Consider the following 109847-nt stretch of genomic DNA (forward strand, 5'->3'; position numbering starts at 1 on the left):
CAACACATAGGCTAATAACTGTTAGAGCATATGTAATAGAATAATGAGATCATTCAAAAAGTAGAAATAAATCCATATATATATACAATGTAACAGACTAGTGGCGCAGAACATTAAGCCATGTGTTCAAGATAGGCATCAAAGGTCAGTCACAATGGTTATTCAAGTTTTCTCAATAGTTTTTCAAAAGTTTCAACGGAAGACGTCCTAAAAGTCTCAAGGAGTGTTTCCGGAATGATACTACTGTTTCGTAATAGTCTTCGTCTGCCAATATTTTTCACAAGAATATGTAAGTAAGATTCATGCTACGGATCAGGGCTCACTATACTGGCTGATGAAGACTATTACGAAACAGTAGTATCAGTTCTTGAGACTTTTGGGACGTCTTCCGTTGAAACTTTTGAAAAACTATTGAGAAAAATTTACTATTTAGACGTCTTCTGTTGAAACCTTTGTGAGACTGACCTTTGACGCCTATCTTGATTAAAAAGCAGAAGTGGGCAGAAGATGAGAGAAAGCAGCTTGCTGAATCATAGTGTTAGAAGGGACCTCCGGGGTCATCTAGTCCAACTCCCTGCAATGTAGGTGGCCCGTATGCTGATCAAACCCACGGCCTTTGCATTATCAGCACCATGCTCTAACCCAGGCATAGGCAAACTCTGCCCTCAGATGTTTTGAGACTACAGTTCCCATCATCCCTGACCACTGGTCCTGTTAGCTAGGGATGATGGGAGTTTTAGTCCCAAAACATCTGGTGGGCCGAGTTTGCCTATGCCTGCTCTAACCAAATAAGAATGTTTTATTATTACAAGGTAATGTATGCTTAGGATACATTTTATCAGGCTGTGTTTTTGTAATATCTGACATTTTCAGAAGGTAAACTTAAAATCCTTTGGTTTTCCAAAAGCCTTTTAATCAAATGTATGTTTAGAAAGCTAAATGTTGTCCAGTCACAAAAATATGAGCAGTTTTGAATTTCTCTCATGCAAAAATATATATTTAAGAGCCTTGGCGAAGAAGTTTGCAACAATATACTTTTAGATTGTGTTTGTGCAATGTGCAGGGACAAAGGTATACTGCACAGAAAACCTCTACCTCTGAATAGGGTTTCTGGCTCTGGATGTTTGGGGATTATCAAATCCTTCATCTCACACCACAGACACCAACTTATCTGAACTTATCACACTTTCATTTGATGGGGGGGGGGGTAAGTTGTAGCCCCAAGTTAATTTGCTTGAATGCAAAAGGCCCCACATTCAGTCATGGTTCCAGGTAGGGCAGAGTGTCCCCCCTGTTGGAACACCTGGAGAGCTGTTGGGGGGGTTGAAATTTGTTTCCTTGGCTGTTGTTTCCATTATACAATACGCCTATTTGCCAACAGGAAAAATAACACTCAGATTTATGCTAAGTGGCAGTGAAATGTCTGAGGCTTGTACCGATTCTTCTCTCCCACTCCCCCTCACCCCAGTTTGAATGATGGATGGCGAGAATGGTGTTTGGCACAAGATTCCCTGAAGATCGCCAGCTGAAAATCAGGGTGCAGGCAACAGATCTCTTGGGTTGTAGTTTAGGCGGGGACGGAATCTCACGCTGGGCAGGTTTTAAATAAACTGCCATTTATGATGATGGAGTGCAGCACTCTTAAATTGGTTGGTGACGTTATTACTAGTTTAATGAAATACCTGCCATTCACCCAAAGGTCCCCTGGGAGGGTCACAAAAATACAAATTACAATGACGAGAATAGGCTGAATCCTAAGAATATAAATCTCAAGTGTCAAAACGCCATGGTAAAGAGGTGCATCTTCATAGGATGAAAGCATTAAGAGTGTAGGTGTCAGGTGCATCTTTGTGTCACCTGGAAGCTGCCCCTGCACATGCCACACATTAGGTTCTTTGGGTGGTGGAACTACCAGGACTTAAACCCACAAAGGTCTTTTAGAAAGGAGGCATTCTTTCAGATCAGCAAGGAGGAAAATGCAAGTTCTTGTAGGGAGAGTTTTGGCTTTACTTTCCTAAAGCTTTTGAGACCGGAAAACGACGTTTTAAAAAAGTCTTTTATTAGGAATATTGAGGTGGGGGGAGATAGAGAGAGAGAAAGCTATAAACAAGAGGCAGCATTTTCTTACTACATTAATAACACTGTTTGGGAACTGGACGGGCCTCTCTTGCTAGGTGGCAGTAACAGCCAGTCTATGTAGGAGGCAGACCCAAGTCCCTGCAAAGAGGCAGCGTTTTTGAGTCCATGCTTCTCTTGCAAAGTGGAGGCCGCAGAAGCCAAGCTGCAGAATTCTGCAAAGGAGTGTTTGGATCGAGGGCCAGCAGCAGGCAGATCAGTTGCTTTCCTATGGTACAGGATTGGGAAAAAATGAAACTGGCCCAATTCACATACTATGTGGCTGGTTTCCTCTGTGATGCGGTGACCCTTGAAGCTTTTAGGAGAGCTGTGAGCATGCAAACCGGCTCTGAGGCAAGGTGGTCTTCCTTAGGAAACTTGTAGTAGCTTGGAAACAATAAGGAGGGGGAAAGAATCCAGCCTAGGGCCTTTGTTTCTGAATAAACCTTTTAAGTAAAAGAAAATGAGCGGCATACACACACACACACACACACAAAACTCCCACAGTACCAAAGAAAGCATGATAACTTAGTATTTATAAATAAATATACATATATATAGCACTTTGAGTGTACAAAGCACTTCATATACATTCTCAATTATCCTTACAACGGTAATGTAAGGTGTTGGGTTATTCCTGTACTGTCAAGGGCTGGTGCTGTGCCAAAGATCTGGGGCTAGTTTGTGAGATTTTGCTTATGGCTATTGAGTCAGGGACTTTTCACCTTGTGCTCCCGGCCACAAAGCTACGCTACCTCCCTTTTATTGATGCCAACAGGAGGTGGAAGCCAGGGAGGGCTGCAGGCAGAAGCGGGCAAGGTGGTTTCTCAGCAGCTTCCCTTGCAACAAAGAACAGCAAAGCCCCCTTCCTGGAGACCCCACAAACCCCCATGGGCATCGCACTTGCCTGCTCCTATGGCGGGGGGGGGGGAGCAAAGCGCCGCATTTTCAAACCCTTGCCATAAAAAGAAAGTCAAGCAGCACCACCATCAAAGTAGCTGATAGGGCAAGCGTTTTTTTGTACACGACGTTGCAGCGGTTTGAAAAAGACCCTCTTGTATCCAAGAGCAACCATAAGAGTCACAGCAAGGGAGTTGAACAGTACCAAGTGGTGGGAGACAAATTGCATTTTAAAAATAGTTACTTCAAAGATACAAAACCAGTTAGCTTTGTGTAATAACCTACCTCCACAAAACGAAGCCAAAGTGTTTGCGCTCAGGAATGAGCCAGTCAGACTCCCAGGGGTCCAAGTGACCCAAGAAGAAAACATGGGATTTTTTCCCTTCCTCCACATGTTGCAGACAGCAGCAATTTCCCCTCCCTTTCTCGGATGTTAAGAACAGTGCAGGATTTAGGGAGGTGTGAGCAGTCCCCCCGCACGGGGTGTGCAGAGCCAAAGGAGTGCAAAATAATAATGATACTAAAACTTATTTATAAGGGTACCTACTCAGAGTTAAGGGGTGCCAAATTCTGTCCCTGCTCTGGGTGCTATATTACATATGCAGGGCACGTATTGCAGTGCCAGCGGAGTTTGAAAAATAATAATAAAGAACTTATAAGGGTTGGAAGTACCAGGCCTGGGTACTTGCTGAAGCTGCAACAATAACATAGAGCACAATTCCAAAAAGGTTGCCGCCAACAGGGAAAAGCTTAACATCAAAGGGGGTACGGAAAGCCATCCCCTAGGAAAATGTCCTACGTGTGCACCTCCAAAATGCACAGGAGTTGCATGTCCATTCACACAAGCCACACACCCCGTTCGTTTTAGTGGCGCCTGTGCTTGAAGGCTGCCAAAGATCCTTCACTCGCTGCCTCAATTCCCGTTGATTTTCAACTACCTTCTTCCCCGACAGATCTATTATTTTTAGCCTCTTAGCTGTGTCTGGCTTCCTGGAAAGAAGCTACCCAGGCCCTCCTCCGCCTCCCGTGCTCCCACATGTCCAATTTCACCTGGACAAACACACAGACACGAAGAAGGAATCATGTAGTGGCATAGACAGATGCAGCAGGGGACGTGGGACGCTGGTTGCGAGTCTTTGTACAAAGGGCGGAACCTCAAATGGGCCAGGCGGGTTCTAGGACCTGCAGCAGCCGGCGCCTTTCACCTCCTTCTTGACGTAGTCGTGGAGTTTAAAGCGAGGCTCATTGGGCAGCTTCATAGATCTGTGCTTCAGCTCCCTGGAAACAAAACGCAAGCCGTTTGATCAATCTGGTTCCCTAGTCTCTTCTCACAGCCCTGCAACAAGGCGTTGCTCCTGCTTACCTGTCTCAGGTAAGGACCAGTTTGCCGCCAGCGTGGCACCATCACAAATGGTTCTTTTTGAGACACGGCCCCCTTGGTCCCATAAACACACCCCCAGTGCTACGTTTTTGGTCCCATAAACTCACCCCCAGTGCTACGTTTTTGGTCCCATAAACTCACCCCCAGTGCCACGTGCCCTGAGCAAGTTAAAGATGGAAAGTCAAAAAGAAGCAACTTACTTGGCGATAGCTGTGAACGCTAAATCGACATTCAAGCCACTCTTGGCACTGGTCTCCATGAAGGGCACTCCGTATTCCTGCAAAAATGAAGATGGTGTTCAGTGTCTGCCTGTTCCCTAAAATTCAGGATTTTTGGGGGGGGAACTGAGCTCCCTTACCTTTAAAAAAATAAATATATTTTATTGTCGGGAGGGCTGGAACGGATATACACCCAATGCCTGAGCCAAAAATACACCTATACCTGTAATGAATAATGTGGCCATTTCTAATCCAGATCATTATCTGTGTGAATTTCTAAATTGCATCTTACGTTTAGCCACTGCCTGTGGGGGAGGGGAGTGGACTGGGCCAACAGCAAACAAACAAACTTTGTGGTGAGTTCTCCCACCATTTTTTCCAGAAAAAAACCCTACATTCCATTACTTTTAGAAGGAAATCTAGCTCAACATTCCCCAATAAGGTGCTCTCCGCATGTTTTGGACTACAACTCCCGTCAGCCAGTAATTTTAGTCCAAAACAGCTTGAGGGCACCGATTTTGTAAGGACTTGATATTTTAGTATGTCAGCACCTACACTTTGGAATCCCCTGCCTGTTGATATCAGGCCTTCGCTGAACTCCTTTTGGCACCTGATATCAACAGGCAGGGAATTATTTTCACATCAACTTTGCAAACATTCAGGTTTAGATAAGCCTAACCAGATGTTTGCAAAGTTGATGTGGAAATAATAATTAACAAGGTTGCAGAAATTAGGCTCTCTTGAAGCAGAATTTCAGCTCGTTTTAGTGAGGGCAGGTGGTTCTTGTACCTTGGCTAATTTCTCCCCATCTTCTCGTTTCACCACTCGCTCCTGGGTCGAGTCCACCTAGGGGTGGCAAAAAAACACAAAACAAACCAGCATAAGAGAATCAGAAGAGCCCGGATGGATCAGGCCAAGGGCCCACCTTGTCTTCCATCCTGCTCTCACAGTGGCCTCCTAGATGCCCCAAAGGGAAACCCAGAAGCAGGGCCCAAGCACAAGAGCCCTCTTCCCTCCTGTGGTTTCCAACAACTGGTCTTCAGAAGCATTGCTGCCTTCCACTGTGGAGGGATATCATAGCCATTGTGGTTAGTGGCCATCAATGGCCCTCCATGAAATGGTCCAATCTTCCAACGCCATCCACATTGGTGGCTGTCACTCTTTGCAGCAGAATTGTGTTCTTTGACTATGTATCTGCAGTGATGCCTAGTGTTCATTGGGACTGATGGGGCAGAAAGCAAAGAATCCCAACAGTGGCTGGAGCCACAGCCAGTGACAGGGACAGTCACCTGCTGTCTGGTTGTAAGAAAGATGGCGGGCAGGTAAGAGGGCAGGCTGAGGTTGGCCTCCACTGCCTAGCTGCTTGCCGCTGCTGCCCTGATCCGTGTGCATGGGCAGGGTCAGCCCTGAGGCACTTGCCTCCCCATCCACACCCTCTTCATCCCAGCAAACGGCTTCCATTGCCGCAGAGTGCCTGGCTCTGTATTGTTCTGCCAGGAACTAGCCTGGCTTACCTTGTTTCCCAGCAACATCAGGACCACGTCTTGCTTTGCGTATTCATGGATTTCTGTCAGCCAAGCCTGGCAAAGCAAAGGAAAAACAACAAGGTCAGAGGAGCTAAAGCTAGAAACCAAGGAGAATAGCCAGCTGCTGTGGAGACCTCAAGCCTCCTCTGGAAGCAGCTGGCTGGGGCCGATGGAGAGATGCAGTTCAAAACAGCCAGGCTGAAATGCTGCTCTCAGAGAGGCTAATTCAACATAGTAGAGTGGTTGGGGGTCAAGTTAAAAAAGACAAGTTAGAGACAACTTGGTTTATGTTTATTACTTTTATGCCAACAAGTCAACTTCCTGAATAAAACGTCCAGTGATGCATGTACACTGTGGAGAGATTTAATTGTTTTAAGAGTATTATAACACAATGTACATTTGTAATTGCCTCACATAAATGACAGACGGTACTTTTTATTCAGTTTGGGTTTGTGTTAAACACGGTTGTCATGTGCTTATTGAAAATCAAATATATTAGAACCCGAATTGATAGATTCCAGTTATAAGAAACAGGGGCGGATTTAGGTTTGAGGAAGCCCTAAGCTACTGAAGGTAATGGGGCCCTTTATATGTCCAGCTGTCCTTTGTCAACAACAAATTGTCGCTGTTTTTTGTGTTGAATATATGCTATATGGTAATTTATGGACCTAATTGGTATCTAAAGCCATTTGCACATAATAAAATATGTATTTTTATCAAAGTAATTGTTTTTTTATCTTATATTTTGGAAATGTACATCCATTTTTTTGTTTTAATTTTTTTTGGGCCCCCAAGAGAGTGGGGCCCTAAGCTATAGCTTGTTTAGCTTATACGTAAATCCAGCACTGATAAGAAAGGAGATTCTACCTAAGCATTAGGAAGAACTCTCTGTAGTAAGAGTTGTGGACATAGGAATGGACCATCTCAGAAGTGGTGGACTCTCCTTTGTTGAGCTTTTTAAATAGAGGTTGGATGGCTATATACCAGTGAATATTTAGCTGTGATTCCTGCAGTGCAAGGGGTTGGACTAGATGACCCTTGAGGTCTCTTCCAATGCTACAGTTCTATGATTCTCGGAACTAGGAGCTGCTTTGTCATCTCAGATACTTCCCCAGATGCCATTTCCTAAAACTTCTTCAGAAAGTCACAGCCCCACCACAGGTGGAGGAAGGTCCCAGCCCCTCCAGCAAAGGGGTGAAATGCCATTAAGGATTATGATGTAACTTTAGAGGGGTCTGGTGCCAGCAAAACAAGACTTTTAAATGCCGCTACTTGAATTTCAGGCAGTGAAGCTAGACTACTTCTGATCTGATGCCACAAAAACATCATAACAACATTCCAACACCTGAGGAAGCCATTCCCAATCTAAGTAAAACTTGCAGCTCCATAATGAGACTCAGAATCTAAATGGACCCTTTCTGGGGAGGGAGCTGTGTGGGCTGCACATGTATTACAATGTCATGAGCCATTAGCCAAACCATTTCTCCAGCCCCTGGCTTCAGAGGCTGGAATTAATGTTTTGCTCCCATGCAACTTGGCAGTGGCAGAGGGAGGGAGGAAACAAATGACAGAAAAGAGAAAAGAACAGTTAATGCCTCTCCTCCAGCACTCTTCTGGGTTCACTTGCTTTACATCCAGGCCTCCTCCTCCTCCTTCTTCGTGTCCAGCATGCCAGCCTCCTCTCTGGGCAGAAGCAGCATGTCATGTTGAAATGAGACTGCCAGGCCTGGCCCTTTAAGAAAAACATTTCATGCCCCTCTTTCTTCAAGAATGGCACAGCTCTGTTTGAACCTGTGTCTGTCTGTCTGTCTGTAAGGAGCGTTGGGAGCTGGGACAGATCAGCCTGTGCAGAACATGAGCCGCATACTTAAGGATCCCACACTTCAAACTGTTGGTGAGCCACAAGGATAGAGGAAAGCGCAAGGCAAGCCACCAATATTAGCCCTACTCAGAGTAGAACCACTGAAATCAATGGGGATGGCTAACATGGTTCCATTAATTTCAGTGAGTCTCCTCCACATAGAACTCTGTCGGATACAACCCTCACCCTCCAGTTTCTAAGCTATAACAAGAGTCCTACCATACAGGGTTGTTATGGGGATCTGCTGAGCACTTTGAACACTTAGGAAAAGAGCTCTGCAAATGTCACAGAATTGTAGAGTTGGAAGGGATCCCAAGAATTATCTCGTCCAACCCCTGCAATGCAGGAATCGCGGCTAAAGAACCCCTGACAGGTGTCCACCCAACCTCTGTTGAAAAACCTCCAGTGAAGGAGAGATCACCCCCTTTGAGGAATTCCATTCCACTGTTTAATTACTTTTACCATCAGAAAACCATCTTCCTAAGGTTTATTCCAGGGGTCAGCAAACTTTTTCAGCAGAGGGCTGGTCCACTGTCCCTCAGACCTTGTGGGGAGCTGGCCTATATTGGGGGGGGGGAGAGAACGAATTCCTATGCCCCACAAATAACCCAAAGATGCATTTTAAATAAAAGCACACATTCTATTCATGTAAAAACACCAGGCAGGCTCCACAAATAACCCAGAGATGTGTTTTAATAAAAAGGACACATTCTACTCATGTAAAAACACGCTGATTTCTGAACCTTCCGCAAGCCAGATTTAGAAGGAGATTTGGCCAGATCCGGCCCCCGGGCCTTAGTTTGCCACCCATGGTTTAATTGGAATCTCCTTTCTTGTAACTTTAATCCATTGGTTCGGGTCTACCCTCCAGGGCAGGAGAAAACAAGCTTGCTCCATCTTCCATGAGACAGCCCCAGAGATATTTGAAGACGGCTCTTATATCACCTCTCAGCTTTCTTTTAACCAGGCTAAACATCCCCAGCTCCTTCAACCGTTCCTCATAAGGCTTGGTCCCTTTATCCTCTCTGACACCCTCCTCTGCACACCTCAGAATCATAGAATTGTAGAGTTGAAAGAGGACCCCAAGAGTTATCTAGCCCAACCCTCCTGTGGTGCAGGAATCTCAGCTAAAGCATCCATGACAGAGGAGCCACCCAGCTTGTCAATATCCTCCTTCAACTGTGGTACCCTTGCAATGTCCAGACTGGACAGCATTCTGCTAACACAAGGTCTGATCCCCTCAGTGGAATCAATGAATATAGGTAACATAAGAATCACAGACCACGCCCCAGTAGAAGTTACCCTTAGAATAGGAGAGGGAACAAAACCACCCCATCATGGTCCTTCAGTCCCATCCTAACCACAAATAAACAAATTAGAGAGAGTCTCACAAAAACTCTCCAGAACTACTTCAAGGAAAATGATGTAGACAATATAGCAACCCCCCTCCTATGGGACGCAATGAAAACCGTCACCAGAGGAGCTTGCAAAGAAGAGAAAACATCCCTTAAAAAACAAACCACCTCAAAAGTTAGCAAAATAGAATAAGACATCACGGCCCTCACATCACACTACAAACAAACAGGATCCAAAAAACTACCGTAATTTTCGCTCCATAACACACAGTTTTTTCCTCCTAGAAAGTAAGGGGAAATGTCTGTGCGTGTTATGGAGCGAATGCCTACGGATGGCAGGGGAATCTGCTGCAGTTGTGAGCAGTCCGTGGCTCGCTTTGAAACTGCAAAGCGGGTGTCAGCGGCTCCTGTCAGCGAGCCGAGCCGGGGAGGAGGGAGAGAAGCAGAGCGGGGTTGGCTGCTTTAAAACAACCCCGTCCTCTATGTCCCTCTCTCCTCCCCACTGAGCTGCTAAGTAGCAGCAAAGATTTTCAGCCAGTCTAGCCGGGAGGAGGGAGAGAAGCAGAGCGGGGTTGGCTGCTTTAAAACAACCCCGTGCTCTCTGTCCCTGCCTGCAGTTTTTTGCTGTCCGATTTTGGATTAGCCACTGTAGGGGCTGTGTGTGTGTGTGCTTGAGCTATCGTTCTCCTCCTCCTGCTTCCCGTTCACTCTCCCAGCGCCCCTGCGCTCTCCTGTGACCTTAGGATTGATACTCTGTGTGTCTGTGTGTGTGTGAGGGATTGTTCTCCTTCTCTTGCTTCCCGTTCACTCCCCCAGCGCCCCTGCGACTTTAGGGTGACTTTAGCATGGATCCACATGGATCCTCAGGATTTTTGCATTGGGCTATCCCAAACTCACCGTCAGATCACATGTCTGTGGCCACAGCATGAACCACAAAAATCATACATCCACTGTTTCGTTTAGAATATTTTTTTCTTGTTTTCCTCCTCTAAAAACTACATGCGTGTTATGGTCTGGTGCGTGTTATAGAGCGAAAAATACGGTACTTAAACTTCTAGAACAAAAAAGGAGAGAAGGAGACTCCCTAGAAATCAGCTGTGGTGCCCTTGGTCTTTGGTCTCAGTGCTGCGATGTGAGGCTGTTTCCCCACCACCTCTCAGCTTCTGACACACATTCACCCTCCCCAGAACAAGAGTGGGGGGGGACTTATCCTGCCACCTGCCTTGCCAGCCTCTAGCCTGACACCGTGCCACAACACAGTAGTAAAAGAAAACCCGCAAACTTATTAGTATGGACGGCCAGCGGCAAGCTTGATGCTTCATCCAGACAGCCGTTCCAGCAGGGTGAGAACTCGTTTGGCAGTTCCCACCAGCCCTTTTTAAAAATTCGGAACAGATTTAATCAGGGGGAGTCCGGCCGAATTCTTGACAGGGTGTCTGATGGAGCGGCAGGGGGCTGTTGGAAGCTGAGAGGACCACACCGGCTCACCTCACGGAGCTGCTGCTTCATCACTCAAATCCCCCCCCCCCCCAGGACAGATAACTGGTTTTATTCCACATTAAATCCGTTTAGCATAGAGACAAGCAACAGGGCAGAAGTCTACGGCCAAACTCAGCCCCCCCCCAAAGCATCATCTGGCTCAAGGACCCCCTTCTTCTCCATGCAAACTATCGTTCATTTTTATGCATTATTACATTTACCTCTCACCTTTCCTTCAAGGAACTCAAGGTGATATAAATGGTTCTCTCACACACCCTTATTTTTTAAAGACATTTGGATAGCTCAGTTGGTTGGAGCTGGGTGCTGATAATGCCAAAGTTGCAGGTTTGATCCCCATATAGGACAGGTGCATATTCCTCAGGGTCCCTTCCAACTCTACAACTCTATGATTTTACGAAATGGTTCTCACACAAACCCTCATTTTTTTTATAACAAAAGCCATTGGGTGTTTATTGGTATTTTTTTAAAACCCATCTTTCAAAAATAGTAATTGCATTGCTTTAAAACCTTTTGTTTGTTTGTTTTTTATTTTTAACTGTATGATTTCAAATTGCCTTGAGATTTCTACAACTTCTCTGAAAGGCGTTTCATCATTTAACACAACACTGAGAACAATTCAGAGGTGGCTGCTGAAAATGTTTCCATTCTGCCAAGCCTATGCAAGCAATCGAGAACACATCCCTCCACAACGGTTAATTGACATCTGTTTCTTTACTTTTTAATGTTTTTATTGTTGTAAACCACTTTAGATTCCCTTTTATGATTGAGATACACACACACACACACACACACACACACACAGACACTTCTTATAAAACAAATAATAGAAATATTCTGGACAAATATCCAAAACAACTGTGAGGTCGTTTAAGCTGAGCTGCAGTGCCTAGTCCAAGGTCACCCAGTGAGCTTCATGCCCAAGGGGGTATTTGAACCCTGCTCCTACATCCTAGGTCCAACACACTAACCGCTATGCCACTCTGGTTTTCAATTGATGCCTATTCACATCAAAGATGAAACTAAACCTTCTCTCTCTCTGATGGGAGTTGCAGCCCAAATCATCGAGAGGGTGCCTGGTTGAGAGAGGATGCTCAGGAAGTAGGCTGGGGTATTTTAAGAAGATAGAAGAAGTTTTAATACTGTACTTTCAAAGCTGGATTGGGGAGAAAACGTGTCAGTACAGTGTATTTTCTGACCAGTGTGCAATGGCTGCATTTTGGCACACGGTGGTGCCAGAGAGACACATCTGCACTTGCAAACAAATAATTTGTATTTGCAACATGTCTCCTAACAAGCAGTCACGGTTGCTGCAGCTGAGAGATGTTGTTGATATGTCACCATTCTCTACTTTTATTTTTAAAACACCCACTCTGGGAGGGGGCTTTACTTCAGTAGCATTCCCAAGAGCCAAGAGTTCAGGTGCAAGAGTCCATACCAAGCAGCTGGCTCACATTTACTCCTCTCTCTTTCTCTATCTTTCTCTCTCTCTGTGTGTAGGCTGGAGGCATGTGTAAATATTGCTTGATGCAGAGACTCACAGCTGCTTTGGAAGTGCCAGGATGGTGCCCATAAGCAAGCTCCATCAGTAAGAGTGTAAGAATTGCTCTGCAGCTGGATCAGGCCAATGGCCCATCTAGTCCAGCATCCTGTTTTCACAGTGGCCAACCAGTTGCCCCAGGGCGGATCCCGCAAGCAGCACATCAGCACTCTCCTTCCCTGCGATTCCCAGCGACTAGTCTCCAGAGGCATAATTCCTATGGCAGTGGAAATGCAGACCCTCCAAGCACCCCTATTTTCCAGGGACGGTCCCAGATTTACAGAAGCCGTCCTGGTTTCTGATTTTTATTTTTTATTCATACTTTTTGAATTTATACATACCATTAATTTTAAAACCATTTAAACATTTCAAGGTTTGACTTCCTTCCCCCTCTTTCCGCAGTTCCTTAGATTAATTTTTTAATATCTTCTGCATATCCAAATTCATTTAATTTGCTCATTTAATTATCTACTTTAAATATAGATGAAACTGCAGGTTATTACAATGTCCTGGTTTCTGATTTGACCCTGGAATATCCTGCTTTCCCCTGGAACGCCCCTATTTTCATGGGAGAAATGTTGGAGGGTATGGAGCTATGCAACCCCTGAGCCAAGGAGCTAAGTAACTATAAAACCTTTAGAAGCCCTGTTTGGGGAAGTTTTTAAAGGTTTAATGTTTTATTATGTTTTATATATGTTAGAAGTTGTCCAGACTGGCTGGTGCAACCCAGTCAGATGGGTGGGGTATAAATAATAAAATTAGTATTCTTATTATGGAATAGGACGTTCTTATTTTCATCGGAGAAATGTTGGAGGATATGGAAGTGGAACATTGCCATTGGGCTTAGTAGCCACTGATAGCTCATTCACACAAATCTCACCACTGGAAACTGCAGCCAGCAAGTGTTTTGACATGAGTGTATGAATCGCTCTGTTAGAATGTTGTGCTGTTGGGTGAATGAATGGTGGATAGAAAGCGGGATGTCAGTGTGTGTAAGAAACAGCCTACTTCATTGCTCCACCCATTTTCCTTCTGGGCATGCTCACCATTGGCATGGTAGACCAGAAGGAAATGTGGCTCTCAGGCTGAAAGAGATTCCCCACTCCTGACCTAGAGGGATTTAGGCTTACTCAGGATCCTCACCCTGGCAGGGTTGGAGGAACATCAGGTGAGGCTTGGCCAAGTTGGTGCCTTCTAGTTGTTATGGACCATGATTCTCGTCATCATCTTCATCATGTGTTAATTTACGTACTGCTTACAGGCCAAAATGGCTTCTAAACAATTTATAAGTATAAAACCCTCTCACCATCAAAGTACACAATAAAAACCAGTTCCATCAAAACATTAAACCATCCACAGTTATCCTTTTCATTGAAACGCGGCTGTAAAATAACAGTTAAAAGAGCAATTAAAGCAATCAGATCAGGAGGTTCAAGCTCAGGGAAGCAGCTGCATAAGCCGGTATTTCTCCAAGAGCCGGCAGAATGCCAATGCTGATGGGCCCTCTCATATTTCGGCGTGGGTGGAATTCCACAACGCTGCTGCCACCAGTGAAAAACCCTGCTTCTATGTTACCATAAGCTGATCATCATCAGGCCATGGCAAAACTAACCTGGTTCTATTTCATGATTTTGAGGCCTGAGCAGGGAGTGGAGAGGAAGAATGTTTTCCATCATGCGTGCCCAGCACAACCCCATGATGCTTGAGCCTGGTGGAAGCTGGGGCTGATAACAGACATATAGTCCAAAACATCTAGAAGGCACCGGCTTGGAGAAAGATGCTACGACCGTTTTGTAAGCGTACCGTTCCTGCAGTGCAGCAATTACTTGAAGATGGAAGTTTCCCTGCCTGCAGCCCAGTCATTGTTAATTAATCTCCTAGCTTAAATGGAAGAGGCCTACAGACTTCAGGTGGCAGAGCTCTTAAAACGAGTTAATGTGCTCTCCTCGGGAGTGTGTCATTGTGTTGCTCCCTATGGGGCTATTTCAGTTTTCTCATCTGCTCCAAGTGGAACTGCAAAGGGCCTCGCAGAGTTGCATGCAGGGTTTGTGCTTCTCCTGCTCTCATCAGGCTGCAGTGGACCCTCCTGCTGCTGTGTTTATTAAACAGCCAGATGAACTGCTCCTCCAGAACAAGGATAAGAAAAGCCTGCTGGATCAGGCCAGCAGCCCACTGAGTCCTACTTCCCGCTTTCAGAAGCAGCCAACCAGATGCCTCTGAAAAGTCCACAAGCAGGACCAGAGCACATGAGCATGCGAACCCAATAGGAGCCCACTGGATCAGGCCAGTGGCCCTTCTAGTCCAACATCCTGTTCTCACAATGGCCAACCAGATGCCCCTGTGCAGGACCTGAGACAACAGCCCTCTCTGCTCCAGCAGTTTCCAGCAACTGGCATTCAGAAACATCCTTCCTCCAAGAGGGAGGGAGATCAAATATCATCATTAGGTAAAGGTAAAGGGACCCCTGACCATTAGGTCCAGTCGTGACCGACTCTGGGATTGTGGTGTTCATCTCGCTTTACTGGCCGAGGGAGCCGGTGTACAGCTCCCGGGTCATGTGGCCAGCATCAAAGTGCAAGTAGATAAATAGGTACCACTCTGATGGGAAGGTAAACGGTGTTTCCGTGCACTGCTCTGGTTCGCCAGAAGTGGCTTAGTCATGCTGGCCACATGACCCAGAAGCTGTACGCCGGCTCCCTTGGCCAGTAAAGCGAGATGAGCACCACAACCCCAGAGTCGGTCATGACTGGACCTAATGGCCAGGGGTCCCTTTACCTTTATTTTCCCAGATCCTAGTCCAACACTCTAACCACTACAACACACTGGCTCTGTAAAAGGGCTGTAGTCAACATAGCATAGCTCTGGGAATGTTTGGGTGCATGTAGCTCCAGGGTTTTCTCCCTGTCACTTGGCAGACTGTGGGATGGCCTGGCAAGGTCGTTTTGCTCTTCAGACTCCACTCTCGCTGGCCTGGATGACGCTTTTGTCTTCTGTGCCCTGGAGACATTCCAACAACACACGTTCCTCTTTCTCCTCCTAAAATATGTTCCATCTTTGAGGAAAGGGGGAGGGAAATAAAGTGAGAACAAGCAACAGTTGAGCCAATAATTGCTCCCCATCTTGTAGGATTTTCCATTGGAATTAAATTGCAAATGCTACTAATGCCCCTAATTAAAGTCATTATTACACAGAGGAAATGAGGAGGCAACGCCTGGCAGCCTCTGCTCCTCGCTGTGTAAAGTCATCATGCTTTGCCTGCTGGTTTTTTGCGTGGGAGAAAAAAAAAGGGTTTAATAAAGTTTCCTAATTGCTTGGCCCTGGGGTACACAGTTGATACATCAGAAGCAACCTTCTGCTGCCCGTCTGCTACACGGCATGTGCCAAAATATGCTCGGATTCCACTTTCCAGAGGGAACGGGTCTTCTTTGTTTACTTATTTAATCCAGATTTATACCTTGCCTTCTGCACCGTGCCCCGGAAGCTCGGTGAAAGCTGCAAAATATACAACCCTAACGCAGCAAAAGCAGCATCTAAAAACGGCACCAAGAAGTATAACATGAGCACGTAAAGAGGAAAGCAGGAACGTCTGGACTCAAAATAGTGCCATCAAGCAAATCCGAAAGACACAATCAATGCAACAGCCTGAAAGCCTGTCTAAATAATCATCATAGAGAAATAGTCTTTGCTTAGTGGTGCAAGGCCATTAAGTAGATAGATTGGGCCCTCCCCCAAAGACGGTGTTGCAAAGCCTGGGGGCAACCATGGAAAACGCCTCTAATGCAACACACACACACATCTCTGATGTTGGTGGGACACAAGATGCACTGCAACAGAAGATCAGGAAGGAAAGTAAGGAGGCCAGGGCAGGACAGTGGAATAGATCAAAGGCAGAACTCAAGAGCATCCGATGAAGCTGAATGAAGATTCAGGGCAGACAGAAGAAGAAATTTCTTCATGCAGTGCATAGTTAAACCACGGAACTCTCTCCTGCAGGAGGAAGTGATGACCACCAAGCCAGATGGCTTTAAAAGAGAACTGGACAAATTCATGGAGGAGGGGAAGGCTACCCTTGGCTATGCTCTGCCTTCATGGTCAGAGGCAGCAATGTTCTTATGTTCTTATGCCCATCACACCAGCTGTGTGAAAGAAAAGGGGGGGGGGACCTCTTCCTCCCTGGATTTGCCCCATCCTCTTTTATAGCCATCCAAGTTGGTGGCCATCCCCAACTCTTTGGGGAGCGAGTTCCATAGTTCAACTATGCATTTGTGTGAAGACGTATTTCCTTTTGTCTGTCCTAAATCTCCTATCCTCTTTTATCAAGAATTATGAAAAAAGTAAAACTTCTCCATCCACTTCCTCCACACGCCAAGCATCATCTTGGATGTCTTTATCATGTCTCGCCCTTACTCAATTTTCTTCTAAGATAAAAATCCCCCCCCCCCAAGGTTGCAGCCTGTCATTACAGGGGAGTCACGCTTGCCTCTTGATCATTTGGCGTGCCTTTTACTGCCCTCTTTTGAGCTCTACAATATCTCCCCCCCCCCATTTTATTTTATTTTTTGAGATGAAGCAACTAGAACTGAACACAGAATTCCAAATGTGGCATCACCATCGTTTGGTAAGACAGCACTACGATATCAGCACTTTTGTTTTCGATCCCTTTCCTAATGATCCCCAATATGGAATTTGCCTTGGGCAGAAGAACCCATGTCGCTCAATTTAAATGGCTTCAAGGCGGGGTTGACAGCAGAGGAGTGGTGCCTGGGCTCAGAGATCAAGGGATGTCCATGAAGCTTGCCTCCAGTATCAGTCATCCCAAAAGCAAAGCGCTCTTGTTAATTGGATGTATTTGGGGTGGGGAGATGGGAGATGGAGGAGCCACGTATCATGGTACTTCCAGCAGAGCTTTTCCTGTGGATGGGGCAATATCATAGAATCATGGAACTGTCGAGTTGGAAGGGGTCCCGAGGGTCATCTAGTCCAACCCCCTGAAATGATGCAGGGCAAGGAGGGGCAAATGAACTTTTCAACACAGCAAAAGTGGTTCCAGGAGATGGTCTGAAGACCCATGAAGCTACCACCTTGCTGAAGGTGGTCTGGATCTGATCAGTGCCTGTTGCTGTTAGTTAGAATACTGGAAGCTGCCTTATACTGAGGGAGACCATGAGTCCATCTAGCTTAGTATTACCTGCGCTGACTGGCAGCAGCACTATAAGGTTGCAGGCAAGGATCATTCCCACTCCTACCTGGAAATGCCACTGGGGACTGAACCTGGCACCATCTACATGCAAAACAATGGCTCTACTAATCACCTATGGTTTCTGCCCATAAAAATAAAGCAAGATTCCAGTCCCCGTGGTTCTCAATTAAGGACTGAGTTAAACAGAACACTGGTAACTGCTTTATTTACATTCCCATCTTGGGTAAAAATAAATAAATGGATTCTTTAAAAAAAAGCAACATCTAACTTAATATAAAATGTATACACTGCTTGATTGTTAACAGAAACTCTAAGCAGTTTACCAAAGAAAGTTAAAAACATTGAAATTTTTAATAAAATGCAAAGTTAAGATCAGGTGGTTTTATAATCAAAATATAATTAAAATAAACATTTAAGCTAAAAACAGATTAATTTCTACACGTCTGCATTAGCTTGATTGAACAAAAATGCTTTTAGGAGGTGCTTTAAAGAATAAATTTACATTCCTGGTATCAACAGGCAGAGAGTTCCAAAGGGTGTTTGCTGCCAAACAAAAAAACTTTTTTTTTTTAGTATATTAACTGGCACCTGTCACAATGCCATTCCACAGATGAAAGCGGCCGAGCGGACACATATGGGGTAAGGTGATCCTGCAGGTAAACTGGTCCCAAGCTATTGTGGGCTTTATATACCGATGGCTACACCTTGATTTGGCTGTGTAACATATGGGCAACCAGTGCAGATCTCTGAGCAGTGGTCTGATGCTGGCAGGGTAGGGTCTCACTCCTGTCAGCAGTTGTACTGCAGCATTCTGCACTAACTGCAGTTTCTGGATCAAACACAAGGGAAGCCCCATATTGCAGTAATCCAGCCCTGAAATAACCAGGGCCTGGGCTACAGTGCTCAAGCTCCCCTGATCCAGGAATAGCCGAGACTATCATATCAAGCACAGCGGGCAAAGGGCACTTTTAGCCCCTGAGGCTACTTGGACCTCCAAGAAGCAGAGTTGAGCACAGACGTGCCCCTAGACCAGGGGTCAGCAAACTTTTTCAGCAGGGGGCCGGTCCACTGTCCCTCAGACCTTGTGGGGGGCCGGACTATATTTTTTGGGGGGGGGGGATTAACAAATTCATATGCCCCACAAATAACCCAGAGATGCATTTTAAATAAAAGGACACATTCTACTCATGTAAAAACACGCTGATTCCCGGACCGTCCGCGGGCCGGATTTAGAAGGTGATTGGGCTGGATCTGGCCCCTGGGCCTTAGTTTGCCTACCCATGCCCTATACTGTGCAATGTACATTCGGTGGAAACGGGGCTCTCTATTTTTGTTTTATCCATCACGTTAACGGCATGTAGAAGCAGCACAATGTAGGCTAAAAGGCAGACTTAGCAGCATCCTGACTCTCAACACTGCCTGAAGTGTCAGAACAGCTCTGAGGTTGCTAGATAAAAGGGAGGGGGGAGTCCACGTTTCAGCCAATTTATCCCGGAAACTCTTTCGAAGCTGTATATCCAGGCACTTAATCTTCATGATATCGGTAGTGTCAGAGATATCCTTGTAGCAGATTAATAAAAGGCAGCTCACCTTCCTTCTCCAGAAGCAGTAGTCTCAATACCTCCCCTGTTAGCTTTCCAGGTTTATCAGAATAACATGAAGGCATTTAGAAAAAATACTGTTATCCCAAGTACAGATATAATTCCAGTGGAGATGTGACACTTAACCACAATCCGTTGCCAGAATCCTGGTAAAGCAGCCTTTCTCAACCTGTGGGTCCCCAGATGTTGTTGAACTACAACTCCCATCACCGCTAGCTAGCAAGGCCAGAGCTCAGGGATGATGGGAGTTGTAGTCCAACCACATCTGGGGACCCACAGGTTGAGAACCGATTTTAAGAAGAGCCTTCTGGATCAGGCCAATGGCCCATCTAGTCTGCATCCCACTGCCCGATTGGATGCCCCTGGGAAGCCCACAAGGAGGACTTGAGTACCACAGCGCTCTCCCTACTAGGGATTCTCACCGGCTGGCATTCAGAGAGATTTGGGAGAAGAAAAGGCTTAAGGAGTAAGCCCTACACAAATCTGGAGTGGAGTCCCTAAGCCAGTTGGGATGACGCTTTGTACGTGTGCTTCCGGCAACTCCTGCACCAAAGCTGGTGCCAAACGTATTGCTCTGCTTTCCTTTGGACCACATCAGCAAGCCGAAAAGGGGCGTCTTGTCATCTGGGCAGCCCAGGACCTCCAAACACACTACCCGGGCTTGTGCCCTGGGGGAGACCACTTCAGAGCGGTATCACTGCATCTCCGGAAGCACACTCAATGGTCTCTTGAGATAGACAGTTGCCAACCACAACAACTGGAATTGCTTGTTCTGCTGGACTCCAAGTCCAAATATGGCAGCGCTCTGGCATGACTTTTTGAAAGGATTCCTTGATTTAAAAGTGGGGAGGGGAAGCCCCTCTTCTTCTAAGCTTTATTGTGTGTGGGGGGGGGGTGCCTCCATCTCAGAACAAACGACTACTTGCATGCTATAGGTCTAACTTTTGTGACACAAAAACTCCACCAATGTGGTCCAGGGACAAGTTTATGCATTAAAAATAAATCAATCAATAATGTATCTCTGGTGTGTTTAGTCAGTGGAACGATGTTTATCTGAGGGCAAAGATAGATGGAGCACATAAAGAGAAGTCACGGCGGAGTCCTTTGCCAATAGGCTGAGCCCAGCTTGGACAAACAGCAAAGCATGCCATCCAACGTTTGCTGGTTATCAGAGTTGCATCTGTGCAGAGGCAGGTGCTCCCCTTTTCTCAGTTAGTGTTGCATTTGTTCATAGTTTGACTATGGATCTTGCTCCCATAGGAGGCAGCGATTGCCACCAGCAGTCCTTTTTTTCAGCAACCGTGAAGTTGTCACAGTAAGTTGCTGGGAGACATCATCTGTTCAGGGGTTCAGGCAACCCCTAAACAGATGATGGTTTGACAACAGTCACTGTCTGCAGAGGTGCTAAAAACTACGGCAAGCTGTCTCGCTAGCTGGTTTGGGGGTTGCCCCGGTTTTGGTGCAGGTCAAATAAATGCACCCCTGCTTCCCTCATTCTCTTAGATTCAGGTGGATGGCATGGGCAGCTTGGAAGGGTCTTCACACATACAACGGTAAAGGCCTGGCTGGAAAGCTTAAAGCCTGCTGCTGCTACTTGAGAGTTGGATTGAAGAAAAGGAAATGTGAATGGGCCTTGCCCCATAGCTTGGCCAATCACAGCTATGAGCTAGGTGGAGTCATAAAGGTAAAGGGACCCCAACCATTAGGTCCAGTCGCGAACGACCCTGGGGTTGCGGCGCTCATCTCGCTTTATTGGCCAAGGGAGCCAGCGTACAGCTTCCGGGTCATGTGGCCAGCATGACTAAGCCGCTTCTGGCGAACCAGAGCAGCGCATGGAAACGCCGTTTACCTTCCCACCGGAGTGGTACCTATTTATCTACTTGCACTCTGACGTGCTTTCGAACTGCTAGGTTGGCAGGAGCAGGGACTGAGCAACGGAAGCTCACCCTGTCGAGGGGATTCGAACTGCCAACTTTTGGATCGGCAAGTCCTAGGCTCTGTGGTTTAACCCACAGTGCCACCTGCACCCCTTCCTCCCAATTAAATAGGAGGAGCCCCCCAAAAAGAGGGCAGGAAAAGATGAGACGGAATGAAACCTCAGGAGCAAAATATTCCGCCACCAACTAAATGAAGAGATCCTGACCACACCAGAGCTTGCCCCTGCCCCCCGCAGTCACACGCAAAAGACAAAGGACACCGTTTCAATTTAAACCTGCTGTATCTGAGGGAAAAGGCCCCAGAGGGGAAAGCCAACCTCCCAGAGATGTAATTTCCTCATCCAAATTCAATACTGTGGCCTTTTAAACTTACTACTGCTATTATAATTGGTATTCTCCCAAGCTCCTTAGTCTTGTGAGCTAACTAATTCCGCACATGGCCATTTTCCTCCTAATACTGAAAATATCAGACGTTGCCTGAGACGATTGGTTTGAACTGTTGGAAGATCAGGGCCATCTCCTTTGTAGCCCTCCAAGCGCTCAGACAAAGCGAGGCCTACCAGAGACCAATTTAAACTGCAGCAGACTTTGTCCAACCTGGTGCTGGAGGTGTAAATAATTACTGGACTTTGAAAAACTGACATAGAACTATAGAACTCTAGAGCTGGAAGGAACCTCAAGGATCATTTTATCCTAAATCCCTGCAATGCATCATGGGAGATCAAGTTCCTCGGTGTTGCTGAATGATTAGTTTTAATTGGATTTGGAATCAATGAGTAATTAATTGTTACAGCTTTGAATTTTATCATGTTACCATCTTCCTTAGTGGGAATAATGTTCGGAATAATGCTTTTTATAGGGTAGGGGGCACAGGGGATGAGTTTATGGGACCAAGGGGATGGTGACCCAATAAAGTTTGGGAAATGCTGCTCCAGGCAGGGTTTAACGGAGAGGTGCAGGAGTTGTGCTGTCTTCTGGAGAAGCCTTCCTTCAGTGAGCAGCTGCAGTTTGGGTTTTTAGGGTAGGAAGAAGGGAGTTGCGGGGGAAGGGGAGGTTCAGTGTCATGGTGGCTGGGAGGATTAACAAGCTGCTCCCTTCCTTGTTCAGCAGCCCACTTTGTCAGGACCAAACCTTTCGGCATCATGGAACAACCGGAAAAGGCACCAGAATTCTTGCACCCCCTGGACATCAGCAACCGTTGTCAAGACTTACCTGGATGTTGTCGAAGGAGGCTCTGTTAGTGACGTCATAGAGCAGCAGCAAAGCTGAAGAGGAAGACCAAGGGACAGGGAGAGAAGGCAAGGCACAGGTCAGCCCCCTAGTCAAACACCACAGATTGGAACCACAAAACTGTAGAGCTGCAAGGGGACCAAAGTGTCGTCTAGTGACATCCATGTCCCTGCAATGCATGCCTTGTATTTTACATAGGACAGTACCTTTGGGGTGGGGGACCTTTTGGCCAGGGCTGAATTAGGCCTCTTTTGAAGCCCCTCAGGACTTTTAAGCCCAGACACCCGCCCACTCTCCAGTCCAGCCCTCTAACTAGTCACATTCTGAACCCGCCTCCCAGTCTAACTGGAATGTGTCCTTACAGTGTAGGAAAGGTGGTTTATAGACCCCTGTGGTGCAGATACAATGCACATAGACACACACCTCTCTGCCACACAACAAATGCAAAATCTAGCCTGTGGATTTTGTGGTCTCAGCTTCACTGGAGATATTTAAACAGAGGTTGGCTGGCCATCCATAAGGGCCTTTTGAGCTGTGATTGCAGGGGGTTGGACTAGTTGACCTTTGGGGGTCCCTTCCAATTCTACAATTCTATTGTTTGAGCGAGTGCAACCCAGAGCCACCCCAGCTCCTCATACCTCCAGGGTCCCCGTGGTGAGAAATTCTCTCTTCCTGCTTCTGCATTTTTCCTTCTCATCAGCATTTTAATCACTTTCACTTAACGAGCACCCTTTCCACTTGAGAAACCACTAACTGATTCTCTGAGAGAGCTCTAAATTTTTTACTACTGAAGTTTTAACAACAAGCGTTTGGGAAACAGCTGAGTCCTGGCGGGCCTGCTTCTTGTGGTCTTTAATTCACAGGCAATGCTTTAGTTGGTGAGTGGAAACTGGCCTAGAAGAGGCTTCCACACATACACACGCCTTGCCCTCTGACCCCCAGCTTTGCAAGACTAGTAGATGGGGTGTCGGGGGCGGGGCGCTCCCATGCCCAGCAGTATCAGCAAAGCAGCTGCAATCAGAAGGAGCCCTGGACACACCCAGGTGGGACTGCTGCAAGGGTTTCTGGAGTTGTCCCAATGCCTTCTTGGGTGTCCCATTTTGGCAGAGCTGGTGTCATGGACTGGCTGAATTGCAGAGGAGTGGTGGGAGGCACCAGCAGGGGAACCCCCAGGGGAAGAAGGCTCAGAACCAGGGGATTGGCGGTGGGACAATGACAAGTGGTCAGAGGGAGAAGAGAGAGCAGAGTGGGTGGAGGAGGAGGTGTCGGAAGGAGAAGAGGCAACAGGGTTTAGTGAGCAGGGAGATGCTATGGCAGGCTAGGAAGTGGGCCATGAGACAGAGATGAGGCAGGCTGCTGAAGAACCCAGGGAGTCTCCCCCTCCTGCTGCGACCAGCTCCTCCCTGGTCTCCTAGAACCTGCAGAGGAATGAAGAGGGAAGAGCAAAGAAAGACAAGACGACAGAGCCTTAGGCTGCTGAGGAAGAACCATAGAGAGCGGTGAGAAGGCAGGGACCTTCAGTCCTCGCAACTGCTTCCTTTGATCAAGACTGGGGAGAGTTGCTGTGACCACTAGGCATGAGCTGTTTTGCTTCTTTGAATAACGAGTTCACCGACATCAGGTGCTTTATGGTTTTATTGCTGACCTACGCCTGTCTCCAACTGTTTGGGATTGCAAAACAACCTCCAGGCCAGCTTTCCTCCCATGGTGCTCTTTCTACTAGATGGAGAGTGTGTGGGTGGCAGGAAGGAGGAACAGTTGCGATGGGACCCTCACCTGCCCTGCCCTGGTTCCACAGAGGAGCTCAGAAAGCAGGCAGACAGTTGTTTGTTGTAGGCCTGGGGAGATATCCTTGAGAGCTCTGACTAGGTGAATGGAGCACTTTTGAGCCTCTGCCTCTATCCCACCCCTTCTGGAGTCTCTTAAAGGGTCAACTCTCTGGCCTGAAGGCAGGATCTCCTCCTGGCCTCCCAACTGGTGGTGCACAAGCCGGCGCTGCTTGGACTGGTGAAGTCTTGCCAGAGGCACACTGTGCCAGGGGAAAGGATCTTGGCCATAGTTCTATGGGCCTGGTTGCCATGGCAGCTGGTTCAGTGGCCTCCTGCTGCCAGCCTCAAGTTCAGTGGTCATCTGATGATGATGATGATTTATCACATTCCTCCAAGGAGCTCAAGGTGGCACACATGGTTCTCTTCCTCACAACAACCCTGTGAGGTAGGTTAGGCTGCGAGACTGTGACTAGCCCAAGGTCACCCAATGGGTTTCATGGCTGAGCTGGGATTTGAACCCTGGCCTCCTAGGTCCTAGTCCAACACTCTAAAAACCACGCCACATCAGGCTCAGACCCAGGAAGCTGGTCACTTCCTTAGCCGAGGACACTGTTGCCTCCAACTCAGTATCCTGGTTGCTGCTGGGGTCGTGACATTGCCTGTTCAGCCAAAGGGTAAGTGGGAAGCAACCCACTTAATCTGGAGAATGATACTAATTTGCCCCACCTTCCTTGTTCTGTGCACCTTCCCCCACCCACTCCCCATTTTAAAAAACCTCTGTTTCCTGCAGACCTTTGAAGGCTTCCTTTGAAGGCTTCCAGTGTGAAAGTTTCCTCCTTGCTAATGAGCTAGGCAGAGACTTCAAGGCACTTCATGGGGCTGCCTGCCTGACTTTAGAGGGCTGGGAGAGCAGCAATCTGAAGAGGGAAACAGCGCTTGCCAGCATCTTCTGGCAGCCCTTGACAAGGCAAAGGGCTGTCGCTTTCCCTGTTTGGAATTCTGTGCAAGTTCAAAGCATGCAAGGAAAGGAAGAGCCTAGCTCGAAAAATTGGGTCGGATCAATCCAATTCCACCCCATACCCCCCAAATATCCCACCATTTAGCTCCTTGATCTTCCTCTGCAAAAGGAATTTTGCCTTTTGCAAAATGTCACTCTCTGCAAAGTCACAAGTGAGGCCGGGGCGGAGAGGTAATGGCCCTTTGATGTTGGAAATTCTGAACCAATGTGGCAAATCCCATCCCCTCTGAAGAATGTGACTAAACACCAGGTAAGGGGCAGTGTGGTGTAGTGGTTAGTATTGGACTTGGACTTGGGAGACCAGGGTTCAAACCCCACTCAACCATGAATGAAGCTCATTGGTTGACCTTGAGCCTTGCCTCTCAGCGTAAGCTACCTTGCAGGGTTGTTTTGGGAATTAAATGAGGAAAGGGGAAACCATGTTCGTCACCTGGAGCTCCTTGGAGAAAAAAGGGGGGATACAAATGCAACTAATACCAGAGCAGTGCACGGAAACGCCGTTTACCTTCCCGCTGGAGTGGTACCTATTTATCTATTTGAACTTTGACGTGCTTTCAAACTGCTAGGTTGGCAGGAGCAGGGACCGAGCAACGGAAGCTCACCGCGTCACGGGGATTCGAACCGCCGACCTTCTGATTGGCAAATCCTAGGCTCTGTGGATTAACCCACAGCGCCACCCTCGTCCCTACAATCATGATTACAATAATAAGAACAACAGCAACTTTCCCCTTGCTTTCCACTTGCTCTGCCAGGCTGGAGAAGCATTTTGGCGAACTCGAGATCAGGGGCATCTATCTCTTAGTGTTAATGGAATGAACCGTCCAGCGAATAGGAAGAATATCTCTTATTGGATTAAGAGAGAGGAAGATGATATCGTGTGTTTGCAGGAAACCCACGTGGCTCAAAAGGACAATCATTTACTAACTAACATAACCAAAGGGCATAAAGATACCATTTCATGCAGAAAATAAAACTAGATAGGTAGCTGTGATAATAACAGGCAGAATCACAGAACTATAGAATTGGAAGGGATCCCAAGGGTCATCTAGTCCAACCCCCTGCAAGGCAGGAATCACAGCCTAAGCGGGGCAGGTGTTGCTTCCCTAAAGTGGCTTCATGGGCCACATGGGGAGCCAAGTTTGGCCTGCAGGCTGAAAACTCCCCAACTCTGTGCTAGAACCTCCAGCCAGTGCAGGGACAGGCTGTGATGACAGGACTCAAAACATAAAAGTTTTCAAATCAAACCAGGAAAGATATCTGGCCAAAGACTTTTTAGTCCTTTTCACACAGTCTCTATAATTGGCCCCACTCATGTGGGGATAAGGAGGCTTTCAAGGAGCTCAAGAGTTGTAAATTACAGAGCTAAAGTTCCCAGAGTTCCCTGGGAGGGGGGGACAGGTTGCTAAACCACTCTGGAAATTGTTGCTTTAGGAGGGGAATAGGGGGTCTTCTAGCAATTCCCAGCACCCTTAACAAACTAGAGTCCCCATAATTCTTTTGGGGAAGTTGTGACTTTTTAAAGTGGTATAATAGGGATTTAATTGTATGCTTTCAATATGACCTGAATCCACCGTACCAAAGAAGAATAGCAGATTAAGTTGGTGGATTATGCCGAAATGGCTAAAATGACAGGAAGAATCAGAAATTAGGAAGACGAAAACTTTAACAAGAGATGGGGAAAATTTATAATTTATCTTAAAAACCATTGTAAACAGCTAAAATCGTTAGTAGGATTCGAATCACATTTGTAGTTTAATAGTGAATTTTGTACACAATGAAGATGTAAAAGATTTGGATTATCATAAAAGATGCCGGAGGAAATTATTAACAATAGGACCCACAAAGGGGAGGAGGGAAGTCCAGGAGATTCTTTGGAATCTTGTATTTATGTTGTATGTTGGATATGTAATTGTAAAACCTTAATCTGAAAAACCAAATAAATAAGTTTCATAAAACAGAGAAAAGCGAAAGAAAGAAAGAAAGAAAGAAAGAAAGAAAGAAAGAAAGAAAGAAAGAAAGAAAGAATCTGGCCTGAGTCCAATCCAGCTCTGGGAACCAATTGAAGTGGCTGAGGGATACCAGAAGCTGACAGCTTGTAGAAGTTCAGAAGGGGTGAGATGAAAGGGCTCATTGCTTTTAAAAGACAATTTTAGGAATGTCAAAAGGTCCCTTTCAACTGTTTTCCAAGTGCTCAAACCCAACACCTTCATTCTCCACTGACTCTCTCTGCTCCCGTTTACAAACCTGGCTGGCTTTGTAATTCTGTGCCATCATCCACTGCTCACTACTTGATCTCTTATTGGCTGGGCTAGTCCATGTCACTAAACTAGGAAACTGAAGAAGCAGTGATTATTGATGGAAGCAAGGATGTGGTATTAAGGAAAGTAGGAGGACAGAGATGGGAGCTGGAAGCCCTCTTTGTCCATTCTGCTGAAGACCAGCAAGTTTGGGACTCCTCCTCTCCCTGAAACACTTCTGTCCCAGCTGGTCATTAGAAGAACTTGTAATAAAGAACTGCTACCCATATTTGCAGTTTTCCTCCTCCCTCCGAAATCCATTTTCCTCTTGTGTTGTGTCTTTCATATTGGAACTGCAAAAGGTAATGGCCTTCTTGTATTTACTGCTTTGGGACACAGGAAGCTGCCTTATACTGAGTCAGACCATTGATTCATATAGCTCAGTACTGCCTACACTGACTGGCAGTGGCTCTCCAGGATTTCAGATAGGGGTCTCTCCCAGCGCTACCTGGAAATGTCACTGGGGATTGAACCTGGGACCTTCTGCAAGTATAACAGGTACTCTACCACTCAGCTATGGCCCTTCTCCTAGTTGATTTTTTTTTGGGGGGGGGCGGGGAGGAGAGTGGGTTTTGTGAATAGATAAGATAGATGGATGGAAGAATGTTCCTGAAAGCACAGGCAGGGGTACAACAATAGTCATGTGTGGGCTTAAAAAGGGGTGAACATTTTCATAACTAGGAGGTTTGGTGAAAATACTTCTCTTTTTTTCCAAATTTGTTTATTTTATTTATTTGTTCTCTGTACCACCTTTCTGCCCTGCTTCCAACCTGAAAATCAAAGCGGAAGACCAATGGATGGAGCCCCAGGCTGACAAAACAGTTTCTCTCTTCTAACTTGTCCCACTCAAACTGAGTTTCAATCAGAAAGCAAGAAACGCTTAGAGGTTCCTACCATGGGCGTCTCGGTAATAGGCATGTGTGACACTGCGGAACCTCTCCTGGCCGGCCGTGTCCCAGATCTGAAAACATCAACAAGCAATGAAGTCACAAGAGGTCAACTCGTAACACACATCACCTCCTTCCTTCCATCCCATAAGTCAATGCCCCAAGTCAGTCAAGAGGGCGGGGAGAGAGGGTGGATTCATTCTTCTCTTGATGAAAGCACCTGGTTGGAAGGAAGTGACATTTCCCCTTTTTGTTGTTTGTTGTTTGTTTGTTTGTTTGTTTGTTTGTTGGGGTTTCCAAAATTCTGAGGGTTGAGTCCAGACCTTTAATGGTCTTGCTTTTAATGGATCTTTACGGGAACCACCTGCCCACAGAGCCTCTGTCTCCCCAGGATGTCTCCCCAGGCTTCAAACTACAGGCTGCCCTTGACGCACTGTTTTGGAAATTGTGGAGCAGAAATCTAAAGTTGTCCTTTCTGACAAGAAGAAGGAAATCGAGCTCCTCTCTCCACAATCACCAAGGCAGCTCCCCCGCCCCCGCCCTTGGTGGAAGGTGTCCTTCCTAACAAGGAGCTGAAGGGGCCCCATCAATCTGAAACATGATTAATTTTCTCAGCCCGCAGAGAGATGTTGATAAAGATAATTATAGGCAAAAGGTGACATGAGTAATGCCTCTTCAAAACGGGCCGTGCCATTCCTCAGCCTGGCAGCATTCTGAAGACGTTCCCATTTACTTGACGAACAGCTTACGGTGCATCCTTAAATGAGAAAATCCATCCGACAACCAGCCAGAAGGGCACCCTCATAATTAGATTTATCTGCCTTTAATGGACTAAAGGCATTTTCACAGGGTGAACCATCTTCCTCTGTTGTGTGGGGAGAGGATTGCCGATGCCACCAGTCCCATCGGTACTAAAAAAAACCCACCATTTTGACCATTCCTTAAGCCCCTTCTGAAGATGGAGACAGGCAGCGACAAACTGCTACCTGTGGAACTGTTGGTGCTGTATTACGGTATACCCCCAACTGATCATGACTATGTGGCAGGACTTGGTGGGTTTTCAGCGTCTCTAGAAGGGACCCAAGTAAGTGTGAGCAGAAGGAGAAAGGAGGTAGCGGAAGACTTCTAACAGCACAGCACCCTGATGCCTCAGGGGGCTGCATTGTAACATGAGCATCAGCAAATAATGGAAATACGTTTGTTTGCTTTTTTGCAACCCGTCATAATAAAGAGCATGTAACAGCTGAGGACCATTTCTACTAGCAATGATAGCTATGGTTTACATCCACAGTCTGCTATTTCTAAAAACCAGTTGCTGGAAACAGCAGGAAGGGAAAGCGCTCTTCTGCTGGGGGTGGTCCTGTTTGTGCGTTTCTCATTGGGGCATCGGGGTGGCAGCTTTGAGAACAGGAGGCTGGACTAGATGGGCTGCTGGTCTGAGCCAGCAGGCTGCTCTTTTTATTTTGTATTTCATAAAATTTATAAACTGCTTTCCTGGGGGGGGGGGACACCCTCAAAGCAGTTTACGAAAAGATAAAACATTTTTTAAAAAATCACTACAATACTTTAAAATGTACACAAAGTCAAAATACTAAATCAGGTTAAAATTCACAACAACTTTCTAACCATCCGGGCAGGCTTATCTAAACAAGAATGTTCTAGCAGGTGCCCAAAAAAATACAGTGAAAGCACCTGCTTGATAGCAACAGGAAGGGAGTTCCTTATGTTCTTCAGAAGAGACTGGAAGCTGGATCAGGCCAATGACCCATCTTGCCCAGCAATGGCCACCCAGATGCCTCTTCTGGAAATGCTGCAAGCAGGATGTGAAAACCATGCAAGGTGTGAGACTGGAATCACCCTGTGGGTGAAAAATGTGCCTGGGTAGGGCTTCTCTTTAAATATGGCACCTCTCTTCACACTCAGCGCTACAGCATTATTCCATTAAATTCCACTATTTAACAGCTATTTAGCAGGGCGCTGGGAGCCCAAGGCATGACAAGGGCTTTGCTCATGGAAAGAGTTATCCTGGCTTTGTTGTTTAGTCGTTCAGTCATGTCGACTCTTCGTGACCCCATGGACCAGAGCACGCACACACACCCTGGCACACCCCCCCCCTAAACATATCAGAAGCACCCTGAGCTCAGAACGGACACAGTTTGCCTTACCTGCAACTTCACTTTTACGCCATCCACATTCAAGACTTTATTCTGGAAGAGAGGAGGGGAAAGAAGTGAATTAATCTGTGTGTGACCTGAGCCACTATCGACATCAGGTACGGGGCAGCCAAATAACCTACAAAGCTGGATTACAAATACTTCTGATGCCCAGTGGAGGCTAGTCACCTAGGGTGAACAGGGCACTGTCCCACCAATTTCAGTCTGTCTACAGCCAACCCACACCTGCTTGCCTTCCTTGCCTAGGGGTGGGGGCAACTTGCCACCTTCCTCCTCTTCCTCCATCTCAGTGTTGCCCTTGTAGAACTCAAAAGGAAGGTGGAGGAAGACAAAAATTAATGAGCTCTGATTCTGATTGTCATAGGCCCTCGTACCACTTTTTGTTGGGCTCCCTGCCTGCTGCTGGTCCCAATTTATTTATTTTTAAATCTCATGCAATTTATACACTGCTTGACAGTTGTTTTTTTAAAAAGCCTTCAAAGCTAAAAAAGGAAAAAGAAAAGATTAAAACTCACATTAACTTTCTAAACATCTAGGTAAAGGTAAAGGGACCCCTGACCATTAGGTCCAGACATGACCGACTCTGGGGTTGCGGCACTTATCTTGCTTTATTGGCCAAGGGAGCCGGCGTACAGCTTCCGGGTCATGTGGCCAGCATGACTAAGCCGCTTCTGGCGAACCAGAGCAGCGCACGGAAACGCCGTTTACCTTCTCGCTGGAGCGGTACCTATTTATCTACTTGCACTTTGATGTGCTTTCGAATTGCTAGGTTGGCAGGAGCAGGGACCGAGCAACGGGAGCTCACCCCGTCACAGGAATTCGAACCACCGACCTTCTGATCGGCAACTCCTAGGCTCTATGGTTTAACCCACAGCGCCACCCGCATCTAGGTAGGCTTGCCTAAACAAAAATAGTTTTAGCAGGTGCTGAAAAGAGTGCAGTGAAGACACCTGCCTGTTATCAATAGGCAGGGAGTTCCAAAGTGCAGGTGCTGCCGCACTAAAATAGCTATTTCTTACAAATCCAGAATGGGCGTTAAGCAGCACCTGTAGCAATGCCAGTTCTACAGTTCAAAGGAGTCGAGTGGGCATTTATGGGGTAAGGCGATCTCGCAAGTAAACTGGTCCCAAGTTGGTAAGGGCTTTACATACTAATAGTAACACCTTGAACTTGGCCCAATAGCAAATCGGCCATCAATGCAGATCTCTGAGCAAAGATCTCTCTGCACCAACTATAGCTTCTGGATCAAGTGCAAGGCAAGCCCCACAAATGGTGCCTTGTAGTAATCCAGTCCTGAAGTATTGGGCACCAGCAAACGTTGTTGGCAGATGCTGAACTTTAAATCCAGCTGGGACCCACCAGAGCCCCCCCCACCTGCCCCCCCCCCCCCAATTCTTGCACACTCAAGCATCTCATTCACCATGCTCCTTGGAACACTTTGCCATTAAATGCAGAAGCTGACACAGCAAACTCTTTGCAGACAATCCATCCCTGCTAGACAAGAGCAGAGACTACAGACATCAAAGTCTCCCTCCTGGGATAGGCCAGCCTTAGAAGTTAATTCAAAGCCATGTCAAAGTCTCAAGAGAACAAAGGCCGATGTTAAAGGGTGCACATATCCGCAAAGGGAACATAGAAAGATAGAAATCATAGAATCACAGAGTTGGAAGGGACCCCAAGGGTTATGGAGCCCAGCCCCCTGCAAGGCCCAATCCTCTTTTAAAGCCCTCTAGGTTGGGAGCCATCACTGCCTCCTGAGGGATTGAGTCCCACATCTCATGTAAGACAAGGTTTCCCCATTTTGGGGGCCCCTGGCTGCATTATGCATTTTCTAAACATTGCAAATCCGGTCATTTATCATCAAAGAAACATTATGTATGTTCCCAGCTTCCCTCCAGCATTTACAGAGTTTACTAGGCAATAAAATTGACCATGAAGCAAGATTAAAAGCTTGGAACAATAGGCATTAAAAAGGGATATCAGCTGTTCTTGCTAGAAGATCAGCACACAATTACAGGAAACAGGTCAGGCAAAAACACAACTGGCAGTGGTTACTCTCATACATTCAGACAAGCGATATTCCCAGTCTTATTTGGAGATTCTGGGGATTGAATTTGGGATGTTTTGCTTGCAAAGCAGACACTCTATCACTCAGCTAAGATTCTAGTCCTCATGGTTTTGTATTCAGCTGACTGAAACAGGAGCATAGGAAGTTGCCTTGTACTAAGTCAGGCCACTGGTCCATCTAGCTCAACTTTGTCTGCACTGACCAGAGGCGGCTCTGCTGCTAGGTTTCAAATTGGGGTCTTTCCTAGCCTTACCTGGAAATGCCAAGAACTGAACCTCAGACTCAGTACAGATTTTTGGTAGCAAAATTGGGCTGCCTGCCTGCCTGCCATCTCCATCACATTAGCTTCCAGCCCTTCTGTGAATCTGCGAGCATCATTGCTTTAGGAAGATTAAATCTTTGCATCGGCTTTGACCGAGACTCCGCGAGGCAGGAACTTCCAGAACAAGAGCTACAAAGCTCTCATCTTGGGCTCCAAAGCCACCATCCCAGAGAGAGCGGAGCCAAGAGGCAGCCAGCTTCAAAAAAGCGAAGCGCTAACCTTCCCCATGCAGGGGCTGGGCACGCTGAAGAGATCTAACAGGGGGAGGAAGAAGGGGAGAGGCACACACCAGCAGCGAGCACATCAGGCGCGAGACAGAAGCCGTAACGTCCCATGCGCAGACTCCAAAAAGCCATCAAAGAGCTCAGCTGCGTAAGTATCTCTGCTTCCTCTACCCCACTCAGAAAATCAAGTTTCTGGTGCTAATGTTTCCCTAGTAGCTTTATAAACTCTCAGAAGTCGGTCTGGGTGTAGGGAGGCTATGAAGGATTTATTGGAACCAGGTCAAGGATTCTGTGTTGTTTTCCTAATTCACAGAGAATTCAGCTTCTCTTGAAACAGTATTGGGTTTCTTTAGTCCATGATTTTGAGCTGGTTTCATTGTGCCCTCCCTAAACCCCAAAACACCTTGCCAGTCAGCACAGCCTCATTGCCCTGCCCTTCAAATCCAACACACACACACAGCCTTGTTTTATCATGACACATCCATGCCTGCAAGCTTTGCTTTCCTGGTTCCAGCAGGATCCACCATCCCAAACTCTCCCATTTCCTCAAAAGGCACCACTGTTTCAACCTTCCTACCCTGTATGCCTGGAACTAACTCCCTGAATGCCTGTGTATTCCTTCAAAATGCCACTCCCTCTGCCGAACACCCCCCCCCCCACTGCCACTGCTGCCATGAAACTCAACAGATGTGCAGGCTGCGACTGATGGGAGCTGTAGTCCTTTGCTCAAATGACGATGGCAGCACAATGTATCTTAAACCGGTTGCAAAACAGGTTTCAATGCCGTAGGTTCCTCAAGCTACTACAGGAATCAGAGTTTTCTGAGGATTCCAGGACCTCTTCATTAGAGGCCCTTGGTCCTGTCACAGCACCAGAGTGCCTAAGAATTAGGGATGTCAGTGACATCCAATAAAACGGTAAACGAGAGCAAAAATTTGCCCATGTTCACTTATTCATCTCACATCTAGTATGGAAATCAATCAATCCAGCAAGTATGTTTTCACTGTTATTGTCAGTTTCAATCTGCAAATGTAATTGATTACATTTTCCCCTCATTTGCATAGCCTTTCTCTGCACTGAAATGAATGGGATGGAATTAGGTAATGATAACTTAACTTGCATAGCAACTTACTTAGTTATGTAAGTTACGATGTTTGAGCGGAAGGCGGACTGAAGTGGAACAGAAACGTTGCAGCGTTTACCAAATATAGAACAGATGAGCAAAACAATGCCTTTTTACATTCCAGCTAAGAACTCTTGGTTGAAAGAGGGTTGATAACTGGATTAAACATTTAGCACATATATGCCACAAGAATCCCATAGGGAGATCAATAATCTGGATCAAGAAACATGTTTTTAAAGAAAAGTCAGGACAGCTAAGATGATATAGTGTAAATAACCTCACTTTGTTATTTATTTACTGTCATACCTCGGGTTGAAGTAGCTTCAAGTTAAGTATTTTCGAGTTGCGCTCCACAGAGTGTGCTACTTCCGGGTTTTGCCGCTCGCGCATGTGCAGACGCTCAAAATGAAGTGACGCGCATGCGCTGAAGCACCGAAACGCGATCCGCACATGTGCAGACACGCATTTGCATCTTACATTTACTTCAGGATGTGAATGGGGCTCCAGAATGGATCCCGTACGTATCCAGAGGTACCACTGTATTACAATTATATCCCACCTTTCCTCAAAGATCCCAAGATAGATCTCTTCCTCCATTTTGTGCTCACAACAGTCCTGTGAGGTAGGTTAGGCTAATTGGCCCAAGGTCACCCACTGAGCTTCATGGCTGAGTGGGGATTCGAACCCTGGTCTCCTAGGATCTAGTCTGATGCTCTAACCACTACACATCACCCCCAGAGCCCTGGTCACCAGTCTGTTTTCCAACCTCATATCCATTTTGCTCCTATGAAAGGGCTGGGCCCTTTATCAAAAATTCATTCAACCAGCTCTTGCCTCCATTAGCAGCTTAGCAAGTGGCAGCAAGATCAAATGCTCTTTTTTCTTTTCTTTATTAAGCATACCCATCTTTATGCATCAGGCTTTATCAGAATCTGCACTGGAATGGATATTGGCATCTCAGACAATCCTCACCAGGCTGCCTCTGACCGTCCATCAATTACGACCTGCAATCCAAGCTGGCGCCTCACTCAATGCAAGGAATAAATGAGTTTGCTTTGCAGAGAAAAGCAAGGCCTCAAGTTCATTACCCGTGTCGACAGCACGGCTTATCCCCTCCACGGATTTGCTTTCATTAGGGATCAAGTGAGATTCATGTCCTAACAATGCCAACCGGAAAGAAGGGCTCCCACTTCTGAAAACAAACAATGGTTTTCTGAGAGAACTGCAAGATGAGAGCTCCAGGTTTATGTAAGCCCTGAGGCAAAGGAGGACTGTAGCTCAACCACGACAGTCAGCCCCATAAGGGGCTTATCCACACTTATCTTTTGCCCCACTCTTTCCAGGCAGAGGTCAGGGCTTTAATGCTCCATGTCCAAATGGCTGTTTTTGTTTTGCTTTACCCCAAGTTTTCCCCATGAAAACCTGCTCTTTAAAGCTGAATTGGAGAAAACATTCATTCGGGTTTTCTGTGGGTGTATGTTTGCTCTGATCTAGATTTAAAAAGTGGGGTTTGGTGGTGAAAGCTCCGGAGCAAAACAAAAAGAGGGTGCCGACACAGAGCTTTAAATCGCAGACCGTGGCTGGAAAAAGCAGAGGAAATGTGTGGATAAGCCCACAGCGCACTGCTGAGGCAACAGCTCTCTCTCTGCCCGTGCCAATGAACTGTCCAAGGTCCTGATCAGTGGCTTCTCCACTCGTCTGTGGATTCCCCTTAGCTGTTCCCTGCTCTTCAAGACACCACAAGGAAGCCAGTCTGGTTTAGCAGTCAGTGCTAGACTAGGGCAGGGGTCAGCAACCTTTTTCAGCCATGGGCCGTTCCACTGTCCCTCAAACCATGTGGTGGGCCGGACTATTTTTTTTTTGGGGGGGGGGAATGAATGAATTCCTATGCCCCACAAATAACCCAGAGATGCATTTGAAATAAAAGCATACATTCTACTCATGTAAAAACACCAGGCAGGCCCCACAAATAACCCAGAGATGCATTTTAAATAAAAGGACGCATTCTACTTATGTAAAAACACGCTGATTCCCGGACCGTCTGCGGGCTTGATTGAGAAGGTGATTGGGCCGCATCTGGCCCACGGACCTTAGGTTGCATACCCTTGGACTAGGGCCTGGGAGACCATTGGTCATTGATGTGACCTTCAGCCAGTCACAGTTTCCCAGTCTGACCTACCTCACAGGGTTGTTGTGAGGATAAAACGGGGAGGTGGAGGAGAACCACGTATGCTGCCTTGAGCTCCTTGGAAAGTTTCTAAGCAGAGTTTGGATGGCCACTGCTCAAGGAGTCTATAGCTGTGATTCCTGCATTATAGGGGGTTGGACTAGATGACCCTTGGCTTCCCTTCCAACTCTACAATTCTATGACAGTGTGCCACAGTCTCAACAGATGACCAGGCATACCAGTGCCTCAATCAGGCCTGCCTTCAACTGTCACACCTTTACACATGCCCTAATCTACCTCTCTAGGAAACAAGAAGGAACCTCCCCCTTTCTTTGCGTAACAATTAGGCTGTATTTTGTCCTTTGCAAAAACCTTCAACAGTTACAGGAAGTTCTGCCCTGTTCTGCTTGCAGTGGGTAATTTGCACCTCCTTCAACACCTCTAAGCTCAGTGACAGGCCGTCTCTAGCAAAGTACAAGACAATGGGTTTTTGGGGTGGGGGAAGAAGGATTTCCAAGGGATTTCATTATCACCTGGGAACCTTCTCCTGCTTTAGTTAACTGAAAGAACCACCATTCACAAATTATGATTGAAAAGCCACACTGGTGAGCATGGGAGCAGAGAAGACATCTTGAAGGTGCCATGCAGCTGGACTTAGGTGGAGGCCCATCAAACCAATTAACCTGCCAAACTGCTACAAGCGGTCCTTTCTCCAGGCAACTGAGTAGAAGCGGTCCTTTCTCCAGGCAACTGAGCAGCTTCTGTTGCTCTTAGACCACCGAAGAGGAATGCCTTTGGCGACTGGTGGAGTGAAAAGCAGGGAACCCAACTGGTGGAACAAGATAGGTGTTTTGCCCCCATTCTCACTTCAGAAGACCAGTTTCTCTGCCCACTGGAAAGGCACAAGTTTTTTACAGCCTCCTTGTGGAGATGAAGGCTCCTGAGGACTACGAGCCACCATGGCTGTACTCTGCCTCCATAGCTGAAGGCAGTGATGCTTTACAATGCCAGTTGCTGAAACCACAAGAGGAGGAGAAGAGTTTGGATTTGATATCCCTCTTTATCACTACCCGAAGGAGTCTCAAAGCGGCTAACATTCTCCTTTCCCCTGCTCCCCCACAACAAACACTCTGTGAGGTGAGTGGGGCTGAGAGACTTCAGAGAAGTGTGACTGGCCCAAGGTCACCCAGCAGCTGCATGTGGAGGAGCGGAGACGCGAACCCGGTTCCCCAGATTACGAGACTACCGCTCTTAACCACTATACCACACTGGGAAAATGCACTTGTGCTTGAATCCTGCTTGTGGTTTTCCCACTGAGGCATCCGGGAACAGGATGCTGAACTAGATGGGCCACTGGCCTGATCCAGCTGGCTCTTCTTGGATACTTATCCTTGTCCTGGGGGAGTAATTCACCCCAACCTGGCTACTTCTTCTGTTCTTAACAAGCAACTCTTCGTGGCTGCAAATACCTTCTTCTCTTACTGCAAACTAGCGTTTCCAACTGCTCTCAAACTAAGAGCATTTTTATTTTCTTTTGGGGGAGAAGTGGGGGTCAGGGAGAAGAGGCAGGTGGGCTTTTGAGACTGAACAGAGTTGTTGGACTCCTACATGACATGCTTCTGCCGAGCATCAACCCATCTCCACTCGCACAGAACCTTGCGCAGCCCTCTTTCCCTCATCTCGCTGCTCCCTCTCAGGGAGCTTGTCTCTGATAACAAGCATGTGGCAGCAGCACCTTTCAATCAGGGCACCCAACCTCGAAATGAATCGTGCTGATGCTCTTGGGGGCGGTGAGGTTGCTTGCAGAATATAAATGACCTTGGGAGGAGGGGAGGGGAGAGAAGACCCCTCACTTCCTGAAATAAACCAACAGCTGCTGAGAGGCTTCAGGTGGGGGAGAATGCAGGTGCCTGCCTTGCCCTTGGTTCATCTAGCTCCGTATTGCCTTCATTGAATGGCCGCAGCTCTCTAGCATATCAGACAGAGCACATTCTCAGTTCTACTTGGAGATGCTGTGGATTGAACCTGAGACCTTCTGCATGATCTACCACTGAGCTACATCCCCTTCTTCAAAAATGAAGCTTCCAGCCTTCATGATTTTGAGTTAAAAGCTGATTTGAATAGGAATGTAAGCTGCCTTGGGATGCAGGTGGCGCTGTGGGTTAAACCACAGAGCCTAGGACTTGCCGATCAGAAGGTCGGCAGTTCGAATCCCTGTGACGGGGTGAGCTCCCCGGGGTGAGCAACGGGGTTGCTCAGTCCCTGCTCCTGCCAACCTAGCAGTTCGAAAGCACGTCCAAGTGCAAGTAGATAAATAGGTACCACTCTGGTGGGAAGGTAAACGGCATTTCTGTGTGCTGCTCTGGTTCGCCAGAAGCGGCTTAGTCATGCTGGCCACATGACCCGGAAGCTGTACACCGGCTCCCTCGGCCAATAAAGCAAGATGAGTGCCGCAACCCCAGAGTCGGTCACGACTGGACCTAATGGTCAGGGGCCCTTTACCTTATAAGCTGCCTTATAACAGAGTCCATCTATCTCAGTATTGTCAACAATGACAGGCAGCAGTTTTCCAGGGTTCTAGGCCACTCTTCTTCCTGACTATACCTGGGGATGCTGTTGAGGATTGAATTCAGAGTTTTCTGCATACAAAGCAGGTGCTCTAACACTGAGCTGCAGTGGCTCTTATCCTGATTGGAAGAGGCACTCAGCGGCAGGTTACACCAACACTTCAGTATCTCTGCTGCCTTCTGGTCTTGCCTACACAATTGATCAAACAAACAGAGCCTTCAGCAACTGGAGTCTAAATAGCTGAGAGCGGCCTCCGGCATTATTTCCAGAGGGGCGGTTGTTTCAGCCATCTGAGTCCCCTACTGTCTACAGCAAAACATCAACAACAGAGGGTCTTGAGGCAACCTCAAAGCTAGCAAATTTATTGTGGGCATAAAGATTTTGCAAATGATGGCTCACTTCATCAGAGGCAAGGAAACTATATATTCACATGAATTGTTGCTTTTTGCTTTTTTTGCTGGGGTGGGAGCAGGATTGTGAACAGTGAGGTCAGAAGGAAATGAAATGCAAAGAAGGAAGGTTGGTGATAATAATGACACAATTAACAGCAGTAATTCACAAAAGCCCTGCTCCTGGTGCACAGGTGAGCCAATTAACACATATGATGTCAGGGCTGGCCCAATATGTTCCTCTGCCTGGAGCAAAAACAAGATGGTGTCCCACTCCACCCCATTCTGAATACATAAGCCAGCTGAATCTTACTGCAACACTGTCAGTGGGACAGCAGTAGAGGCTGTTGGGCACACACACTTGTCCTCCAACAGAGGGGAACAGGAGGCGCTCCTCAGGAGGAATGGCCATAGGGCTGCTGCCAAAGGCCCCCATCAACTGCTACCTGAAGCAGTTGCCTCTTTCTGGCTAATGGTAGGGCCGGCTATCAATAATGTGCTAAATATATATATTGTTAGAACTCATGGGTGTTGTTGTCCTAACCTTCTAAAGGGCAACAGGTTGGGGAAGCCTGATACCATCCAAAACATCCTGGGAACTGGAGGCTGAGTTATAAATATTGCCCTCCAGTCTCACAGAACTATAGTTCCCAAGGAACCCTGGGAAGAGGAAGTGTGTGCTAAATCTCTTCGATTTTGCCATGCACAAATACTCTCACAGTCTCTGCTCCACTGAATTGCTATAGATACTTTCCTCATTTGCAGCCATGTGAATGTGCAGCAAAACAAGTATTGGTACAGACGTCTAGCATCTTGATCAGGGGAAGCAACAGTCGCACTCTATTCTGCCTTGGTCAGACCCCACCTGACCTGTGTCCTGTGTCCAGTTCTGGGCACCACAGTTTAAGAAGGATATTGACAAGCAGGAACTGTCTGCAGAGGAGGGCGACCAGGATGATCAAGGGTCTAGAAACCAAGCCTTATGAGGAACAGTTGAGGGAGTTGGGGATGCTTAGTCTGGAGAAGAGAAATCTAATAAGTGACATGAGAGCCATCTTCAAATAGCTGAAGGGCTGTCAAGTGTAAGATGGAGCAAGCCTGTTTTCTGCTGCTTCTGATTGGAGGACCCAAAACAATGAGATTCTGGCTAAACATCAGGAAGAACTTTCTGATGGTGAGAGCTGTTCAACAGTGGAATGGACCGCCTTGGAAGATGGTGGGCTCACCTTCACTGGAGGTTTTTAAACAGAGGTTGGAAGGCCAACTAGCAAGGATTCTTTAGCTGAGATTCCAGCACTGCAGGGGGCTGGACTAGATGACCCTTATGGTCCCCTCCAACTGTATGATTCTATTAAAAGAACTGTACAGGGTAGAAAGAGCTAATGGGAAAATACCAGCGAAGTGGGAGGCAAGGAGAGGGAAGGTAGTGCATTACTGGAATGGACAAATGAAGGTGGCTCCAAACAATTGTGAAAGAGCCATTCTTTGAGCCAGGAAATGTCTCCAGGAGCTGTTGAGTGCCAATGAAGTCAAGAACATGGTGACATTTTGGATTCAAAGCCAGAACAAACAGGAGACAAAAATCAACCCTTGCCAATTTATTTCAAAGAAATCCAGTGTTGGCTCGTCCCTCTTTTCGATTATACGCCGTCCAAGGATCAAGCAAGCTGAGCATGCACAAAACAGATTGGGATCTTTTTGGTGCAACATGAAAACAAATCAAAAAGTGTTGTTACACAGGGCCCTGGCTGTGTGGTGGGTTGGGGGTGTCTTCTACAATGTGTCGTCGACACAATAATAGCGCATCAGTCCTGGGTTTATAACTGGATTGTCAACACTTCATTCAATTTTATCAGTTGTCCTGCAATGCTTCCCCGATGTCACCGAAACATTGCCATCAGGAGAGGCACTTTTGCATCACAGAGCTACAAAAACAGGACATAAAAGCCCACAACTCCAGAACATTAGCAGTATTGTCTATGCTGCCTGGCAGTAGTTCTCCAGGGTCTCAGACTCCAGCCTTACCTGGAGATGTTTTTGCAGACCAAACCTGGGATGTTCAGCTTGCAAGACAGATGCTCTACCACTGGCCCTATCCCCAAACCAGCTTTAAAAAATCAGAAAGCACTTTTAGAATATTGGTTTTGTGTGCAAGCAGCAGATAGCCGCCCTGCTAATAGATTGATTTTTCTTGATTGATAGGTCAGGAATTCAGATTCCATTCCTTCCCAAAGGATCTGGCCAGGACCCTTCTCCTTATCCCCCCCCCCCGGAAAAAAACCCCCAAGCCTTCACAAAGGAGAGAAGATGAGGAGAAGCAGCAGCAGCAGCAGCGAGGCAACAGGCTAAATTTACACCGTCTGCTGGAGGGGAAATGATGATTTAAGAGGTTTAAAAATACCTTTACAAAAAACCCAACTGTCTGAACAGGGAGAAAGAGAATGAATCATAGTATTGGGAAAGGTGGCGGTGGAAGAAAGTAAGAAAGAAAGCAAAATCTGGGGAAGTGAGAATGCAAGAGAGACCCTTGGAGAGATGCTCCGCCAGGAAAGCGTTGAAGGTCAGTGCAGAGGCTGCAGCTGGATGATACCTGTTGTAGCAGAAAACAGCCCAGCCAGGAGGCCAAATCTGGTACTCCCTTCTAGCAGCAGACTTTTGGTTGTTATGAAGGATGTTTGAGGGTGAGCTGGACGGCTCTGAACACGGGCATCCATAGGAATTGGGGGGGGGGAGGCAACAATCCCAGCCGCAGCCCAGATGAATCGCCAGATCCCCAGCTTTCATTTTTTTAAAAGAGCACGTCCCTAGCATTTGCAGAACCTGAGATATAAGGCAAGATGGACAGGCATACATTTTCTCATTTGGGAGGTAGGGAAATTAGCCTGTTCCTCTATTGACAGTTTTATCCTTTTCTTGTTTGTTTGTTTGTTTGTTTGTTTGTTTGTTTGTTTCCTTTATTTATATCCCACCTTTCCTCGAAGGAGCTCAAGATGGTGGGACATGGTTCTCCCCCAATCTCATTTAATCCCCACAACAACCCTGTGAGGTAGGTTAGGCAAGGAGTAAATGGCTGGCCCAAGGTAACTCACTGAGCTTCATGACAGAGCAGAGATTTGAACCCTGGTCTCCAGGTCTAAGTCCAACCCTCTAACCCAGCCTTTCTCAACCTGTGGGCCCCCAGTTGCTGTTGAACTACAACTCCCATCACCCCTAGCTAGCAAGGCCAGAGCTCAGGGATGATGAGAGTTGTAGTCCAACAACATCTGGAGATCCACAGGTTGAGAACTGCTGTGAGTCTAACCTTTGCTTTGTTCCTCACTGGAAGAATCCCTGCGGCCGCCCATGACTCTGACCCATGGGGCAGTTATTCTGCGCTAGCCCCACTTGCCCCCCAGGTTTGACCCCTGGCATGTCCACGCAAGCCTTCCAATGCCCCCTGCCTTAGAGTAACGTTACTAGATGTCCCCGTTTCCCAGGGACAGTCCCCAGATTTACAAATCAGTCCCCATACAAAATCCATTGAAGTTGAGAAGTGTCCCTGGATTCATTGAAAAAAATCTGGTAACCTTACTCTAGAGAGCCGCTGCCGGTCAGTGTTGCCTTCACTGTGCAAGATGGACCAAGAGTCTGAGTTGGTACAAGGTAGCTTCCTTTGTAAACCAGCCCTTCATTCAGAACCATGAGGACTAGAACCTTATCAAGGCTTGCTGCCTGCAACACTGGAGAGCTGCACTACCAAAGCAGTGCAGACAGTGACACCTTAGATGGAATAATGGACCGAACTCTGCCTAATGCAGCTTGTCATGGGATCACAGAATCATAGAGTTGGAAGGGATCCCCAAGGGTCATCTAGTCCAACCCCGCTGCAATGCATGGTTCCCCCATCCAATTTGAAACTATAGCTCTTCTCCTGTGGCTGTTTGGCCCCTCCCTTTCCTATACAACCACTTCTTTGGTAGGTGTGGAAAGAGAAGGACCCGGTGTTGGCGGCAGGTGCTGATTAGCTGCTCTGTTCTGCAATGGAGAGAATTTATCCTGGCACACTGCCTATTCCTTAGCACTCCCGGTGTGTTGCTGCTTTCGCTCGTCTCCTCACACATCTGCCAATACAGATCCCCATGCAGACAGCTCTGACTTGCAAACGCTTCTTGCAGGAGCCAGCCTGGGAAGAGCGGAACCGTCAAGTTGAACCCAACCCATCCCCTGGCAGTTTCTTTGTTCCTCGGAAGAGACACAGATCGCAATTCTACACAGTCTGGCAGTGTGTGTGTGTGTGTGTGTGTGTGTGTGTGTGTCTGTGTGCAGAGGGCTCCAAAGGGCCCTCATCCGTGTTGCGTGGAAATGGCTGCCTTAAGGTGCATGTCCATCAGAGACACGGAGAATGCAGCTGCCGCATTAGGAACATTTTAGGGAGCGCTGGAAGAGTGAAAGGCAGATAAGATTTCACAGGGCAGAGAGTGCAGGCAAAGGCGGCAGAGAACAAACTGCATGTGGGAGGAGGTAATAACCAGATGGTGGTTAAATGCAGGATAAATGCAACAGTGTCTGGGTTTAAATGCAGGATAAATGCAACAACGTCTGGGTTTCGACAGCAAGGGATACAAGTTCCATTCCCCACCCTGCAGACACGGACAGAACAGGCTCTAGGCTTCAACGAAATCACAGTGTTGTGCAAAATATGAGGAAGAGCTTTCTGATGCTAAGAGCTGTTTGACTGCGGGATGGACTCCCTCAGAAGGTGGTGGATGCTCCTCCTTTGGAGGTTTTTAAACAGAGCTTGGATGGCCACCTGTCAGAGAATCTTTAGCTGTGATTCTTGCATTGCAGGGGGTTGGGCTAGATGACCCCTGGGGGGCTCTATCCAACCCTACAATTCTATGATTTTGTGCAGAGCATCTCACACTGTGATGCTTCAGATCAGAGTTGTTCAAATTAGATGCTTGAAATCACACTATGATGCTTTAAATCAAATCAAAGTGACCTGGACTCTAAGCCTAGAAAAGCAAGATTCCAAGATTGGGATTATGCAAATATGTACCTTCTGTTTCCAATAGCCATTGGGGGTGGGGGGCAAGCTACATTGCCCTGTCCCACCTGGAGCACTGGGGATGCTGCTCAGCCACATTATGATGCCCCAAATTTCACAATACACTGTTCATGTGTTTTAAAGTTTGGATGTCCTAAGGGCTAGAAACTTGAGCAGTTAAAAAATAATATTGACACAGTTATGCTGCAATCCTAACCTTACTTTTCCTAGAGTAAAACCCATTGAATTCACCTGGACATAATTCTGAGTAGACATGGTTAAGATTGCACTGTTTGCTTGCTAAATTCTATACCTGGATAGCAATTTATGCAGCGGATGTACAAAAGGCAGCCAACCTTTCCTACAGTACCATTCACCCAAATCCCCTAGATTCCAACTGCATTGGAAACTCCTGTTCAGTTAGCTTCCCTGCTTTGGGAAGGCTTTTGATCACTGCCTGTCTTTGAGCCTTCAATGCCACTGTTGCACCTTCAGGGTGAAATCCATTAAAAGAGAATCAGATGTAGAACGAGGAGGGTCTGTTCACTTGGAGAACTTTCCCTGCATCATAGAATTGTAGAGTTGGAAGGGACACCAAGGGTCATTTTTTTCCAACCCCCTGCAATGAAGGAATCTCAACTAGATCATACATGATAGATGGCCCTCCAAACTCTGCTTAAAAGCCTCCAAAGAAGGAGACATTAAGTTCATCCTGACTTGAAGGTGTTCAAGGACAAAGTCAAGCACCATAACTTTGAGATAGCACACATTAAGAGTAAGGAGGGAGAGAGAGATTTGAAATTACAGACTTTTACATATCAAGCAGATCTGTCTGATGCTATCGTTCAGGCTGGTTAACACTAATTATGACATCTCTGCCCTTTCAAACTATGTTGGTTTAATTAACGAAGCCGCTCCCCTCCCTGCAATTCATGGAAGGCCTGCTATTAATTCCTGAGTCACACGCTGAACTTTCTTAAGAGCAGAGAAAGTTACCGAAGGACCGGCAATCTGAGGCTGCACAAAAGCAAGGAAAGAGAAGTGGTGCATTTGGAGCATCATTAAAGGTGGCTGAGTAGGAGGCAGGATGAAGCATCTCTGCTGTCTGCAATCAGTTTGGTCCCCGGCACCCTCCTCCAAAGTGGCAGAGAGCACTCTTTATGCTTTAACACGCGCGCTGATGGAGCCCAAACCCTCCTTTCTCCCGTTCCATTTCAGATAATCTCTCCCATTGTTGCTTTGAATGAAAGTGCATGAGGAAAAAGTCACATACTAACTATCTCTGTAGCAATTTGGCCAAGAATAGAAAAGGCGGCCCCTCAGGTGCTGGAGAGATAGCGCCGGAGAGAAGCAAAGGGGGGGGGGGGCTTTGCACACCTGCTCCCTCCAGCAAGAGCATCATAAATACAGCTCCTTTGTGCACCACAGCAGCCCACAGCTGGCTGTGACAGAAGCCACTGGGAGGAGGGAGGACGGAGAGGATTGAGTTCGTTTGCATTTTAATGAGAAGCTACCTCACCACACTTCCCAAACCAGTCGAAACTCAGCTCTCCTTGATAACCCACACTTCACATTTTGCAACACAGTCCCCCAATGAATGAACCAACCACTGTGTGCAAACATGCAATATTAGGGCAATGGGTGTATTAAAAATATGTATGATGGTGAAAATAATGTGCAAAAATGAATTATATCAGGGAAAGCTGCTTGCGAAACCATGCACGTTGGTCAGAACTTTGTTAGGAGAAATGCTTTCACCAGCATGAAAATGTGGGGAGCTGAATTTAAGGTTGGGAAAAATGATAAGCTGAAATTGACAAATTCATCCATCCCTCCTCTGGAATGAACCACAATCAGCACAATCAAGGGATAGCATCCAGATATAATTATCTGCACTCAGAACATGCTGGCTTTTGCAACATGCTGACTTTCCTTTTGAGGTGTTTGTAAGGGTCTTTTCTTACATTGCACAAACAAATCATCTCACCAGGGGTCTGGAGTGCAGATTTCCTGGATGCTCAACTAAAGCACAGGCAGAAGACATCTCTCTTTCCAACAGGGCTTTTCCCGATCAGGAAGGGTGAGCAGGCAGGGACATTGCAGAGTTTACTGGGAAGCCAAACACACACCTCACCATTGGACACCCCACAACAATAAGGTGCATCCTCAAACCACAGACCTCCCCCCCCAAAAAAAATTATAAAGAAATCCTCAACCATCCTAAGAACAAGGCAGAAAAATGGAAGTCCATTTTCCCCCAGGAAGAAAAATGTTGAGAAATTGGGAGGATTGCTACAGCTGGTAGTTCATCTAGAAGCAATTTGTGAGCTGGGAGCTCAGCTGAGAAGTTTGCCTGAAGGGGGTTTTGGAATGAGGATTTGGCAGTAAGAGAGACGGGGGGGGGGGGGGGGAGGGCAGCGAACAGGCTGGCTGGCAGGCAGAGGCATCAGGAGCAGATCAGAGACACACACACAATAAGTCCAGTTGCCAGCTCTGCAGACACCAAAACCATCTTCATTATCTGCGAACCTAGAAATTTGAGATTCCCCCCCTGCAAAAAAACTCATGCCAATGTTTTGCACTCATTTTGTATTCACTTTGCACCACAAACCCTTTGTTTTGCATCAAACCGGGCTTCGTGGTTCTCACTCAAAATCCCAATGTTCACAGTTAATGAAGCTACCAAAACCTGGCCTGGAAATCATAGAATGATAGAATTGGAAGGTACCCCAAAGGTTAATCTAGTCCAACTCCCTGCAATGCACGAATCACAGCTAAAGAATCACTGACAGATGTCCATCCAAATTCTGCTTAAAAATTTCCATGGAAGTAGAGACCACAACCTTCTGAGGGAGTCCATTTCACTGTCAAACTGCACTTAGAATTAGAATGTTCTTCATACTGGCAGAATCTCCTTTATTGTAATTTGAATCCATTGGTTTGGGTTCCACCCTCCAGAGCAGCTGAAAACAAGCTTGTTCCACCTTCCATGTGACAGCCCTTTAGATATTTGAAAATGGCTATCCTATCACCTCTTAGTCTTTTCTTCTCCAGGTTAAACATTCCCAACTCCTTCAGCCATTCCTCATCTGGCTTGGTTTCCAGACCTTTGATCATCTCAGCCGCCCTCCTACTGCATACCTTTCAGCTTGTCAATAGCCTTCTTAAACTGTGGGGTCCAGAACTGGACACAGTATTCCAGGTGGGGTCTGACCAAGGCAGACTAGAGTGGTACTATCTCTTCCCTTAACCTGGACACTATACTTCTGTTCATGAAGCCCAAAACTGCCTAGGCCAGAAATACTTACAAGGTGGTCTGGGTAGGGGGAAGCAATGGGAATTAAGCCATAGCTGGGTATAGAAAGAGAAGCTTGTGGGCACAGGGACCCCTCTTTCTGAAGCCTTGAAATCCCAAGAGGCTCTCATTTTGCACACAGGACACAACCACACAACAGGAGTAGCAGCTTCCTAGGCAACACATACACAACCCTGGGCTCTGTGAGTTTCCATCCTTTCCAGCTTTATGGAACTCATGAACACATTTATCTCTAGCAGTAAACATGAGGACTCCTCAACATCAAAGCCTGTTTAATCGCATTGGCCTTGAAACTCTGAAACACAGACACACGCATTTGGACCCCCATGGACCCAAACCAACAGGAGAAAGAAACTCTCCGCTTCCAACAGAATCTCAAGGCGGTGGTGGTAGTTGCAAGGGGGAGGTATTAAGGAGAATAGGAATGGGCATTAAAAATGTAAATCTCCACCACACTCTGCAACCAAGTGATCCAACTGCAGAAGCAAACTGCTGACTGGGAGATGGAGCGCTCCAGCTGGAATCTAGTCAGTGACACCTGGGAGATGATAAAAGGGCTGTCATTTGCACTTTCTTCTGTTGATGCAGTCTAGAAAAGAATTGTATTTTTTTGCTGCTACATCACACTGTTGACTCATGTTAACCTAGTGGTCTACTAAGACCCCAAGATCCTTTTCACATGTACTACAGTAGAACCTCTACTTACGACCGCCTCTACTTGGGCCTGATCCAAGTCACGACCATGGCAAACCAGGAAGTAAATACCGGGTTTGCTGAGATTTGTTGCTGCCATCTGCACATGCGCACAACGGCGCTTCTACCAGCGACACGTTTCGCCTAAAGGATGGGCTGCCGGAACGGATTATGGTGGTAAGTAGAGGTTCTACTGCACTGGCGAGACAGATGCCCCCCTTCATATATTTGTGCAGCTGGTTCTTCCTGCCTACGTGTCGAACCTGCCGTTTCTCCCTATGGAAATTCATTAGTTTGAGTCCACTTCTCCAATCTGTTAAAGCAATCTTGAATCCTGATTCCGTCTCTACCACTCTCAGTTTGGTGTCACCTGCAAATGCCTTCGTCCAAGTTGTTTATAAAGATGTTGAACAACAACAGTCTCAGAAGAGAACGCTGCAGCAACCAGCTTGTCACTTTCCCCCAGGATGACGAGGAAGAGTGAGCACTCCTTGGGTTTGGTCAGCTACAAATTCACCTAACAGTCACGTTATCCAGCCCACATTTTACCAGCTTCTCCACAAGAATATCATGGGTGATTTGCCTCGCATGACTTGGTTTTGAAAAATTCATGCTTTTCAAAGTGCTCACAGACCGACTGTTTATCTCTAGGACCTTTCCTGGTAGTGATGTCAAGCTCACCAGTAGTTACCTGGGTCGCGTAGTTAAGGGGGGGGAGGGGGCGGTCCATATTGGGCAGCAGCTTCCAGAGGGTGGCCCGTGGGCTGCAGGGCACCCCAGCTGCCATGGCTATCCCCCAGCAAGCCCATGTGCTGCCAGAAGAAGCAGCGCAGGGTGCGGCACCGGGAGGGCAACTGGGAGCGATGCCCCACCCCCATGAGCGGTGTGCCCATGCTAGGCATGTGTGACCACCTGGGCACTCAAGCAGCTTGCTACACCACTGTCTCCCCCCCCCCCCCTTATGAAGATGGAGACATTTTCCTGCCTCCAGTCCACAGAAACTTCACCTGTTCTCCAAGCATTCACAAAGATTATAGACAAAGGCTCTGATATTACATCCACAAGCGCCTTTCATACCCTTGGGTTCAGCTCAGGAGGAGAAACTGCTTGAAAGAATGAGTATATTAGGCAAAATTGCACATCTAAATGTGTATATTTGGAGAAATGAGCAGCAAAAATGAATTTTCATGAGATCTTACTTTTTTAAAGGCAAGCTTCTGCAGAAAAGCTGGGAATGGAACTTAAGACTGGAAAAACAAGAAATGGAGAGAAATCAACACTGACAGATACACCCATCCCTGTACTCCTATTATTCCAAAGGAGAAGGTAAAGGTAAAGGTACCCCTGACCAACAGATTCAGTTGTGACTGACTCTGGGGTTGCGCGCTCATCTCACTCAAGAGGCCGGGAGCCGGCGCTTGTTCGAAGACAGCTTCCGGGTCACGTGGCCAGCGCGACTAAGCCGCAGCTGGCGAGCCAGCACTAGCGCAGCACACGGAAACGCCGTTTACCTTCCTGCTGGAGAGTGGTCCCTATTTATCTACTCACACTTTGAGGTGCTTTTGAACTGCTAGGTGGGCAGGAGCTGGGAACGAGCAACGGGAGCTCACCCCGTCGCGGGGATTCGAACCGCCGACCTTTCGATCAGCAATTCCTAGGCTCTGTGGTTTAACCCACAGCGCCACCCGTGCTTATATATCCCCCCCCCCCCGCCGATTCTCAGTAGCATCCAAACAATGGCAAAAACTACTCAACCAGCAATGAAAGTGTAGGCAGATATATATACATATATAGCAACAGCTGCTATGAAATGGAGGTGGTGAGTGCATCATGCCCAGAAAATCTTAATTAACAGTGGAGCTGACAGCAATTGGATTATACCTAATTAGTACCACCCTACATTTGGCAAGCCAATACATACATATTTAAACACTTTGTGCCAATTAGAATTAAATGTTTAAAGGCAAAAGGAACAGAACGAGCAAGCCCAGAGCAAAGCCCTGCTGGACCACGATGCGAGCAGGAGTTGCAAAGCTGACGTTTGCAGGCTCCATTAGTTTTAAGAGTGCTCTCTGCGGGCATATTTGCTGAGTAAGGAGAAGGCAGGCGAGAAAGCAAACCAGTGTCTGCCTGTAGAGACCGTAGAGACCAAATCCTCCATCTCATCAGGGACCCCTCCAAGCTTTTTTGGGGGGCGGGGGGAGTAAGGCAGGTGTCTTGTACAATATGTTACTGTGTACTGGGGTGCATTTGTGCTGAACTGTCCACTCAACATTCCATGCACACAACATTCTGCTTTGTAAGTTGTGCTGCAGTGCTTCTCCAATATTGCAGCATTGCACTGTGGTGCAACAAAAGCAGGACACACACACACAGAGAAGTCCTGGAACACATGCATAGTGAAAAGTTGCAGAATTTCAGCAACAGGGGGTTAAACCACAGAGCCTAGGACTTGCCGATCAGAAGGTCGGCGGTTCGAATCCCCACGACGGGGTGAGCTCCCGTTGCTCGGTCCCTGCTCCTGCCAACCTAGCAGTTCGAGAGCACATCAAAGTGCAAGTAGATAAATAGGTACCGCTCCAGCAGGAAGGGAAACAGTGTTTCCGTGTGCTGCTCTGGTTTGGCAGAAGCGGCTTAATCATGCTGGCCACATGACCCGGAAACTGTACGCCGGCTCCCTCGGCCAATAAAGCGAGATGAGCGCCGCAACCCCAGAGTTGGCCACGACTGGACCTAACGGTCATGGGTCCCTTTACCTTTTAAAGGACATTCACCAATTGGAAAAGAAGCAGGTTGTCCCCACTAAAACCTTTGCAGGGGCCCATAGTACTGAACGTGGGATCCCTTTTAATTGCAACTCCATCACACACAACATAGGATTATCTTATGGAATTAGCTGCTGCAAGACATGGTGATGAGCACTAACCTGGGTGCCTTCAAGGGGAAAATCTATACAAACTCATGGAAGGAGAAGAAGGCAGAACATCTATCAACAGCTATGGGTAAGGGAGGCAGTGTGGAAGTCCCAGCTCTAAAGGCAGCCTGCCTTTGAATACCTGAGGAATAACAGCAGGGGAGAGCTCTTAATTTTGTGCCCTGCTTATGGGCTTCTTGAAGGCATCTGATTGACCACTGATGGAAAGAAGGTACTAGAGAAGCTGGACTTTTGATCAGGGCTGGAAGGTGTGCAGAGGAAGGTGACCAAGAGGATCAAGGGTCTGGAAACCAAACCTTATGAAGAACGGTTGAGGGAATTGGGAATGTTTAGCCTGAGAAGTGATATGACAACCATCTTCAAATATCTGAAGGGCTGTCACCACATGGAAGATGGAGCAATCTTGTTTTCTGCTGCTCCGGAGGCTACGACCCGAACCAATGGACTCCAATTACAAGGAAGGTGATTTTGACTCAAGGAAGGTGATTCTGACAGTGAGTGCTGTTCCAACAGTGGAGTGGACTCCTTCAGAAGGTGGTGGACTCTCCTTCTTTGCAGGTTTTTAAACAGAGGCAATGGGTCAGAGATTCTTTAGCTGTGATTCCTGCACTGAGGGGGCTGGACAAAGTGATCCTTTGAGGTCCCTTCCAACTCTGCAGTTATATGATTCACTGAACCTTCTTACAGACTTCTAGAAATGAGTTCAAAAGTTTGTTGGGTTTTTATGCGATACCCATAAACACACCGTGTTTCCTTTTTTTTTTATTACACGTGAAGTTATTTTAAAATGTAATTTTAAAAACGGGCAGAACTTTATGTTTTCAATTTTGAGAGTTGCCTTTAATGACTCTCAAAAAAGCTCAGCTTCCTCGCAGACTCTCTGTGTCTCAGAATTTAAACTGAAAACTATCCCAACGGACTGGAGGAGGCTGAAAAATCACCTCGTATGAAAACTGCGAAGAAGAAAAACTGAAGTAAAATCTCAAACCGTGAAATGACTTTGGGATAGTATCAACAGCGGCATTAAATTGTGAGGTGGGAGTGGCAGGGGGAGATGGAGAAAAGATAAGGAATGCAACAGGCATGCAGGGATGACCATAGGACAAACCCTGGGAGGTGATTTCATAGAATCATGGAACCATAGAATCACAGAATCATAGCAATGGAAAGGATCCAATGGTCATCTAATCCAATTCCCTAAAATGCAGGAATCACAGCTATAGAACCCCTGGCACATGTCCTCCCCAACCTCTGTTTAAAAACCTCAAATGAAGGACAGTCCACCATTTCCAAGGTAGTCTTTTTCACTGTCAAGCAGCTCTTACTAATTCTTCCTAATGTTTACTCAGAATCTCATTTTTCGTAATTTTGATTCACTTGTTTGGGTCCTACCCCCTGGAGCAACAGAAAACAAGCTTGCTCCACCTTGTTTACACACAGAACAGCCTTTTAGCCCAAGCAACCTTTTCTAACTGTCGTTGAGCTCAAAATCTGTAAATAAGATTGGATATTACTCCTGTAACACTGCCATGTTCTCCACTCCAGGATCTTCTCAGACAGAGAATGTGGCTTCACCTGACCCCTACTTGCTTGGATCCTTTGTGCAAAACCCCAGCTTTTGGGGTCCTCACCACTTCCACCTGGCAGGAGCCAGTAGCTGGAGAGTCACACAGAGCCAGTGTGGTGTAGTGGTTAAGAGTGGTAGACTCGTAATCTGGTGAACTGGGTTCGCGTCTCTGCTCCTCCACATACAGCTGCTGGGTGACCTTGGGCTAGTCACACTTCTTTGAAGTCTCTCAGCCCCACTCACCTCACAGAGTGTTTGTTGTGGGGGAGGAAGGGAAAGGAGATTGTTAGCTTCTTTGAGACTCCTTCGGGTAGTGATAAAGCGGGATATCAAATCCAAACTCTTCTTCTTTGTGAAGCACCATCATCTCCTCCAAGGGTTAACCACAGGCCCAAACCAGATGGCCTTCAGATGGCCTCAGGAGGCCTCTGCGCAGCAGTGAGACAACAGCTCTCCTTGGGCAAGTTCCAGCCAGCTCCAGCCACAGCAATCTGTCCAAGGTCCTGACAGTTCAGGCTTTGCCTCACCTGCTGCTGTCTTGCATAGCCTGCCCTGGCTACTTCAGTTCAGTCTTCCATGGGAGCCTCAACTGAAACAGGGCAGGACAAAGATACCCAGACTCACTTCCTTGGAAATGAAACTCAGGAAAAGTGTTGTGACCACCAGATTCTGCCGAACAAAGTTCAGGAATTTAATTTCCTTCTTTGTCAAGCTGTCAGAAAGAACACGGAGGCTGATTAATGAGCACTTCGCTGCTATGAGATATTCTTCATCCCAAATTGCCTATAATGGATCTGGGAGTCACAACCAACTGGAAGGGGGAAGGGAGGAAGGGAGCAGGTTGGGCCATTGCAAATAGTGTTTCGGGAGAAGATGTTTGGATATCGGCAGCATCATTAGAAAAAAAGAACCATTTTTGTTTGTTTATATCCTCTTTTTCTGCTAAAAGATTCAGCCCTTGCGACGAAAACAAATTCATCAACGAAACAAAAACACAAGATGAGGGGAGAAATTAATTAGATAGCACAACGGATAATTAAAATAATCAGAGTTTGGAGAGGGGGAACTATATAAGGCTAATGAAAAGTTTGATTAAATAAACATGTCTTAACTAAGCAGGAGGAATTTTTTTGGTTTAAAAAACAATTTAAAGTAGCAAAGGATTTGTGATCAAACCACTAGCTCCTTGGAAGAGTAGACTCAGGTCACCTTTACTCAATATCTTTAAAACACTATGAGGCCACTTTAAACAGTCATGGCTTCCCCCAAAGAATTCTGGGAACTTCAGTTTGTTAAATGTGCTGAGAGTGGTTAGGAGACCCCTATTCCCCCTGCTCAAGCTATAATCCCCAGAGTGATTTCCACAGTCAATTCCTCTACACAGGGAACTTTAGGAGTTGTAGTCCAAAACATCCAGAGGACATCTCTTTGCAAGAAGCTGCTTTGAGCCCTGACTAGATGAGATCAGAATAATCAGCCGCTGGGAAGCAGCACACAAGAGGTAGATCCAAACAATCAATTTAAAGCACACAACTTCCCTGATGGAATCCTGGGAACTGTAGTTCACTCCTCACAGAGCTATGTTCCTCAGCACTCATGAACTACAGCTCCCAGGGTTCTTTGGGGAAAGCCATGTGCTTTAAATGGAGAGCGTGGTTCTGCCCAAGAATGATCTCTGATACCCCTTGCTCCCTGTTTCATTTCCATGCCTGAGAGCCCCTGACGCCTTGAAGGAGATGATGAGGAACATACATGTTTCCAGGTTATTTTGGGCTGCCATTCTGCACCATGGATATCCCGGCCTTCTTAAAAAGTCAAGGCACAGTGGGCTGAGACTGAAATCTTATTTCACAGCCATCACTTGGAAAGTGATGAAATACACATAGAAACATAGAACATAGAAACCAAGTCTATTCCAATTCATTGCTTGATTCTGTGTCAGGCTAACCTGCCACACTTCCTATTATAGCTTCATACCTGGATTTAGGGCAAGTTAGCCTGATATACAGTTTAAAAGCAGAAGTGCCTTGCTGCCAGTTCATTTCTGTGCTCATTGAAAGGCGCTTAGTACTTAAATCTCTAAACTATTTAGGCCCCAAATAACTAAAATGTTGGCTCTGGTCAGCAGAGGGGACCCTCTTGGTTGTCCCATTGCCCTCAGAAGTTCAGGATGGAGGTGCCACAGGATGAAGAGGACATTCTCTGTGGCAGCTCCCAAGTTCCTGAACTCCCCCTCATCTGGCACCTACACCATACCATACCTGCCAGTTGCCCCGGTAAGAACAAGACACCCCCTTTTTTCGTGTGAGATTGCAGCAGCCACTTTAGGTGTTTCGATTTCGTGCTGTGCTCTTGCCCAGAAAAAGTGCTTTTTCGAGGTGAGATCTCAGCACAGGTCATGTGACTTGCCTGAGAGCATCCCGGTTTTGTGTCTGAAAAAGTTGGATGGTATGCTATACGTTTTTCATTGTCTGCTGAAGACGCATCTCTTTTACCCTGGCTTTTGACACTTGAGAGGTGCGTTTTCAGGGTCCCTCCTATTCCTGGGACTGTAATCTGTTTTAACTTTTTGCCACTGATTTCTAAATTGTTGTTGGCACTGGCTGGAGAAGGGTGGGTAACAAAATCTAACAGCGCCACAACTTTCAGGAAACACAACTACACAGATGAATGCTCTCAATGGCTATCACTAGCTACAAGCCGCAATGACTATGCTCTGCCTCCACAGCTGGGGGCAGAAATGCTTCTGAATACCAGTTGCTGGAAACCACAGGAGAGAAGAGTTGCTCTTGTGCTTGGGTCCTGCTTGTAGGTTTCCCTTTGGGGCATCCTATTGGCCCCTGTGAGAACCGGATGATGGACTAGGTTGGCCACTAGCTTGATCCAGCAGGCTCTGCTAAGGTTCTTATGACCTTAGCTGACTTGGTGGAGAGAGTGTTGGACCATGATTTGGGTTCAGATTCTGCCTCTGCCACAGCTACAGTAGGCAAGCCAAGTCCCTCTCTGCATTAAAAAGGTAAAGGTACCCCTGCCCGTACGGGCCAGTCTTGACAGACTCTAGGGTTGTGCGCCCATCTCACTTAAGAGGCCAGGGGCCAGTGCTGTCTGAAGACACTTCCGGGTCACGTGGCCAGCGTGACATCGCTGCTCTGGCGAGCCAGAGCCGCACACGGAAACACCGTTTACCTTCCCGCTAGTAAGCGGTCCCTATTTATCTACTTGCACCCGAGAGTGCTTTCGAACTGCTAGGTTGGCAGGCGCTGGGACCGAACAACGGGAGCGCACCCCGCCGCGGGGATTCGAACCGCCGACCTTTCGATCAGCAAGCCCTAGGCACTGAGGCTTTAACCCACAGCGCCACCCGCGTCCCCCTCTCTGCATTACCTTTCTGTAAAATGGAGGAATAGAGAAGGAAGTAGCGAGAATAGGTGTCTTCTTTCTTATGATTTCACAGGCCTCATTCAAGCAACTCCTGACTTGCCTAGAAAGCAGCCAAGCACCACTCAGGATATGGTCCTGTCACATTATCCTAATCCAGTGACCCTCCAATACACACAGACACACACATTTTCTAAAATCCATTATTATTGCAATGGCTTTATCAGGCCAACCAAAAAGCAAAAGGAAAAAAATATGCAAAAAACCAGAATGCAAACTTAATAGAGTTCTCCAGAACGCTTCATCCGGCTAGCCACTGGATCAGGACCTTTCCCCTTCCTTTCCCCCCTTCTGATGAATCTCCAGAGGCTAGTGGGGAGTTGGCAAAGCACAAAAAAATGTGCATTTTACATTTCTGCAGTAGAGTAGTTTCTATCCATGCACTTGCACAACCCCTCTCTATTTCCCATCCAAGCAAGTAAGTAAGAGAGGCATCATCAGAGATCAAGGCCATGTTCCAGCCAGGCAAAATCATTCAAGGACAGGGCAAAGCAGGACCAGTGATGGTTGTGGCAGAGATGTGGTGTGCAGAAAAGTCCCAAGGGCCAGACAAAAGGAGCTTAGAGAGGGCAACACCTCTGTGCTAAATTATAGACATGGCAATTGGGGGCAGGAAGAGAGAAACGGTTGTCTGCCACAAATCTGCATCTTCTAAGAGTCTTAAGATGGAATTGGGGGGGGGGGAGGCTGAAGATATTCAAATGAAGCCCTGTAGCTGCGACACAGGTTTCAGGTTTGGGAGGGAGAAACACACAGAGTCCAACAAAAAATAAAAATAAGAGAGTTCCTGCTTGCCGCTAGAGGTGCATTGCCGTAACTTAAAGAGGAAGATATGATGTATTCGAGGTGCAAGTGAGGGAAGGCGAGGCCACTGTCAAGCTAATTACCAGCAATGATTTGGCTCCGACTTCCAGAGGTACTGTCAAGGGGCGAATACATATCAGTTTTGCAAACCTCATTATCACTACAGCATCCACAAATTAGGACCCAGAGGCTGCAGGAATTTATTCATTTTTTAAGCACACACACAGAGAAAAGCAGACAAAGTTGGCTGCCGAAAGCAAAAGCAGATGATGGAGGAAATGCCTCACCCAGGTACAAAACCAATGAAAGACAGTGTGGTGTAGTGGTTATAGTGTCTGACTAGGGCTTAAGAGACCTGGGTTCAAATCCCCACTCAGCCACAAAGCTCACTGGGTGACCTTGGCCAGTCACTGTCTCTCAGTTTAACCTACCTCACAAGGCTGTTGTGAAGATGAAATTGGCAAGGGGAGAACAACATGTGCCGCCTTGAGGTTTTGTCCACAAGGTGGGAGGAGAAATACAATACAATACAAATCCAGAGAGGTTCTCTTGCATTTATTCATTTTTTAAATAAAAAGTTTGTATCACTTAATATAATTAAAATCTCTAAGCGGTTTACATAATAATACAACAGTAGAATTCAGCTAATTTTTTATCACAGATAGAACTGAGCTGGGAAGAAAATGTAAGGATCACAAGTCCAAGAGAGCTTGGCTAGACATGGTCGTCTTTAAGAGGCATTTCAAGGTCATTACTGTCTCCGTCTTATGAATTACCCAGGGTAGGGAATTCAGGAGGGTGGGTACTATCACCAAGAAGGCCAACTTCTGTGTTCTCACCAAGTAACCATCCAGCAGAGTTTCCTTGGGAAAGCTTAAAGATCAGCTTGCTGTGTACCAGAGAGGAAGCCTGCCGTATATCTTGGCCCCAAATTGTTGAGGGCTTTTAAAGGTCATCAGTGATAACTTTAAGCCTGACTAAGGGCTCGTTCACACTCCTGATTGTTCCTTTCCCTCCCCCCATATCATTTTTATTAGTTTTACAATAATATTTTCCATTGCAATATCTCCTCTCATATTATACATTTTGGCTTTTTAGGGCCCTGACTTCCTTCAAACCTTCCTTATGATTTTCTGTCTTTCATTTCAAATTTCTGCATTTTCACTACTAAACCATTGCTTTAAAATCAAAGACATTAAAACACCACACATTCTTATTCTTATCTGCAGTGGTTTTTGTACCTTTCCTTACAAAGCTTCTTGCAATCCTACCAACGTATTTGACTGAATACAATTGTCTTTCAAATAATTTACAAATTTGGTCCAGTCCTTGATGAACTTTTGGTCCTGCTGTTCTCGGATTCTTCCCGTCATTTTGGCCAGTTCTGCATACTCCATTAGCTTCAATTGCCATTCTTCCTTTGTCAGTAATACTCCTGCTTGTTCCATGCATAGTTTTCCACTTGATCCATACTTTCTAGGCATGGGTCCAAGCCATTGTCTCTTTGCTCCCCTCCTTTCCCAGGGAAAATCTGCTTTTTCCAGGGGTGGAGGGAAGAAGCAGGACATGAGGAAGTTTGGATAAGCTCTCAGTCACTAACAGGTAGCCAGTGCAGGTAATTCAACACCAGGGTGGTGTGTGTGATGCTGCAGAAGTCCCACTAGGCACCTCAGCCATTGCATGTTGCACCGGCTGCATCTACCGCTGAGAGACAGGCAAAAGGACCACCTCCAGCTTTCTTGGGAGCTGAATTATACGGTGTCAAAACTTGTACAGAGACAAATGGTTTAATCAGAGCTGCCAAGCCCATCAAGATGGCAGCATAACAATCCATCATTTATTTTCCAAGCAGTTCAAACTGCACTCTGCCTCAGCGTTAGGAAAACAAAAGGTGGTGTTATTACTACTTGAACTGAACAGTTAATTTACTTTTAAAAGTTTTATTAGTAGCACAGCTGAAGTAAGGAGAAAAGAACCCAGGGAAGGAAAGGAGGAGAGGGGGAAGAGGGAGAAGGAGAACAATGCAAGCCACCCTGAGCTCCCTGGAGGAAAGGTGGAATACAAATGCATTAAATAAATACCATATTTTTTGCTCTACAAGACTTACTTTTTCCCTCCTAAAAAGTAAGGGGAAATGTGTGTGCATCTTATGGAGCGAATGCAGGCTGCGCAGCTATCCCAGAAGCCAGAACAGCAAGAGGGATTGCTGCTTTCACTGCGCAGCGCTCCCTCTTGCTGTTCTGGCTTCTGAGATTCAGAATATTTTTTTTCTTATTTTCCTCCTCCAAAAACTAGGTGCGTCTTGTGGTCTGGTGAGTCTTATAGAGCGAAAAAAACAGTACTTTTTATGAGCTGCGTGTTTGTAAGTCACTTAAGAGACCTGTGCATAACAAGCAATTAGTAAATATCCTAAAACAGCAGCAGCAAATGGGATACACAGTCCTAGACTCCAAAACTGAGTTGCCTGAAGGGAAGCCATTAAGAAGTACTCACCATTTTGTTAGCCTTGACTAGTCCTGCCCTCATCCCTACCCTGTGCTGAGTAATTAGATCTGGCAGGTTATATCTGCCTTGCTAGGTAGGCACCATGCATCTATTTAATAAAAAACAACAACACAGTGTGGCTGAACTCCAAAGAAAATGCAGTATTAATTGTTGACCTTTCAAAAGCAAATAATTGGAATTATTACTGGGAGGCCTGTGGTTACACAAATTAGGTGTGGATAAGCATACATTTTGATCATGTTGCTCATCGCCCAAAGCCCTAGGATTAATAATTGCTTTCTGTATCAGCTGAGATGCCCTCCTAGACAGCAGCCTGGAGATTGTTTGGAATCAAAGAAACAATTCTCCACAAGAGATTTGAAATGGGACTAAGGGTTGGGGATAACAGGGTTGAGATTTTTAGGGAAATCCCTTTTAAACTAAGAATTAGAAGAATTTTTTGACGGAGGCCTTAAAAAATGCAGACATACGATATATATGGGGGTTTCCCGAAGGACTCTCATTTATATATAATGGCAAAAGATACAGACTTACAACAGAAATACAAGCACATGAAATTTTTGAAAAACAAGGCAGAGACTTAGAAAGACAAGAAGCAGGTAGGCATGGGAGAACCCCTCTGGAACAGCAAAGGCTGGCAATGGAATTGTTGGTATAAGAAGAGAAAGGTGCAGTAGGGGGTAGTCCTACCTCAAGAAAAATAAGGTAAAGGGACCCCTGAACATTAGGTCCAGTCGTGGCCGACTCTGGGGTTGTGGCGCTCATCTCGCTTTATTGGCCGAGGGAGCCGGCGTACAGCTTCCGGGTCATGTGGCCAGCATGACTAAGCCGCTTCTGGTGAACCAGAGCAGCACACAGAAATGTTGTTTACCTTCCCGCCGGAGCGGTAAAGATTTATCTACTTGCACTTTGACGTGCTTTTGAACTGCTAGGTGGGCAGGAGCTGGGGCTGAACAACGGGAGCTCACCCCATCGCAGGGATTCGAACCGCCAACCTTCTGATCGGCAAGTCCTAGGCTCTGTGGTTTAACCCACAGCACCACCCGTGTCCCAGGAAAAATAGTCAATCCCTAATGTGGTTAAAGTGATTACTGAATGTTTTGGGTCATCTGGGGCAAAAGATTGTGATCTGCAAAGGTTATCTCTTTGAAAGCTTTGTTAGTGATTCCAGGAGCAGACCAGCAGCTGCTACTAGTTGCCCTTCCTCCTCCTCTTCCTCCTCTGTTTTGCTTGATGAGTTGTCTATATGCTGCTGTCACCCCCAATCTAGCCTTCCCCAACCTGGTGTCCTGCAGGCATTTTGCAGTGCCACCAGCCCCATCCAGCACCACCCTTGACTTTGAGGAGCCTAATGCAAGGTATGAGATTCCTAATCTGGCGTTTTTGACACAATATGGTTGCACAAGGTTTTTTGGGGGGTTTTTTTGCTTATGGACAGAGAGGCCTGGAGCAGCTTCCCAGAATTTCAGGCACGCTTCTCTTCTGCAGCACTACCTGGAGATGCCACTGGGCATTTGTTTATTTTATTTACTTATAAAAATATTTGTATACTGTTGTACCTTTTTAAAAAAATCAAAACAATTTAGGGCAATAAAACCATACAATTTAGGGCAATAAAACCATACAAAAGGTAAGGTAAAGGACCCGACAGTTAAGACGACTCTGGGGTTGTGGTGCTCATCTCGCTTTACCGGCCGAGGGAGCTGGCATTTGTCCAGAGACAGTTTTTCCGGGTCATGTGGCCAGCTTGACTAAGCAGCTTCTGGCGCAACGGAACACCAAAACCAGAGCAGCACACGGAAACACTGTTTACCTTCCTGCCGGACTGGTATAGATTTATCTACTTGCACTCTGACGTGCTTTCGAACTGCTAGGTTGGCAGGAGCTGGGACTGAGCAGCCGGAGCTCACCCGTCGCAGGGATTCGGACCGCCGACCTTCTGATCGGCAAGCCCAAGAGGCTCAGTGGTTTAGACCACAGCGCCACCCGTGTCGAAAACCATACAAATAAACCACTAAAGCCATAAAAAGTTGAAAACAGACATCAATTAAACATTGTGGAAGGATGTAGTCATATGTGCCTGCATAGATTGAACCTGGGAGCCTTCTGCATGCCCAGCAGGTGTTCTGCCACTAAACTAAGGCCTTTCTCTATAGTTGTATCTATGTTACAGACACACATGCACATTTAAAAAGCAAAACAGAAAAGCATGGAAACAAAGCTGGATCCAAAAATAACAGACACCAAAAATGTATTATTAAAGAGGGGATCTGATTAAGAGTTTTGGTCCGGGAGGGGAGGGAGGACTCTTTTTAGTCCAGTTGTCTGATGCTGCATTATTTATAGAGTCTGTGTAGAAACCTGGCATGTTGCTACGGCACAGACAGTGTGACAACAACTCCTCACAAGCATATGGTCTCCCGCGAGCTTATTTCTCATCACAGCGAGGCTCCTCCTCCCCACCCATTTGCAGCAAGGGGCACCCAGTGACCCACAATCGGAAGACACGGCCATCCTGGCTACAGAGAAAAGGAGAAGGGTGCACCTTCGGGTGAAGGCTGGGTGCTGGACATGGAAGTGCCGGCCCCCAGAACTGAAGGGAGGAGGGAGGAGGAGGAAGCATTTCTGGCCAAGAAAGCAGAGCAGAAGATACGGCTTGTGATGTGTGCATAAATCTTGCTTGCAGAATCCATTTAATTAGCTGTTCTATCCAGCATGTGGAGGAAAGCAGCCGGGGGGGGGGGGGGGGAGAGAAGGCGCCATAGTGCTGCCTAGTGGGCAAGCGATTGTGCTCCGACTTATTAGTATTATTTGTTAAATTTCAATAGAAAACTTGGGTTCAAGGCATAGTCCTGGGCAGATCTGTCTGACAGCCTCAGCACCTGATCTAGAAAATGGGTAGCACAGCCACTAGCATTCTTGGCAGCAAATGTGGGACATGAATGTCATAAGAAACAAAATAAATGGGGTGCCTTGTCTAGGAACACAAAAGATGTTTCAAAGCAGGTCCCCAGAGTACTCCAGAACCTGGGCCTGCAATTCTTTCATGCAGTGGCGTAGCGTGGGGGGTGCAGGGGGGGCCGGCTGCACCGGGCGCAACATCTGGGGGTTAGGGTTAGGGGCGCAAATCCACGGGTTAGGGGGCGCAAATCCACGGGTTAGGGGGCGCAAATCCACAGGTTAGGGGGCGCAAATCCACGGGTTAGGGGGCGCAAATTACTTGCCTTGCCCCGGGTGCTGACAACCCACGCTACGCCACTGCTTTCGTGCTTGGTGAGAGGCAGGTTTTCCAGCTCAGAGAAACTCGCAAGACTTAGACAAGAACATACTCTTTGGACTGGAAAGCTCATCATGGTTGTCTAGTGGAGAGAGAGAAATTCTCTGCACATGCCTCAGAGGCACTCTCACCTTTGTCCTCACTTCTACAATTCTATGACTCCTCCCTTAGGGAAGGGCCATGCTGAGCAGTGGGGCACCTGTCTTACATGCAGAAGATTCCACGTTCAATCGCTGCCAACTCCAGGTACAGCCAGCAAAGAGCCCGGCCTGCAAGCCTGGAGACCTGCTGCCAACCTGTGTCACCAATGCCAAGTTAGATGGACCAATGGTCTGATTCAGCATAAGATAGCTTCCTAAGTTCCTAAATGGAAGGACCATAACTCAGTGCACCTGCTTAGCATGCAGAAGCTCCCGTTTTCAACCTCTGGGAAAGACGACTGCCTGGAACCCCAGAGAGCTGCTGCCAGCCAGTGTAGGCAATCCTGAGCTAAATGCACTGAGGACCTGACTTGGGATAAGGCTCCTCTCCCAGGCACTAGCCAGGCTGACGGAGTCCCACCCAGGGGAGAGCAGTCCTTGCTGCATCTGCTTTCCACTGAGTCTACTTTGCTACAGAAGCTCATTTGCTCTAGCAGCTTCCACAAGGTAGGGCGGGGAGCAAGCAGAGCTGTCATTTATCATTCAGCAAACTCCTGGTTTATTTATTCCCTTGGCGAATTCCACATTAGCACTCAGCAGCTATAAATACATATGCAAAATATTTATTACACACAACGCAACCAAGTCTCCCAAATCCTGCCAGCGGTAGGCAAAAAAATTCAGCGCAGCCCGGCCAGCCTTGAAAGCGGCAACCCAGCTGGGGGTACCTAATGCACTGCCACGCTGGATGCGGTGGGGCGACCACTCCCAGTGGTGCTGGCAGCTGCTCAGGAACGAGGGCAGGGAGTCAGTGGGAGCCCAGCAGAATCCAAAGGGTCCCATGCTTGGATGCCCCTTTTAGAAGCAGCTATAGTAAGAGTCACGGCCCCCAAATTCAAGAGCGAAAGGGGAAGAGCTGCAAACATTATACAGCACCATCTGGGCACTCGGCGGCAGGTCCCTGCCCCAAAGAGTTTACAATCTAAAATGTGTTGCCAGGGAAACAACAGCGGGAAAAGAGCATTAAATGAAGTTGCCTGATTCTGAGTCAAGATTCTTGGTCCTTCCAGTTCTTTAGCTGTGATTCCTGCATTGCAAGGGAGTTGGACTAGACGACCCGTGGGATCCCTTCCAACTCTACAATTCTATGATTCTACAAAGGCAAGTCATAGCCAAATCATACATTTAAAGCACATACAGTGGTACCTTGATTTGCATATGTTTTGGATTACAAACACGTCAAACCCGGAAGTGTGTGTCCCGGTTTGCAACCTTTTTTTGGATTACAACCCTTTTTTTATTATGAACAAATTTTTTGGGGAGGCCCCATTAGCAAAAACGCGCCTTGGTTTACAACCTGTTTTAGTTTACAAATGGACCTCCGGAACGGATTATGGTTGTAAACCAAGGTACCACTGTAGGGCCCCCCCCCCCTATAATTATTGTTTGTTAAGGGTGCCTGGAATTATAGCTCTGTGCAGGGTGAATTACAGGTCCCAGGATTCTTGGGGTGGGGGAAAGTTAGGGGGAAAGTGCTTTAAATGCATGGTGTGTACAAAGCCAGAGACTGGAATAGACCCCAGACCCTCATAATTCTTTGCTAGGGCGAGAATTGATACACATGAAGCCACAGGAAGGGTACAAACATGACCGTTTTACTGGAGCTGTATGAAAAAGGGGGGGCTTGAACACCCAGAGTGTTATGGCCCCTGGTCCCCTTTCTTCACCTCCTTAGCTTTCCCAAAAGCTGGGGTTTTGCAGAAAGAATCCAAGCAAGTAGAAAGCTTTTTTTTGGGGGGGGGGAGAAGAAACACCATTTTCCCCCCTTGGAACTGGCAAGCATCCCAGGCAGGCTTAAATTGGAGGCTGAAGAAATCAAGAGGAAATTTTGTGGATCACAAAGGCTTTCCAGCACAAGCTTAACCAGGCATTTCGGCAAAACACGGAGTCGCTTGATGGCCGCTGCTCGCTCACTGCTTGCTTGAACACAACGGATGACAGAACATCCTGTGCGCTAGGCATTGCCTGCCACTGATCTGAGGTAGAAGAGAACACAATGCAGGAGAAGGCTATCAGTGGCTGCTAGTCAGGGTAGCGATGCTCTGAATCCACAGTCGGAGGCAGCAGTGCTTCTGAATACCAGTTGCTGGAAATCACAGGAGGGGAGAGGGCTTGTGGGTTTCTCATTGGGGCATCTGGTTGGTCACTGTGAGGTTAGGATGCTGGACTAGATTGGACCCCCTTTGGGCTCTTTTTATATTCTTAACGCGCAGCACAGTGATTTACTATAATGCATTGTGTTCTGGTTAGTTCAACCAGCCTTCACAAACCTGGTGTGCTCCAGATGTTTTAGACTATAACTCCCATCAGCCAGCATAGCTGCATGATGCCGGGACTGATGGGAGTCTGGCTGTGCTGGCTGAGGCTAATGGGTTAGTTTTAAACTGTGGTTAGTTTTAAACTGTCAATGGGCAGATCCACACCCCACATTTATCCCTCAGGGCCTAGGTCTTGCCAATCATATGGTCGGCGGTTCGAATCCCCGCAATGGGGTGAGCTCCCGTCGTTCGGTCCCAGCTGGTCTGGACGTTATGGTGAAATAACAAGAGAAAAGGGGGTGGAGCTCAGTGTTAGGGCATCTGTAGGTCTAATCCCCAAGTAGGGCTGGGAATATTCCTCCCTGAAACTCTGCAGAGCTTTTACCTGTCAGTGCAGATGATGCTGATGGATGGACCATTCATCTGATTTGGTACAGTTCCTAAAGAGAAGGGATGTAGCTCTGGGACAGAGCATGTACCTTGCATGCCAAAGACTCCAGATCCACTCTCCGACTTCTCCAGGTAGGGCTGGAGAAAGACCCCTGCCTCAATCCCTGAAGAGCTAGATCGACCATTGTTCTGACGTGCTATAAGGCAGCTTTCTGTGTTCCTAGAGCATGGCAGCCATCCAGGGGCTGCCTGAATGTCATGATTAGCTTAAAGAGCCTCAACTTCATTGAAACAAATACTGCAAGTCTCATTCTTGGTTGGCCACTAACTCCAGGCAGCATCCCTACCTGAAGACCATTCATTCATTCATTGCATTGACATCCCACCTTTCCCCCCAAGGAACTCAGGGTGGACTACATGGTCCTCCCCCTCCTCATTCATGAGACTTTTAATCTCAGGGTCATGGGTTCGAGCCCAACATTGGGCAAAAGATTCCTGCATTGCAGGGTATTGGAGTAGAAGATCCTTGTGGTCCCTGCCAATGCTACAATTCTATGATTTCATCTCCGCAACAAGCCTGCGAGGTAGGTAAGGCAGAGCGGCCGTAACTGGCCCAAGGTCACCCAGAGAGAAGAATGGGGATTTGAACCCTGGTCTCCTGGAAGTTAGTCGGACATTCTAACCACTACACCACGCTGTCTCTCCAGTGGGGCTTCTAAAGACCCAAGGGAGAAGAAGCCACCTCCGCTCTCTGATCTTTGCACCACAAAACCAAGACTTGGGGGAGGGGCTGGCAAAGCATCCTTGGAACCCCAAATAGGTAAGGTGTGCCAGAGGGAGAGAGATCTCTTATACTGTCTAACCTTCCCAGCTTCTCCACACTGAGGGAGAACAGCAGCTCACCCCACAAGACAGCTGGGGGGGGGGTTGCCTCTGTTGGTTTGGGGCACCAGGAACTGCCTTGAGATGCTCTGAAAGCTCATTTCCTAGCCATGCAAATCCCTTGGGTGCCCCTTCCCTCAGCAAGATGAACCTTTTTGTTCCCTATCTAGTCAACCATACAAAAGTTCCTTCCATAATAAAAACACACAAATGTTTGTGCACTTCCTCTTAAACGAGGCATTGCTGGAAATTGACAGGAGGGTGGAAAAAAACACTTGAGGTGGGGGGAGGGAGAGAGGGAATGAGGGAGGGATAAATAATTCATAAGGCCACGTGGCTCCTTTTTTGGCCAAGGAAAAAGAGGTGCTCCTCCTGGCCTCATTTATTTCCAAGCATGATTTCCCAAAGGGTCAACATGCAGAGGCGATGGGTTGGAGGCATTACATAACGGAGGAGGAAACCAGGCCAGGAGCGGATCTTGCAATTTATTTTGCTGCGTAAAACTCTCTGTGAGTAGTGTGGGGCATGACCAACACCCTGTAAACAAGCTGGGTGGAATTCTGTGTGTGTGTGTCCAAAGGGTAGCAATTTTGGAGCCCTAAGGAGGCCTCGCGGGACAACTTTACTGGGACAACTTTGAGAGTAAAGTTGTCCATATTCATGCTTAACTTGACTCCCCTGAGTGCAGTTCCGGAAAAAAGAGCTCAGGGCACTGCCAAGTCAGGTTCTTTGGGATAATTGTCAGTTGTTATGGACTAGGCGCTTAAACCTACCATGCAAACATTCCCCCCAAAGTTGATGGGCACTGCCTCTCAAATTGTGTCTGTGTGCCATGTCTTTTGATTGATTATGTGGGGCAGGGCTTACTTGGGTCCCCCAATATTTTATTCAAGTTGGCACCCCTGCCAGGCAGTGTTAGAAACTCAGATTTCACCAAAAGGCAACTTAAACAAAAGCTGCAGTCACCACAGCAGAACATCTAGTCACAATTGGGGGGGGGGGGCGGCAAGAATTGTTAGCAATTTTACTCGTGAAATGAATCCGGGGACAGTTTTCTACTTCAATGGATTTTGTATGGGGACTGATTTGTAAATCTGGGGACTGTCCCCGGGAAATGGGGCTGTCTGGTAACCTTACTCTAGTGCCACCCAGGTGGCTCACGTTGCGGCGCAAAGGGCAGCAGTTTTATTCACGAGTCCCAGTTGCCATGCATCTCAAATTGGTCACAATTAGACCATGCCAGGCTGTAAAACTGCCTGGCACCTAGGAAATTTTGAACACTGTTGCCAGGTTAGAGTGGGAGGAGGAGGCTGGTCTTGATTGGTCCTGGCGCTGGTCAATGCTGCGCTGCAGGAGGGGCTGGTTCCTGGTGTGTCCCCTCCTGAAGAAGCCCTATGGCCCTATCTTGGACTTCCATAGCCCATTTCTTTTCTCATCCCCATTTAGGCAACCAAACCATGTTCACCTTCATCCTTATAGGAATTATTCATGACAGACCAGATGCTTCCAGATCCTCTCAGCCGTCCCCTCAGGGAACAGTTTAAAAGCTGCTCCGGCTGCCACCTTTTTAAGCCTAAGCGCCAGCTCTCTGGTACACGTTTTCGGGCTACCGAAAGGTCTCTCAAATAGGGATGGTGGAGAAATTCAATCAAGTCTGCATTTAAAGGCAAACCTGTTTAACTGGCACATTCCAAAACAATCTGAAACACAGCCACCCATCGGAATTTGCAGCACTCTGAATCTTGCGGTGCTGCTCAGTGCCAGGTGATGGGAGTAAAATGCAGGCCCTGGGCTGAGGTATGCGCAAAAACCGAGCAGGTTAGTGAAAACAACATCCAGTTGGGAAAATATGGCTTTGCGCACTAGACAACATCGCATACAAAAAAAAGATCAATGTCTTTTTGGGGAGAAATCTGCCCTAAAATGCTGATGATTTTTCACGAGGCTTTAAAAAATATCGCCAATTGATGTGGAAATGTGGAGAACTGAATTTAAGGTTGGGAAAATGGGAAACCGAGATCAGCGATTCAACCACCCAAATCAGCCTGTCCTGTGTAGAGAGGTACCGTATTTTTTGCTCTATAAGACTCACGTTTTTCCTCCAAAAAAGTAAGGGGAAATGTGTGTGCGTCTTATGGAGCGAATGCAGGCTGCGCAGCTATCCCAGAAGCCAGAACAGCAAGAGGGATCGCTGCTTTCGAAAGCAGCAAAAGCAGCGATTCCTCTTGCTGTTCTGGCTTCTGAGATTCTGAGATTCAGAATATTTTTTTTCTTGTTTTCCTCCTCCAAAAACTAGGTGCGTCTTATGGTCTGGTGCATCTTATAGAGCGAAAAATACAGTATACTGGGCGCTCACCAATTCAGCTTCACATCAGGGCTGGCCCTAGTTGCAATGCATTCAGAAAAGGTTCGGCAAATTCTTTTGACTCCCCCACCCCCAACCTAAAAGTCCCATGCAAAGATGCTAGGAAATGTCCTGAAATCACCCAACTCTCTTCCTGCTCACTGTGAACCACGGCAAGAAAAGAATCATTAGCCAGCTCCGTGCAAGATGGATGGCGGAGAGGCCAGAGAGAAGAAAAGCGAGGCACGGCGTGATAATAAAAATGTTAACTAGAATAAAAACGTTTCTTGGAAGCCATTATTTTTGCTTTGCTTCTCTGAGGCTGCGGCGCTCAGATTCATACTAGGGAAGAAGAAAAAAACAACTCTGGGAGTATGAATTTTCATGAATGCTAATACCCGGACAGCAAGCTATCAAAATGTCAAGATACATTTTAATTAAAGTTCCTGGCTTTGATCCGTTTGAAGCTCCCCTCTGAGTAAACAGAGCCAGGTACAGCTTTTATAGGATGGTGGTGGGGCCAAGCTAGTTATTAGCTTACAGGTTTACGGGGGTTAGGAGTCCATAAGCTGCCAAGATTCCAGGAAAACGGCAGCCTCCACCTCGCAACCTGACACAGCAGCTTTAAGAAACAGTAGGTGGACTTTGCAAAACACCCATCCATCTCCTCCTGGCACACTGAGTTCTGGGCAGCCAATGATGGCAGGTGACTGAGTATCGGATCCATGGAAGCTTTTGGGAAGGGCGCACGTGAAATATGATGAAAGGTCAGCTGAGCATCTGCGTGAAAAGATAAGGCGCCGTTCCAGGCTCTTGGAATTAGTTGCCAAGCGCAATTCCTGGCACAGAGTAGGACATCTGCTAATTCCTTCCTTCCCGCTAAACGAGGTTTTGCAATTTAACTCAACGTGAGGTTTTTAAAGCTTTGTATCCAATGCTGCATGAATTTCACATGTTGTCAATTTATAATTTTTTCTTGGCAGTGGAGCGGCATTAAGAAAAATTGTGTTCATTCTTCTGTTCAAGTACCCCTCTCATTCAACTCATAAGCGGGAGTGGCACATCCCATAATAGCTTTTATCATCCCACAGCTGGCACCATCACCAGGCTCCACGGCAGCAACCAGTGCAAGTGGCTGGTTTTTCTGCGTGGGAAATAAGTTCCCAATTAAGCAGCGTAGGAAGTCCAAAGGAAGCATGACAGAACGACCCACTGACATCAAAGCAGCCAGCATCTTCCACTCCAAAGCCTCCTGCCTCTGAACACACACACACACACACACACCAACAAAAGTATCAGTTGAAGGAACAGGCTCCCCCCCCCCCCCGCCATGCCCTCTGCCTAGCGGGGAAGGAGAGATGGGCTTGCCCCTTCATATGGAGCTGCCTAATACTGAGTCAGACCATTGATCCATCTAGCTCAATACTGCCCACACTGACTGGCAGCAGCTATCCAGCATTTCAAGCAAGAGTCTCTCCCAGACTTACCTGGGACCTTCTGCAGATGAAGCAGGCGCTCCACCACTGAGCTACAGCCCTTCTCAAGTCTGCATATGGCCAAAGACAGCTCAATAGCATAGTAAGGTGTCCCACCAAGCACTTGAGAGCCCCACTCCACAGAGCATTTTTTGCTGCCTGCTCAAAACTACAAAAACTGGAGTATCAAGAACTGTCACAGTTTCTTCTGAGCAGTCTGATCCAGACCAGGAGAGCGGGGCATTTGAAGGTGATGAAAGGAAACAAAGGGATGTGTGTGTGAAACTACACAGCGGAGACCTCTTGATGAAGGCCCCTCTCCAGAGTTACAAACAAGGTGAGAGACCAAGCGGCTGCTGCTTCTCTGCTGGTGGATGACAAGGAAGGCTCAGGGATGTGACTTCCTTTGACAGAGTGGGTGATTCATGATGGGGAGGGGGTCTGGCACTGTCTCCTGGGAGAGACAGCACCCCAAGAGCAAAGAGGAGGCCCGATCCTGCAAGGCGGAGCACCCACCTGCAGGCCAGGAATTCCCACAGGAACAGGGATTCTTACAATTAGCTCAGTTGGTTAGAACGTGGTGCTGATAACACCAAGGTTGCAGGATTGATCCCCATATGAGACAGCTGCACATTCCTGCGTTTCAGGGGGTTGGACTAGCTGATCCTCAGGGTCCCTTCAAACTCTACAATTTTATGATTCTATGATTCAATTAGCAGGACATTTTCCACCTCTCCTTAAAAGCTTGGCATGCAGGTGGAGAAACTCATTGGAACAACTTGCAGCTCCTGCACAGTCTCTTGCATTCTTGAATTCTGGGGTTCTTGTTCTTGGACCAGGTTTATTACTGCTACTCCTTTGCCTTGCAAGGAGAGCACTTGGACTAGATTCTGCTCCTTCCTAGCACCCAAGTTTGTAACATTTGATAGCTATAGTACAAGTTTACTTATTTGCTTGCAGATAAGTGCAGCTGTTCTTGGTTTTTGGAGAGAGCCAGGATGATGCCCTTGCCTATTGTGTAGCTGTTTATAGGTTTGATGCTGTTTCTCTTAAGCCACATGGAAGGACAAGGACATAACCAAAGCACCATCTCCCAATGACTGGGCATCCTACTCACGTCCTGTTCTGATTCTGAAGTTTCACAGTGGTACCTCGGGTTACAGACGCTTCAGGTTACAGACTCTGCTAACCCAGAAATAGTACCTCGGGTTAAGAACTTTGCTTCAGGATGAGAACAGAAATCAAATGGCGGCGGTGTGGCGGCAGTGGGAGGCCCCATTAGCTAAAGTGGTACCTCAGGTTAAGAACAGTTTTAGGTCAAGAACGAACCTCCAGAACGAATTAAATTCTTAACCCAAGGTACCACTGTATTTCAAAGCCTCACCTTCCCGGTCACGAGGATAAGAAACTCATTGCAAAGAAGAATTTCAGGGTGCCCAATATCAAATCCAGAGCTTGGGTTGAATGGCAGGACATTCAAAGCTCTGTTGCCAAAAGAATGGCTTCCTAGCAGGGAAAAAGAGAAGCAACCCCTATTTTTTCTGCCAACGAATGAAGGAATGAGTGGCACATAAAAGACCACCCAGCCTCCAAAGCTGTCAATCATCCACGCAATGCCAGCTCCAAACATACTTTTACTAAAGTGCAAAAAGAAACCCTCCAAAAGGTGGCGAGTGGTGTTGTCAAAACAACCTCAAATCAGCCTGAAATCCTTTCTTGCTAAAGAATGGAGCAACAGGCGTACAAAAATAAGCCCATCATTTCTCAAAAGCCTCTGTCAAATGCCCGGAGCCGGCTTTGGCATTAACTGTGCAGGGCAAAGGGTGCAGTTACTGTCACCAATCTGGTGCCTTCCAGATGTCTTGGACTACAACTCCCATCAGCCCCTGCCAGCACTGGAGTTGTGGCTGTAGCTGAGGGGAGTTGCAGTCAAAAATATATGAAGGCCACCAGGTTGGGAAAGGGAGGTGTACAGGATGCTCAACCCCTTAAAAAAAATACATTGCATAGTTCAATTATGGAAGAGCATGGTTCAACTATGGATCTTGCTCCCACAGGAGGCAATGATGGCCACCAGCTTGGATGGTTTCAAGATAAGATCAGAGAAATCCATTGAGGAGAGGGCTATCAAAGGCTACTAGCCATGATATCTATGCTCTGCTTCCAATGTTAGAGGCAGCAATGATCTGAAACCACAGGAGGGTCAGGTTATTCTTATGGATGTTGCTTCACTGAGATCTCTCAAACCTCCATTTTTTATATAACTTAAGGGAGGTTGTTTAACGGGGAGGATTGCCTGTTTTGGGGGAAGGATGCCTGATTTCTTGTCTATTTTTATATGTCGGGGTGTAGATGCCCATTTGGAGAAAGCAACCTGCAGAGCATTGTCAGTTTTCCTTCTGTAAAATGGGTACTTTGTGACGCCTATCGCAGCTGATTAAATTTCCACATATTCCCCTGGGCTGAAAAAGCTCGGAAGCTCCAATTCCCTGCCCTGGGCAACATTTTCATTGGGCTCTGCTTCACAAAATGCACCCAAAGCTACTCAAAATAGCAATGTGATGACTGTGGTCATTAACACTGAAAATAAAATATCTGGTTCCCTTACTTTCCAGCCTTTACCTCTTAGAGGCTAAAAAAAAAAACTAATGGAAAAGGGGAGGGGGAGGAGCCTCCCTACGAAACCAAGAAACAACATCGTTGCTAAGGGAACTTGAAGAGCAAGTCTGACAAATGCAGAAGGAAGGGGCGACAACAGGTGAACGTGATGTGGGAAGCAAGCAGCGAGCGTGCAGACCCCATCCTAAATCTCCTTGACACTTTAATACTCTCGGAAGGTAGGTATTAAGACACATACCGAGAGAGATACTTAATCTGAATCCAGGAAAGCAAGAGGAGGGCAGAGGGCAGGATCAGATGGAGGAATCGTTCATTTACAAAGTTCATTTATTCGTTTAAGCAAGCTATTTATAAACCAAAGTTTATATACCTGATTAGCGAAGTTTCTAAGCGCTGTGTGCATAAGGATGGGTGTGCTCAATTAAAACTAATCCTAAAAACTGAAGCGCTTCCTTAAAACACTCGCTGAAATAGGAAATTAGCCTATTAGCCATGGTCGCTATGCAGTTGGAGGTAGCGATGCTTTTGAATACCAGTTGCTGGAAACCGCAGGAGGGGAGAGGGCTCTCTTGCACTTGTGGGTTTCCCTTGGGGGTATTTGGCTGGCTGTTGTGAGAACATGATACTGGACTAGATGGGTCACTGGCCTGATCCAGCAGGCTCTTCATAGGTTCTTATGAAAGGTCTTTGTCAAGCGCCAGAAGTACAACAGGAAAAGGGGGTCTGTCTCAAGCTAGGAATTTCCATAGAATTTGCCCCACAATGCTGAATGCTCAGCTGCTGTGCTCCTGAACCCACTAGCAGATATTTCTCCAAAGATCTCAGCCACTGGGCAGGGATTTAAGGAATAAGAGGTCTTTAAGTTATCCTGAACACAAGTCATTAAGGGCCTTGCAGTTGAATACAAGAATACTGAATCTGGCCCAGTAATGTAAGGGCAACTGGTGCAAGCTTTGAAGCATCAGTTATGTGCTGAAGGTCCATTCCTTGGCAAGAGATGAACCGCGCCAGTCCTCTGAAGATGAAGGAAGGCTGTAGAGGAGCTGCTCATTCCCGGCTGCATCCCAAGTGAGTCTTCTTTCTCCTTAAAGGTCCTCTGGGGAACTGTTCTGAATTGTAAATTAAGAACAGGGCTGTGCACACTCTTGAAATTCTGCATCAGTGCAGGAAAAAGGCACAAGGGTCAGTTTTCTTAAAGACTCTACTGTCACCTTAAAACAAAAAGATACTCTCTCATCTTTCAGTTTGCAGACTCCTTATTGAAAAGGTGTGGGTAATAACCAGCAGCCTCAAGACTTGATTACTGCAATGCACTGCCCTTGGGGGCCTGGTCCAGAGGATCCCCCTGGTGCAAAACGCTGTGGCTAGATTATTGATAGGGACAGACTATCGGCAGCACATCACTCCTCTGCTCAAAAGCTTGTGCTGGGTGCCCATACACTCCGGGACCAGGTTCAAGGTTCTGGTATTAATTTGCAAGGCCCTTAACAACTTGGGTCCAAGCCCTTCCTCTCAAAAACAGTCCAAGTTAGCAAACACAAATGTGGTAAAGCAACAGAATATAAAATAAAAACATACAGTGGTACCTCGGGTTACAAATGCTTCAGGTTACAAACACTCTGGGTTACAAACTCTGCTAACCCGGAAGTAGTACCTCGGGTTGAGAACTTTACCCAAGGATGAAAACAGAAATCACGCGCTGGCGGCGAAGCGACAGTGGGAGGCCCCATTAGCGAAAATGTGCCTCAGGTTAAGAACAGTTTCGGGTTAAGAACGGACCTCCGGAGAGAATTAAATTTGAAACCCAAAGTACCACTGTATTTGAAATAAAATAAATATATATTTTTTAAAGATTAACTTAGCTAAAAAAATCAAAACAGGTAAAACTCTCAAGGCTAATAATTTCCACGGTTTCCAGGAACAGCTATCTTTCAGCCATCAAATGCTGAGGTCAAAGGGAATGTTTTTAAATTCCTCCCGGAACTTAATAATGAGAAAGACAGACATACCTCACCACCAGAGAGGGCATTCTACAAAAGGGGGATTCTATTAGAATGGAAATTGCACATTAAAAATTACTTCAAATAATATACCTGAACTTCCCCTACATGTGAACACAGATTCTGGCGGATTGAGCGGACGAGACGAATTGTAGGTCCAACTGTCGATAAGATGGTTTCTGCACATGCAGTAGAGAGGTAAGTGAGGGGGAGATGGAGCTCATTAACCAGGGAAGGTAGCCCATCTTGGAGAATGAAAACTCTGGTGCTAAACCTGTGCTGCCTTGCAGCTATACTCATCTGAGATACAGTCAAACCTTGGAACTTGAATGGCTCCGTTGTCAAATGTTTCGGTTCCCGAACGCCGAAAACCAGGAAGTAAGTGTTCCAGTTTTCAAAACGTTCCTCAGAACTCGAATGTCTGACACGGCTTCCGCTTGAGTGCAAGAAGCTCTTGCAACCAATCAAAAGCTGCACCTCGGAACTCGAACGTTTTGGAAGTCGAACGGTCTTCCAGAACGGTTCACGTTTGAGTTCCGAGGTTTAGCTGTAAAAGCTTCAGCAGTAAACCCTGAGGAACAATCCATACCCACTGTCTTGCAGGACATCTTTGGAAGAATGAAAGGGTAAGGAGTAAACCCTACAGAAAACTGGAGTCCCTAAAGTGGTTTGGATGGCATTTTGTACGCCCCCTTCCAGCTACTCCTGCAGTAAAGCTGGTGCCAAATGTATTGCTCTCATTTTCTTTGGACCACAGCAGCCCAGAACCTCCATACACACTGCCCAGACCTGCACCCCAGAGAGGTCACTTCGGTGCGGCTAATGCAGCAAAAAGAACATAGGAGACAGCAGTTACGAGTTACTGGTCTCCGCAGCCACAGCAGGTGCTGTGATTCTCCCGTTGTTTGGCTTCGTCCCCAGAGGCACACTCCATTGTCTTTTGAAATAGACGGATGCCAACAAGGTACATGGCAGACTGTCTATAGGACACAGACCCTCAGTTCTTTCTAATGTCACCTTTTGTCAGTTCCCTCTACCCCCCCAAAAAAAAACCCACACTCACCCCTCGCATTTGACGTTTCCATCACTCTTGCCCTGGTGCCCACAGAAATCTCCTTGACCTCACCGGCCTCTTAATGCATTTGATTCTCTTGCACTCTCAAAATGCTTTCCCCCCTAATCAGTATTCTAATGTGTTTTCAAAGGCGGCTGGCTGATGGAGCATAATTACTTTTAAATATTTTAAAAGCCCAGGCCAAAAGGTCCCAGAGCCCCAGATTCCACCATCCTTTGACATTTCAACAATATAACATCGAAAAGCCTCAGCAGTCAGGCGCTAACTGAGGTGGAAAAAACTTCTGGCAGAATTTAGCAGCCAACCAGATCTTCTTGGAAGCCATCTCCAGTTCAACCTTCCTCCTTGGGTTGTTGTGAGTATAAAATGGAGATGAGCCCACTGCAAAAAAGGCAATTCCATCAATATATCCATACAGCAATACATAGAATTTCGCCCCCCCCCCAAAAAACCCAAACCAGTTGTCTCCTACATTATTTACTTTTACGAGGCAGCTAAGAAAATACAGTACCCATTTTTGTTAGGCCTATGACATTGCCTGGGGCACTGTTCGTAATGTTTCATTGGGGTTCATTCTTTTCAATGGGTCTACTCCCAAGAAAAACTTAGTTCGCTACAACCCAATGTTATATAGATAAGATTGGTAGGAGGGTAGATAAAGATAAATGGTTTATATCGCTGTTTAATAGCCTTTATATTATATAATTTCTGTTTCACCCTAGGAACCTTCAGAGTTTGAAAAACTGAAATATAAATTTAATACATCATTTATTATTTGTTCTATTTAATAATTTGGTAAAATATTTATTTATTTATTGTTTTGTTTAAATATGTATAGACCTCTCTTCCATATAAAATATTGCATTGGTATGCAATGTAGAAGCATAATACTAAAATAAAAATGTTTAAAACATCAAATACTTCAGTAAAAGAATACCAGGTTCAGAAGGCCTGTCTGAATATTAAGTTTTCAGAAAAAGAGCTCTGGAAGCAAGTAAAGGTGACTCCTGCTGAACCTCTAGTGGCAGGGAGTTCCACCGTGCACAGCCGTGATGTGAATGTGATGCATTTTTTAAAACGGTATTAATTAAATGTGAATGATTAATATTTTGCCCTGAAAACCCCCAAAATAAGACCAGACGCGATGGAGAGAAAATGAAAATCTATTCATCTATTTGTTATCTTTTTTTGCCAGACTCCAGCCCCAACACGAATGGTGCAGACATAACAAAGGCTTTTTCTGCCCTGTCCCAACAGGAGTTGCCATGCAAGGCCGTCACTCAGAGCAATGAATCTGTCCAAGGGCCTGTTTCTGTGGCGGAAGTGAGGCTGAGCAGTTGCCGTGGAGACGGCAGTGTAAGCAAAGCTGGAAATGGAAAAGGCCTCCTGTCTTCCCAGCATGGCATTTGGACTTAGAAACATCACGGCTGGGAATGAGGGATGGGGAGGGAGAGATAAGGCAGCCTGCGCTCTGTGAAACCTGAACATTTGTGTGTGTTTTTGAAAGAAGAGGGGTGGGGAACGAAGACTGAAAACAGGAACGTTACTCATTCGTGGGGACAGTTAAATAAGGGCTTTTATTAGAACCAAGCAAATGTTCATAAGCGCTGGAAACTCAGCTGCCACGAATGGATAGGAACAGAGGAAGTTGTCATATACCAAATCCAGACCACCGTCCTGTCTAGCTCAGTATAGTCTACTACTACACTGTGGCTGTCCAAGGATTCAAACAGGGGACATTCTCATTCCTACCGGGAAATGACAGGGATTGAACCCAGAACCTTCTGCATGCACAGCAGATGCTCTACCACAGAGCTTTGTTGTTGTTGTTTAGTCGTTTAGTCATGTCTGACTCTTTGTGACCCCATGGAGCAGAGCACGCCAGGCACTCCTGTCTTCCACTGCCTCCCGCAGTTTGGTCAAACTCATGCTGGTAGCTTCGAGAACATTATCCAACCATCTCGTCCTCTGTCATCCCCTTCTCCTTGTGCCCTCCATCTTTCCCAACATCAGGGTCTTTTCCAGGGAGTCTTCTCTTCTCATGAGGTGGCCAAAGTATTGGAGCCTCAGCTTCAGGGTCTGTCCTTCCAGTGAGCACTTAGGGCTGATTTCCTTAAGAATGGAGAGGTTTGATCTTCTTGCAGTCCATGGGACTCTCAAGAGTCTCCTCCAGCACCATAATTCAAAAGCATCAATTCCTCGGCGATCAGCCTTCTTTATGGTCCAGCTGGTTCCTGCTCCAGGTGGATCACGTTTGGTCAAAACTCTCCACTATGACCTGTCCATCTTGGGTGGCCCTACACGGCATAGCTCATAGCTTCTCTGAGTTACTCAAGCCCCTTCGCCACGGCAAGGCAGTGATCCATGGAGGGGACCACAGAGGTACTCCCTTAAAAATAAAGCAAGATTCCAGTCCTCATGGTTCAGAATTACCGTAAGGTCTGATTTTTTAAAAAGGACGTTGCAATCTGCCTTATACGGAGTCCACCAAACTCAGCATTGTTGACACTGCCTGGCAGCGGCTTTCCAAGGTTTCAAACAGGTACAGCCTTACCTGGAGATGCCAAAGACTGAACATGAGACCTTCTGCAAAAAAGGTGGCCTACCAATGAGCTATGGCCAGTCCAGGGAGGGGGAGATAGCTACTCCCTCACCCAAATGACTCCTAAATGCAGCTTCTTAAGCAGGGAGATGGGAGAGGAATTCAATTCCATTTGCCTCCGAAGGAGAACTTACAGCACTTTCCACACCAATCTGCAAACTTCTTCAAAATCCGCACTTCTACAAACTTTGCAGCACAGCTTTCTAGCCAGGTCATGTGTACAAAAATGCATGTGCCACTGAAAATAGACCCCAAAATGCACTATATTAGGAGAAATTCAAAGTAAAATGCTGGAAAAAATTCCATGAAGACTTTTTAAAAAAAAACATGATAGATTTGCCCACCCAATGCTACCTTCAAGCACAGTTTGCTATCTTGCATTTCTCCACCCCGAAGGTCCCACTGACCTCCAGTGATATTCTAAAGGTAAAGGGACCCCTGACCATTAGGCCCAGTCGTGGCTGACTCTTGGGTTGCGCGCTCATCTCGCTCTATAGTCCAAGGGAGCTGGCATTTGTCAGCAGACAGCTTCCAGGTCATGTGGCCAGCATGACTAAGCCGCTTCTGGCGAACCAGAGCAGCACACGAAAACGCCCTTTACCTTCCCACCAGAGCGGTACCTATTTATCTACTTGCACTTTGACGTACTTTCAAACTGCTAGGTTCACCGAGCAACGGGAGCTCACCCCGTCGTGGGGATTTGAACCGCTGACCTTCTCTCTGATCGGCAAGCCCTAGGCTTTGTGGTTTAACCCACAGCGCCACCCGCTTCCCTAGTGATATTCTAATGCCCTCTAAAAATGCCAGGAATCTCAATGCCACACCTGAAGTCCTATTTCTATGCTTGAAGGCAATCCATTTTACTGAGATGCATGCAAGTTTGCCATGATATTTATCATTCTTTTAATTTATTCAGAATGTGTATATCCCAACCTTTTCTTTTAAAAAGAAAGAAAGAAAGATCAAGGGACCTAATAACAGAAAGAGATTTGTTTATACCACAATACAGCTCCATCACCACATTCCCCAAATAACTTTGTGAGCATGGAGAAAGAAATTAAGCAAGGAAGAGCATCACTGAGACTAGCCGGCATCTAAAATGTGGGGAGCAAGACTTCGTGTCACACAGGACTCTTCTGTGTGCTCAGGAGAAAAAGTGGCATGTTGGGCTTGCTGCCCAGAAGGTCGGAGGTTCGACTCCCCACCACGGGGTGAGCTCCCATTGCTCTGTCCCAGCTTCTGCCAACCTAGCAATTCGAAAGCATGCCAGTGCAAATAGATAAATAGGTAGCACTGCGGCGGGAAGGTAAACGGCATTTCCGTGCGCTCTGGCACTCATCACGGTCCTCCATGTGCCAATAGTGGTTTAGTCATGCTGGCCACATGACCCGGAAAACTGTCTGTGGACAAATGCTGGCTCCCTCGGCCTGAAAGCGAGATGAACGCCACAACCCCATAGTCGTCTTTGACTGAACTTAACCGTCCGGGGTCCTTTACCGTTACCTATATAGAAGCTAGTAGCTAAATGGCACCTTAAACCTAAGTTATGGGCACAACAATGGAATGTGTAGGCACACTTTTTTATAACAAGAATACAAAGCTGAAAATGAATGAACTGCAGCTAAAATCTTATGTTCATTTTTCACATAGTCTAGTCCTCATCTGAATACTGCAAAAAACAAAGCCATGCTCCTCCTGCCCGCCCCCCTAATATTCTTAAGAGGGTCTCTTCTCCAGTCTTCAGAGAGTGGCTGGAAGTAGGGAGGCAGAAAAGGGTCCTCCTTTCCTTCCACCCTGCAGTTTTAATCTAAAATCTTAGGTGCAGTACTGCGCCCAGAGCTCAGAAACTGCTTGTGCTAATGAAATTCCCTGTTGCAAAATGCGCCTAGAACAATGGGAGTTTCGAACGCTGGTTGGCTCCACTGTCTCCAAGACAGGCAGATTTCTCAGAGTTTTGCCACTTTTTTTTTTCCTTTTTCAGGCGAGGCTAAAAATACTTCATTTCTCTTTTAGACAGATAAAAGGTCGGATGAATTATGCTCCTCTCCTGGCGATGGATTACTCAACGCAGGAGAACGTGGGTAGCCGAGAAGCGGGAGAAATAAGAGGCATGAATGCTGCAGACGGTCTGTCCTAGTAAACACAGACCTCCCACAGGTCCATCCATTCTTCCTTGCCTGCTCTTTTACCCCTGCAATTCTCTAATCCCCCTTCACCTCCATCACTACTTGAAATGGAGCTGAAGTGTGTGCAGCTTCACTGATGCTTTCTCTGTCTCTCTCTGTCTCTGTCTCTCTCTCTCTCGTTCTTTGCACGGCAAGTTCTTTGGGGGCAGGGACCTCCCTCTCTTTTTTGCACATGCTACCCTGTAAAGTGCCTACCTGCTAACCCCACTATACTGATTGATGGACATGAATTATATATTTGGTGGCCCTCAACAAGTTCTCAGGTCGGCTCTAAGGAACAGCAAAGCAGTCAACTTCAAGTTTCTTCTTTTTCCAATCTTAAATTCACATTTCCATATAAGCTTGCATTTTTTCTAAAGTCCTCATAAAAATCCATCAGCATCTTACATGTCAAATGCAAATCCTGGACTCAGCTATATAGCTGCAAATAAAACACTTTAAGTGTGTTGTAAAGTGCAATCTACAAATGTGACACTAGATAGCGGCAGTGAGCTATGGCAAACTCAATATAGTTTTCAAAATGTTTTTTTAAAAAAAGAATTTTCACAGCGTTTTTTATATGTGTGTAGATTCCACCTCAGTCAAATTTCCCCCCTGTCCCAAGGTGGCTTACAAACAAAATGGTCATTAAATTAAAAAACAAAAACTAAACAACTAACATTATCATGCCACAGCTGACAGGGTCAGCCTGTATGAGCAGCTGGCCAAAATAAAACAAATCCAAAGCATGTAATTTAGAAAAATTGAAATGACCCTTTCACACACCCTTTTAAACACATCCATTGGGAGAGGACCCCTAACTTGGTAGAGAGAGTGTGTGTGTGTGTGTGTGAGAGAGAGAGAGAGAGAGAGAGAGAGAGAGAGAGAGAAGACCTGAAATACAGGACAAAACTGTATCAATACAGGACATAGCAGTTTACACTGAAATACGTACAGGGCAATCCTGTATTATACAGTACAGTGGTGCCTCAGGTTAAGAACTTACCCTATTTTTCGCTCTATAAGACGCACCGGACCACTAGTTTTCAGAAAAAGTGAGTCTTATACAGCAAAAAATATGGTAATTTGTTCCAGAGGTAATTCTGTTCTTAACCTGAAACTGTTTTTAACCTGAAGCACCACTTTAGCTAATGAGGCCTCCTGCTGCTGCTGCGCCGCCACTGCACGATTTCTGTTCTTACCCTGAAGCAAAGTTCTTAATTCGAGGTACTATTTCTGGGTTAGCGGAGTCTGTAACCTGAAGCGTCTGTAACCCGAGGTACCACTGTACAGGTAGGAGGCAGGTCCACGAGCCCTCCCACCACTCTCCCAAAGCCTGCCCTTTGGGAGGAGGCAGCAGGGCTCCAGCATTCCTGTCAGATACCTGACACCTCCTTCCCAAAGCCCAAGAAGCTTCTGCTGTGATGCTCACACACTCAATGTCACCCCCATCACCCTTGCAAGCTGGCACCTCTGGCCCTAACTGATCCCCTACAAACAATTTCACCGCATGCCACAGGCAGCAAGGACGTTCCAGGGTTTCAGGCAAGGGGCACATTCCCAGGCTTACCCGGAAAGACCATTGGGGATTGGACCTTGCACCTTTTGCCTATGACACTTTCTCCTTAGCAACTGCATGAACTAGCAATTGCATGAAGTTGTTTCATTTTTTTAATAGAGTCAACTGCATATGCACTCGCCCAGAATGGAACCCTATTGGGGGGTAAGGGGGAGTTTGCCGGATTTAACCCTTTGGTACACATGGAGCTCTCAGCCTGCACGGACCCCCAGAGATGTTCCCAGGCCTGTTTTGTTGTTGTTTTTTTGCATCAGGAGCAAGCCTCCTACTGGGGCCAATAGCAGCTTTCCTCCTGAAGCAGTTTGCATAAAATATAGTGTAAAATATTCATAAGAAAGCAGCATTAACACTCGAAAAACAAGCAGGCACAAGAACATTATCAAAATAAAAGATAAAACCAACAGTTGTTAAAAATATGTATATACATCGTAAAACCACAAGGTCAGGAAGGCTTGCCTAAACAAAAAAAGGTGTCAGAAACAGTACAGTGGTACCTCAGGTTAAGTACTTAATTCATTCCGGAGGTCTGTACTTAACCTGAAACTGTTCTTAACCTGAAGCACCACTTTAGCTAATAGGGCCTCCTGATGCTGCCGCGCCGCCGGAGCACAATTTCTGTTCTCATCCTGAAGCAAAGTTCTTAACCTGAAGCAATATTTCTGGGTTAGTGGAGTCTGTAACCTGAAGTGTATGTAACCTGAAGGGTATGTAACCCGAGATACCACTGTACAGCAAAGGGGCCTGCTTGATATCAACAGGCAGGGAGTTCCAGAGAGTACCGTAGATGCTGCCATACCGAAAAGTCGGTTTCTTGCAGGTGTGGCAGTTTCACAGGTGTCACAGCCATAAACCTGAGGTGAATAGTTGGGGATTTTTCTACAATCTTTTGGATGAGCAAGGGCCACCAAGGAAGGGCTGAGCCTGGTATGTGATGGTATGGGCAACTGGGTGCACAGTTCTGGATTTGTAGCTGGCAGCCTTGCAGGTTCAATCCATCCCCCTTGGCAGGAAGTATTTGGATTTGCACTGAGAGCTTTCAAGACCAGAAAAGCCTATTATTCATGATTGCGCCCCTTCTCCAAGCGCCGTGACATGCTGTATATATAATTTCCGACAAAATTGAATTTAAAAAGTAGTTCTTTGGCACGGATCCAGCCCACTAAAATGCCTCTTCAAAATGGCAAGCCTCTCCTCCGCTCCATTTTCTACAATTGAACACACACACACACACGACTTCAATAATCATATGTTCTGGGTTACGAAATTTCAGTAGGTAAACAGCCACTCAATCTCCACACAGGCAATTACCATAGAAACAACTGGCACTTCAGTAAGCCCATTTCAGCTCCTCAGAGCAGCCTTCGCCAACTTGCTGCTCCTCACACCTTTTTGAACTACAACTCCCATGCTGGCTGGGACTTGTAGTCCAAAAGACCCAGAGGGCACCAGGTTGAAGCACCCGCTGGTTTAGAGATGAGGAAGTCTCTCCTCTGCCTCCTTCATGTCAAGCTTCAAGGGTGTTCACTTTCACCTACCTGTCTCAGAAATGAACAAATTTCCTCAGCACCCAAACTGCCGACATTCAGAGTGTAATAAATTATCAGCTGGGGCCTCATGCCAGTTTCCTGCCACTTCCATTTTTCCTCTGCTAATATTGAACAAAGATGATCTAGGGCAAGACAAATCCTTTTATGATTGGGACGTTAGTCATCTCAGTGGCTATTTTTTCCTGTCAGGAAAAAAATGGGGCTACAATGCAGGAAAAAGTTGTTCTAACTTCGGAACACTAAGTCAGTGGGGCAGTGGGGGAGGACAGTAGTTTGGGGAGGTAAGAAGAGAAAAAGAGTTTGGATTTGATATCCCGCTTTATCACTACCCTAAGGAGTCTCAAAGCGGCTAACATTCTCCTTTCCCTTCCTCACCCACAACAAACACTCTGTGAGGTGAGTGGGGCTGAGAGACTTCAGGGAAGTGTGACTAGCCCAAGGTCACCCAGCAGCTGCATGTGGAGGAGCGGAGAGCGAACCAGGTTCACCAGATTACGAGTCCACTGCTCTTAACCACTACACCACACTGGCTCGCACGTAAGGTAAGGTAAGGGCTTTCATTTCTGTGTACACACACATGCAAGAGCAGGAAATCTTTTTGTGTGTGTGTCTAGCTTAAGAGCCCCAAAGTGGAATAAATTGATTCATGTTGGTTACTTTAAGCTGGGGGTTTAATTCATTTCTCACCATTTTTTTTAAAAAAAGCAGCCCCATTTGTGATTGAACCACATTTAATTGCGACTAATTGTCATGCCCTTTTAAAAAAAAAAAGTTTGCCAGTTTCAAACTCTGCAGCAATTATCTTTATGGGGCTGTATTGAATTGTTTCATCTCTTTGTTAAGAGGAATAAAAAGTTTATTAATTGCAGACTGTAAGAGGTCGGGAGGGGCATGCAGGAAGAGTGCATTTGTGAGCTTGGAAAAGCAGACATTATGCGAGCTGGTAAAATCCAGAAAGCAGTCACAAATGTTGCCTGGGTAAGAGCTGCTGGAAATGAGGGGGGGAAAGGCCAACTGCATGTTTCAGAACAAGGAAAGCTGCAGACAAATGATGGCTTGAGAGAAAGCTCTGAGTGAGAGTGCAGCTGGTGCAGGGGGTTGGACGAAATGACCCTCAGGATCCCTTCCAACTCTATAATTCTATGGCGTGAGGAATGTACATTCAGCCTATTTGCGTATCTGGTAAAACAAGCTTCAAAGGTTCTTGCATTGCTTCAAAAATCTGCAACACTTATTTGACCAGCAGGGACAGTGGAACAAAAGTGCATGGACACCTCTCATGGGTAGCAAAGCTTCTCTCAAGCCACTTTCAGCTCCTCCAAACCTGGGTCCATTCCCAGCTGAAATCTCCTGCATCTCCACACCAAAGGTATAGTGGGTTTCCAAGCAGGAGTGGGCAGAAGGTGAACCAGGATCTACGGAGGGATTTGAAGTTAGATCAGCAAGGGTGTCTGAGTCCAAATTCCCCTACCCCAGTTGGTGCTGATGAGAGCTGGAGGGCACCAGGTTTAAGCCTAGACAAAACTGACATCTCGCCACCCACAGAGCTTGCCTACATTCTTGCAAAACAGCGCTTCGCACAAGATATTGGCACTGCAATCATCTGGATGCAGTTTTTTAACACATCTGGCAATCTGTAACAATCAACAACAAACTTGCTGTTATTTTGGCAATTAAAGACCCTGCAAACAGGGATGAACCGCCTGTGAAATGAGAACAATGCTATTAAGCGGCCAATTAGCCTAGGTAAATAATGGAGTCAGCAATGTCTGGTGAACAATCTGTCGACTGCAGCACAAGAAATGATAGCACAACATCAGAACAAACACATTATGCAAATACAGGCAGGCTGGCTGGGGGGGGGGGGGCTTTGCTTGGCCATGGACAAAGTAGTATACCATAAGAGATTCAGGGCAGCAGACATATCATACTTTTACAGCAACCAGAACCAGCCTTTGTCTACACAGGAACAGAGTTTGCACCTTTCTGAGGGACAAAAGATACTGACATTTGTAGAGTTAAAACTATTCTCTTTTTCTGTATGAAACCCTCTACATATCAAAGCAGTTTTTTATTAAAGCATTGTGAACAAAGCGTTGGTCCTAACATAGAAGTCCCTATATACAGCTCAAGACCAGGCCACGTGAGAAACTACCTCATCCGTTTTACACCCAGAGTAGACAGTTACAGTCCAGTTTCTCCTCCAAGATCCAAAGATATCAGAAGCCCACATGGCAGGGCCTTCAGGGTTGCTGCCCCATTCTGTGGAATAGCATTCCTGTCGAAATATGGCATCGCCTGCACATTCTGGGAGCAACTGAAGACATTTTTGGTCCAACAGGGTCTTTACCACAAGCGTCCACTTGTTAGGGACTTAGTCTTGTTTACATTTGCTGTTTTTAACTGTTTCAAATTATCTTATGAGCAAATTGCCTCGAGACAGCAACAAACAGTCCATGATATCCTAGCATTCAGCCAATAGCTATTGCGGGATGGGAGGCTCAGGCAGACTGCAGGAAGAAGGCAGCCAACTGATAGCTTTGTCTCTGGGCAATTACATCCCACCTCTCATTTTCTTCCTTCAGCCTTCCTAATGGGTAAGCAGAGCAGCATTCAGGAGGCTGTTTCCTACCCAATCAGCAGACAAAGTACTCACCAATCTTTTCTACTGATTGACATCATAGGCTGTTTCTATGGCGATGATGATGATGAACGCAGAGCATTACCCTAACGACATCTGATTCCAGTCTTTAGCTATTCTAATCAAATGCTTTTAGGCATCACCCACAAAAGAGACGGTTCTCCCCTCCCTCCCTCTAACCATTGGAAAGGGAGAAAACAGGGCTGGGTGGGGGGGAAATGTCTCAAATTCATAGCTGACAGAATCAAATGTTCAAGAGGGCTTGTGAGCAAGAATCAGACAAAATCAGGGATGATTGGTCTGTCAGTATTTCAGCAATTATGAGCCATGATGCTAGCCCAGGCTGCTCCAAGCTGGTGCCCACCAAAGCTTTGGACTACAATTCTCATCAATGCCCTGCCAACACAGCCATGATAGGAGTTGTAGTCCAATATGGTTGTGCTGGCCAGGGCTGATGAACATTGTGGTCCAACAGATTTGGACAGAGGTGCCACCTTGGACCAAAGACACATCATTGGAAGTGCATTGTTGGGAGGTGGCCTTGCCCAGTGTGGCACAGCTTCAGTGGTCATGGTTCCTCCTCTCTCACACACAAGAGGAGCTTGCCTTTGATGCTGTGCCGCACTTGGCTTGGTGGTTTGGCCTCCTCCTCCCCCTCAATCACAGGAGGAGGTGAGCCCTCTGCTAAGGAATATTGAGGGGGTTGATGAAACTCCCCCACCCTCTAGAGCTGGCATGCCTGGATCTGGATGACAACTGGATTCAGGAAGGCTGGGCTCGCCAAGTGCATCCTCCAAATTGGTACCCGACTGACAGGTGCAAGGGGCAAGCAACAGGAGTTGGCCAGCTCCATCTTGCTCTTTCCATGAGCTTGCCATAGGAATTCCCGTGTCAGGCTATTCTTTTGGAAAGGAATGTGAGACAAGAGGAACCCTTGGCTGCAGCCACCACAGACTGGACTGCATCACAGCTCCACATTCCGTGTCAGTGTGGAAAAGCATAAAGCGGGAGAACCGGATGTGTAATATACCCAAAGGTCTCAGCAGTCCTTGATTTCAGAAAGCCAGGTGAACCAGCTGCCTTCTACCGAGTCAGACCAATTGGTCCATATTGCTCAGTATTCTCTACACTGACTGGCAGTGGCCCTTCAGGGTTTCAGGCAGGGTGTCTTTCACAGCCCTTCCTGGAGTTGCAGGGGATCGAACAGAGGGCCTTCGGCATGCAAGGCAGATATTCTGCCACCAAGCCACGGACCCCTGCACAGCCCCTTCCGCATGACCAGCAAAACCCAGAACAATGCAAGGTCAGAGAAGTTGCAAACTACACAGAAAAGGCACGCTTTCTTGGAGTAGGATTTGGATGATGGGGTAACCACAGGACATGTGCAATTGTGGTGACAGGCCACACTTTGGCTCCAACACTTCGGCCAAGTGAGCATCCCAGGGGTTCCAGGGTCATGCCCCTGGCTCCCTTTCGACAGTTTCCACGCTGCCTCCTCTGCCTGCCCGCCCTCCCTCCCTCCCAATCCTGTTGACGCAGCTGCAATGAACCAGCTAAAGCTTTTAGCAGCCAGCCAAAAGGGGAGCCCTCCAGAACTGCATTTGGTGGTAAATACCTTTTTTCCTTTCTAATTGCCGGGGGCAGCTTTTAAGGAGATTGTGTTATTGCATATTACTCTGCAGAGGGAACATCGTAATCGCTGCCACTGATTTACGATCGCTTTCTGTTTGGCAAGCAAATCTGTTTTGATTGGTGCACAGCTGATGCGCTGATGGAGGCTAATGTGGAAAAACATTCCCGGAGAGAGGAGGACCTTTCATCCCCTTCGCAAGCACCTGGAGAGGCCTCCCTCCCCATTGCTCGCAATAGCCTGCAGGGCTTCTATTAGCATACATGGGGATTTATGGAACAAGGAAGCCTTTCCCCAACTTGGCATCCTCCAGACACATTGGACTAGAGCTCCCACCAACCCCAAGTTGGGGTAGACTGGAATCATGTGAACAAAAAGAAGCTAACACTTTAAACTTAGACTGTTCCTGCTTGGCTTGGAAGATCCATGAAGCTCTTGAAGGGAAGGGAAGGGAAGGGGGCAGAGGGAGAGAAATAGGTGAAGTGCTGTTAGTTTCAGGAGGGAATGAGAACCTAAGGATCAACTTTGTTAGTATACTCCACTTGACTGAAGTTCTTTTTACAAAGAGGAGGAAAAACCCAGTTAAATTATTGGTAAAATCTTTTAAAACGCTCATTTAAAACATTCAAGGAAATTAAAATAAAAAATAAGCTACAAACCAGATCAAAACACACGTTGGCATTCTATGTTTCTGGATAGGTTTGGCTAGACAAAAATGTTTCTAGCAGCTGCCAAAAAGAGTACAGTGAAGGCACCATGTCCATAAGCAGGGAGTTCCAAAGTGCCACGCTAAAATATCCATTTCTTACAAGTGTGGAATGGGGATTATTTGGCACCTGTAACAGTGCCTGTTCTGTCAATCAAAGCAGTCAAGTGGTTGCATATAGGGTAAGGCAATCTCACAGGTAAACTGGTCCCATGTATTACATGGATGCAATTAACAGGCATCTTTTTAGGTCACATCAAACTTTAATTGCTTTATTGCTTATGGCCAAAGATATTTTCTTTTAATAAATAAATAAATAAATCAAGCAGGTTGAACAATATACAACAAGCCACATCTGCAAATACTGAAAATAATCTTTGCATGCAGTTAAACTATGGAACTTGCTCCCATAGAAGGCAATGATGGCCACCAATCTGGGTGGCTTTCAAAGTGGATTGGGCAAATTCAGTGAGGAGAAGGCTATCAACAGCTCCTAGTCACATTGGCCATGCCTGGTCTTCACAGTTAAAGCCAGGACTGTTTCTGGATACCAGTTGCTGGAAGCCACAGGAGGGCTCTTGTGCTCAGATCCTGGCTTGCAGGTTTTCCTTTTGGGCATCTGTTTGGCCAATGTGAGAACAGGATCATGGAATCATGGAACTGTAGAGCTGGAAGGGACCCTGAATGTCATCTAGCTCAACCCTCTGCAATGCAGGAATCTCAACAAAAATGCTGAACAAGATGAGCCACTCGCCTGATCCAGCAGCCAATGATAGATATATAAAAATACAGTAAAAAAAGGAGGGGGAAAAGCAAGGATTAAAAAAAAACGGGGGAGCAATAAAAATATATTTAAAGCAAGGCACCACCATGCTAATGTATAGTTGTCTCTGAAAGCATTTTGGTGTGAATCCTAGAGGCAGCAAGTACAAAAAGAATCACCCCATAAAAGTCACAATAAAGTTCAGATCCGATGGTAGATATACTCTCTTTTCTGAAATGGTTTCTGAACTGCCTTTTAAAAAGGTAAAGAGAGTTATCATCTATCACTCTCCTTGCTTTTGCCTTCCAGCATGCTCCCAAGCATTCCTCTGCAACTGTGCTTTCACTTGTTCAGTGCCAGATATTACATCTCAACAGGGGATAGAAAGGTGGGTAAGGCTTGCCCAAAGAGCTTGGCAGACCAAACTCAGAGGGCCCACCCCTGACCTGGTGGGTTATTGGGGGTCACTAATGGTTGAGAGTGAAAGGAACGGAGGCTGAGTGTTTGCAGAGGTACAGGTGTGTTTAGCATATGTGGAATTTGTGTGGGTACCAAGTGAGTCAGATCCTCTCTTATAAATGTTGATGCTTCATACTGTATTTAAGAACATAAGACGAGCCTGCAGGATCTGGCCCAATGACCCATCTAGTCCAGCAACCTGTTCTCACAGTGGCCAACTAGATGTAAGCAGGATTCAAGCACAAAGAACCCTCTCCCATTCCTGAGGTTTCCAGCAACTGGCATTCAGAATTAACATATTTGCTTTCTCCAACCACGTAGGCAGAGCACATCCATCATGACAAGTAGCCACTGATGGCTGTTTCTACCATTAATTTCTTCAATCCTCTTTTAGAGCCATCCAAGCTGATGGCCATCACTGCCTCCAGTGGAAAGGAGTTCCATAGTTTAACTAATTTAATTTACTTTTTATTGTTTCATATCTTGCATTTTGTGGAGGTTGTAAACTACTTTGCCATGTTTTCTGATGAAAAACGGTCAGCGGAGTAGGGTGTTCACAAAAACTCATTATTAGCTGTTTGTGGATCTCCTCTCTCTGCCGATCTCGACAAGAAACGAGATAGGCAGAAAATGGATATCCACAAACAGTTAATAATGAGTTCCTGTGAATACACTACACTGCTGGGTTGTTGTGAGGAGAGGCAAAGCAGAACCATTTTTTTGCTACACTGAGCTCCTTGGAAGGAAAGGTGAGGTATAAATATAAAAATAAAAAAGAGAAAAATAAATAAAACTTGGCGGCATGAAGCGTTTGGTTCTGTGCTACACAATTCGGAGCTTCCATCTGAGAATGCACACAATTCTTCCAGGCTCACAGACATTGACCAGGCATTGCTCAAAAGCGAAAAGGAAGTCAATTTATTGTGCTGAAACTCTGCCAGAGGGGAAGTCTGAAAGGAAGGGGAAAGAGGCTGACACCCTCTGGCTGGCTCAAAATAAAGACAACCAAATCCAAGGCTGGTAGTGGGATTCAGGCACTTGGGAGTTGCCAACTCCACAGGGACAACTGGGGGCTTTGTCCAAAGGGGGCCCTAATCTAGAAAGCAAAGCAAACAAGCCAAAATCCTTCAGAGCAGGTTCACAACAGCCAGCCATTGTGCCGCCTTAAGGCCAGGGGCAGTGAACCCGTTGCCCCAAGATGTCGTGTCCTGGCCTTCATGGCGGGGTGAAGAAGATGAACTCTCAGCACCATTTCTGCCATAAAGTGTTATAAGGCACCCGTCCAGGAGTTAGGTGGTGGTGCTGTGAATACAGGTTGTCACTCAGAAGGGTCCAGAAAGGCTGTGGCTCAGTAGCAGAGCACTTCCTTTGTCTGCAGAAGGTCCTAGGTTCAAGCCACAGCATCACCAAGTAGGGCTGGGAATGTCCCTTGTCTGAAACTCTGGAGAGCCCCTGCCAGTCAGTGCAGACAATACTGAGTCAGATGGACCAGTTATCAAGCAGCTTCCTAGGCTCCACTGCTGATTGGAAGTCCTAAGTTTCACCCACGCCTCTTCCTTCTGATCTGGTGAGCAGTACTAGCCGCAATGGCTACATACTGCCTCCGTTAGTAGAGGCAGCACGCCTCTGAATGTCACTTGCTGGGAATCTCAGGTCCTGCTTGTGGGGCTTTATTTTACAGTGGTACCTTGGATTAAGTACTTAATTCGTTCCAGAGGTCCATTCTTAACCTGAAACTGTTCTTAACCTGAAGCACCACTTTAGCTAATGGGGCCTCCTGCTGCCGCGCCGCCGCTGCTGCACAATTTCTGTTCTTATCCTAAAGCAACGTTCTTAACCCGAGGTACTATTTCTGGGTTAGCAGAGTGTGTAACCTGAAGTGTATGTAACCCAAGGTACCGCTGTATTTATTTTAATTGTCAAGAGTGAATTTCTGTCAAATTATTATTTGCTGAAGTTTTGAGAATTAATTTTATTGTGCACTATTATTTCCTAACAGATGACTGAATATTACTTTATTTGATATGTTGCCGTTTTATTTTAAAGTTATGTTTTCTTATGGCTTTTTGTATTAGATCAGATTACTATATGGCGTGTGTTCCCTGTTGTATATTTTGTTGCTGTAAACCCCCTTGAGTACAGTAATATAGAAAGGCGGAATACAAATTAAAAGTGAAATTAAATGAAGATGCTGGACTAGAGAAGCCTCTGGCCCGGACCAGCAGCAGGGCTCATATTTTGCTCAGATTTCTCCTGAAACGGGGGGGAACCCTTTACAGCAAAGATGAAAAGGAACTCTCTGCACGCCGTGGGATTTGCTGCTCAGCAGAGCATCGCTTGCAAAGCTTCTGCAAAGCTGATGCTTAACAGTTGTCACCAAAAGCAAACTGGAAAGCGGATAAAGGGACATAGTACAGTGGATACAGGGATGCGGGTGGCGCTGCGGGTTAAACCACAGAGCCTAGGACTTTCCGATCAGATGGTTGGAGATTTGAATCCCCGCGACGGGGTGAGCTCCCGTTGCTCAGTCCCTGCTCCTGCCAACCTAGCAGTTCGAAAGCATGCCAGTGCAAGTAGATAAATAGGTACCGCTCCGGCGGGAAGGTAAACGGCATTTCCGTGTGCTGCTCTGGTTTGCCAGAAGCGGCTTAGTGATGCTGGCCACATGACCCGGAAGCTATATGCCGGCTCCCTTGGCCAATAAAGCGAGATGAGCACTGCAACCCCAGAGTCGTTCACGACTGGACCTAATGGTCAGGGATCCCTTTACCTTTATCTTTTACAGTGGATACAGCACTGCTTTGCTTGCAGAAGGTCCCAAGGTTTGATCCCTGGCATCTCTGGGTTGGGTATTTAAAAACCTGGAGCACTACTGCAAGTCAGTGTCAACAGCACTGAGGGGGATGATCAGTGTAAGTCAGCTTCCTATGTTATTTCCTTGCAACACCCATTTTGAACATGCACATTTCCTAGGGCAAGAAAGAGCTTTGCTAGGAAAAAACTACCTTTAAACTCAACCAGGCAAATAGGGCCACAAACGTCATTATTAGCCCACATTTTTCATAGTTCACACACACCCTTGTTAACACATTGACAGCCTGGAAGGCAAATAAAAAAATACCCCCCCTTCCTCCTGTTTACAAAGGTTTCACTGCTTGTTCGCCTACAGGCAATCCTTCCTCTCCATGGGTGACCAGGAAAGCAGCTGTTATAATAATATTAATTTTAACCAGGCTTGGAACCCAACAAAGATAATTTAAGTGGTTTTCCTGTTGCCAGTCAGAACCGACGCAGCCGGGATCTTATCATTCAATCCTATAAATAAGACACACTGTATGCTTTCACCTAAATCAAACCCTTTTGTTATAGTATGCCCCTGGCTTCGGGGCTTTTGAAAAGAAACTAATTTGGCAGTGGGGTAAGAAATGTCCCCATAAGTTTTCAAAAGGGTGGCTGGTAAGAAGCAGGCACATTTTATCGGGACTGCAGTTATTAAAGAAAGCACCCGTTCCATCCACTCATTTTTTAAAAAAGCACCTTATACAAGCATTAGACTTCCAAATGAAGGTTCGTTTACCTCCAAGGCACGAATAAACTGACTTGAAGAAGTGCGTGTGTGCGCGCGCTGCATTTGACATTTCTGACTTAGCAGTGAGTCACCTCCCAAGCACAAATAGTTACAGCAAGGGAAAAATGCTAAATTTCTCCTGAGAGGAAGAGCAGGAAGGTGGACAGATGCGTAGAGATAGGACCTGAGCTACTAGCCAGGAGTCTAGTATGCAGATTAGCATATTAGCAGATATATTTATGCATGGGTTTCTACACCTGCCCCACACATGAAAGGAGCTTGCCTTCTTGCAGGTTGTCCCCATGCCCCCAACTGTCGTGCAAATTACCAGCTGATCAACAGAGACTGCATATGGGTTTCTGCTGCAAATCCAGGGGAATGCAGAGAATGGCATGAGGCAGAGATTTCACCTTCCTGAGAAACTCTGAGCTCCTGGTTGTGGCGGTTTTAAGCAAAGAAACAGCAAGCTTTATTCCTTTCTGGCCCTGAAGGTATATGTGCTGAAATTTCAGAAAGGTGGGCAACTAAGATTCCTAGGAATCACCTCTGCTACAACAATACTCACTTATGCAAAGCAAAGGGAATACAGTGGTACCTCGGGTTACATACGCTTCAGGTTACAGGCTCCACTAACCCAGAAATAGTGCTTCAGGTTAAGAACTTTGCTTCAGGATGAGAACAGAAATCATGCACTGGCGGCGCAGCGGCAGCAGGAAGCCCCATTAACTATAGTGGTGCTTCAGGTTAAGAACAGTTTCAGGTTAAGAACAGACCTCCGGAACAAATTAAGTACCTAACCAGAGTAGTTCCATAATTTATACAAGTCACGGAATGCAGGATTCCATTTTTCTCTCCCCATCACAGAAAATAGCCAATCGTTTGCTGCGAACACCTGTGCACCAGCCCCAGGGGAGAATTTTGTCATCTGGAAAGGGCTTATCTCTCCCCAGGCATTTCAGAAAGGAAGGTTCTTGCGATAACCTGAAGGAGAGGAAGTCGCTGGCAGTAATTAAGATAGCTAATTAGTGTCGGAAGCTACAAATTAGACTTTTGTTATTCTTGGCGGATAAGGCTCCACATTGTCACTGTCTCCCCCCCCCCCCAAATTCCATTCTTGTTTTCAAACTCACAGGGGAAGAGTTTGTTTTTCCAATTCAGCTCCAGCGCTTATCAGGACTACTAAACAATCTTAATACCACTGTAACAAACACTCTTGCAAGCAGTTCTAAGAAAAGGGCCACAGATCAGTGGCAAAGCACCTGCTTGGCATGCAGAGCGTCACAGGCTCAATTCTCCAGCATCTCCAGGCAGGGCTGGGAATGACTCCTCATCTGAAACCCTGGAAAGATGCTGCCAATCAGTGTCAGCAATACTAAGCTAGGTGGGCCATGAGTCTTGAGTCAGTGTAAGGTGGCTTCTGTCCTGGGCCAGGAATTGGCTTTACCTGCTGAGCAGCAGCCTGAAGGAGCAGGAGGCACAGTGACTTCACCCACTTGCCTGAAATCCTGCTGCCAGTCAGTGCAGACAATACTGAGCCAGATAGGTCAATGTTCTGACATTGTATAGTGAAGGACCGTAGCTCAGTGAGTAGAATATCTTCTTTGCAGTCAATAAAGGCTCAATGTCATGGACTCGTTGGATGCAGAGGAATGGTGGGAGACACCAACTGGGGAACCTCCAAAGGAAGAAGACAAAGAGCCCGGGGACTGGTGGTGGGATGATGATGAGTGGTCAGAGGGAGAAGAATGGGAGGAAGAGGTGTCAGAAGCTGAAGAGGCAAAGGGGCTTAGTGCAGGCATAGGCAAACTCAGCCCTCCAGATGTTTTGAGACTACAGTTCCCATCATCCCTGACCACTGGTCCTGTTAGCTAGGGATGGTGGGAGTTGTAGTACCAAAACATCCGGAGGGCTGAGTTTGCCTACACCTGGCTTAGTGAGCTGGGAGAGTCTGTGGTAGAGAGAAGCCCAAAATCAGAGGCAGCAGCAGAAGCAGGAGACGAGGGACGCCAAGAGGCAGAGATGAATCAGGCTGGTGAAGAAGCACCTTCTGCTGCAAAAAGCTCCCCTCCACCCTCATAGGGGCAAGAGCTACTGAGAAGAGGAGTTGTGCTCTTTAGTCTGGCACTCCTGAGTGGATCCTGTTTCTTCCAAGAGAGTTAACTTCACTTACTCCATGTGGTTTATTGCTGGCTCGCTTCTGACACCCAGGTTAAACTTCTGGCATCTCCAGGTAGGACTAGGAATTACCCCTTGCCTTAGACCCTGGAGTCAGTGTACACAATACTGAGCTGGAACATTGGTCTGACTCAGTACAGCTTCCTATGTTCCTAGCAGATGATAAACAAACTAGGCACTTAAGTCCTAAACTGAGGCTTGCTACTGTGCTGCGGGAAGACTGCTAGCAGGTCAAGAGAAATTAAATTTAATCAAATGCTCCAGTGAGCCCCAAAGCTCTCCACTTGCAGTGCTTCTGCATGATTCACTGGCCTGCCTCACTTTGCCTCTGGGACACAAGAGCCTAGAGAAATTAGGATAGGGAGTCAGCTGGAGGAGACAGGCAGGGTGGAGAACTGACAGGCAGAGGTTGCCACTCTGTCAAAAATTAGAAAGTACGAACACTCAGATACAGATCCTTCAGAACCATGGACAGGTCTCAGGCAAGGGAAGACTCACTTTAAGAAGCTCACCTTTGTCAACCTGGTGTCCTCAAGATGTTTTGGACTACAACTCCCATCAGTCCCAGCCAGCACGGCCAATGGTCTGGGGTGATGGGAGTTTCAGTTCAGCAACACCTGGGAGGGCACCAGGTTAGCCGTTCCTGCTTTGCAGTCATGATGGCTAGAAGCATGCTCAGTATGTTAGAGTGAAAGTTAAGCCCCCAATAACCAGATGTCACCCTTTGCTTGCTATGCAAGTACACTTGCACACAGATTCTAAATCCTGCAAATTCTGAACCCATTACTTCAAACACATCTCTTCTCCTCGTTCCAGCAGTGAGACAAGAAAGAGTTAGCTACAGGCTTCAAATCTAATAATTCATTCTAGGGATGTTTCTTCGTTATCCAGACACTTGTCTGTGTCTTTGCAAATTAGTCATTCCAAGTGTGCATTTTGGTGTTTCAGTATCTCTCCTATTAAATCAGGAAAGAACACAATTTGATTCCTCCATGGCACTCTCTGCGCTGAATAATTCAGATTTGTGCGGGGAGGGTTACAGAATGCCTGGATGGCAATCTTATGCAATCCCGCTTGCTGAATATTTGCTAATTTCATCCTTCTGATTCTCTCCCCTGACCCCACCCTCACCCTACCCCTTCATCATCAGACTGTTTGTAATGGCTGGACAGTTTTTGCATTGAGAAAACTTTCCACCAGAGAAATGTCTTATAGTTCCTGAGGCATGGGCAGAAGAAGAGGATGCCTTGCACCTCAACCCAAGCAGGCCTAGATCTGGCCAAGTGCCTGGAAAGGAAACTGCCTGGGATCCCACCCCACAAAAAGCAAGCCATTCTCCAGTCCATATTAGAAAGACAGGGTGAAAATAAAACAAATATACGGTATTCCCATCCCCATCCCTCAACATACTAGGCCAAAATAACATGGTGAGTGGTACAGAAAAGTTTCAGGTAACAGAAATCAACACAAATCTATGAAAATTAATAGCACCGGTAAGTTTCGACTAGCTCACTTACATCAGTGTAAGTCATTTGGAACTCATCCCCAGATTAAAAGGGCACCCCCCCAAAAAAAACCCCCATCCTCCCCCCCAATGGTACTCTGTTAATCTGGAAGCTTGATTCTTATGGCAGGAGGAGCATCAATTCACAATCTCAGCTTGGTGCCTCTTCAAAGCCTTCAAAAAGTCAAAGATGAGGGTGGTGCTGATACTTTCGTCACTCTGCTATCTCCCATTTATGGAGAAAGTGTTAATTTATTTCACTTTCCATTATGCAAGGAATCAAACACAGTTCAAACCTTGTCAGTCAGCCCATTGATGCGTTAATTAAGGCCTAGGCAGAGCCAGAGAAGCTCAATCTTCCCTGATAGAGGCACCACTTTTGCGATGGTGGAAAAACAAATTAAAGGCACAAAACACAGGCAGACGGAAGGTCCCCCTTGTGCCACCGGAGCAAGCCTCACCTGTTCTGCAACTCATATTGGGAAGGGAACAATGGGCAATTGCAGCTGTCCGACATAAACAAGCGAAATTCTCCAGTTCATAAGCGAATGTGCAAATTCCAGAAATGAGCATCAGGCACTGGGCTGCTGCAGAAAGGACAAGCAGAATGGCAGAGCAACCTTCCCCAAGCTGGTGCCCTCCAGAGGCATGGACTACCACTCCCATCAGCCCCAGCAAAGCCATGGCCTGAGACCAAGTCAGACAGCTGGCCCATATAGCTCAGTACTGTCAACGCTGACTGGCAGCAGCTCTCCAGGGTTTTCAGTCTCAGGAAGAGCTTCTGGATACTGTTTAGTGCTTGCACCCAAATCATCACTCCACACATTGCAGGGTGCAAACACAGGGGCCCTTCCCCATCTCTCGCTGCCACCAGCCCTACACCCTCTGATTCAGACAACCCTGGAAATGCTGGGGAAAGAATTGCAAGCTATCCTATTGCCTGCCACCAGCAGAAGTAGGCCACCAAACGGTATCCCAATCAATAATTCATAGAATATGAAGACAAATTTTTGTTTGGGATTGGCTTGTCGCAACAGCGAAGAAATCTGTCCCAGATAATTGCATGGTACACAACACTGGCAACTGCCTTTAATGAAACGAGGGCTTAAAAGCAACAATCCCACCGAGCTAAATATCTGCTTCACCAGAGGCGGGGAACATTTTGCAGGCTCCCTTCTGGGCAAGCTTGCAGGACCAGTGAAGGGTCTGGGCCTGGAGAGAGGGGTTCAGCTTGGGGAGAGTTATTGAGGGCCACATAGAAAGGTCCAGAGGGCCTGATGGTTTCCATCCCTGTCCCATCCCATTCTGTAACAAGGAAGTAAGATGACTCAAAGACAGAGACTGAGATCACAGAATCGTAGAGTTGGAAGAGACCCTAGGGATCATCTAGTCCTAGGGATCTGTCCCAATCACCTATAAATCCGTCCCGCGGACTGTCCGGGAACTAGTGTGTTTTTACATGAGTAGAATCTGTCCTTTTATTTCAAATGCATCTCTGGGTTATTTGTGGGGCCTGCCTGGTGTTTTTACATGAGTAGAATGTGTGATTTTATTTCAAATGCATCTCTGGGTTATTTGTGGGGCAAAGGAATTCATCCCCCCCCCCAAATATAGTCTGGCCCCCCACAAAGTCTGAGGGACAGTGGACCGGCCCCCTGCTGAAAAGGTTTGCTGACTCCTGATACTAGTCCAGCCTTCTGCAATGCAGGTATATGCAGCTGTCCCAAACAGGGATTGAACCTGCAACCTTGGCATTATCAGCACCACACTCTAACCAACTGAGCTATCCAGGTGTTGCTATACCATTGCCGATCACCATGGGACTTTGGGGTTTTGGGTTGGGTTTGGCCTGTGTGTGAATTTGTTTTATGTGTGTAGATCAGTGCACACTGACCAACCCACAGTTTTCACAGTAGGGCTATGTTCCAATGGCATGAAGTAGTCACGACAAACCGGTAGATTCCTATCTGCTGCAGCCTTCATCTGCCTTCACAGCCATTGTAACATACCGCTTGTTATCATCCGCCTGTTCTGCCGTTGAGGACTTCTTGGATCATTCTTTGTCTGGCTCCTTCCCTTTGACCTTACCGCCTTTGGTGACCCTGCTGGGAGTACGAGATTCCCAACGGCTTCGCTCACAAGGGTCATAGGAACATGCAAGCCCATTAACCACAACAAGGTGATGATCCAGCGAGTGGGACTTCGTTGGACTGGTCATGTTGTGCGGATGCCTGATGATCGTCTTCCAAAGCAACTACTCTATTCTGAACTTAAAAATGGAAAGCATAATGCTGGTGGTCAACAAAAGAGGTTTATAGACTGTCTCAAGGCAAATCTTAAAAAATGTAGTATAAACACTGACAACTGGGAAACACTGGCCTGCGAGCGCTCCAGTTGGAGAACAGCCTTTACCAAAAGTGTCATGGGCTTTGAAGACACTCGAACTCAGGACGCAAGGGAGAAACGTGCTAGGAGGAAGGCACGCTTGGCAAATCCACACTGTGATCAGCTCACACCCGGAAACCAATGTCCCCACTGTGGAAGGATGTGTGGATCCAGAATTAGCCTCCACAGTCACTTACGGACTCATTGTTAAAACCGTGTTTATGGAAGACAATCTTACTCGACTACGAGTGATCGTCAAAGAAGAAGCAGCAGCAGCAGCTCTACCATTGTTTCCCCCCCCCCCCTTATTTCTAATTTATCATCATAGTCGGTTTACTTTTTCCAGCTTTTAGGAAACATGGTTGAAAGACATCCAGAGGGGAAACTGTGTTAAGTTTGTTGCAGAAAAACAAGAAAGCCTCTTCTTTCACCTTAAAGACTTACAAACCTGTTCTGTGAATGGCCACAGTTAATTACATAAATGCAAGTGTCTACACTTTTCTGCATTTCATGTCCTTCTGATCTTAATGCTTTAAATCCCCACCTACTCCCCAAAAAACATACAAAGAGATTCCTGTAACTCAGAATGATATTTCACACATCTGATAAAATGGATTTCACTTCACAAAAGTTTTGTACTGCAGTGGATTTAAGGTGCTACAATACTTGTTTATGGTTTGAGAACTTTGGCAAGTCATCCATCCAGTTTTATTTGCCTGCCACAAGCCCGCAGAAAATAAAACACCAAAATCATACAACTTCTAACATAAAATGAGTTGAAGGATGTGGCATATATATAACACAGGGGAGAGAAAATCCACCTAAACTGCACTTGAAGTTGACAAAATCTTTAACAAATCTTTGTATGTACACAACTGAATAAATAACTGGGGACAATGCTTATGTTAACACGCCCATAGAGTCTAGAAATACGAAAGGCATTTATCACAAAGATCACATACACTTCAGGTACTGGAAATTTATCACTGGAGAACGGCTAGGAACTGCCATTTCACTGGGAATTCTTTTTCAGAAAAGCACAGCAGGAAGCCAGCACATATATCCTTGCTGGTACATAAAATTGGCATGTAAAAAAAAATAATTGTTTTCAAGTTGTTTTAATATATTTAACAGTTCTGTATTTATTTATTTATTTACTTATTTATTTTATCTCATAAAATATATGCACCCTTTGATTGTAAAAACTCAAAGCAGTTTACGAAGAGAAGAAAACAATAAAATTATCCCTGAAAAAAACTCTTTAAGACATTCAAAAGATAAAATCAGCAATAAACCAAAATCAGATTAAAACAAACACCAACATTCTGCACTGCCTAAGTAGGCTTGAGAACAGTGAAGGTGCCCGTCTGATGTCAAGTGGCAGGGAGTCCCAGAGGGTGGGTGCTGCCGTGCTAAAAATTCCTTACAAATGCGAAGCGAGTGCTATATGGCGATTGAAACAGTGCCAGTTCTGCAGATCGAAGCAGTTGAGCAGGCATATATGCGGGAAGGTGGTCTCACACAGGTAAGCTGTTTTATGCTTTTATTAGATTGTAAATCACTTTGGGCTGCCCCACGGAGGGTGATTCATAAATGAAACCAATACGCTCCACACATATTTCCAGATCTAGCTGCATTTGCAGGTCCTAATCACCGCAGGGGAGATTTCATAGCAAAGCCTTCCATAGGCAACCAGCCGACAGGGTTGCAACCATTGCTGGGGGGCAGGGAGAAAGAGAAAATCTGGTGCTGGCTGGCCAGCTTCCTTGCAACTTGAAAGAGACTCTCATCACACCAAAATCCTCTTAAAGAGGAATGAGAGATCTGAAGAGATACTGCAGGGGGAAACGGGGAAGAGAGCAAGAATAAAAAGCAGATGCTACTAAAAGGGAAAAAACTCGTGTTCTTTAGCTCCGCGACTCCAGAACGCTCCGTGATGCAGTTCGTAAGAAACTGACAAGGTCACACCATTGATGGTAGGTAGGGCCATGCACACTGTGTGTGTTCCAGCCACTTAGCTATTTATAAAATGTGCATGTTGCTTCTCTAGCTAAAACACAAACCATTTAAAAACACAAAAGGCAATAGGAAAAAAAGCGCAGTTAAAAAAGAAAAGTCTAAAACATGGTAGAAGCACTTGCTTTTCATGCAGAAGGTGCCAGGCTCAATTCCTGGCATCTTTAGGTCAGGTTGGGAATATCCAACCCCCACCCCACCCCCAACTGAAAACCTGGAGAGCTGCTGCAAGTTAAGAGTCAAAAAAAATCATTCGCATCTGTCTGTCCTGAGAGACAAATGAGTACTGGAAACCACAGGAGGGGAGAGGGCTCTTGTGCTCTGGTCTGGCTTGTAGGCTTCCCTTTGGGGCATCTGTTTGGGCACTGTGAGGACAGGATGCTGGACTAGATGGGCCTGATCCAGCCAGCTCTTCTTATGCTCCTACATGGATGACTTAAAGGGAGGCCAGGCAAAGAATCACAACAGGCAGACTTAACCAGCCAGTTCCATTCCATTCCATTTACTATATAGTACAGTATTTATATACAGGGATGTGGGGGGGGGGGGGACCACCATCACCAAGGCCTCATGGGTCTGAGATGGTTGAGAACGGTATGTAAAGCGGTACTGGTACACAAACTGTATTTGTATATATTTTGTTATTTATTTTATGATACTACACTACACCACCTCAGAACGCCCACATAATAGATAGTCTCATCACTATAGATAGAATAAGACAGGGTTTTTTGTTTTTGTTTTAAAAAGGCAAATGTTCAATTCAGAGTCATCCACCCAGATGGACCTGCTTGAAGCAAACCCATGTTTGAACAAACGGTTTTCTTCCAAGAGAGAAGGGTTTCAGCATCTTCCTAACCACATCACAGCTTCAGTTATGACATTTGCAACCGAGAACATGCACTAACTAGCATTGCCGGCAGGTACTTTCAGACCCAGGGACGTGGGTGGCGCTGTGGGTTAAACCACAGAGCCTAGGACTTGCCGATCAGAAGCTCGGCGGTTTGAATCCCTGCGACGGGGTGAGCTCCCGTTGCTCGGTCCCTGCTCCTGCCAACCTAGCAGTTCGAAAGCACGTCAAAGTGCAAGTAGATAAATAGGTACCACTGTGGTGGGAAGGTAAGTGGCATTTCCGTGCACTGCTCTGGTTCACCAGAAGTGGCTTAGTCATGCTGGCCACATGACCCGGAAGCTGTATGCCAGCTCCCTCGGCCAATAAAGCGAGATGAGCGCCGCAACCCCAGAGTCGGCCACGACTGGACCTAGTGGTCAGGGGTCCCTTTACCTTTACCTTTTTACTTTCAGACCCTGGGCTTTTAAGGTATTACAAGCCACAAGTATTATTACTTTAGCTGTAAAGCCCACAATTCACTTTCCTCTCATCTTCACAACCGACACCACCATTCCGTGCTTTACAACAGCTTCCATACCCCTGACACTGCAGTAAAAAAGCCAATTCCGATAACAAGGAAATACTCTGAACACGAGCAGTTTCAAAAATCCACTTAAGCCACAGCACCTTCAGGACTACAGGAATAAAACAGGTCTCGCTTCCCTGGCAATAAGGAAAGAACGGTAAGGAGAACAACAAATAGCACTAAATAAAGACTTATTTATTGCTAGCTGCCCAGAGAATGCATTTACTAATAATGCATTTTTAAAGTAAAAAACAATAAAGTGAGCATCCATAACCATGTTCATGGAAGGCTTGCCCCAAACTAGAAAAGTAAGAAAGATTAAACAGAAGATGTTGCAACAACCAGCATCAGTCCCAGCGGGCCTTGGCAGGCCATCGATGGCTCAAGGTGCTGATGCTGGATCTTGTTTGCTGCTCCACGAGTAATCCTTTGAGTTCCCCCTTAGTTACGTGGCCCTGGACTTCTGCTCCAAGATCCAGCCCTACCTGCAGTACCGACATTCACAAACTCATTGCAAAATGTATAATGAGAAGGTTTGCTTCCCCTAATTGTAAAATCCAGGAAAGTGGGAGGTCGTTTATAGAGCAAAGGAACAACACGCTCTCTGATCTGGCAACAATTGAGTGCCCTCAGAGGTCCTCCAAACACACAACCCTTCAGGGCACCAGCTTTGAACGGAAAGAGTTTCTTTTGCAAACTAGGCAGGTGTCCATCGTTACAGCACCATGGTGACTATCAACATGGCCAAACCACCAACAAAGTGACATTGGTCCATGACCATCTCATGCAATCACCGAGGGCTGGCGGCTCTTGGTAAAAGGCAAGGGATAGACAGATTGGGTCTACAGGGTGCCAGCCACCCAGACAGTCTCCTGCCCCCCAGTGGTGCTGAAATAAAACGAAAGCCATTGTATGAGAACACAGTTCCTATAAGGCTGGAGCAGCAAATGAACATCCAGGTGGCTTAGGCTCCCTGTTCATGCGGACTCTTGACTCTTGACTCTTGTTATGAAGTCAGGCCTGTGCAGCTGAAGCAAAGGAACAAAGCCGCCCAAAAATCTCCTTACCCGGAAATCAATGCCCACTGTAGAGATGAAGCTGCCAGCCAGGAAAGCACCATCCTTGAACCGCACCAGCAGGCAGGTCTTGCCAACCCCGGAGTCGCCAACCAGCATCACCTAAAGAGAAAAGAACAGGCATGGAGGGGTGGGGATTAGAGCTGGATAAGCCCGTTTTACTACTAGTGACCTGGAGCCACAGAGCTCTATCTTCTGGGCTCTCTGCTTCTAGCCAGGGCCCTAGCTAGGGGGAGGTGAGGTGGGCCCCTGCCAGGGGTGCAGGTGACCGGGGGGTGCAAAATTGGCTAAAAAATATGTCCATAAATATAAATATTGATTATTGCCTCATAAGAAATGGTTTTAAATAGAGGGTGAATTGAATGGGGGGGGGGTTGGAGGAGAGGCAGAAAGAAGAGCTAATTTGTCTGTGGCTAGGGGACGCAATCTGGATGGTTCTACCAGAGCGCAAGATCACCTAGCTATGGCTCTGTTTCTAGCGCACCAGACTGTGAATGGATAACACTGGGGCAAGGTTGGGGAACCTCAAATCCAGGGGTCCAATACAATCCTCAAGCCACATTCTATACTATGACTATTACTGCATTGATATCTGCCCCCCCCCCCCCGACCCTCAGCCTCTGGCTTGCCTAGTTAGCGCTGGCCCTCTTAACACAATTCCAGCTCCTTATAGAGAGAACTCATCTATCAGTGCCTCATAATCAACTCTCTCTCCTGGCAGTTTAAACCTATCTACGTGCCAGACAGGCTGCAAGTTTTCTGCTGGGCACACGGCGGCTCTGGGCTGGAATCAGAATCGTGACCTGACGGACTTTGATAGAATTCATTGCTCTGGCCCCAGTTATTTCAGTGGCCTGTCAGACAACATTTATAGCAGCCACCCCCAACTTGGCACCTCAGTTGTTTGGTGCTCTACCTCCCATCAGTCTCAGCCAGCAAGGACATTGTGGAGAGTTATAGTACCACTGTTGGAGGGTGCCAGTTCCGGGAAGGCTAGTTTAGAGCAGCATTGCACAGCAGCCCACATCCTGAACTCAAAGCATTATTTCAAGCAGGGGCTTCTACATACATACATAATTTTATTGGTATGCCACCTTTCCATATGTTAAAATCATGCCCAAGGCAGCTTACGACATGAAAAAAATACATAATTAGGAGAAAAATACATAATTAGAAACATAATTAGTTTACATAATAAAGTAAACAATATAACATCAAAAAGCACACAAGCAAATAGAAGCAACGCCCACATAAATCATAATTAAGATTTAAAATTAAAGATGCAAAAATTAATATCAATAATAACACAACACCAACACCAATAGGAATCTGTTCAGCAGCTTTTGTAGCTGGAGTCAGTCAGAGTCCCTCATTGTCTGCTCAGCAGCTTTTGTAGCTGGAGTCAGTCAGAGTCCCTCACTCCCAGACCTGGTGGAGGAAATCCAGCAAGGTAGGAAGCAGATCTTCCAGGGTTCACAGCCAGGACTGTCTCTGGCCATCTAGAACTTTGTAAGGATGTAGGATGCTTATACTGAGTCAGGGAACTGGTCCATCTAGCTCGCTACTGTCTACTGACTGGCAGAGGCTCTCCAGGGTTTCAGGAATGGACATTCCCAGTCCTACTTGAAGATGTCAGGGATTGAACCCAGGACCTTCTGCATGCGAAGCAGATGCTGTACCACCGAGCCAAGGTGCTTTCCCCAAATACATTGATAACTCAATGAGCCCTACTCCCAGGTAAATCTGTATAGGATTAGCTTGTGGGTCACTCTCATGTTATTTAAGAAATGTAAAAACTGAGTCCTGCTGGGTCAGGCCAAAGGAGCCTATCTAGTCCAGCATCCTGTTCTCACAGTGGCCAACCAGTGGGAAACCTGCAAGCAGGACCCAAGCACAACAGCCTTCTCCTCAATCATGTTTCCAGCAACTGGCTTTCAGAGGCATATGGTCTCCAACACTGGAGTGAGAGCCTAGCCATTGTGGCTAGTAGCCATTGATACCCTTATCCTCCATTAATTTGTCTGATCCTAATTTTCTGAACTCTGTAGTTTCTGTTACATAAGAAGCAGTTTTATACCAAGTCCAACCATTGGTCAATCTGGCTCAGTATTTTCTGCACAGACTGGCAACATCTCTCCAGGGCTTCAGAAAGCAGTGATTCCTCACACTACCTGGATATGCCGGGACTGAACCTGGGACCTACTCCATGTGGAGATTCTCTACTACTGAGCTACGGTGGTTGGACTAGATGACCCCTAGGGTCCCTTCCAACTCAATAATTCTATGGTTCCAAGACCCTTCTCTAAGGCACAGAAAGTAAGTTATGAAATCCTTTTCACAGGCACAAGAAGACTCTCTAAACTGCAGTCCTAGGAAACCGATCACCAGCCTGACTCGCTCTATGATTTAACTTGGCAATCACTTTTGCTTGCACGTGGGCTATTACACATTGCAGAAAAAGTATGGTGGTATTCGTTTCAAAGGCTAATTCCATATTTTGTGCAATCTGCCACAGACATTTACGTATGTGCAAACGTGTAGTAAATGTGCAGACAGGCAAACCATGCTTGTTTTGCACATTTGCTACATGTTTGCACATTTACTACATTTGTGAAACGTATAGTAAACATGCAAACAGATGTCAAGCATGTAGTATATGTGCCAAACAGGCATGTTTTCAAATATTTGTTTGCTTTCTAATATTTTAAATTATTTTTACTCTACATTTAATTGTAAACGTATTTTATTGAGTTTTATGTGCTCTGCTTAAAGGTAAAGGTAAAGGGACCCCTGACCATTAGGTCCAGTCATGGCCAACTCTGGGGTTGTGGCGCTCATCTCGCTTTATTGGCCAAGGGAGCAAGCGTACAGCTTCCGGGTCATGTGGCCAGCATGACTAAGCCACTTCTGGCGAACCAGAGCAGCACATGGAAACACCGTTTACCTTCCTGCCGGAGCGGTACCTATTTATCTACTTGCACTTTGACGTGCTTTCGAACTGCTAGGTTGGCAGGATCAGGGACTGAGCAACGGGAGCTTACCCCGTCGCAGGGATTCGAACCACCAACCTTCTGATCGGCAAGTCCTAGGCTCTGTGGTTTAACCCACAGCGCCACCCGCGTCCCATGTGCTCTGCTTACTGGCATGCAAATGTGCAGTAAATGGGATACCAGAGCCCTTCAAATATTTCAGAAAACAGGGAGTCAACCCACAGCCGAAGGTGTGCTGCAACCCAGAACTTTTCTGTCAATCATGCCTGACTGAGTATCTCAACAGCATCTCAGCAAGACAGGCAGGCCTGCTGTGAAAAGGGCTAAGGAGGAACACTCAGCACACACCCCTTCACTTTCACTATTGTTGCTTTTTAACAACTTTCTAAACTGAAAAAGGAAAGGAAAGAGAAGGACTGATTGGCAGAGAACACCCCTCACAGCTGAGTACTGCCATGCCCATAACATTTTCCCCAATTCTCTCCAGGGAGCGGGAGCCCAGAAACTTCTGTAGGGCCACAGCCCCCCTCCCCTGATCTAGGGCTCAGCCCCTCAAACCCTGACTCCAGAACTCACACCTGAGACATATTGAGTGACAACAGTCATTCTGAGCATGTGCAGAGCAATTTCCATTCCTGCACATCTGCAATAGGGGAAGAGGCTTTCTTTCTGGCACCTTTCCTATATAACCTCTCTGTGCTTTGGAGAGCAGCCCTCTCCTGTTAAGCAGCTAGACCTCAGGATCACAGGAAAATAGGGAAGCAAAAAAGGGTGATGGAGAGGCAGTGTGGTGTAGTGGTTAAGAGCGGTGGACTTGTAATCTGGTGAACCGTGTCCCCGCTCCTCCACATGCAGCTGCTGGGTGACCTTGGGCCAGTCACACTTCTTTGAAGAATCTCAGCCCCACTCACCTCACAGAGTGTTTGTTGTGGGGGAGGAAGGGAAAGGAGATTGTTAGCCGCTTTGGGACTCCTTTGGGTAGTGATAAAGCGGGATATCAAATCCAAACTCTTCTTCTCTTCTTCTTTGTCACAAGACATTATGACAACCATGCACAATCCTAACCATGCCTATCCTACTGAATTCTTTGGGGTTTACTCCGGGCAAGTGGGGCAAGGGCTGCAGCCTTAGGCAGCTTTGGGGGGGGGGGAGAAAAAGACAGGCAGATAGAGAATCAGATGAAATCCTGGTTAATGTCTAACAGCTGCCATCTTCCCTGCCAGGAACCTCCAAATAGAGAGGCAGTCTACCAGCAAACACCCACATCCTGGAGGCAAAGCAACAGGTGTCCTCCACAGGAGTCCCATAAATATGCAGCTGACGGGTGACTAAACACCTCCCCCTCCAACCAGCCGGACTCTTCTCTTGGGGCTTATCTGAGACTCAAAACAAGCTTGGTTTGAACCCCTCTTCTGCAGGAGGGGGGCAGCTTTGCAGAACGCAGCGCCACAAGGCACCCCACACCCCGAGGCAAAAGGTGCATAGGGAAAGGGGCTTAATTGCCAAACGGGTCTTTGGCAACAGGTGTGTGTAAGTTTGTACTTTCTCAGAATTCCCCCCACCGCGCCAAAATAAATCTAATTTGAATCAGCTGGCGAGATACAGCCTGGCTTTCTGATGTCCTGACCCCCCCCCCCCCAAAAAAAAAAGACGCCGCCACTCTCTACTGCTCCGGGAGCCCTCTTGGCTCAAGTCTCCAAGCGCCTTTACGCACCAGCGGGACGGCCTGGGGCGCCTCCCTCCCGCCCCGAGTCTGGTTCCCCATCCCCGACGGCGCCGAGCTCCGGAGCTCACCTTGAAGGCGACGTCGTAGAATTCGCCGCTGGAGCTCAGCGAGGGTCGGCTGGGCAGTGCAGCCCCGTTGGCAGTGGAGGAGCCGGCGGCGGCGGCGGCGGCGGCTGGGGCGCTCCGGGCTCCGGCTCCGGCTCCGGCTCCGGCTCCAGCAGCGCCCTTGGGGGCTGCCGTCGGCGCCGCGCCCCGGGAGCCCTGGCCGGGCAGGGCGGAGGAGGGCGCCGAGGCGGTGCCGGCGCCGCCGCCCTTGGACTTGGGGCTCTTCTTTCGGGACATGCTGCTGGCTCAGGCAGGGCGCCCGCCTCACCGCCGGCTCCCGCCGGGCAGCTCCCGCGCGCTCAGCAACCTCTCCAGCGGCAGCAGCGGCAGCAACATCCCCGCCTGCCTCGCTCGCTCCCTCGCAGCCGCTGCCGCTCGGTCCGTCGATCCGCGCGTCTGGCCCCGCCTGCCGCTCCCGGCGCGTCTCCGCCGCTAGGGGCGCCCGAGTTCACTCACGCCGTGAAGTCGTGGGGGGGGGGGGGAGAGCCAAGCCACTGCCAGGCTTTTCTGCTGCCCCAGGAGATACACCTTGGTGAAGGTGAGCTGAGACCCGAGGGGGGGGGGGAGTTCTTTATTTAATATATTTGTGTCTTGGTTTTAGAACATAGGAAGAGCCTGCTGG

General features: G+C 46.8%; 1 protein-coding gene across 1 annotated transcript; it reads right to left on the reverse strand.

The window, feature by feature from the left end:
- Positions 1-2038: 2038 nt before the first annotated feature.
- On the reverse strand, positions 2039-109629 carry RAB26 (RAB26, member RAS oncogene family). Its single transcript, XM_083414045.1, has 9 exons — positions 109190-109629; positions 104397-104507; positions 30498-30539; positions 28340-28406; positions 22344-22396; positions 6129-6194; positions 5404-5460; positions 4597-4673; positions 2039-4293 (listed from the first exon to the last, which is right to left on the reverse strand). The coding sequence occupies exons 1-9, from the start codon at positions 109460-109462 to the stop codon at positions 4191-4193; spliced, it is 849 nt and encodes a 282-aa protein (XP_083270171.1). The 5' UTR covers positions 109463-109629; the 3' UTR covers positions 2039-4190.
- Positions 109630-109847: the final 218 nt, after the last annotated feature.

Source organism: Podarcis tiliguerta (genome assembly GCF_965153285.1).
Source record: "Podarcis tiliguerta genome assembly, chromosome: 14".
In the NCBI taxonomy this organism is placed as follows: Eukaryota; Metazoa; Chordata; class Lepidosauria; order Squamata; family Lacertidae; genus Podarcis; species Podarcis tiliguerta.

Excerpts from the sequence above, each read along its gene's own strand:
- RAB26 (XM_083414045.1), bottom strand. The coding sequence starts at position 109,462 with ATGTCCCGAAAGAAGAGCCCCAAGTCCAAGGGCGGCGGCGCCGGCACC. Across the intron at positions 104,508-109,189 it reads TCTACGACGTCGCCTTCAAG|GTGATGCTGGTTGGCGACTC; the intron begins GTGAGCTCCGGA and ends TTTTCTCTTTAG. Across the intron at positions 4,674-5,403 it reads ATGGGGAGAAATTAGCCAAG|GAATACGGAGTGCCCTTCAT; the intron begins GTACAAGAACCA and ends TCATTTTTGCAG.